This window comes from Pseudophryne corroboree, chromosome 1, assembly GCF_028390025.1.
Source record: "Pseudophryne corroboree isolate aPseCor3 chromosome 1, aPseCor3.hap2, whole genome shotgun sequence".
NCBI lineage: Eukaryota > Metazoa > Chordata > Amphibia > Anura > Myobatrachidae > Pseudophryne > Pseudophryne corroboree.
The window spans coordinates 890,645,778-890,789,956 of record NC_086444.1 but is presented as its reverse complement, the minus strand read 5'-3'; the positions used below and the strand labels follow the sequence as shown (position 1 = coordinate 890,789,956).

At 43.2% G+C, this 144,179-nt stretch overlaps 1 long non-coding RNA gene and 2 pseudogenes across 1 annotated transcript; 1 reads left to right on the top strand and 2 right to left on the bottom strand.

Annotated features, from left to right (window-relative positions):
- Nucleotides 1-65,191: 65,191 nt before the first annotated feature.
- On the bottom strand, nucleotides 65,192-132,236 carry LOC134960727 (uncharacterized). The gene is made up of 4 exons (XR_010187813.1): nucleotides 132,155-132,236; nucleotides 131,984-132,064; nucleotides 131,551-131,696; nucleotides 65,192-65,399 (listed from the first exon to the last, which is right to left on the bottom strand). It is a non-coding gene; the product is annotated as an uncharacterized LOC134960727 (long non-coding RNA).
- On the bottom strand, nucleotides 67,705-67,823 carry LOC134944011 (5S ribosomal RNA; annotated as a pseudogene).
- On the top strand, nucleotides 78,156-78,274 carry LOC134944004 (5S ribosomal RNA; annotated as a pseudogene).
- Nucleotides 132,237-144,179: the final 11,943 nt, after the last annotated feature.

Below are 144,179 nucleotides of genomic sequence, written 5' to 3'. Positions count from 1 at the left end.
TATTTGTATTGTGCAGTGGTCACTGGGATACCACATCCAGCTATATTATTATTATTATTATTATTATTATTATTATTTACAACACACAGTGGTAAAACATTAACATTAACACATAGCTATCACACACAGGGGGGTCCCCACACAGGGTCATCTGCCGATAGCTGCTTTTGAATGCGTTGTACATACAAAGTGTATTTGCAGTACAGTATGTATTTAGAAGCAATGGCTGGGAGTGGCACAGGCCATGAGAGAGGAACCCTGTGGAAGGACCCCCGGAGTTAGGACTCTGCTTGGAGGGCTCCATACTGAGGAACTGGTGACAGAGAGTGCCCTTCCGGAGACTGACTCATCCCAATGGAGGAGAGTCTAGAGGTGGGATATCTGCAAGGAGAGGAAACCCATCAACCGGTAGGACCTCGCAGCTAAAAGAGGAGCCGTAGCCAGAGAGAGGAGCCACACGTGACACTGCTGTGAGTGAGACCCATGGTTAAGTGTGTGTGTGTGTGTGTGTGTGTGTGTTTTGTAAATTCTTTGGATGGGGAAACTTTGTTGCCTTGGGACCCCACAACTACAGGTGCAACTATAATGGTGCCCATTTTCCTGGTGTTTAGCGCATGCACAATAGAGGGTATCACTGGGAAAATGGTCACCACGCTATTTTCCTGGAGCCCTATGCATGAATAGTAGCCTTTAGCACAGTGCTAGAGTCTACAAGTGGCTGCCAGCTAGGCATTTCCAAGTGACATTTCCAGGTAGAGTTGCTACCGTCCATTAGTGCAGTATCTTATTTAAATAAAATGAATGAAATATAGGGATGGCAATGACAGGTTAGCACTTGCAAACAGGGGTGGACTGGCCCACTGGGATACAGGGGAAACCACCGGTGGGCCCCACTGCCTGGAGGCCCACATCCTCCTCTAGAGATCAGATTCCAGGCTGAGCACTTGAATTATACACTATACATAGGTTACCTTATACTGCACAGGACTATGTATTTACTCTATATATTTATCAAGGGGCCCAGACCATAAACTATAAGTTGGCTAAGCCTCTAAACATGGGCCCCTACCACTGCATTTCCCCGTTGGGCCCTTCATGCCCCAGTCCGACACTGCTTGCACATAAAGAACACAGTTGTGCAGGCTTAAGCTTGTGGTAATAGTTGACTTGTGATAGGCCTCCACTACCCATTTTAAATAGCAAACACTGCTGCTGCAATCAGGTCTGAATTAGGCCCTAAATTAGGCCCACAGGCCTTATTCAAGTTTGTTTGCAAACCAAAAAAGCACACTAATGGGCAAAACCATGTTGCACTGCAGAAGGGGAGATGTAACATGTGCATAGAGGTTTGTATTTGGGTGGGGTGTGTTCAAACTTCAATGTAAATTGCACTGTAAAACTAAAGCAGCCAGTATTTACCATGCACAGAAACAATATAACCCACCCAAATCTAAATCTCTCTGCACATGCAACATGGTTTTGTACATTAGTGTGCTTTTTTGGTTTGCTAACAAACTTGAATAAGGCTCTGTCTGCCTAATTTAGGTCGTAATTCAGACCTAATCGCAGCAGCAAAATCTTGAATCCTGTGAGGTAATGGAGGGAGCCAAACTTGATAGTGAGTGATTACCTGTCCTGCCTCTCATCAGGCAGTCAGAGTAGCAGCAGTGGCAGGACCACCAAGCTTCTGGTCAGTGTGACAGAGTCCCAAGCCTTTCTAGCACGTGCAGCAGGGGTGGAGAAGAGGAGGTGGACTTTACTCCAGGAGGCCTTGGAGATACAAACCTTGGAGATAGGCAGTGAGATGGATGTCCCATAAACTAAGGTGGGGAGAGAATAGCCACAGAGAGAAGGAGGTGATTTTCAGAGTTGTGAAAATGAGAAACAGTATGCTGCGCTGTTTTAAATGGTGTGAGCAGCTCAGAGATTTTGTTTCATAGGTTTGTTTAGTGACTTCAGCGCTTGTATGTGTGTTGCATATGTGGGGTGAAATGAGTATAAGATACAATGAATCAAAGTGGAAACAAAAGGAAACAGTAATCAGGAGGAAACAAAGAAACAATATTGAGACAAAGATAAGGAGATAGAATTAGATTTGATGAGACAGATAAGCCAAACAAAATTAAATGGGGTGAAAAATACGAAAGAACTAAATAAAATAAGGATTAACAGCTTAATCAATCTCATAATAGAAGATAGAAAATTATCATTGAAGAATATAAATGAAGCAATCACAACAATTGAAAAGAAATTTGAACCCCATAAGACGATGGAGGATTACAAGAACCTAATGAGAATGACTAATGAAAAAATGGGTAAATTAGAAAACTCTATCATTCAGACAAAACAGAAAACGTTTATAAGAGATCACGGAGAAAAAGAGACATTCTCAAGAAGGAGAAATGAAAAACGGGAACCTATTAGGAACAAAGACAAAACCAAAGGGGGCGACACAAGATGAAAAAATATGAGAAACCAATACCAAAATCAGACACCAAAAATATCGAGGAGAGACCAGCATTACAAGCCTCAGAACAAACCCCAAGTACAAAAAAACTCAAGAAATTATCAGCACCATTACCAAAACACATACAAACTGATCAAACAATCCTTCAAAAAAGATGAAGAAGAGGCAAAAAAGAGGAAAAACAAAACTATAGAGCCCTCATGAGTAAAATAGAAAACAAAAAAAGAAGTCCAGCGGGAAGAAAAACTCACAATAGAGACACTATCAGGATGAAACAGAAAATTAAAGTGAATATGAAGATAATACTAAATTTTTAGATACCGTTAGGAGATAATCTGGAGGTTTTTCTGATCCCCAATCAGCACAAATAAAGCGGAGAAACAATCCAACACAAGGAGAGGAACCAGAGGAGGAAAAACAAAGAAAAACCAGAAGCAATGCCATACATAAACGCTGAAGATACTGAAATAATCTTTAATTTAAGCAAGAAAATATTGTCAAAAGATGAAGAGAACTTCTTGAAAAAAGGACTGAAATTTGCACCACATTCTGGATTTAACAAATTCGACCTGTATATAGACACCCAGAAGTTTATAAGAAAAATATGCATTAAAAATGTTTTTTCTCAACATCAGATGAATACTGCCACAAAAGAAAATACAACAGAATTCATACACACCAACCTCAAGCCAAATTCAACCTTCTTTCCAAGCCACATCAAAGGCGCCCATATAGCAACCTTTCAAAAATTGGTAGAAAAAGATATAGAGAGCATCCCGGATAAAATGAAGATGAAATACTTCTCAATACGAGAGAAAAAAGCCTTGAGAGACCTAAAAAATGATGCATCAATAGTAATCAAAACGCATGGGGGTTTGCAGCAGTAAGGGCCGCAAACCCCCATCCTTCTTTTTCACAAAAAAAGAAACCTGTCCCGGCCGGAGAGGGAGAGGGGCGAATAAAAACTTTACTGAGATTTTCCAAAATGTAGTCTGACATGCCCTGGGTCTCTGGAAGGGATAATGGGTATATTCAACATCTTGGAGGAGTCTTACCAGGTATCAAATTAATGGCACAGTACCAGCTACGATGGGGAGGCAGAGTGTCAGCTCCTTGTTTGCTAAAGACATCTTGAAAGTCCTGATAGACTACCGGGAGTTCAGCAGGATTCAAATTCCAAAGAGATTTCACAGACGCCAAGCACTCATAGAAGCAAGACTCACCCCAAGCGAGCACATCCATAGTCTTCCAGTCGATGCGGGGATTATGTCTTTGTAGCCAAGGGAATCCGAGAATTAATTCTTGAGAGGCTTTAGGAATTACTAGGAAAGAGAAGTTTTCTTAATGAATAGCTAAAATCTTTAATTTGAGAGTAACAGTGTAGTGATGATTCCTTCGAGGATGTAACTTCCATCAACTGCAGTGATTGAAATAGGATGATCCAACTTCACCATCTGAATTCTGGTTCACTTGACTAGTGCCAAGGTGATAAAACTCTCAGCTGCTCCAGAGTCGAGTAGTGCAGAAACAAAGAGAAGAAGAGGAGAGCTCTAGACAAGTGGTAAGCACAGATTCTTTCCTGAGTGGTAATTCCAAGGAGACTCCTAACTAAACCTCTCCTGCATAAATTAGGAGCGGGAGTTTCCCGACCGATGACTGCAGGACTTGACAAAGTGATCAGCCGCTCCGCAATACATACAGGGGTTTCCTCATCTCCGCCTTTGTTGTTCTTCATCAGTGAGACAGGACCAGTTAACCTGCATGGATTCCTCTGCAGATGTAGAAGATGGTCTAGGAAGGGGAGCAACCCAAGGTCTCGGACGGTCCGACTTTGTTCTCTCCAGGCAATGCTCTCTATACCTCAGATCCAGCTTGTTGCACAGAGAGACTAGTTTGTCCAATTTGTCTGGAATATCTAGGATGGCTAAATCGCCCTTAATCTTGTCTGAAAGACCATTCCAGAAAGCTGCTATGAGAGCTTCGTCGTTCCAACCAAGTTCGGAAGAGAGGGTATAAAACTGGATAATGTATTGACTGATGGTTCGAGTTCCCTGTCGCAAAAGCAGAATATCCAAAGAAGCTGAAAAAGTCGTGCCTGGTTTCGTCGAAAATCTTCCGGAAAGTAGATATAAATTTGGAGTAATTTAAAAGAATGGGATCCACTCTCTCCCACAGAGGAGATGCCCATTCTAATTCCTGACCAGTCAGCAGAGAAATAATATAATCTATCCTGGTCTGGGCGGTTGGGAAAATCACTGAAACTGAATCTCACATTTGTTGAGGAAACCGCAGCATTGCTTTGGAGTACCGTCAAACTTACAAGGTGAAGGTAATTGCAACTGTGGAAGTGCAACTGGCACAGGAGCTGTTAGAACTGGAGTGGCAGGAATGGGAGCTGGCACTTGAGGTATGAATATGAGTGCATGGAGAGAGTCTAGATGAGTAAACATACTTTGCATAAAATGCACGATTTGAGTTTGCGTAGCTTCCTTCTTATTTTTATGTGACAAGATGTCTGAGGCTGCGTTAACCCCAGAAGCCTGATCACTCGTCGGATCCATGGGTCCAGTGCTTACTGTCACGCTCGGCCTGAGTTCAGGATCTGACGACTGACAATTGACTGAGGGAGCAGCTTTCGGCAAAGGAGGAAACGAGATGGCTGAATGTAGTTCTTACTCATGGATTGAAGTTTTAGGCCCGAAGATGTAGAGTGGTAGGCAATGAGGACAATGAACGAGAATGATACACTGAAGAAAGATTAATTCAGCTTTACTGAGACCTCAATCATACACAACGACTAGGAGATAAGTCTGAGTGAATTCTGAAAGACGAAATGTCCGTGACTTGTAAACGATGCTGAAGAATACTGAATGAAGTGACTTGTGATTTCTAAATGATGCTGAAGAACTCTGAAGGAAGAGATGGCTTGTGATTTGTAAATGATGCTGAAGAACACTGAATGAAGAGGTGACTTGTGATCTGTAAACAATGCTGAAGAACACAGAATGAAGAGATGACATGTGGTTTGTAAACAATGCTGAAGAACACTGAATGAAGAGATGGCTTGTGATTTGTAAATGATGCTGAAGAACTTTGAATGAAGAGATGACTTGTGATTTGTAAATGATGCTGAAGAACACTGAATGAAGAGATGACTTGTGATTTGTAAATGATGCTGAAGAACACTGAACGAAGAGATGACTTGTGATTTGTAAACGATGCTGAAGAACACTGAATGAAGAGAATCCCTGTGAGCACCGTCAGCAAACAGAGACACTCAACCAGATAGAAGACCCAGCAGTTAAACCGCAAGAACAGGTGGAGTGGGAGCAAAGGACTACCATAACAGAACTGACCACCGGGCGGCCACAACAGAACCAGGATACCAGGGGTTAACCTGGGAGCACAGAGCTTGAGCACCTTACAGCAGCAAGTAACTTGAAGCACTGGCACCATGACTAAGCATCAACCCCTTTTTATAAGGGAAGACTGCACTGGATTGGCTGGATGCGAACTGGGATACCTATTGGCTTGGCTTGGTCTCCAACATGACGGCTCCCTGCACAGAGGACACATGTGGAACCAGCACACAGCCACTACCTCAGGCCTCGGCCTCCCAGACGCCGCACTCCAGCAACAGAACACTTGGAAACAGACACTTTCAGCTGCCATGCTCCGCTCCCCAGGACCCGGACCCCAGCCTCCAGACTCCCAGCAGCCACACTGGAGGACCTCGCTGCTGCAGCTCCTATCAGCTGCAGCCACACCAGCCAGCTAACAGGAAGGCCGCAGGGACCAGAACCGGAGGTAAGACTCCAGATGTTGACATATTACACCATCAGATGCAACCAAACCAGCAAATGCTTTATCTCACCTGGTCGCACAGGATGCAGTCAGATACACAGTGCTTGCAGCTGCAGGAAAGAGAAACCTTCCCACACCCTCCCCCAGTGTTTGCCTTGCTGCCGATCATTGCTGATCGGTCAGCATGGCAGGACCCCCCCATCCGGCGGCTGCAGACAATAGCAGCCACTGGGGAAGTGTAAATTGACACCCCCCCCCTCAAGCCCCACCCCCTGTGTACTTGGTGGCTGTCCTGGCTGTTAAAGTGAAAGTCGTAATGTTTCCGATGTTCCTGATGTTCCTATGGTGCCAACCAATGTTCCGAAATTTGAGGGGGGAAAAATGATTTTCTTTACAAATATTTAAAAAAAATCTTTTTTTTTTACTAAAATCATTTTGGATAAGGTTAAATACATGTTCTTCACTGGTTCAGTGGCGGAACTACCACCAGTGAAAGCGGTGCCTTACACTGGGGCCCACCGCTGTCAAGAGGCCCAAAGCCAACGCGGCATGTAATGAGTCAAACTGACTCATTACATGCCCCCTGCCGTTGTGTGCTGTGGGCCAGAGGAGAGGAGCAGCCACGGGGAGAAAGAGTACGAGGGAGGGGGACTCGGGAGCCGCAGCAGCGCAGTGTAATTGGTGGAGGCGCTGCTGCAGCTCTCCCTTTCCTTCCACATAGGCTGGCCGCCGCTGTGAATGCTGGAATACGCTTCCCCCTTCACAGCAGCGGTGGCCAGCCAGTGTGGAAGGAGAGGGGCAGCTGCAGGGGCGCCTCCACCAATTACACTGTGGTGCTGCAGCTCCAGTCCCGAGTCCCCTTCCCTCTTCCTCCTCCCCTGCTCGGGATCATCATCTGCCTGACTGCCTGCACCGATCTGCCTGACTGTCTGAGCCAGCGGAGACAGTAAGTCATACTTGCCTACTTTTGAAAAAACATTTCAGGGAGATTGTGAAAGCAACACCTATCAGCGTGGACATACACTGCTACATCTGAGAGGCATGTCATGAAAATTGCTTACATCCAAACATAAATTAGCCCCAAAGTTAGTATACTGTAAACACATATACTGCAAGTGGCCATGAAAACCCTTATTTATAATGCATGTAGCCGTAGGGATCATTTTGCCTTATAACCAATACAGGGAAATGGCACTGATGATCCCATTTGAATGTATGTATCTCTGATTTATTGTTACCCCCAAGAATGTAACAGCTACATAATGGGGGTAAGGTACAATGAGGGAGATTGCTGGACTATTCAGGGAGTCAGGGAGATTGCTGCTATTTCAGGGAGTCTTCTGCCGAATGAGGGAGGGTAGGCAACCATGCAGTAAGTATAATCTATTCTTTCTTTCTTTCTTTCTTTCTTTCTTTCTTTCTTTCTTTCTTTCTTTCTTTCTTAATGTGTAAAAAGGGGGACGCTGTCTGCCGTAATGTGTAAAACTGGGGACTGGCTGCTGTAATGTGTAAAAAGAGGAACTCTGTTAGCCGTAATGTGTAAAAAGGGGAACTGTCTGCTGTAATGTGTAAAAAAAGGGCACTCTGACTGCCGTAATATGTAAAAAGGGGACGATGTCTGCCATAATATGTAAAAAGGGGACGCTGTCTGCAGTAATGTGTAAAAAGGGGACGCTATCTGCCGTAATGTGTAAAAAGGGACACTGTCTGCCGTAATGTGTAAAAAAGGGGACTGTCTACCATAATGTGTAAAAAAAGGGACTCTGTCTGCCGTAATGTGTTTAAAAGGGGACGCTGTCTGCCGTAATGTGTTTAAAAGGGGACGCTGTCTGCCGTAATATGTAAAAAGGGGACGCTGTCTGCTGTGATGTGTAAAAAGGGGACGCTGTCTGCCGTAATGTGTAAAAAGGGGACGCTGTCTGCCGTAATGTGTACAAAAGGGGACTGTCTGCTGTAATGTGTAAAAAAAGGGCACTCTGACTGCCATAATATGTAAAAAGGGGACGATGTCTGCCATAATATGTAAAAAGGGGACGCTGTCTGCAGTAATGTGTAAAAAGGGGACGCTATCTGCCGTAATGTGTAAAAAGGGACACTGTCTGCCGTAATGTGTCAAAAAGGGGACTGTCTACCATAATGTGTAAAAAAAGGGACTCTGTCTGCCGTAATGTGTAAAAAGGGGACGCTGTCTGCCGTAATGTGTTTAAAAGGGGACGCTGTCTGCCGTAATATGTAAAAAGGGGACGCTGTCTGCTGTGATGTGTAAAAAGGGGACGCTGTCTGCCGTAATGTGTACAAAAGGGGACTGTCTGCTGTAATGTGTAAAAAGGGGATGCTGTCTGCGTAATGTGTAAAAAAGGGGACGCTGTCTACCCTAATGTGTAAAAAGGGGATGCTGTCTGCGTAATGTGTAAAAAAAGGGGATGCTGTCTGCCGTAATGTGTAAAAAGAGGACGCTGTCTGCCGTAATGTGCAAAAAGGGGGCTGTCTGCCGTAATGTGTGAAAAAGGGGACGCTGTCTGCTGTAATGTGTAAAAAGGGGACGTTGTCTGCCGTAATGTGTAAAAAAAGGGACGCTGACTGCCGTAATGTGTAAAAAGGGGACTGTCTGCCGTAATGTGTAAAAAAGGGGACTCTGCCGTAATGTGTAAAAAGGGGACGCTGTCTGCCGTAATGTGTAAAAAAGGGACACTGTCTGCCATAATGTGTAAAAAGGGAACGCTGTCTGCCGTAATGTGTAAAAAAGGGGATGCTGTCTGCCGTAATGTGTAAAAATGGGAGGCTGTCTGCCGTAATGTGTAAAAAGGGGGACTGTCTGCCGTAATGTGAGAAAAAGGGGACTCTGCAGTAATGGGTAAAAAGGGGACGCTGTCTGCCGTAATATGTAAAAAAGGGGACGCTGTCTGCAGTAATGTGTAAAAAGGGGACGTTGTCTGCCGTAATGTGTAAAAAAGGGGACGCTGTCTGCCGTAATGTGTAAAAAGGGGACGCTGTCTGCCGTAATGTGTAAAAAGGTGGACTGTCTGCCGTAATGTGTAAAAAAGGGGACTCTGCCATAATGAGTAAAAAGGGGACGCTGTCTGCCGTAATGTGTAAAAAAGGGACACTGTCTGCCATAATGTGTAAAAAGGGAACGCTGTCTGCCGTAATGTGTAAAAAAGGGGACCCTGTCTGCCATAATGTGTAAAAATGGGAGGCTGTCTGCAGTAATGTGTAAAAAGGGGGACTGTCTGCCGTAATGTGTAAAAAAGGGGACTCTGTCTGCCGTAATGTGTAAAAAGGGAATGCTGTCTGCCGTAATGTGTAAAAACGGGACGCTGTCTGCTGTAATGTGTAAAAAGGGGACGCTGTCTGCCGTAATGTGTAAACGGTGGACTCTGTCTGCTGTAATGTGTAAAAATAGGACGCTGTCTGCCGTAATGTTTAAAAAGGGGAATCTGTCTGCCCTAATGTGTAAAAGGGGCTCTACCTGGAGTAGTGGCTATAAGAATTATTAGAATAATGCAAAGAAGATATTTCAAACATATTCTTTGTATTTTTCGTATACTTTATACAGTCAAAACTCTGGTGCAAACGTTAGTATGGCAGGAAAGGCTCTGCCTCACCTGTCTCACCCCACCGCACGTCACTGACGCAGTCGCTGCAACCCAAAACATAGCAGCCCAGTGCCTGCCTTCGCATCTAGGCTTCAAAGGCATTGGGATACCCTAAAGATGCTCTCACATTTCAGTGGGGTGGAAAGGACACGCCATGCGGGGCGAAGTTGCTCTGTGCTGGGCGGCCCCCCGCTTGCTAGGAAAGGAGTTGTAATTTTGCTAATTTTTCTCAAAACTACAACCCAAGCTGATTTTGGCCCGTGTTAGAATTATAACAACCCAGGCAAAGTAAACGTCTTGCAGAGCAGCATTACCAGCCTCTTTCATCCCTGAGTTAAAGTTAAGAAAAACCATCGCTTACTGCACATCAGAGATGATCTAATCCTACATCTACACACCTATCTACATCAAATATTCCCAATTATCCAATAAAGGATAAAACAATGCTTATTTAACTCGCCAGGATTAAAAAGTCTATACTTATTTCCTCATCTTTAAGCAATTCAGTGAGTCATCTACAATATAGTATATATGCATATTTATGAACCATTCATTGTTGTACTAAACCAAAGAGCATTTAAGTACTCAACCTTTGCTGTTGTATTTAGGATTGTTAAAGGATGCAAATCACTGTTCTTGTAACTGTTTTTTTACGTCATCCTCTAAAGTATAGAGGCAATTGAACTGAGAATAACTACTTATATGAGATTGAGTTAGCACAAATATAACAACTAGTGAATAGGTGACATACAACAGGTTAAATGTTATGCCTACTTTGTATTTCACAGAATAACTCTGTATCCCTAGATTTACATTCTATCAAGTGTTACCATATTTGTTGTGGTATTGTGAAAAGTGCATAACTGATTATTTCCTTCCAATCAGTTTAAATGTCAGTGTTACTGAAAAATAACCTACTTTATTTCTTGTTGGAGTGTAATATATGTAAATGTTTGCTAATTAAAATAATTTATTCTGAGCAGTTGTTATTGAAATTGGAGTTATCAAAACCCATCGGAAAAACTGTTTATTAAATTAATGGAAAGTTATTAAAAAACCCTAGGCATTGCTCATTGCCACCAGAAAAATCCTCCTTACCTCTCTGACTTATCAAGAGGATAAAGAAGAACTGGCATAAAGTTAATGAACCATCTTGATGGGTATTACACACCCTATCTCTTTCTCTAAAGGGCCCTACAACCTGGGCGAGCCACCGCCGAGCTGCCCGACCATCGATACGGCAAATGGGCGACCCGGCGGCGGACGGGAGGTGTCGGGGAGAGTTTAGTTTCTTCACTCCCCAATCACCCGGCGCCATAGCAATGCATGCTAATATGGACAGTCTCGTCCATATTGGCCTGCATGCATAAGCGACAGGGCACCAATGATGAACGAGCACGGGCTGCACATCGCTTATCATTGGTGCCTACACACTGCACGATATTAACGAGTTCTCATTCATTAATGAACGAGAACATTCATATCGTGCAGTGTTATCTGCCAATGCGTAGGGCCCTTTACTGACAGAGTCAGTTTTATTTCTGGGAGCCCCTACATCTTTGTTGCTCCAGGGCCCCACTAGCCTTAATCTGGCCCTGTGCATACAGTATGCTAGTTTTAACTAGAGATGTGCGGCGGAGACTTTTGGGTTTTGTGTTTTGGTTTTGGATCTGGATCTCCGCTCATGTTTTGATTCTGGATTGGTTTTGCCAAAACCACATTTCGGGTTTTGGATCTGGATTATTTTTTAAACAAACATAAAAACATCTGAAATCACAGAATTTGGGGGTAATTTTTGATCCTACGGTATTGTTAACCTCAATAACATTCATTTCCAGTCTTTTCTGAACTCCTCACACCTCACAATATTGTTTTTAGGCCAAAAGGTTGCACAGCCGAGGTCGCTGGATGACTAAGCTAAGCGACACAAGTGGGCGGCACAAACACCTGGCCCATCTAGGAGTGGCACTGCAGTGGCAGACAGGATGGCAGTTTAAAAAAATAGGCCCCAAAGAGCACATAATGCAAAGAGGTGCAAGATGGAATTGTCCTTGGGACCTCCCACCCACCCTTATGTTGTTTAAACAGGACATGCACAGTTTAATAAACCCATCATTTCAGCGACAGGTGGTCCCCTATAGTTCTCTGAATCATAGCTAGCTACAAACATACCACCTCCTTCTTTGATGACTTTGCACATTATGAGAAGAGGCAAGAGGAAGAGGACAGTGTTAAGAAGGTGATTAAACATTATAGAGGCACACACAATCGGCAACAACACACAGGCTTTCACCTCCACTCCTATATTGGTGTGGAACGGAAAAGAGGTCAATCACGCAAATATATAATTACCACATTACTGGATAAACTGAAAAAACTACGGGCCAAAGCCTCCAAATTTGTACCCCCTTTTCCATGTTCAGGGAATAAGATCATCTCGGATTTAATGCTGGGAAACAAAAAAATTGGTGTATACCACAGGATCAAGATTGGATATTTTCCCCTCCACGGTGTCTGGAGACTTATTTTGTGAAAATCTCGTGGGTTTCTTTTTTTCCATTTTTGTATTGCATTTTTATTTACATATTTTGTGGCAGATGCCTTATTTTTATTTTTCACATGTCGAAGTCGAAAATATTTCAGTACACACAGAGGGCCTCCGTGCGCGTACTTGTTCTGCCGTGTATGCACATATTCGCAATTTGGGTATGATCGCTCCCGTGGTCCTGCGTATTAGCGCGTGGTATGAGTAATTACGGTAGTATTTGTAATCGCATGGAAAAGCCATAAAAACACATTACATATTTAATCCATATAGTGCACAATGTACATATAGTCTACCTGCACCCCACCAGCGAGTTACACTTGCTTAAAGGGTATAAGAACAAAGGGATTCACCTTTACAGGATAGGAGGGGACAGAATTAGGTTAGGAGGTGGTGTTTGGTATCCAGCTATAGGGTATTTTAAGAGCAATATTCCGGTGTTGGTTTGCAGAAGATTGCATGCTCCTGCGAATAGTTATGCATAGGAGCAGAATATTAATATTAAATGTATTTACTGTACTCTTGATATGCGGCGGGAACCCAGAGGAGAACATCTGCAAGTGCACCTGGACCAGACATCACCCACCTATTCAAACCGACCTATGACCTCTTCTGTACTGTAAATGACCATCCCTGTGTCCAATGGACAAAGAGATTACAGTTTCCATTGTGTTAGGTTTTGGACAAATGTATAAAAAGCCAGCTGCAGGCCAGGTCACTCTCACAATCTCTGAAGATCATCTACCTTGATGATTGAGGACCGGACCGGGAAGCGCAGGCGAACAAACGTATGTACCATTGACTGTAGCCTTTTTCTCTAATTGTATTGTATTATTGCTGTAACCCCCTTCTAGTAAAGATAACCATTGATGGGTTGGACCCCAACATAGTTTTGAAATACAATTGGTGTCGTGTCCCATTTCCTGCTAAAGGTCTAAGGTATATTTCTCATACGTCCTAGAGGATGCTGGGGATGACACCAAGACCATGGGGCATAGACGGGATCCGCAGGAGACATGGGCACTCTAAAGACTTTTCATTGGGTGTGAACTGGCTCCTCCCTCTATGCCCCTCCTCCAGACCTCAGTTTTAGAAATGTGCCCAGGTCGACTAGATGCACTCTGAGGAGCTCTACTGAGTTTCTCTGAAAAGACTTATGTTCACAGGAAATACTGGCGCTGGGATTGTGAACTGGCTGCTCCTATCCTGTGTCCCTGTGACAGATTTTACTGTGGGTCTGTCCCCATAAATAAGTCCCAGTGTGTATGTTGGTGTGCTGTACACGTGTGCGGCATGTCTGAGGCAGGGAGTTCCTCCCTGGAGGAAGCCATTTTAAGGACACAGAGTTGTAATGTGGTGGCGCTACCGGCACACCAAGAGCCTGCATGGGTGGAAGAGTTACGTGACAGTATGCATCTGATTAACTGTAGATTAGATAAGTCTGAATCTAAGGCTGCATGCTGGAGAAAATCTGTGGAAGATGTGATTTTTCAGGATGCTGTTGTTCCTTATGCGGGCGGTCCCTCTGGGTCACATAAGAGACCATTTGCAAATGTTGTAAACACTGATACCGACACGGATTCTGACTCTTGTGTCGACGATAGTGAATCCAGAGAGATAGATCATAAATTGGCAAAAAATATACAATATATGATTGTGGCTATAAGGGACGTGTTAGAGGTTACAGAAACCACTCCTGCACCTCAGGAGAAGGCGTATTTATGTAAGGAAAAGAAGACCAAAGTCACATTCCCCCCTTCACACGAACTAAATGCTCTATTTGAAGGGATGTGGTTGAATCCTGATAAAAGATTTCGTATTCCCAAAAAGATTCACATAGCTTACCCTTTCCCGGCTGAAGACAGGAAAAAGTGGGAGTCACCCCCTGTGTTAGACAGTGCACTTTCCAGGTTGACAAAGAAGGTAATTCTCCCTGCTCCTGGCACGGCTTCTCTTAAAGAGCCAGCCGACCGCAAAATGGAAACGACATTGAAATCCATTTATGTTACCAATGGTACACTGATTAGGCCCACTATTGCCTGCGCATGGGTGAGTCGAGCTATTGAAAAATGGTCAGAAAGCGTGTCATCAAAAATTGACACGATTGATAAAGATGAGATACTCCTTAAGTTAGGGAATATCAAGGACGCTGCCGCCTACATGCTGGAGGCAATGAAGGATATTGGACTCTTGAATTCACAGGCCGCTACCATGGCAGTATCAGCTAGGCGGGCGTTGTGGATTCGCCAGTGGAGCGCGGATGCAGATTCCAAAAGAAACATGGAGGCTCTCCCATATAAAGGTGAGGCCTTATTTGGCGATGGCCTGGATGTGTTAGTCTCGGCGGCTACCGCAGGTAAGTCGACATTTTTGCCCTCTGCGCCTGCACCGGCAAAAAAGACCTATCACCCACAAATGCAGTCCTTTCGGCCCAATAAATACAAAAAGACGAGAGGTTCCCCCTTCTTTGCAGGTAGGGGAAGGGGAAAGAAGCCCACAGCGGCTCCAGGTTCCCAAGAGCAGAAGTCTACCTCTACTTCTGCCAAATCCCCAGCATGACGCTGGAGCTCCCTTGCGGGAGGCCGCTCGGGTGGGGGCACGTCTCAGACTCTTCAGCCTGGATTGGATTCTGTCTGGCCTGGATCCCTGGATGTTGCAAATAGTATCCCAGGTGTACAAGCTGGAGTTTCAAGACGTTCCCCCATGCCAATTTTTCAAATCGACCTTGCCAGTTTCTCCGTCAGAAAGAGAAGCAGTAACAGTGGCAATCCAAAAATTATGTCAAGACCAGGTCATAGTCCTGGTACCGTTGTCACAACAAGGGAGGGGGTTTTATTCAAGCCTCTTTGTGGTTCCAAAGCCGGACGGCTCGGTCAGACCGATCCTAAATCTAAAGGATCTGAATTGTTACCTAAAAAGGTTCCAGTGCAAGATGGAATCACTTCAGGCAGTGATTGCTAGTCTGGAGGAGGGGGACATCTTGGTGTCGGTGGTCATAAAGGATGCTTACCTGCATATTCCCATTTATTCTCCTCACCAGGCTTATCTGAGATTCGCAGTTCAGGATTGCCATTACCAATTTCAAACGTTACCTTTCGGTCTCTCATGGCGCCGAGGGTATTCACCAAGGTGATGGCGGAGATGATGGTTCTCCTTCGTCAGAAAGGAGTCAATATAATTCCTTATCTGGACGACCTCCTGATAAAGGCGAGATCCAGGGAGCAGTTGTTACAAAACATATCACGCTCTATGTCAATACTCCAACAACACGGGTGGATCATAAATTACCCAAAGTCACAGTTGGAACCGACGACAAGGTTGTTTTTCCTCGGGATGATTCTGGACACAGAAGTTCAGAAAGTATTTCTTCCACTGGAAAAGGCTCTGGAAATCCAGAAAATGGTAAAACAGATATTGAAACCATCCAGTGTGTCGATCCATCAGTGCATTCGGTTGTTGGGGAAGATGGTGGCGGCCTACGAGGCCATACAGTTTGGCAGGTTCCATGCCAGAGAATTCCAGTGGGACCTGTTGGACAAGTGGTCAGGGTCACACCTACACATGCACAGAAAGATAATCCTGTCATCAAAAACCAGGATTTCGCTCCTGTGGTGGTTACACAACTCTCACCTACTAGAGGGATGCAGGTTCGGGATTCAGAACTGGGTCCTGGTAATCACGGATGCAAGTCTCTGAGGCTGGGGAGCAGTATCAGGGAGAAAACTTCCAGGGACGTTGGTCACAACAGGAAGCCTGCCTTCACATAAACATTCTGGAGCTAAGAGCCATTTACAACGGCCTTCAACAAGCGGTACATCTTCTTCAAGACCATCCCGTGCAGATCCAGGCGGACAATGTAACAGCAGTCTCATACATAAACAGGCAGGGCGGAACGAAAAGCAGAGCGGCAATGTCAGAGGTGACAAAAATCCTCCGCTGGGCAGAAAAACATCTACAAGCTCTGTCGGCAATATTCATTCCGGGAGTAGACAACTGGGAAGCAGACTTCCTCAGCAGACACAATCTCCATCCAGGAGAGTGGGGCCTCCACCAAGAAGTCTTCGCAGAGGTGACAAGTCTTTGGGGAGTTCCTCAAATAGACATGATGGTGTCTCGTCTCAAAAAGAAGCTTCAGATATACTGTTCCAGGCCGAGAGACCCTCAAGCAGTAGCAGTGGATGCACTGGTGACCCATTGGGTGTTTCTGTCAGTGTATGTCTTCCCTCCACTTCCGCTGATCCCAAAAGTACTCAGGATCATAAGAAATACAAGGCTTTGAGCAATCTTCATTGCCCCAGACTGGCCAAGGAGGGCTTGGTACCCAGATCTTCATCAGTTACTCATAGGAGATCCTCAGCCTCTTCCTCCTCGAGAGGACCTGCTGCAGCAGGGGCCGTGTGTGTACCAAGACTTACCGCGACTACATTTGACGGCATGGCTGTTGAGCGCCGTATCCTAGCCAGGAAGGGTATTCCCGAGAAGGTCATCCCCACCCTCATTCAGGCCAGAAAGGGAGTAACGTCGAAACATTACCACTGTATTTGGAGAAAATATGTATCTTGGTGTGAATCCAAGAAAGCTCCTATGGAAGAGTTTCACTTAGGACGTTTTCTCCATTTTTTGCAGGATGGTGTGGAGGTGGGCCTCCGATTTACATCAAACAAGGTCCAGATTTCTGCCTTGTCAGTGTTCTTCCAGAAACAATTGGCCTCTCTTCCAGAGGTTCAGACCTTTGTGAAAGGGGTTCTGCACATCCAGCCTCCATTCGTGCCCCCAGTGGCACCATGGGACCTTAACGTGGTATTGCAGTTCCTTCAATCGGATTGGTTTGAGCCTCTACAAAAGATAGAGCTGAAATTTCTCACTTGGAAAGTGGTGATGCTCTTGGCTTTGGCATCCGCAAGGCGGGTGTCTGAATTGGGGGCCTTGTCTCACAAGAGCCCTTACCTGATCTTCCATGAAGATAGGGCAGAGTTGAGGACTCGTCAACATTTTCTTCCGAAGGTGGTTTCATCTTTCCACATAAACCAACCTATTGTAGTGCCAGTAGTTACTGACACATTCACTGATTCAAAATCTCTAGATGTGGTTAGAGCTTTGAAAATCTATGTTGCTAGAACGGCTCGTATACGGAAAACAGAGACTCTATTTGTCCTGTATGATCACAACAAGATTGGCTGTCCTGCTTCCAAGCAGACTATTGCACATTGGATTAGAAATATGATTCAGCAAGCTCATACTACGGCTGAATTGCTGTTACCGACGTTGGTAAAGGCCCACTCCACTAGGAAGGTGGGCTCATCCTGGGCGGCTGTGCGGGGGGTCTCGGCATTACAACTTTGCCGAGCAGCTACTTGGTCAGGGTCAAACACATTTGCTAAGTTCTACAAGTTTGACACCTTGGCCAATGAGGACCTCAAGTTTGGTCAATCGGTGCTGCAGGGTCATCCGCACTCTCCCGCCCGTACTGGAGCTTTGGTATAGACCCCATGGTCTTGATGTCGTCCCCAACATCCTCTAGGAAGTATGAGAAAATAGGATTTTGATAACCTACCGGTAAATCCTTTTCTCCTAGTCCGTAGAGGATGCTGGGCACCCGTCCCAGTGCGTACTTTACCTGTAGTTTGGTTATAATAATTACACAAGTTGTGTTATCTTGGTTTCAGCATGTTGCTGCATTTGGTTAATGCCTGTTGGTGTGTGTTATGTTGAATGCCATGTGTGCGGCATGGTTGAGGGTATGAGTTGGTAGATAGCTGTCACGATCCGGGTATCTGGACGCCATTTCTTACCCATCAGATGCCTCCTAAGGCTGGCTCAGCGCTCCAGGACCGGATCCCATCTGTTATCCTAATGTTCACATTCCTGCATCCTCTCCTGTCTCTCTGAGACGCTGTCACAGTAACGCCATATTACATCTGGCATGGCGTCTCCCGCGGCCTCCGCCGCCGTCCCTGAGCTTCTGCATGCAGAGTGTCAGAGTGGCGATTACGTCAGCCGCGGCCTCCGCTGTGTCCGCGTGGTTGGATGTGCACTTGTCAGCCTGGCGTCTCCTGTCTCCAGTGGCTGGCGCCGCCATTACTGTTTTCATTACCACATGGATTACAAACCAAACTTCCCTCCAAGTGTCTGCATGGGCGCAGCCATCTTGGATTCTGTCAGCTGATCATTTCCTCCAATCTGTTGTCAGTATTGTTAATCTGCATAATTGCCTAGCCAATCCCTTCCTTGCTGCAGGTATAAATACACTGTGCCTGAGCAAGGAAGGCGTCAGTGCTTTGGTTGTCAAACCTAGTTCCTGTTTGTCTCTCTCCTGTGATTGTCTTCCAGGTTCCAGCTCCTGTCTCAAGACTTCCACCATAGAGACCCGCACCAGCATTCCACCTGCGGTGTAGCCTGACTCTCCAATCCATTGTGGATTCATCTGTTTCCAGCTACAACATTACCTGCTTCCAGCTCAGCTTTCAGCAGAGTACAGCTTCCCTTAAAGGGCCGGTGTCCTTTCTACACTTTACCACTCTCCACCGGTATTATTATTTCTCCGCTCTCAAGTTCTACATTTCAGTTCATATTTCATCGCTCCCAAGTTCATCTATTATTTAACTGGTTCCAGCCAGTATCCACTCCGTGCTAACAACAGTCTGGTTCCAGCCAGTATCCACAGCAGCTGTTTTACCTTCAGCAACCCAGCTTTTCCTGGAACACCAGCTGGCACAATCCTGGGTTATCTCCATTGCTACAGTCGGGCCTGGTAAGGACTTTCCATCTAGAAGATCATAAGAACTATCTCACTACCAGTGCCCTGTGGCTCCTGCCATCCTGTAGTACCCAGGAACTGTATTTATTATTTGCTGACTTTTACGTTTTCTTTTACTGCTGCTGTGTTGCGGAGTTGTCATAATAAACATCATTGACTTTTATCCAAGTTGTCGTGGTCACGCCTTCGGGCAGTTATTATTCATGTTACTTACATGTCCAGGGGTCTGATACAACCTCCCAGGTTCCGGTACATCTCAGCCCCTACAACTGAGGCTGCCTCCCGTCAGCTCAGGCCCTCAGTTGTGACAGTAAGCACTGACCTAATGAATCCAGCCGGAGACCAGGATCAAGCGGCCAGGCCGATGCAAGAACTGGCAGCCCGACTAGAACATCAGGAGGCTGCACAGGGCCACATCATCCGCTGTCTCCAGGATCTCTCTACTCGGCTGGATGGGATTCAGACAACTCTCCGTGGATCAGGCGCGTCTGGTGCGTCAACCACAGTGACTCCAGCTATAACCCCACCCACCTTACCCATTTCTGCTCCACGTCTTCATCTTCCAACGCCAGCAAAATTTGACGGATCTCCAAGATTCTGCAGGGGATTTCTCAACCAGTGTGAGATTCAGTTTGAGCTACAACCTGGCAATTTTCCCAGTGACCGTACAAAAATTGCCTACATTATTTCTCTTCTCAGTGGCTCAGCCCTTGATTGGGCATCACCGTTATGGGAGAGGTCCGACACCCTGCTATCTTCCTACACTGCCTTCGTGTCAACATTCAGGCGCATCTTCGACGAGCCAGGTCGGGTAACCTCAGCTTCATCCGAGATTCTCCGTTTACGCCAGGGGTCACGTACTGTAGGACAATATCTGATACAGTTCCAGATCCTGGCATCCGAACTGGCATGGAACGACGAGGCCCTGTATGCTGCATTCTGGCATGGCTTATCTGAGCGTATTAAAGATGAGTTAGCTACCAGAGACTTACCTTCTAAGTTAGATGAGCTAATCTCACTCTGCACGAGAGTTGATTTACGTTTCAGAGAGAGAGCAACTGAGCGTGGAAGATCATCTGCTCCAAAATCTTCTGCTCCTCCTCCTCGTCAACTGTCACCATCTAAAGATGAGCCCATGCAACTTGGCCGTTCCCGTTTAACTCCTGCTGAGCGCCGAAGACGTCTCTCTGAGTCTCTTTGCCTTTACTGTGCAGCTCCGTCTCACACCATCAATGCCTGTCCCGAACGTCCGGGAAAACTCCAAACCCTAGCTCGCCCAGGAGAGGGCCGGCTAGGAATAATGATCTCCTCTCCATCTCCTCATGATTGTAATCTCCCAGTGTCGCTCCAAATTGCTCAACGTTATCGGAACGTCATTGCCCTCCTTGATTCCGGAGCAGCTGGGAACTTTATTACCGAAGCCTATGTTAAACGGTGGTCCCTACCCACCGAGAGACTTCCTTCGTCCATCTCCTTAACTGCCGTGGATGGCAGTAACATTTTTGATACAGTTATTGCTCTAAGGACTCTACCAGTTCGTCTGAGAGTGGGAGTTCTTCATTCCGAACTTATTTCACTTTTAGTGATTCCAAGAGCCACACATCCTGTGGTCCTGGGCCTTCCATGGCTCCGTCTTCACAATCCTACAATTGATTGGACGACTACGCAAATCCTGGCATGGGGTTCCTCCTGTGCTGAGACATGTTTGTTTAAAGTATTGCCTGTCTGTTCTTCCTCCCCCAGGTCGTCTGATGTTCCACCTCCTCCATATCAAGATTTTACGGATGTGTTCAGTAAAGCTTCTGCTGATATCCTTCCTCCTCATAGAGAATGGGACTGTCCGATTGATCTCGTTCCAGGGAAGGTTCCACCTCGAGGCCGAACTTATCCGTTGTCTCTGCCTGAGACGCATTCTATGGAGGAATATATTAAAGAGAACCTAGCAAAGGGGTTCATTCGACCTTCTTCTTCTCCAGCCGGCGCAGGCTTCTTTTTTGTAAAAAAGAAAGATGGTGGTCTGCGGCCGTGCATCGACTACAGAGGTTTGAACGACATTACCATCAAGAACCGTTATCCTTTACCCCTGATTACTGAGCTCTTTGACAGAGTTAGCGGAGCTACCATCTTTACAAAGCTGGACTTGCGAGGTGCATACAATCTCATCCGGATCCGTGAGGGTGACGAGTGGAAGACCGCCTTTAACACCCGTGACGGACATTATGAGTACCTCATCATGCCCTTCGGATTGAGCAATGCTCCAGCTGTCTTCCAGCATTTTGTCAATGAGATCTTCAGAGACATTCTATACCGTCATGTCGTGGTCTATCTAGACGATATCCTCATTTTTGCCAACGATTTAGAGGAACATCGTTTTTGGGTTAAAGAGGTTCTGTCCCGTCTCCGTGTCAATCATCTCTATTGCAAATTAGAAAAATGCGTCTTTGAAGTCAAGTCCATTCCGTTTCTAGGGTACATTGTGTCCGGTTCCGGACTAGAGATGGATCCTGAGAAACTACAAGCAATCCAAAATTGGCCGGTACCCTTAACCCTCAAAGGGGTCCAGAGGTTCTTAGGGTTCGCCAACTATTACCGAAAGTTTATACGAGACTTTTCCACCATTGTGGCGCCTATTACTGCTTTCACTAAGAAGGGTGCTAACCCGTCCAAGTGGTCTGAAGAAGCCATGCAAGCATTTCATCTTTTAAAACAAAGGTTCATCTCTGCGCCTGTTCTGAAACAGCCTGACATCGACTCTCCTTTCATCTTAGAGGTGGATGCCTCCTCCGTTGGAGTAGGAGCGGTGTTATCTCAGAGGGCTAAAGATGGCCATTTACACCCTTGCAGTTTCTTCTCCCGGAAGTTCTCCCCAGCTGAGCGCAACTATGCCATTGGCGACCAGGAGTTGCTAGCCATCAAGCTCGCTCTAGAAGAGTGGAGGTATCTGTTGGAGGGAGCTTCTCATTCAATCACCATACTTACAGACCACAAGAACCTTTTATACCTGAAGGGCGCACAATGTCTCAACCCTCGTCAGGCCAGATGGGCACTTTTCTTTTCCAGGTTCGACTTTAAACTCCAGTTCTGTCCGGGCTCTCAGAATCGCAAGGCCGATGCCCTTTCCCGCTCATGGGAGCAAGAAAATGAGTCAGAGTCTTCAGACAAGCATCCTATTATAAATCCGTTGGCATTCTCCACGGTAGGGATGGACTCTACGCCCCCATCAGGGAAAAGTTTTGTGAAGCCGATGCTAAGGAAGAAGCTCATGCATTGGGCCCATGCTTCCCGTTTTGCCGGACATACAGGTATCCAAAAAACCCTGGAGTTTATCTCTAGGTCCTATTGGTGGCCAACTCTGAAAAAGGACGTCTTGGAGTTTATTGCATCTTGCCCAAAGTGTGCCCAACATAAAGTATCCCGCCAGTCGCCTGCGGGGCAACTGGTTCCACTATCCGTTCCCCGTCGACCATGGACCCACTTGTCGATGGATTTCATTACAGACTTACCCATGTGCAACAAGTTCAATACCATCTGGGTGGTAGTTGACCGGTTCACCAAGATGGCACACTTCATTCCTCTCACCGGTCTTCCGTCAGCTTCCAAGTTGGCTCAAGTATTCATACAAGAGATCTTCCGACTCCACAGTCTTCCTGAAGAAATTATCTCAGATCGAGGAGTTCAATTCACAGCCAAATTCTGGCGAAGTTTATGTCAAGTCCTCCAAGTCAAGCTAAAGTTTTCCACGGCTTACCATCCTCAGACCAATGGTCAAACCGAGAGGGTGAATCAGGACTTGGAGGCCTTCCTCCGCATCTATGTGTCCTCCTCTCAAGATGACTGGGTTCAATTACTTCCCTGGGCCGAGTTCTGTCATAACAACCAGTATCATTCTTCATCTGCTTCAACACCATTCTTCACTAACTTTGGATTCCACCCTAAAGTCCCTGAGTTCCAACCGCTTCCAGCAACTTCTGTTCCCGCAGTGGATATCACCTTGCATCAGTTTGCCAATATCTGGAAGAGTGTACGATCAGCTCTGCTCAAGGCATCGTTCAGGTACAAGAAGTTTGCGGATAAGAAGCGTCGAGCAGTTCCTGCTCTCAAGGTGGGTGATCGGGTATGGTTATCCACGAAGAATTTGAGGTTAAGAGTTCCCAGTATGAAGTTTGCACCTCGCTATATCGGTCCTTTCAAGATTGAACAAGTCATCAATCCTGTTGCTTACAGACTCCAGTTGCCTCCCTTCTTAAAAATACCCAGGACATTCCATGTTTCCCTGTTGAAACCGCTGATCTTGAATCGGTTTCATTCCTCACTTCCTCCAACTCCGAAAGTCCAAACTCAACGAGGCGTTGAGTATGAAGTGGCCAAGATCCTGGACTCACGTCACCGTTACGGTCAACTACAATATCTTATTGACTGGAAGGGTTATGGCCCTGAGGAACGTTCATGGACCAATGCTTCTGATGTCAATGCTCCTGCCTTGGTCCGGAGATTCCATTCCAAGTTTCCTCAAAAGCCAAAGAAGTGTCCTGGGGCCACTCCTAAAGGGGGGGGTGCTGTCACGATCCGGGTATCTGGACGCCATTTCTTACCCATCAGATGCCTCCTAAGGCTGGCTCAGCGCTCCAGGACCGGATCCCATCTGTTATCCTAATGTTCACATTCCTGCATCCTCTCCTGTCTCTCTGAGACGCTGTCACAGTAACGCCATATTATATCTGGCATGGCGTCTCCCGCGGCCTCCGCCGCCGTCCCTGAGCTTCTGCATGCAGAGTGTCAGAGTGGCGATTACGTCAGCCGCGGCCTCCGCTGTGTCCGCGTGGTTGGATGTGCACTTGTCAGCCTGGCGTCTCCTGTCTCCAGTGGCCGGCGCCGCCATTACTGTTTTCATTACCACATGGATTACAAACCAAACTTCCCTCCAAGTGTCTGCATGGGCGCAGCCATCTTGGATTCTGTCAGCTGATCATTTCCTCCAATCTGTTGTCAGTATTGTTAATCTGCATTATTGCCTAGCCAATCCCTTCCTTGCTGCAGGTATAAATACACTGTGCCTGAGCAAGGAAGCCGTCAGTGCTTTGGTTGTCAAACCTAGTTCCTGTTTGTCTCTCTCCTGTGATTGTCTTCCAGGTTCCAGCTCCTGTCTCAAGACTTCCACCATAGAGACCCGCACCAGCATTCCACCTGCGGTGTAGCCTGACTCTCCAATCCATTGTGGATTCATCTGTTTCCAGCTACAACATTACCTGCTTCCAGCTCAGCTTTCAGCAGAGTACAGCTTCCCTTAAAGGGCCGGTGTCCTTTCTACACTTTACCACTCTCCACCGGTATTATTATTTCTCCGCTCTCAAGTTCTACATTTCAGTTCATATTTCATCGCTCCCAAGTTCATCTATTATTTAACTGGTTCCAGCCAGTATCCACTCCGTGCTAACAACAGTCTGGTTCCAGCCAGTATCCACAGCAGCTGTTTTACCTTCAGCAACCCAGCTTTTCCTGGAACACCAGCTGGCACAATCCTGGGTTATCTCCATTGCTACAGTCGGGCCTGGTAAGGACTTTCCATCTAGAAGATCATAAGAACTATCTCACTACCAGTGCCCTGTGGCTCCTGCCATCCTGTAGTACCCAGGAACTGTATTTATTATTTGCTGACTTTTACGTTTTCTTTTACTGCTGCTGTGTTGCGGAGTTGTCATAATAAACATCATTGACTTTTATCCAAGTTGTCGTGGTCACGCCTTCGGGCAGTTATTATTCATGTTACTTACATGTCCAGGGGTCTGATACAACCTCCCAGGTTCCGGTACATCTCAGCCCCTACAACTGAGGCTGCCTCCCGTCAGCTCAGGCCCTCAGTTGTGACAATATCTCACCACTAGTTAAGTAATTCCTTTCCTCGAAATGTCAGTCTCCCTAGGCACAGTTCCTACAACTGAGGTCTGCAGGAGGGGCATAGAGGGAGAAGTTCACACCCAATGAAAAGTCTTTAGAGTGCCCATGTCTCCTGCGAATCCCGTCTATATCCTATGGTCTTGATGTCGTCCCCAGCATCCTCTATGGACTAGGAGCAAAGGATTTACTGGTAGGTTATCAAAATCCTATTTTCTATCACACGTGTAACTGCATTGTGCTCTCAGCGTGTCTCTGTGTGTGTGTGTATGCACTGAGTGTACTTTGTACGTCCAGCGCGGCGTGAGTACGCAAAGTGCGTACGGGGTATGGACCTTTGTACGCTAACTATGTAAAAAGCACGTAGGGTAAGGATTAAATACAGCGGCCGCAGCGGCTCGATTTTAAAGTGTATTAAGAGTGTTTTAAAGCATTGCTTTTAGTCCTGTAAGTAAATCAGCATTTACAATTGGGGTCTCGATCCGGTTTTTCACACACTCAAAGGCTAGCAGGTCATAGCAGACTTTAATCTATCAGCAAAGGGTGGAAATATATCTACGTTAAACCTTTTTCTGGTTGCTGGATGTTTTAAAACCCTATTTGTGTGCTGTTAGATTGCGTCTGCTCTGCCTGGTCTGCAGAGGTGCTGATAGAACCCGTAGGTAAACAGGAAAAAAGCTATTTAAAAATCTGTGTAATTTGTTTTGGCGCCAAAAGCGTACACAAAGGGTACCGATACTTTGCATACCCTCTCACATATTGTTGCCACAAGGTATAGATTGCTAGACTAGTTTAGATCTGTGTGAAATCGGATACATTTGTTGCTATATAGATAAATTTGAATTAGTGTATTAAGGGAGTAATTATAATAACACAAAACGCAGTTCTGGCCCAGTTGTAAAGGGTTACACAGAACAAGTGTGGGTTGTGCTTGTGAGCGATTATAGTTTGTATTGCTCACATTTATAGAGGTTATGTGCTTTGTTTTATTGCGGACGCACGTTTTGTACACATGGCCCGGACAAAGTACAAGACCGCGCATGCAGCGTAAAAGGCACGCACGGTCGCGTGTTTACGCAAAGTTGCATAAGAGTGCGGACGCTAAGTACAAATTACACGATAGTTTGTACAATTAAAAGGTGGGGTAGTATAACTTAAATACAATAGCACATAACTATCCGATTTCAAAAGCAGATTAGTATAAGACTTTTGTTTAAACTGTACTGCTTCTGAGGTAAAGCTGCCGATCAGAAAGAGTGGAAATTTTCTGTACAGAAAAACACTGTTTATCTGTGTGAGCTGAAAGCAGGAGTGAGTGGATTTGAACCCCGGAATTCGGGATCCCGTCGTTGGTACACCAAGTAAGTGGAGGCTTGGCGGCGTGAGGCGGCTGACTCACGTTAGTATAGATAGTAAAGTACGCAAATCGTGAGGAGATTTGCAAAGGAGCATAATACGGAATTGTGCATTGTGTAGTATTGAAGTAAAAGGTTTTTTGTTACGCTCCGGCTGAGGGTCGCAGTTTGTATATTCGACTCGTGGTCGTAGAGCGGATAGGTAACAAGTACCTATACGCTATGCGATTGGACCGCACGTTTGTGGGTAAGATACGTGACGCAACTTGATACCCTTGTGCGAACTTTTTGCACAAAACCGCGGTATCATTAGTGTCGTGTAGAGAATACGCAAGCGTGATTTGTGTATAAGTGCATAGGGAGTTTTCGCTGGTCTCTCTCAGGAAAATCTCCAACGGTGGATATTCACTGGAAAAGGTAAGTCACTCCTAACACTTCCAGTGAATAGAAACCAGTTAGGGTCCTCACTGGGTACGCAGTGGTAACTATTGGAGTGAGTCATGGTACATCAGCGGAGAAGGAGTGGGTGAAAGCGTTGTAAGAACTTTCACCATCTATTCGTGTCGTGCATTGGGGATTGCGTAAAAGGAAAAAGTCCGCGATGGGATCCAATTGCACAAGCGGTGGACGTATGGTAGCCAGGGTTAAGGCTGAAGAGCCGCGGCCCAAGGGGTCAGCGAGGTTTATTATGTATGGGAAATTTGGTCCACACGCGGAGACTTTTTGTTCTGAATGGGTATGTATGACTGTAGAAGATAGGGTATCATTCCCTAGGGTGGGCAGCTTTGAGCCAGAGGTATTACAGAACATAAGGATTAAGATATGTCTGATAAAATCCAAAAAAACAAAGGATTAGACATACAGATTGCTTAAACTTGTGGCAGCAAGAGGGGGATGTGCAGAGCAGAATTGGCATGCACAGCAGGTTCCAAACCTAGCGGGAAAACAATGGCGACCGCATCACCACCACCATATGTTGATGGGGAAAAATTAGCTACAAGCAATGATGCATTGGTACAGGATAGGAAAGTAATTGATAAATGTTCTAACACTAACCCTTGCCAGCTGTATCCCGTTTTAAATTTTCCCCAGGACTGTGAGCAGGAAGATGAGCCCAGCACAATATCGGCACTCTCTCTAGCAGCCACTATAAAGAATACTCAGGTGGGCACGGCCCAACCACCAAGGGTTGTAGCAAGGCTCCCTAGTGGAGGGATAAGTGAGGTTGTGTCCACAGGTAAGTACAGCACCATACACTATGCAGAGACAATAGCTCCCCGCAATATAGAGTCAAGCCAAAATGATGTAGTTGAATTAAATAATGTCAGGGTGATTGCAGTTCTCAACGGGAGAACTGACAATCAGGGAGTAACTCCCATCAGGAACATTGCCATGCATTGTCCCTGGTCCCAAGCAGAGTTAAGGTCAATTATATCAGAATTCCCCGATCCCAGAAGAGATCTATTCGGATGCCAGAAATTCATTAGGTAACGCCCATGAACCCACAAACAAAGATTGGCGAACAGTGCTGCGGATGTGTCTACCCTGAAATATTGACATCACAAAATTCATAACGGATTGTAAGTTAGATGCAGAAGTACCTCTCACTGATGAATACAATCAAGAGAATGTAAAGCAAATCAATCTGTAATTAGGAGTGTATTTCCCTACTATTGTTAAATGGAATTAAATATTTTCCATAAGACAAAAGGAAGGTGAAATGGCATCTGAATATTTCCATCGAGCACTGCAGGAAATAGCTAGATACACTGGGATTGAGGACATTAAGGATAATGCACATCATAGGGAGGTAGCTGTTTCTGTGTTAATGGACGGTTTAAAGAAATCACTAAGGACAAGGGTGCAAACCTCTCTACCTAACTGGAGAGGTATCTCGGTGGCTGCATTGAGAGAGTCCGCTATCGAGCACGATCGGAATATCATTAAACACAGGGAGCCACATGGGGATAGGCTGATGACGGTAAGTATACAGGCTCTTACAGCAAAACCACATCAGCCAAAACCCCAGACCCCTGATGGTAAGTCATGTGTAATAGTATGCTACAATTGCCCGAAAGAAGGACATTACTCAAGGGAATGTAGGAATAAAAGGACACATAACGTATACAGACCACCTAGATCAGGATATGAACCATGCTATAACACACATAATTGGGAACAGGGACCACATAGAGGGGAAACATGGAGGTATCCACCTAGGAGGGACTGGCAGACCTCCGAAAACTCTCAGTTATCCCCCTCACATATCGTAGCACTAGTGGGTCAGGGCTGGTGCGATGTATAAAACAAGGAGGCTTGATAAAAGTCCTGCGCATAAGCACTGGTGTTTATTGTGTCATAGAGGTCACAGAGTAGTTGGAAACAGATGGGATGATATACAATGGATAGTTACTTGGAAGCCAATAATAACAGAAACTGAAGCATGGATAATAACTGGTACAACTGATAGTAGTAATAATGAACAGTAACGGAGTCCAAAGGAAATGTATATTCAAAAGTCACTGGTAACAGAAATAGGTAATAATAATAACTTGAATAGCTGGATGCAAAACAGTACCGTAGTAATAATTGAAGAAAAGCAGAACTCCGGTATTTTGTAAAAGCACACAGTCTCTATAACATAGAAATACTTTGGCCTTGCACGGCCCAGGCAGGAGACAGTCCTGAGTGTTAAATGCTGGATACAATGCACAGGATGAAATGCTGTTAATTAGGTGCACAGGTTTAGCAGAGAGTAACACTTGAGGAAAGTCTCTTATTGCAGATGGAAGTAGTGATCTGTGGCTGGAGTCTGAAGACTTGAACGATAAAAGGTACAACAGGGGATCCACTTGGAGACAGGAACACGGGAATCAGGAGCACTAGTACACCGAGTGTGACTCATTGTCCAAGGCCATGAGACTGAGCCAGGAACTGGAGTTTATACCCCTTGGTCTCTGATGATTGGATGTTGCATCTCTGTGAGAACACACCCTGCTGGATTGGGTGTTCAGATCAGCTGTGAGTTAGCTGGAGCTAATGATTCATCAGGAGAGTAATTCTGCAATGCACAGCTGATTGCTGGCTGGGCTCAGTAGTGCACCGGGAGTAAATGCTGTTAACTAGAAGCACTGTGTACTCCAGGCTGCAGGAGACTGAAGACTGGAACTGGAACTGAACTGCTGGGACCTGTAGTTCCACAGTTCCAATTCACAGGGGATACTCTGAAGACAGAGGACTGAAGCCAGAAGCCGCCTGTTCACAGGAAGTTATGCGATGGAGAATGCAGATTCCTGACACAAGACAGGGCCAGTGTACATTTATTTTCACTGCACACCTATATTTTACAGCATACAGGGCCAGTGTACGTTTATTTTAACAGCATCCCTGTATTTTTACAGCAACAACGACCAGTGTACTTTTATTTTAATAACAGCACCCCTGTATTTTTACAGCATACAAGACCAGTGTACATTTATTTTAACAGCAGCACCCCTGTATTTTTATAGCGTACAGGACAGTACTTTTATTTTAGCAACAGCACCCCTGTATGTTTACAGCATACAGGACCAGTGTAATTTTATTTTAACAGCAGCACCCCAGAATGTTTTACAACATACAAGACTGGACCAGTGTACATTTATTTTCACTGTACCCCAGATATTTTACAGCATACAAGACAGGGCCATGTACATTTATTTTCACTGCACCCAATATTTTTTACAGCATACAAGACAGGATCAGTGTACATTTATTTTCACTGCACCGCAGATTTTTGGCAGTATATAAGACAGGGCCAGTGTACATTTATTTTCACTACACCCTAGATTTTTTACAGCATACAAGACAGGGCCAGTGTACATTTATTTTCACTGCACCCCAGATTCTTTTTTACAGCATACAAGACAGGATCAGTGTACATTTATTTTCACTGCACCCCAGATTTTTTTAGAGAGTAAAAGACAGGGCCAGTGTACATTTATTTTCACTGCACCCCAGATTTTTTTACAGCATACAAGACAGGACCAGTGTACATTTATTTTCACTGCACCCTAGATTTTTTGACAGCATACTAGACATTTATTTTCACTGCACCCTAGATTTTTTTACAGCCAGCACCCCTGTATTTTCACAGCATACAGGAGGACACCACAGTGACAGTACAGCACCCCTACAAAGCACACACTGACCCCACCCAACACCACCATCCACAGACAGACAGAGGTCTGTCTCCCTCACTTTCCAAGTCCAGAGTGAAAATGGTGGCGACGCACAGCTGTTTATATGAAATCCAAAACCTGCAAGAATCGGACAGCGGGATGATGATGTTTTGCGTCATTCTGTTTTCCGAGTCTGGCGGGAATTCCCGAGCCGAACTCGGATTCTGAGTCAGAAAGGGATATTCGGGGGCGTTCGGTTGTATGAGAACCGAACCCGCACATCTCTAGTTTTAACAGGTTTAAATGAGCAATTCTTATACTTGGCTGTACTTTGCACAGAATGTCCATCAGAAATATGCACTACAACATCAGTATAGATTGCCACTGCCTCCACCTCCAGTTAGCTTATCTTCTGCAGGATGTTCTCTCTGGGTCTTTCAGTGTTCCAAGCATTGGCGTTTCTATAATGGATGCAATGTGTGCACATAGGCTACTGGGTCCAAGAGGGCCCAAACAGCATATATTGCACCCATGTTTTTTCTTACCTTTCCAGAGTCCCGCATCGGGTACTGCAGTCGCGGCAAAAATCACAGCCAAAATAGCCACCGCACATGTGCAGTAGTGAAATTTGTCTCCAGAACATAGCAGGCTCCATGTGTGCGGAGACCTGTGCATGTGCAGTAGTACTTTTCATAGGGGTCCTGTGACCTGTCTGTCTGGGCGGTCTCAGAGGGTGGCAGCAGTTCCTGTGCAATCTGAAGCAGCTTCTCTATATAGGGTTCGCTCTAGGCTCCAGCATGGTGATACTCTAGCTGGATTCCATTCCGTGTACCTCAGTGGTCATCTCTCCTGGTCCTGCTCTGCATTCGCATATCTGCTGCTTGAGACACCCTACTCTGCTCATCCTGCAGGTACACTGGGGCTCCCCTCATGACTAAGGCGGTTCTGCTGTACAGTTTTTTCCCATGTGTAAAGCCCCTTTCTCTCCCCTTGGCTGCTCCATTTAAACTCCTTCCTCTAGGCATACCCAACTCTGCTACCCAAGTTCTGCAATTTGACTGGTCAAACTCTCTAGAGATAGACAGCCACAAGGGACTTCTACCCTGTGATCTTAACTGCCAATCCCCAGGGGGCCCCAGTTTTGTGGATTTTCTGTTGCTGGCTGGCCAGGTACCTGTCAGATCCTCCTGCACATGCTCAGGACAAGTACTCTGTCATACATACATATATATATATATATATATATATATATATACACACACACACACACACACACACACACAGTGGGGCAAAAAAGTATTTGGACAGCCATCAATTGTGCAAGTTGACCCACTTAAAAAGATGAGAGAGGTCTGTAATTTTTATCATAGGTACACTTCAACTGTGTGACAGAATCTGAAAAAAAACTAGGAAATCACATTGTATGATTTTTAAACAATTTATTAGTATATTCTTGCGGAAAATAAATATTTTGACAATCCAAAAGTTCAACTCAATACTTTGTAATATAACCTCGGTTGGCAATTACAGAGGTCAAACGTTTCCTGTAGTTCTTGACCAGGTTTGCACACACTGTAGCAGGTATTTTGGCCCACTCTTCCATACAGATCTTCTCTAGATCCGTCATGTTTTGGGGCTGTTGCCGGGTAACACGGACTTTCAACTCCCTCCACAGATTTTCTATTGGGTTGAGGTCTGGAGACTGGCTAGACCACTCTAGGACCTTGAAATGCTTCTTACGGAGCCACTCCTTTGTTGCTCGGGTGGTGTGTTTGGGGTCATTGTCATGCTGGAAGACCCAGCCACATTCCGTCTTCAATGCTCTTACTGAGGGAAGGAGGTTTTTGCTCAAAATCTCACGATACATGGCCCCATTCATTCTATCCTTAATACAGATCAGTCGTCCTGTCCCCTTTGCAAAAAAGCAGCCCCAAAGCATGATGTTTCCACCCCCATGCTTCACAGTGGGTATGGTGTTCTTGGGATGCCATTCCTCATTCTTCTCCCTCCAAACACTGCGAGTAGAGTTTATACCAAAAAGTTTGATTTTGCTCTCATCTGACCACATTACATTCTCCCAACCTTCCTCTGGATTATCCAGGTGGTCACTGGCAAACTTTAGATGGGCCTGGACATGTGCTGGCTTAAGCAGGGGGACCTTTCGGGCACTGCAGGATTTCAATCCATGATGACGTAGTGTGTTACTAATGGTAACCTTTGTGACTGTGGTCCCAGCTCTCTTAAGGTCATTGACCAGGCTCCCCCGTGTAGTTCTGGGCTGATTCCTCACCGTTCTCAAGATCATTGATACCCCATGAGATGAGATCTTGCATGGAGCCCCAGGTCGAGGGAGATTGTCAGTGATCTTGTATTTCTTCCATTTTTTAATAATTGCACCAAGAGTTGATCTCTTCTCACCAAGCTGCTTGCCTATTGTCAAGTAGCTCATCCCAGCCTAGTTCAGCTCTACAATTGTGTCCCTGGTGTCCTTAGACAGCTATCTGGTCTTGGCCATGGTGGAGAGGTAGCAGTCTGACTGTTTGAGGGTGTGGACAGGTGTCTTTTATACAGATAACCAGTTCAAACAGGTGTCATTAATTCAGGTAATGAGTGGAGGATAGAAGAGCTTCTTAAAGAAGAAGTAACAGGTCTGTGAGAGCCAGAAATCTTGCTGCGTGGTAGGTGTCCAAATATTTATTTTCCACAAGAATATACAAATAAATTGATTAAAAATCAATGTGATTTCCTAGTTTTTTTTCCAGATTCTGTCTCTGACAGTTGAAGTGTACCTATGATGGAAATTACAGAACTCTCTCATCTTTTTAAGTGGGTCAACTTGCACAATCGGTGGCTGTCCAAATACTTTATTGCCCCACTGTGTATATATATATATATATATGTATATACGATGTGTATGCCCCGGCAATCCGCTCACTGGTACCTTGCTGTGGTGCCCTGCTTGTGGGTTAGCAGACCCACCATTTTGCAATGAACAGATGTAGGCTTGAAAAGTGCAAAAACTTCACCCTCATGGGTAAGGTGTTTATTTAAACATGCAGGTTATGTTTCGGAGACGTATCCCCTTCCTCAGACAACATGACAGTGCAAAGTGACATACATACAAACGACTCTCAGCTGCGTGGACCACAGAGCTCCCTGGCCTCCCCTGTCCCGCACTTCCGGTATCGGCGTCACAGCCGGCCAGGAAGTGATGTTGTCAGGCTTGCCTGTTTCCATGGGAATGCACCAAGAGCTGTGACAACAAAACATCAGAATAAAATTGACACTTCTATTATCATCTAAATCAAGTCATAAAAACATCATGATATGTGACACCTAGGAAACATAAGCACACATACAATCAATGCGTTCACTTAGAGCTAGAGTGAGCAATATCAAGAGACAATAACAAAAATTCAAAGTGCAAAGAACAAATACCCTATCTTAGAAACAGGTCTGTGTATCTAACTGTAAATCTGACCATGTATTAATAAGCATACAAATGAAGAAACAAACCATTAAAAATGGTACACAATTTAAATACATCTTATAGCTAGGGCTGGCCATGCATCGAATGGTCCTCCACAGGGGGATGTGTCCTGTTACGCTCATGGATAAGCATTGTGGTTCATGCCCTCATAGTATCATCATAAAATGTGCGTATTATCTCGTTGAGGAACATTTACAAAAAGTTAATAAGGCCTAAGGACTCATTTAAACCCCTGGGCACTAAATAATCAAGACGGAAAATCCACTTGGATTCCAACTGGAGTAGCTTCTTACCCCTATCGCCTCCACGTAACGAGGCCGGCACATGGTCTATGGCCTTGTATCTGAGGTTGACTAGATTGTGTTTATGTGTTGCAAAGTGACGTGCAACAGGTTGCTCACTAGTACCTGAGCTAAAAGCTGCCCGGATGGCCGATCTGTGTTGGGTAAGTCTATCTTTCAATTGGCACTCGGTTTTGCCCACGTAATAGAGCCCACAAGGGCACACTATCACGTAGACCACGAACCGAGAAGTGCATGTCAGTGGCCACTTGATTTTTAGTCTGTGGCCTGTATGAGGATGTGGGAAAGTGTTACCTACCAGTAGAAAGGAACACGTTGTACATCCCAAGCATCTAAAGCAGCCATTTTTTCTGCTTAAAAAGTGCTTTGGTGTTATCTTAGAGTCAAAACCCGTCACATCGGTTTTCACAACTAGGTCCTTGATATTTCTACCTCTGAGATAGCTGGGCATGAGCTTACTATTTTGAAAACATTTTAAGTCTGGATCAGACGTTACCATCTGCCACAGACCCTTCACCCATCTAGATAAATCAGGACTGCTAGAGTTATATTCAGTCACCCAAGGCACGGTATCCTTTGACAGTACCTTAGATTTGTTCTTATTTTGCTTCCGATATGTGCACAGAACTCTCTCACGTGTTTTTTTTTTTAAATCAGTCAGGGCATATCCTCTCTCCGAGAATTTCAACACCATCTCATCCAATTGTCTCTCCCGTGTGTCAGAATCGGTATTGTTTCTGCACACCCTTAACAATTGCAAGTAAGGCAAACTATGAATCATGGCCTTGGGGTGGGAGCTATGTGCTCGAAGAAGGGTGTTCCTATCAGTTAGTTTCTTGTATAAGGATGTGCAGATCTTACCATCTTTCAAATTAATTAGAACATCCAAATAACAAATCTCAGATTTACTCACTGTCAATGTGAGCTTGATGGGACTAGCAGAGTTGTTCTGTTTATTGACAACCTCAATCAACTTCTGCACATCATCTTTCCAGAAGATTAAAAGGTCGTCAATATAGCGATAGTATACTAGCATCGCTTCAGAACTTATAACATTTTCAAAAAACAAACCCCTCTACACCTCCCACATGTAACAATTGACAAATGACGGAGCCACTGGCGACCCCATAGAACAACCAGTTAACTGTTTATAAAACTTCCCATTAAAAAAAGAAGTTGTGTTCCAATGTGAACGCCAGCAGATCAATGAAAAAAACAACATCTGGACTCACATACAACCTGTTCCCAGTGATCAGATGTCTGACAGCCTCTAACCCAGCTTGGTGGGGAATGCATGTATACTAGCTGGTGACATCTAATGTCACCATAGACGTCTCACTGGGAACATGTCCTATGCGTGCCAATCTCTCCAATAGCATTCCTGTATCCTTAAGATAAGAAAAAGTGTCCCGATGCACGGCTGCAAGTAAGTGTCTAGAAACACTGCTATAGGTTCGCACAGAGACCCCCGGGCTGAGATAATAGGTCTCCCCGGAGGTCTCTGTGCATCCTTCTGTATCTTGGGCAGCGTGTAGAACACCGGCACCCCCGGCTAGCTAGTGGACAATTTGTCACATACTAGTTGTGAGATCCACCCCTCGCCTACAGCTTGCTTTAGCAACGCGTCCAATTCATGCTTATAACTGGCGGTGGGGTCCTGATCAAGGTTGCAATAAGTAGTGCTGTCACTAAGCAACCTGTCACATTCTGCAATATAAGAGGACGTATCCTGAATGACAATAAGCCACCCTTATCGGCAGGTCTTAAGATGATATCCGTCCTGGTTTGCAAATCGCTCAATGCTTGACGTTCCTCTCGGAATAAGTTATGCCTCACCGGTGCCTTATTGTCATTTATGACATTCTCCAAAAGCCTGTGAAAAGATTTTAGTGTGGGGTGTTTAGAAACACCCCACGACTGCTTCTACACAACCATTACCTACTCGTATTTCCAAATTGGGCAACCGATCCAGGTTCGACCCTCAGTCCACTAATGCCATGCTAAAAACTTTTCACAGGCTTATGGAGAGTACGTCATATGTGTACCAAGTTTGGTGTAAATTGGTGTAAATTGCTCCAGGCATTCCAGAGTTATGCCGAAAAACTATGGATTTTTACATGTCACCCTCTTCCCACCCGCACCCCTAGGGGTGTCTTACCCCCACAGTATTTTTCCCAGATTGTAAGTCATATGTGTACCAAGGTTACTGTAGAAAAGGGCACTCAAATCTATATAGAAAAACACAAAGTTTTATTTTTACCCAGAGTGGGCACTTTATAAAGTCTCAATGATGGTGGCTCAGCATGAACATCCAGATATCATATATGCATCCATTTGCTAATGCACGTCAACTCTCCTGCCTACTGATTACTTCCTCCCACTCCTACCTCCAAGATTTTTCACGTGCTGCTCCATTTCTCTGGAATTCCCTACCTCTCCCCCTCAGACTTTCCACCTCTCAACAAAACTTCAAACGGGCTCTCAAGACCCACTTCTTCACCAAACCCAGCCGTCTCTAATCCTAAGCCTTCTGTGGCCCACGCTCACTTTCTACCCCTGCTGTGTGACCCCTGTATGTGTGCCCCTCCCCTTTAGAATGTAAGCTCTCATGAGCAGGGCCCTCTTCCCTCATGTGCTTATCGTATTTCTTACTTTAATAATCTTCAACTGCACCAAATCCAGCAGTCTTCTGCCACCTGATACTTATTCTAGTGTCATCTGCTGATGTAGTTATGTTTATTTACCCTGTACTTGTCCTATATTGTCGTCAACTGTAAGTTGCTGTTTTCCTGTTTTGATTATGTGCATATGTACTCTGTAAGTGGGCGCTGCGGAACCCTTGTGGCGCCATATAATAAAGGATAATAATAATAATTATAGCACTCACACTGCCTCAATATATATATATGTTTCAAAGTTAATTAGTTGAGCATTGCATTCATAGATTCCAGAGTTTCAAATATTTCAAAATCACTTGCAAAATGTAAATGTTATAATTTATTTTAATTATACATTAAAGTGCATGACTGCACCTCCATTTCTCTTCATCTGTCATAACTTGCACGAAAATCTGAAAATTATGAAAACAAAAAGAAAGTGACAATTAAAATTTTAATATCTTAAAATGTTTATTGGCTTATGAATAATTGTCTGTAACAAATTCAGTTTCAATCATGTATAAGAAGCTTGTTTATTAAATGTCATCCTTACCAACACAGAACAGAATAAACCTGTTAAGCTGATGATTACAGACATTTTTCTTTGTATCGTTTGCTGAGTCAGCAACTCAGATAATATATGAGCACTTCTACAAGAACGAAAGGCTGGCATTTTTCCTATGAATAAAAGAGTATATTTAGTTAAAATGTCATTGTTTTTCATTTGTTTTCAAGCTCAAATAATAAATATATGCTGTAAGATACGTATGTAAAGGGATTCCATTTCTGCCCATTAATGATCTGGCTCACATCACACAGATACACTGTATGTGAAATTATCTGTGTGTCTTACATTAAACAAAAATGTAAAGAAATGCACACCCCGAAAACTTTATATTTTACAAAATGATAATGTAGTAATAATAATAATAATAATAATAATAGGCAAAGCATTAAACATGTCAAATAATAGGAAAAGTGGCATAACAGGGCTAAATGCCACTCTTTGCTAGCCCATAAGAAAATAACGTCATGCTGTCATGCAGAGGGGCGAGGGCTGCCAGCACCAGTAAGTGCAACAAGCGGCTATACAGACGGCAAGGTGTTTGCCTTGTAAGCTTTGGGGAGCACTGCTGCAGTGACACTGACTACAGAGTGCCATTTCAGGCACCTTAGTACCGAGAAGCAATGGTCATGGAGCAGCGATGGTTCCGCCGACAAAGCCCTGCGCTCTGTGCAGCGACATCACTCACACATCCAAAGTTACAGGCCTAAATAGGAAAACACATGGGAAATTATTATTTTTAGCAAGCACAATAATTCAAATACTACTACTACTATTATTACTACAAATAATAATAATTTAGTTATATATACACTGCTCAAAAAAATAAAGGGAACACTTAAGCAATACAATGTAACTCCAAGTCAATCACACTTCTGTGAAATCAAACTGTCCACTTAGGAAGCAACACTGATTGACAATCAATTTCACATGCTGTTGTGCAAATGGAATAGACAACAGGTGGAAATTATAGGCAATTAGCAAGACACCCCCAATAAAGGAGTGGTTCTGCAGGTGGTGACCACAGACCACTTCTCAGCTCCTATGCTTTCTGGCTGATGTTTTGGTCACTTTTAAAAGCTGGCGGTGCTTTCACTCTAGTGGTAACATGAGACGGAGTCTACAACCCACACAAGTGGCTCAGGTAGTGCAACTCATCCAGGATGGCACATCAATACGAGCTGTGGCAAGAAGGTTTGCTGTGTCTGTCAGCGTAGTGTCCAGAGCATGGAGGCGCTACCAGGAGACATGCCAGTACATCAGGAGACATGGAGGAGGCCATAGGAGGGCAACAACCCAGCAGCAGGACTGCTACCTCCGTCTTTGTGCAAGGAGGAACAGGAGGAGCACTGCCAGAGCCCTACAGAATGACCTCCAGCAAGCCACAAATGTGCATGTGTCTACTCAAACGATCATAAAAAGACTCCATGAGGGTGGTATGAGGGCCCGACGTCCACAGGTGGGGGTTGTGCTTACAGCCCAACACCGTGCAGGACGTTTGGCATTTGCCAGAGAACACCAAGATTGGCAAATTCGCCACTGGCACCCTGTGCTCTTCACAGATGAAAGCAGGTTCTCACTAAACACATGTGATAGTCGTGACAGAGTCTGGAGACGCCAAGGAGAATGTTCTGCTGCCTGCAACATCCTCCAGCATGACCAGTTTGGCAGTGGGTAAGTAATGGTGTGGGGTGGCATTTCTTTGGGGGGCCGCACAGCCCTCCATGTGCTCGCCAGAGGTAGCCTGACTGCCATTAGGTACAGAGATGAGATCCTCAGACCTCTTGTGAGACCATATGCTGGTGCGGTTGGCCCTGGGTTCCTCCTAATGCAAGACAACGCTAGACCTCATATGGCTGGAGTGTGTCAGCAGTTCCTGCAAGACGAAGGCATTGATGCTATGGACTGGCCCGCCCATTCCCCTGACCTGAATCCAATTGAGCACATCTGGGACATCATGTCTCGCTCAATCCACCAATGCCACGTTGCACCACAGACTGTCCAGGAGTTGGCGGATGCTTTAGTCCAGGTCTGTGAGGAGATCCCTCAGGAGACTATCCGCCACCTCATCAGGAGCATGCCCAGGCATTGCAGGGAGATCATACAGGCACGTGGAGGCCACACACACTACGGAGCCTCATTTTGACTTGTTTTAAGCACATTAGATCAATGTTGGATCAGCCTGTAGTGTGTTTTTCCACTTTAATTTTGAGTGTGACTTCAAATCCAGACCTCCATGGGTTAATAAATTTGATTTCCATTGATAATTTTTGTGTAATTTTGTTGTCAGCACATTCAACTATGTAAAGAACAAAGAATTTAATAAGAATATTTCATTAATTCAGATCTAAGATGTGTTATTTTAGTGTTCCCTTTATTTTTTTGAGCAGTGTATTTTTTCTTTTTATTTGAGAAAGTACCTGTGCTGTGCAATATATTGTAAACCTCAATAAACCAATGGGTTTTATGCAACTGACAACAGTTTAAATGCATCTCGGTCATGTGTCTACTTTGTTCTTCCTATTGGGCTACATTTGGGAGTGGAGCTCTACAAATTGGTGCAGATGTAGGGGGTAATTCCAAGTTGATCGCAGCAGGATTTTTGTTAGCAGTTGGGCAAAACCATGTACACTGCAGGGGAGGCAGATTTAACATGTGCAGAGAGAGTTAAGGTGGGTACACACTAGAGATGAGCGGGTTCGGTTTCTCAGAATCCGAACCCGCCAGAACTTCATGTTTTTTTTCACGAGTCCGAGCGACTCGGATCTTCCCGCCTTGCTCGGTTAACCCGAGCGCGCCCGAACGTCATCATGACGCTGTCGGATTCTCGCGAGACTCGGATTCTATATAAGGAGCCGCGCGTCGCCGCCATTTTCACACGTGCATTGAGATTGATAGGGAGAGGACGTGGCTGGCGTCCTCTCCATTAGAAATTAGATTAGAAGAGAGAGAGAGATTGTGCAGAGTCAGACAGAGTTTACCACAGTGACCAGTGCAGTTGTTGTTAGTTAACTTTTATTTATTTTAATATAATATATCCGTTCTCTGCTATATCCGTTCTCTGCCTGAAAAAAAACGATACACAGCAGCAGCCAGTCACACAGTGTGACTCAGTCTGTGTGCACTCAGCTCAGCCCAGTGTGCTGCACATCAATGTATAAAAGGCAAAGCTTATAATAATTGTGGGGGAGACTGGGGAGCACTGCAGGTTGTTATAGCAGGAGCCCCCAGGAGTACATAATATTATATTAATTTAAAATTAAACAGTGCACACTTTTGCTGCAGGAGTGCCACTGCCAGTGTGACTAGTGGTGACCAGTGCCTGACCACCAGTATAGTAGTATATTGTTGTATGTATTGTATACTATCTCTTTATCAACCAGTCTATATTAGCAGCAGACACAGTACAGTGCGGTAGTTCACGGCTGTGGCTACCTCTGTGTCGGCAGTCGGAACTCGGCAGGCAGTCCGTCCATCCATAATTGTATTACAATATATACCACCTAACCGTGGTATTTTTTTTTCTTTCTTTATACCGTCGTCATAGTGTCATACTAGTTGTTACGAGTATACTACTATCTCTTTATCAACCAGTGTACAGTGCGGTAGTTCACGGCTGTGGCTACCTCTGTGTCGGCAGTCGGCAGGCAGTCCGTCCATCCATAATTGTATTATTATTATAATATATACCACCTAACCGTGGTTTTTTTTTCATTCTTTATACCGTCATAGTGTCATACTAGTTGTTCCGAGTATACTACTATCTCTTTATCAACCAGTGTACAGTGCGGTAGTTCACGGCTGTGGCTACCTCTGTGTCGGCAGTCGGCAGGCAGTCCGTCCATCCATAATTGTATTATTATTATAATATATACCACCTAACCGTGGTTTTTTTTTCATTCTTTATACCGTCGTCATAGTGTCATACTAGTTGTTACGAGTATACTACTATCTCTTTATCAACCAGTGTACAGTGCGGTAGTTCACGGCTGTGGCTACCTCTGTGTCGGCAGTCGGCAGGCAGTCCGTCCATCCATAATTGTATTATTATTATAATATATACCACCTAACCGTGGTTTTTTTTTCATTCTTTATACCGTCGTCATAGTGTCATACTAGTTGTTACGAGTATACTACTATCTCTTTATCAACCAGTGTACAGTGCGGTAGTTCACGGCTGTGGCTACCTCTGTGTCGGCAGTCGGCAGGCAGTCCGTCCATCCATAATTGTATTATTATTATAATATATACCACCTAACCGTGGTTTTTTTTTCATTCTTTATACCGTCGTCATAGTGTCATACTAGTTGTTACGAGTATACTACTATCTCTTTATCAACCAGTGTACAGTGCGGTAGTTCACGGCTGTGGCTACCTCTGTGTCGGCAGTCGGCAGGCAGTCCGTCCATCCATAATTGTATTATTATTATAATATATACCACCTAACCGTGGTTTTTTTTTTCATTCTTTATACCGTCGTCATAGTGTCATACTAGTTGTTACGAGTATACTACTATCTCTTTATCAACCAGTGTACAGTGCGGTAGTTCACGGCTGTGGCTACCTCTGTGTCGGCAGTCGGCAGGCAGTCCGTCCATCCATAATTGTATTATTATTATAATATATACCACCTAACCGTGGTTTTTTTTTCATTCTTTATACCGTCGTCATAGTGTCATACTAGTTGTTACGAGTATACTACTATCTCTTTATCAACCAGTGTACAGTGCGGTAGTTCACGGCTGTGGCTACCTCTGTGTCGGCAGTCGGCAGGCAGTCCGTCCATCCATAATTGTATTATTATTATAATATATACCACCTAACCGTGGTTTTTTTTTCATTCTTTATACCGTCGTCATAGTGTCATACTAGTTGTTACGAGTATACTACTATCTCTTTATCAACCAGTGTACAGTGCGGTAGTTCACGGCTGTGGCTACCTCTGTGTCGGCAGTCGGCAGGCAGTCCGTCCATCCATAATTGTATTATTATTATAATATATACCACCTAACCGTGTTTTTTTTTTCATTCTTTATACCGTCGTCATAGTGTCATACTAGTTGTTACGAGTATACTACTATCTCTTTATCAACCAGTGTACAGTGCGGTAGTTCACGGCTGTGGCTACCTCTGTGTCGGCAGTCGGCAGGCAGTCCGTCCATCCATAATTGTATTATTATTATAATATATACCACCTAACCGTGGTTTTTTTTTCATTCTTTATACCGTCGTCATAGTGTCATACTAGTTGTTACGAGTATACTACTATCTCTTTATCAACCAGTGTACAGTGCGGTAGTTCACGGCTGTGGCTACCTCTGTGTCGGCAGTCGGCAGGCAGTCCGTCCATCCATAATTGTATTATTATTATAATATATACCACCTAACCGTGGTTTTTTTATACCACCTAACCGTGGCAGTCCGTCCATAATTGTATACTAGTATCCAATCCATCCATCTCCATTGTTTACCTGAGGTGCCTTTTAGTTCTGCCTATAAAATATGGAGAACAAAAAAGTTGAGGTTCCAAAATTAGGGAAAGATCAAGATCCACTTCCACCTCGTGCTGAAGCTGCTGCCACTAGTCATGGCCGAGACGATGAAATGCCAGCAACGTCGTCTGCCAAGGCCGATGCCCAATGTCATAGTACAGAGCATGTCAAATCCAAAACACCAAATATCAGAAAAAAAAAGGACTCCAAAACCTAAAATAAAATTGTCGGAGGAGAAGCGTAAACTTGCCAATATGCCATTTACCACACGGAGTGGCAAGGAACGGCTGAGGCCCTGGCCTATGTTCATGGCTAGTGGTTCAGCTTCACATGAGGATGGAAGCACTCAGCCTCTCGCTAGAAAACTGAAAAGACTCAAGCTGGCAAAAGCACCGCAAAGAACTGTGCGTTCTTTGAAATCCCAAATCCACAAGGAGAGTCCAATTGTGTCGTTTGCGATGCCTGACCTTCCCAACACTGGACGTGAAGAGCATGCGCCTTCCACTATTTGCATGCCCCCTGCAAGTGCTGGAAGGAGCACCCGCAGTCCAGTTCCTGATAGTCAGATTGAAGATGTCAGTGTTGAAGTACACCAGGATGAGGAGGATATGGGTGTTGCTGGCGCTGGGGAGGAAATTGACCAGGAGGATTCTGATGGTGAGGTGGTTTGTTTAAGTCAGGCACCCGGGGAGACACCTGTTGTCCGTGGGAGGAATATGGCCGTTGACATGCCAGGTGAAAATACCAAAAAAATCAGCTCTTCGGTGTGGAGGTATTTCACCAGAAATGCGGACAACAGGTGTCAAGCCGTGTGTTCCCTTTGTCAAGCTGTAATAAGTAGGGGTAAGGACGTTAACCACCTCGGAACATCCTCCCTTATACGTCACCTGCAGCGCATTCATAATAAGTCAGTGACAAGTTCAAAAACTTTGGGTGACAGCGGAAGCAGTCCACTGACCAGTAAATCCCTTCCTCTTGTAACCAAGCTCACGCAAACCACCCCACCAACTCCCTCAGTGTCAATTTCCTCCTTCCCCAGGAATGCCAATAGTCCTGCAGGCCATGTCACTGGCAAGTCTGACGAGTCCTCTCCTGCCTGGGATTCCTCCGATGCATCCTTGCGTGTAACGCCTACTGCTGCTGGCGCTGCTGTTGTTGCCGCTGGGAGTCGATGGTCATCCCAGAGGGGAAGTCGTAAGCCCACTTGTACTACTTCCAGTAAGCAATTGACTGTTCAACAGTCCTTTGCGAGGAAGATGAAATATCACAGCAGTCATCCTACTGCAAAGCGGATAACTGAGGCCTTGGCATCCTGGGTGGTGAGAAACGTGGTTCCGGTATCCATCATTACTGCAGAGCCAACTAGAGACTTGTTGGAGGTACTGTGTCCCCGGTACCAAATACCATCTAGGTTCCATTTCTCTAGGCAGGCGATACCGAAAATGTACACAGACCTCAGAAAAAGAGTCACCAGTGTCCTAAAAAATGCAGCTGTACCCAATGTCCACTTAACCACGGACATGTGGACAAGTGGAGCAGGGCAGGGTCAGGACTATATGACTGTGACAGCCCACTGGGTAGATGTATGGACTCCCGCCGCAAGAACAGCAGCGGCGGCACCAGTAGCAGCATCTCGCAAACGCCAACTCTTTCCTAGGCAGGCTACGCTTTGTATCACCGCTTTCCAGAATACGCACACAGCTGAAAACCTCTTACGGCAACTGAGGAAGATCATCGCGGAATGGCTTACCCCAATTGGACTCTCCTGTGGATTTGTGGCATCGGACAACGCCAGCAATATTGTGTGTGCATTAAATCTGGGCCAATTCCAGCACGTCCCATGTTTTGCACATACCTTGAATTTGGTGGTGCAGAATTTTTTAAAAAACGACAGGGGCGTGCAAGAGATGCTGTCGGTGGCCAGAAGAATTGCGGGACACTTTCGGCGTACAGGCACCACGTACAGAAAACTGGAGCACCACCAAAAACTACTGAACCTGCCCTGCCATCATCTGAAGCAAGAAGTGGTAACGAGGTGGAATTCAACCCTCTATATGCTTCAGAGGTTGGAGGAGCAGCAAAAGGCCATTCAAGCCTATACAATTGAGCACGATATAGTAGGTGGAATGCACCTGTCTCAAGTGCAGTGGAGAATGATTTCAACGTTGTGCAAGGTTCTGATGCCCTTTGAACTTGCCACACGTGAAGTCAGTTCAGACACTGCCAGCCTGAGTCAGGTCATTCCCCTCATCAGGCTTTTGCAGAAGAAGCTGGAGGCATTGAAGAAGGAGCTAACACGGAGCGATTCCGCTAGGCATGTGGGACTTGTGGATGCAGCCCTTAATTCGCTTAACAAGGATTCACGGGTGGTCAATCTGTTGAAATCAGAGCACTACATTTTGGCCACCGTGCTCGATCCTAGATTTAAAGCCTACCTTGGATCTCTCTTTCCGGCAGACACAGGTCTGCTGGGGTTGAAAGACCTGCTGGTGACAAAATTGTCAAGTCAAGCGGAACGCGACCTGTCAACATCTCCTCCTTCACATTCTCCCGCAACTGGGGGTGCGAGGAAAAGGCTCAGAATTCCGAGCCCACCCGCTGGCGGTGATGCAGGGCAGTCTGGAGCGACTGCTGATGCTGACATCTGGTCCGGACTGAAGGACCTGACAACGATTACGGACATGTCGTCTACTGTCACTGCATATGATTCTCTCAACATTGATAGAATGGTGGAGGATTATATGAGTGACCGCATCCAAGTAGGCACGTCACACAGTCCGTACTTATACTGGCAGGAAAAAGAGGCAATTTGGAGGCCCTTGCACAAACTGGCTTTATTCTACCTAAGTTGCCCTCCCACAAGTGTGTACTCCGAAAGAGTGTTTAGTGCCGCCGCTCACCTTGTCAGCAATCGGCGTACGAGGTTACATCCAGAAAATGTGGAGAAGATGATGTTCATTAAAATGAATTATAATCAATTCCTCCGCGGAGACATTGACCAGCAGCAATTGCCTCCACAAAGTACACAGGGAGCTGAGATGGTGGATTCCAGTGGGGACGAATTGATAATCTGTGAGGAGGGGGATGTACACGGTGATATATCGGAGGGTGAAGATGAGGTGGACATCTTGCCTCTGTAGAGCCAGTTTGTGCAAGGAGAGATTAATTGCTTCTTTTTTGGGGGGGGTCCAAACCAACCCGTCATATCAGTCACAGTCGTGTGGCAGACCCTGTCACTGAAATGATGGGTTGGTTAAAGTGTGCATGTCCTGTTTTGTTTATACAACATAAGGGTGGGTGGGAGGGCCCAAGGATAATTCCATCTTGCACCTCTTTTTTCTTTTCTTTTTCTTTGCATCATGTGCTGATTGGGGAGGGTTTTTTGGAAGGGACATCCTGCGTGACACTGCAGTGCCACTCCTAGATGGGCCCGGTGTTTGTGTCGGCCACTAGGGTCGCTAATCTTACTCACACAGCTACCTCATTGCGCCTCTTTTTTTCTTTGCGTCATGTGCTGTTTGGGGAGGGTTTTTTGGAAGGGACATCCTGCGTGACACTGCAGTGCCACTCCTAGATGTGCCCGGTGTTTGTGTCGGCCACTAGGGTCGCTAATCTTACTCACACAGTCAGCTACCTCATTGCGCCTCTTTTTTTCTTTGCGTCATGTGCTGTTTGGGGAGGGTTTTTTGGAAGGGACATCCTGCGTGACACTGCAGTGCCACTCCTAGATGTGCCCGGTGTTTGTGTCGGCCACTAGGGTCGCTAATCTTACTCACACAGTCAGCTACCTCATTGCGCCTCTTTTTTTCTTTGCGTCATGTGCTGTTTGGGGAGGGTTTTTTGGAAGGGCCATCCTGCGTGACACTGCAGTGCCACTCCTAGATGGGCCCGGTGTTTGTGTCGGCCACTAGGGTCGCTAATCTTACTCACACAGCTACCTCATTGCGCCTCTTTTTTTCTTTGCGTCATGTGCTGTTTGGGGAGGGTTTTTTGGAAGGGACATCCTGCGTGACACTGCAGTGCCACTCCTAGATGGGCCCGGTGTTTGTGTCGGCCACTAGGGTCGCTTATCTTTCTCACACAGTCAGCTACCTCATTGCGCCTCTTTTTTTCTTTGCGTCATGTGCTGTTTGGGGAGGGTTTTTTGGAAGGGACATCCTGCGTGACACTGCAGTGCCACTCCTAGATGGGCCCGGTGTTTGTGTCGGCCACTAGGGTCGCTTATCTTTCTCACACAGTCAGCTACCTCATTGCGCCTCTTTTTTTCTTTGCGTCATGTGCTGTTTGGGGAGGGTTTTTTGGAAGGGACATCCTGCGTGACACTGCAGTGCCACTCCTAGATGGGCCCGGTGTTTGTGTCGGCCACTAGGGTCGCTAATCTTACTCACACAGCTACCTCATTGCGCCTCTTTTTTTCTTTGCGTCATGTGCTGTTTGGGGAGGGTTTTTTGGAAGGGACATCCTGCGTGACACTGCAGTGCCACTCCTAGATGGGCCCGGTGTTTGTGTCGGCCACTAGGGTCGCTTATCTTACTCACACAGCGACCTCGGTGCAAATTTTAGGACTAAAAATAATATTGTGAGGTGTGATGTGTTCAGAATAGGCTGAAAATGAGTGTAAATTATGTTTTTTGAGGTTAATAATACTTTGGGATCAAAATTACCCCCAAATTCTATGATTTAAGCTGTTTTTTAGGGTTTTTTGAAAAAAACACCCGAATCCAAAACACACCCGAATCCGACAAAAAAAATTCGGTGAGGTTTTGCCAAAACGCGGTCGAACCCAAAACACGGCCGCGGAACCGAACCCAAAACCAAAACACAAAACCCGAAAAATTTCCGGCGCTCATCTCTAGTACACACTATTAGATATATCTGCAGATCAATTGATCTGCAGATATATCTATGTACGGATCGGGCAGTGTGCTGTGCATACACACAGCCCGATCCGTCGGGGGACTGACGTCATGAACTGGGCGGGCGCTCGCGCCCGCCCAGTTCACCTGTCAATCACCGCCGGCCGCCGCAGCATGTGTACGGGCGGTCGGACGACCGCCCCGTACACACACAGCGACGGGCCAATATATCGTTAGATATATTGGCTGTCGGCTGTGCTGCGCGGCCGACGCGATACGTCTGTGAACGACGGAGTTCACAGACGTATCGCCCGTACACACTGGCTGACGGTCCCGCGATGTATCGGCCGTTCAAGAGAACGGCCGATATATCGGCCAGTGTGTACGGGCCTTTAGATTTGGGTGTGGTGTATTCAAGCTGAAATCTAAATTGCAGTGTAAAAATAAAGCAGTCAGTATTTACCCTGCACAGAAACAAAATAACCCACCCAAATCTAACTCTCTCTGCACATATTATATCTTCCCCACCTGCAGTGCACATGGTTTTGCCCAACTGCTAACAAAAATCCTGCTGCAATCAACTTGGAATTACCCCCGTAGTACAACTAATTTCATTATTGATATCCTTTGTTTATATAGAGCCAGCAATTTCTGCAGAATTGTACAATCATTGTAGTGCCACAGCTAAGCTTATAATGACTTTTCCATGTAGACTAATAAGAGTGGCATTCAGGGACAGCTCTACACCAAGCAGAGCCCTGGACAAAAAGTACCTTTGGCATCCCCTTAAAAAAACCCTCTATATTGGTTTTTGTATGTACTAAATATACCGTACCTTACCTAAATATACCTGACAGTGTCTTCAGTCTGTGTTGTTATTCATGGTCAAAAGATGCCTGTTTTGAGTAGGAATATAACCAATGTCATCATACAACCTAGTTTCAACCAGATTTATGCCCCCTATCCCCTCCAAACTCTGGAACCCATGTGGCACTCCAGCCTGCTGCATCACTTCAGCCTCCTGCCCCATATCACTCAAGCCTCCTGCCCTCTTTCACTCCAGCCTCCTGTCCTCTATCACTCCAGCCTCCTGTCCTCTATCACTCCAGCCTCCTGTCCTCTATCACTCCAGCCTCCTGCCCTCTATCACTCCAGCCTCCTGCCCTCTATCACTCCAGCCTCCTGCCCTCTATCACTCCAGCCTCCTGTCCTCTATCACTCCAGCCTCCTGTCCTCTATCACTCCAGCCATCTGTCCCCTGTGTTACTCCAGCCTCTTACCCCCTGTGTCATTACAGCCTCCTTCCCCTTGTGTAACTCCAACCTTCATCCCCCTGTGTCACTCCATTCTCCTGCCCCCTGTGTCACTCCATCCTCCTGCCCCCTGTGTCACTCCAGCCTCTTGTCCAGCCTCCTGCCCTCTTTCACTCCATCCCACTGCCCCATGTCACTCCATCCTCCTGCCCCCGTCACCCCAGCCTCCTTGCCATTGTGTCACTTCAGCCTCCTGCCCACATATCATTTCAGCATCCTGCCCCATGTGATACTCCAGTTGTCTGTCTTTCCAGCCTCCTGTCCCCTGTATCTGTATCTCCAGCCTCCAACTTACTTTCTTATTGATAGCCTGCAATGCTCCTCTTTATGCTCTTCTTCATCAGTACCACTGCGTGGAGAAAAGATGTGTACTGGGTAATGGGCAGAAGGCACATATCAGATGTCAAACCTCTGTCAAGAGCTTCTGGGTCCTAGTGCTGGGTGGCTGTTGCCTGACAGTAATAAGAGGCACCAATTAGCCTGCCACAAGAAACAATGATGCAGCACTGACATGGTGATTGCAGCTGTGCCTTAACACCTTTGCAATAGCCCTGCCAGCACGCCCCTTGAGTTGCCCCTGGCAACATTTAGAAGTGTGGCAGACTAATAAGGGTGGCATTTTCCACCAGAGCTGGTCACTAATATTTAGTCAGAAAAATGTGCATGACCAGCACATGAGACAATATGACTAAGCCAACCATTGGATATGATTACTTTCTATTATAAACATTAGATCTGATTGGTTTTCTAATGAATATTTATATATATTTTTAAAACTTTTCTTTTTTTTGCAAAAAATTTTAAGTTCTTATATCTAGTATTTTAATTCTGACGAGCTACACTATTTGGTTGCTATGGGCAACTTCTCCACTAGTCCACTCTTTAGAAGGTTTGATACTGTCAAAGTCAGAAAAATATCACGATGCACACTGACATATTTGCACCTCATACAGGTCTGCGCTGCGCATGCGTGCGCTCTCCCGTGCGTGCGCATACTCGCTGTTGCGGGCACCCGCGGGCGCGCGGTATGTGCATTTACGGTAGAGTTCATGTGTTCGTAGCGTGCGACTCAATCGTTACATATTTCCACTATATAATGTATTTTGTAGATCATGGTCCCTTTGATAGATTCTGAAAGTTTGGTTAATGTAGAATGTTCATGAACAGAGAAATCCCCCTTTGTTTGATACGAAGGGTCAGACAGGAGTAATACAGTGGTGTTTAGTATCCATCGGAAGAGTATTTAATTAGCAATATTCCGGTGTTGGTTTGAAGCGGATTAATCGCTCGTGCGAATAATTATGGACATAAGAAGTTTATGTCCATTTACTATTATTTGCACTTAATTATCCATGCGGCGGGAAACCTAGTTTCCCACCCACCTGAGCGGTTGGAAATCGTCACAGCCCACCTGTATGAATCAACCTATGACCTTTTGTTATAATGCGAGGAGGAATTCCTGTGTCCAATGAACAATGAGATTGTAGGGACCATTGAATTGTATTGTGTGTGGGGCATAAATAGACAAGCCGATCACATCCAGCTCTCACTCTTCAACGGTTATCATTGCTGAAAATCGGGAGCTGGATGTCCAGAGGCGCATGCGATCGTTTCCTTTGTGCGTAAGTTTTCTCCGCAATCATATTGTCTTTCTTGTTGTTATGGGCCATATCTCTCTCTCTCTCTCTCTCTTCTCCTCTTTCTCTCGTAATCCCTTAAACGTAATAGTATTGTATTGTATTTCATGTGTAGTTATCTGGTTAGGTAGTCTATGTTATATTGTAGTGTATGACTTGTATTGTATTAATTCTTTTGCAAGTATAACATTCATAATATATATATTAGGCGTTGGACCCTAAGCACGGTATCTGTGTATTTCTTATAGTGTTAAGTATTCTCAGAGCGTCGGTGACGCTCAAACAGCTTTTAAGTTAATAAGGTTACACTGTGTTGCATCTACACCCTATCTCTACACTAAGGTTTTACAGCATATTACATTGTTTATGGTTTAGATATAAAGGTTTAACATTGTGAGCGTCTGCGCCGCTCGTGATCTCCTCGTGGTCTCGAGCGTCCGCTACGCTGATAGCGTAGCATTACGGTGGTCGTTCACCTATAAGTGTGCCCGATACCAACAGCGTATTCTCGTGAGCGTCTGTATCGCTCGAGCAGCCCGCTCCCGATACAGCGTCCGTTACGCTATAGTGAACCATTACGTTAGTCAGCAGCCAATAGCGTGCCTGCCTGTGATCTCTTGGCCGTGAGCGAACGTGACGCTTGAGCGTCTCGACCACGGCTAAGCAATTGTTACGCAACTAGCGTACCCTTACGGTACTCCATACGTAAATAGCGTACAGTGTTCTTAGACCTCATAAAGGGTTTTAAATAAGATAAATATTTAGCTTTATCAATTGGCGGCTCGTCCTGTCCTTCACATATCTCTGCTAGGTAATTTCAGCAGACATTATCCATCAGCAAAGGGCGGGAGATCATATTCTTCGCAGTGCTGACGGGATAAGCGTCTGCTTCGCTTAGTAAAGGGTGCTGAAGGAATCCGGAACCGGAGGTAAGAACAACACGCTAGTGTCTTTTAAAACTGTTTATTTCTGTCTTGCGTACACACGCACATATCTGCATTTCTTTTTCATTCGTGTATTTTCATATATCACTCTCCTGTTTGCCATTTTATAATTGATAAAACGTGCTAAGAGAGATTTGTCGCTATTTCATAGTTAAAGTGTAAAACCCACACGCAACTCTACCTAAGGTAAAAGGAGAGATTGGTGTGTTGCGCAGTAGACGATCGAGGATCATCTACATTGATAAAAGTGTTAGTTGTGTTACGGTGGACATTGGTTTTGTGTACATGTGTCTCTAACAAAGGGCTGAGACTCGCGTACGCCAAGGCCGACGCACGCAGCGTAAATTACGCAACGGAGCGTCTGGGTACGCCCACGTAACTCAAGTCACACGACAGTGTTGATTTTTAAGTAGCGCAACAGGCGATAAATAGCGCAACAGGCGATAAGTAGCGCATCAGGCGATAAATAGCGCAAATCTATTTTAGTGTCCGAAATTTAGATTAACAGATCCTTCTCCAAATTCACAACACATCTGGTCTAAAGAAAATTTCTGCGCAGAAATAGAAATAGAAGCAAAAGTGTACGTGTGGTGAGTGAGTGTTTTGTATATATAAGTTTATACAATTTTACAGGTTGAACCACAAGAAGTCGAGTTCTCGCAGAGGTACATACATGTAAGTGACGTGCATGGTGGCTAGGGAGGCATCTCTGGTTAAACATAAAATTTGAGCAGTAGAGTATAGTAGACCAGGAGGTCATACTACAGACCGGGAGGTCCAGGTACAGCAGACTAAGAAGTCTGCCATAAAAGAGAAACAGGGCACAACCCAGGGGGTTGGTGCAAAACCCATATAGGCCAATAAAGCTCTGGCTGAAGGAATTCGCAGCCGAAATTTTCGATTCCACTGGTCGCTCAGCACATAAGATTAGTTGCTTATGTGCTGAACGATTGTACCGCACGTAATTGTGTACATTAGTTAATCTGACCAGTACCAGTTGTGTACGATCCCGGTCGTAAAACTATTTGTACACTCTGATGTGATTTGTGTAATTTTTTATTTTCTGAAGGGAAGTTCGCTGGTCACTCAGGAATTGTCCAACAACCAATAGTTACTGGAAAGAGTAAGTGTTCTGCGGATATCCCTCGCATGTTCCAGTAAATAGAGGTTCATAGGGGCCCTGGGTCGAGTACGCCAGCACTAAGGCAGTGTGTGGGTCGTATTGGTCGGCGTGGGCGAGTGAGTGGGGTACTCGGTAAACCGCCACCGTCAGCCTATCGTGAACATTTTGGTTTTTGTAAGGGTTCGCTGAAGACCCTGAAATAAGGTCAGAGGTGGTGAAAGCAACGCCTGCAAGTTATGGGGGCCAATTGTTCAGGAAGGGGGCGATCAACCTCGGTTCGGGTTGATTCAGTAAACCGACCAGTCGGGTCGGCAAGGTACGTAATGTGTGAAAAATATGGTTCACATACAGAGGTTTTATGTGATGAATGAGAGAGAATGACAGTGCATGACGGGGAGAAATTCCCAAGAGTAGGTAGCTTTAGCCCAGAAGTGTTGCAAAATTTAAGGAGGAGGATATGTCTCATTAAATCAACAAAGAGACGAATCCAACATTATGATTATTTGCAGTTATGGCAACAGGAGGGTGAAATACAGAGAGGATTGGCTTTGGCGGCGGGATCTAATCCTATCAAGAAATTGATAGCGACGGCCCCGCCGCCACCATACATATCAGGAGAGAAATTGGTTGCGGAGAATGACGCATTAGGGTGTAACAAACAAACACTTAGCAACTGTGTAAATGTTAATAAGTTAACCAATGCAAGTATTAACCCGTGCAAGTTGTACCCTGTTTTGAACTTTCCCCAGGAGTGTGATCAAGAAGACGAATCGGCAACAATATCGGCGCTCTCTCTAGCAGCCACCATAGCAGAGACAACAGTAGGCACGGCTCCACCCACGAGATTAGTAACAAAAGCCCCTAGCGGAGGGATAGGTGAGGTCGTATCTACAGGTAAGTACGGCACCATACACTATGCTGAAACCATTTCACCACAGGCTGTAGAACCTACACAGAGTGATGTTAGTAGACTTAATCCTGTTAGGGTAATAGCAGTGCCAAATGGGAAAACTGACACGACAGGAATCACTCCTGTTAGGAACATTGCCATGTACAGCCCATTTTCCCGAATGGAATTAAGAACCATAGTGTCTGAATTCCCTGACCCTAGGAAAGACTTAGTTGCCAGCCAGAAATACATCAGAGACCTAGGGAACACTTTAGAGCCCAATAACAAAGACTGGCAGGTATTGCTGAGGGCATGTTTACCCTCAAATGTCGACGCAGCTCAATTTTTGGCTGACTGTGGATTAGATCAGGATGTACCTCTTACAGATGTGTACAACAAAGATAACGTAAAAAGAATAAGTTTACAGTTAAAGGAGTATTTCCCAGCGGTAGTTAAGTGGAACAAGATTTTCTCCATTAGACAGAAAGAGTCAGAAACTGCTGCAGAATATTTTCACAGGGCATTACTAGAAATGGCAAAGTACACAGGTATAGAGGACATTAAAACAAACATAAACCACCGAGAAGTAGCAGTATCTGTACTAATGGATGGGTTAAAAGAGACATTAAAGACAAGAGTACAGACCACGCAACCATGTTGGCGAGGTCTGTCGGTGGCTACTTTGAGAGAGGCTGCTATTGATCACGACCGGAATATCACCCGACACAGGGAGTCACAAGGTGATAAGTTAATGGCCGTAAGTATACAGGCCCTGACCACAAGGCAGCCTTTGTATAAATCACCAAACCCTGTGGGTAAGTCAAATGTGGTAACTTGTTTTTCTTGTCATAGACAGGGACACATGGCACGAGATTGTAGAGTGAAAAAATTCACAAAACTCATATCAACCCCCTAGACAACGACACGACACACGACATTGGGAGCAGGGTCCGCAGAGACGGAGTTATGAGCCACATACAGGGGAAACAAAAAGATACCCCCCGAACAGAGACTGGCAAGCCACTGGTAGTTCCCATTTAACCCCGTCACAAGCAGTTGCTGCCAGCGGGATTCAGGGAGGTCACCATACCCAATAGGGGTGTGGCCATACCTGTAATCTGCAGCCAGTAAAATTGATTGCAAGTCTTGGGAGTGAACCTGAAATTGCAATCAATGTAGCTGGTAAATAATTAAACTTTCTTGTAGACACAGGGGCGGCCAAATCAGTGATAAATTCGACAGTGGGCATGAGAACCACTGGTAAGACAATTCCAGCCATAGGAGTAACAGGAGTAGTCCAGCACTACCCTGTTAGCAAACCAGCCGAGATTACAGTAGGGCCGTTACATACCAAGCATTCCTTTTTGCTGGCTGCATCGGCACCGACTAATCTCCTGGGAAGAGACTTATTGTGCAAAATGGGGTGCGTCATTTATTGTACTCCTGAAGGTGTATTCTTGGACATACCTGAGAATCACGCTCAGGAAGTGCGAGACATGTTAGACTCCCCGTCAAAATTAATGTCACATACCATTATGACAAATAGGACTCCATCCCAAGTAGAGGAAATGACATCCCAGATACCAGAGTCACTTTGGACTAAAGATGGACAGGACACTGGATTAATGGCAAACGTAGCTCCGGTAGTTGTACAAGTAAAAGATGGTAGGATAGCTCCAAAAATCCCACAGTACCCTCTGAAGCCAGAGGTGGAGTTAGGAGTGTATCCCGTAATAGAGCGCTTGCTACAACAGGGCATTCTGGTAAGAACGTCCAGCACTGCCAATAGTCCCATCTTCCCTGTTAAAAAGAGTGGGGGGAGGGGTTACAGGCTAGTGCAGGATCTAAGGGGGATTAACAAAATAGTTGAGAGTCAGTTCCCCGTAGTGCCAAATCCAGCTGTCATCCTTATGCAAATCCCTCCCACTGCGAAATTTTTCACTGTTATTGACCTCTGCTCCGCTTTCTTTTCGGTACCTCTGCACCCTGACAGCCAATACTTGTTTGCATTCACATACAGAGGAGTCCAATACACATGGACTCGATTACCACAAGGTTTCATAGACAGTCCAAGTATCTTTTCCCAGGCTTTGCATGATTGTTTACAGTCTTTCCAACCAGAGAGTGGATCAGTATTAATACAGTACGTGGATGATCTACTACTGTGTTCTGATTCATTGGAAGCATCCCTGAAGGATACGAAACAGCTCCTGTTTCATCTTTCAGACACAGGACACAAGGTTTCCAAAGACAAGTTGCAATTATGCCAAACTAAGGTAAAATATTTGGGACACTGTCTAACACAAGGACTGAGACACCTGACCGCTGATAGAATTCAAGCAATTAGAGACATGACTCTGCCACAAACCCAGCAACAGATCAGAACATTTTTAGGAATGTGTGGGTATTGCCGTAACTGGATCCCAGGGTTTTCCATTATAGCGTTACCTTTGCAGGAGATGGTCTCCTCAAACAAACCTGATCGGATTTCGCATACAGACGAGTCCGAGATGGCATTTGAGAGACTTAAACAGTGCCTAACGCAGGCACCAGCATTAGGTATGCCAGACTATGGGAAACCCTTTGAGCTGTACGGAACAGAAAGTGCTGGTTGCGCGGCAGGCGTCTTAACCCAAAAGCACGGTGATGCCAGCAGGCCAGTAGCATACTACAGCGCTCAGCTAGACACGGTAGCGCGATCCCTCCCCACATGCTTGCGAAGCGTTGCTGCGATAGCATTGCTAGTAACGAAAAGCGAAGACGTAGTGCTAGGTCACAACCTCACAATTCATACACCACATGCAGTGTCAGCCTTGCTAAATTCTGCCCAAACCAGGCACGTCTCATTAGCGCGGTTTACAAGATGGGAATTGGCACTAATGGCCCCCGTAAACATCACCATAAGGAGATGCAGTGCATTAAACCCTGCAACATATCTCCCAGGTGTGCCTGGACAGGCACAAAGGGTGGAGGATGAGAGTGGTGGGGAAGGAGAATTTAACACAAAGGAAGACACACATGATTGTATGGAATATTTGACCCAAAATTTTACCGCAAGGCCTGACATCAGTGACAACCCACTGGAAGATGTAGATCTAACTTTCTACACGGACGGTAGTTGTCACAGACAGTCAGACTCGGGAGACTTGTGTACTGGATACGCAGTCGTAGATGACCAAGGCACCATAGAAGCGGAACCGCTAGGCCCACCTCACTCAGCCCAGGTTGCTGAACTGGTCGCCCTAACCAGAGCATGTGAATTGGCTAAGGGCAAATCAGCCAATATCTACACTGATTCTAGATACGCATTCGGGGTAGTCCATGATTTCGGAGCCCTATGGCGCCTCAGAAATTTCATGACGGCAGCTGGTACACCGATAGCGCATGCAGCTCACATCAAAAGGCTTCTAACAGCGATACAGGAACCCGACAGAGTGGCTGTTATCAAGTGTAAAGCACACACATATAGCCAGGACCCAGTATCACTTGGTAACAGCCGAGCAGACGAAGCAGCTAAGTTAGCAGCTGGTACCCCCAGACAGACAGACACCACACAACTGATGGTATTTAATACCATCAACACACAGAAGTTGTGTGAGATGCAAAATTTGTGTTCCACACAGGAAAGGGCAGTCTGGAAGGCAAAGGGATATGGCCAGGAGTCCTCAGGACTCTGGACGGATGGACAAGGTAAACCGGTGGCCCCCAGAGCATATCTTCCATGTTTAGCTGAGGCAGCTCACGGGCTGACTCATCTGGGCAAGGAGGGAATGTGCAAGTTGGTAAGAGCATATTGGTGCGCCCCAGGATTTTCATCTCATGCAAGTAAGAGAGCAATGTCATGCCTTACCTGTTTGAGAAAGAACATCGGAAAGGCAATACCAACAGAACCATCTCATATCCCACCTGCAGGCGGCCCTTTCCAGGTAATACAGATTGACTTCATTCAATTACCCCCTTGTCGAAATTTGAAATATGTACTTGTTTGTATAGATGTTTTTTCAAATTGGGTCGAAGCATTTCCTGCGGCCACAAATACCGCTATGTTTACTGCTAAGAAAATTGTGCAGGAATTTGTATGTAGATATGGTATCCCTAGAATAATTGAAAGTGATAGGGGTACCCATTTTACAGGTGATGTCTTTCAAGGAATGTGTAAGTTGATGGGAATTGATAGCAAGCTGCACACTCCATACCGTCCACAGGCGAGTGCGAAGGTAGAAAGAGTGAACAGCACTATTAAAAATAAACTGAGCAAAGTTATGGCAGAAACAGGATTGCCATGGCCAGAAGCTTTACCCATTGTACTGTACAGCATCAGAACCACTCCCAGGTCCCCTCTTAATCTGTCTCCCTTTGAAATCTTGTTTGGTCGACAACCGCATGTTATGATTAACCCTCAGGAAGATTTGAAGTGTAACAATGAAGTGACTGTAAAGTACCTGGTTAATATGAGTAAACAGCTAAGGAATCAAAATGATAATTTGAAGTTAGTGATTCCTGATTTACCAGATAGTAATTGTCATGACATTGAACCTGGGGATTATGTAATGATACGGAATTTTCTACGCTCAGGTTGCCTTATTGACAGATGGGAAGGACCATACCAAGTCTTATTGACTAGCACTACAGCATTGAAGGTTGCCGAGAGAGAGACTTGGGTTCATTCGTCCCATTGTAAGAAGGTTGCTGATCCAGAGAGGTCCCGTGATAAGGAACAGACGGTAGAGGACGTTGTATCACTGGAGTGTCTGTTCCAGGAGGACTGAGGCGGCACCTGAGCATTGAGAATCACAAGATCAAAAGCAGTTGTCGATTCCCTGTTCCCTTTTATTGTTTTTCTCCACTTCCCATCCCCCCTCCCTCAAATTATTTTTCCCCCTTCTCATTCTTCTTCGTTTCCTCCTACAAGATGGACTTGCCCCAAGAGACTGTGATCCGGATTTTCCTGTTGACCATGATGTTGACCAGAGCAGTCTGTTCCGGCGAGAGTACCATGGAGGTCGAGAGAGGTTCTGGAATGGGTTCTGATGACAGAGATGGAGGCGTAGTTTTCCAAGAACAACATAATCAACAAGCAAAGGCGAGTATCAGAAAACGATCCGATAGCATTGACCATAGAAGGAATTGTGAAGGATTGTTAGCTGAAGAAAACTGTATCTGTAGGCTCTGTGACAATGTAGTTGAGGATGGGTGCATCAAGAAATGCCAATCCAGTTTTAATATCCACATGGACCGGCATCCCTTGAGTGACTATCACTCCTTAGTGGGTAGTGTGTTAAATCAAACAGATTGTTGGGTATGCTCTCAAGTACCTCAAGGTCATAGCAAATCAGGACTAGTACCATTTCCTTTAACGATAGGGGAGGTACTTGAGCTAAGTGGTGGGAGGCCGGTGGACAGGAGGTTTAATATCTCCAGTCCTCCTAGTTTGAAGCTCCACCAATATCATGTGGATAGATCCCTCATATGTTTTAACATTTCCAATCCCCGAAAGCCGGGAAATTGGGAAGTGTCATGGAGTAACCAAACCATGACCTTTTCATATAGAGCAGATAGAATGCCGACAGATACAGAGCTTATACGCCACATAGCCAGTAGAGGAAAATCTTTCCTATATAGGTATACCCTAGGAAGTAGGATTACGAGAGTTGGAGAGGTATCACCAGGATACTGTGCACATATCGTACAAACTGATACGTGTACTAGACAGATGGGAGAATTAGGGTTAGGAGATTTCACATGGAAGATGTGTAATATGGTTATGTCCTACTCCGTCCCATATATTCTCCCCGATGATGCATATTTCATATGCGGGAGGAAGGCGTATAAGTGGCTTGCCCCAAACTCTGAAGGATTGTGTTATATTGGAAAAGTACTGCCTGAAGTAATGACTGTATCACATGCCAAAATGAAGGATATACACCGTGTTGCCCAAGCTCCTTATACTCACACCCATTACGAGCACGTAGTTAAACGGCACCTGATAGAAAGAACAGAGCATCCGGCCTCTGACATGATCCATGAATCCACCGGGATTCAGGTTCTAATCGCATTAGATTTCACTCGCACCGCCAGAGGAGTGTTGAATTATAAATACATATCTGCGCTCGCAAATTTGTTAGACAATATCACAGAAATGTATGATGACACGTTTAGGTATACTGGAAGAGAACTTCAAGCTTATAAAACAGAACTAGTTCAGCATAGAATGATTCTCAATTATCTCACGGCAGTAACAGGTGGATATTGTGTCACACTGGCAACGCAGTACGGCGTGAAATGTTGCACATATATTACAAATAGTACCGAGGACCCGGTCGAGGTCATAGACCAAAAGATGGACGATATTCTCCAACTGAAGTGGGAATTTCGCAGGAGACACAATCTCACCCTTGCTGCTGTGAGTAATGAGCTGACTGGTTGGGTGTCATGGTTGAACCCGCGAAATTGGTTCTCCGGTTTAGGAGAATGGGCTCAAGGAGTCATAATGGATGTAGGGAAGTTTCTCCTATGTATCTTAGGTGTTATCATAACGATTGGCTTGATATTTAGATGCGGTCAGGCTTTAACGAAGTGCAAACGAAGTACCAGGGTGATGAGTTTAAGGAGTGAGGAAACTGTAATTCCCATGGATTTGATTTATGACCCGACGGTAGAAACAATGATGTAATGAAAATGCGATTATACGGTCCGTTTCTTTCACCTGTTTTTCCGTTTTCTCCAAGGTAAAAAGACCCACTTGGACGAGGAATTTGATGAGCCGATATACAGACAACAGATGGATTAAAGAAGAAGTTTTGACAACCTGATACACAGATTTTTGATGAACTTTGCCATAGATCCCCAGTTTCCCTAGAAAGTTTAAAATTACGCTAGCCCAACACTTTTGTAAATCTATGGACATTGACAAAGCTTTTGCTCGCACCTTATGGGCAAAAGCACAAAGAAAACTGCATTCAACAGACACCGAACAAGACTTCAACCGACAAATGTTCATTTACCTGACATAGAATACCACTGCATTTACCGTAATTATGTCTTTTCTTCATCTCTACAACCTTCAGGTAATTACACACATAGTATAGGGAATACAGGCACAGATATCAGCAATCACATATTCCCCCATTCATGTATCATCAACTAAAATGTGCTCCCCATTTTGTTACAACCAAAATCCGAAAAGAGCTCGGTAAAGTTTGACAGCCCATCCACAGATCCGTACCACGGGATAAGAAGGAATTCAAATGTATACTTCGCAATACCTCGAAGCTTGATTTAAAACACGTACGGCACGATGATACATGACCCCCAAACACGGATTCATACACACATGCTTCTGCTATCTCACTAGGTCATACCCTTTTCCTACCTTCTCCTCTCCTCCCCTACCCAACCATGTAAATGTATTAACCCCTGACATATATTTTTCTCTTTTTGAAATGTTTTAGGAAGTGGCAGTTATTGTTGACTGCCAAAGGGTGGACTGTCAAAGTCAGAAAAATATCACGATGCACACTGCCATATTTGCACCTCATACAGGTCTGCGCTGCGCATGCGTGCGCTCTCCCGTGCGTGCGCATACTCGCTGTTGCGGGCACCCGCGGGCGCGCGGTATGTGCATTTACGGTAGAGTTCATGTGTTCGTAGCGTGCGACTCAATCGTTACATATTTCCACTATATAATGTATTTTGTAGATCATGGTCCCTTTGATAGATTCTGAAAGTTTGGTTAATGTAGAATGTTCATGAACAGAGAAATCCCCCTTTGTTTGATACGAAGGGTCAGACAGGAGTAATACAGTGGTGTTTAGTATCCATCGGAAGAGTATTTAATTAGCAATATTCCGGTGTTGGTTTGAAGCGGATTAATCGCTCGTGCGAATAATTATGGACATAAGAAGTTTATGTCCATTTACTATTATTTGCACTTAATTATCCATGCGGCGGGAAACCTAGTTTCCCACCCACCTGAGCGGTTGGAAATCGTCACAGCCCACCTGTATGAATCAACCTATGACCTTTTGTTATAATGCGAGGAGGAATTCCTGTGTCCAATGAACAATGAGATTGTAGGGACCATTGAATTGTATTGTGTGTGGGGCATAAATAGACAAGCCGATCACATCCAGCTCTCACTCTTCAACGGTTATCATTGCTGAAAATCGGGAGCTGGATGTCCAGAGGCGCATGCGATCGTTTCCTTTGTGCGTAAGTTTTCTCCGCAATCATATTGTCTTTCTTGTTGTTATGGGCCATATCTCTCTCTCTCTCTCTCTTCTCCTCTTTCTCTCGTAATCCCTTAAACGTAATAGTATTGTATTGTATTTCATGTGTAGTTATCTGGTTAGGTAGTCTATGTTATATTGTAGTGTATGACTTGTATTGTATTAATTCTTTTGCAAGTATAACATTCATAATATATATATTAGGCGTTGGACCCTAAGCACGGTATCTGTGTATTTCTTATAGTGTTAAGTATTCTCAGAGCGTCGGTGACGCTCAAACAGCTTTTAAGTTAATAAGGTTACACTGTGTTGCATCTACACCCTATCTCTACACTAAGGTTTTACAGCATATTACATTGTTTATGGTTTAGATATAAAGGTTTAACATTGTGAGCGTCTGCGCCGCTCGTGATCTCCTCGTGGTCTCGAGCGTCCGCTACGCTGATAGCGTAGCATTATGGTGGTCGTTCACCTATAAGTGTGCCCGATACCAACAGCGTATTCTCGTGAGCGTCTGTATCGCTCGAGCAGCCCGCTCCCGATACAGCGTCCGTTACGCTATAGTGAACCATTACGTTAGTCAGCAGCCAATAGCGTGCCTGCCTGTGATCTCTTGGCCGTGAGCGAACGTGACGCTTGAGCGTCTCGACCACGGCTAAGCGATTGTTACGCAACTAGCGTACCCTTACGATACTCCATACGTAAATAGTGTACAGTGTTCTTAGACCTCATAAAGGGTTTTATATAAGATAAATATTTAGCTTTATCAATACATATCCCCCAATGTGAGACTGCAGGAGGATAAATAATCCATTTTGGTGTACATTTTGTCTACATCAGAGATCTTGGGGATGCACTGTGTTATCAACAGAGATTTATGGGTGTGCATGAAACTGTTATCACAGATAAAGTCACAAGATAGTTTGGGGTATACATTATACTGTATACTGTAATGAGTCTTTTGTTCCAGCAGAAGTAAAGAAATCCCTAGTTGGAAAATGTATTAAGCAATGAGACTGACTCATACCACAGAACAACAAAGCACTTAAGATTTTAGGAGCGCTGACTTACTGAGGTAGACATACAGTAGGAAGACAGTGGGCAGGATGAAAAAGTTCAATATTAAATGTAATACAGCTGTGTGTCAAACACATTTACAAGCAAATTTATTATTTATATTGTATAATATATACAGGGTGGCCCAAAAGTAGCTATACAATAATAATCTTTCATTATTTATTCTTTATTTGGTGCAGAATTGGAATAATGGCAGTGAATCTTTAGTGAAAAACAAAGAAATACACTATGTAGTGTAAATATAGTATACATATAGTAATAAAAACATATCATTTAAACATACTGTAGTATAAATATATACTTGTAAGTATTTTTGGACCACCCTGTATAATAATATGTGACTGTAATGATCTATTTATAAGGGTAATGACTTCCTGTAAGAGGAATTAGTCATTTATTAAAAAGCAAAATAAATACAGTAAAGGATTGCTACAGTAGTATACCCCAACTGATAAAACCCCCTTTAATAAGGCACCATACTTTACGTGTTAATAGAAAGGAGATCTAGATAGTATTTCAAATAATGCATCGTCCCAGAGCTGGCCCAAGACATATGAAAACTAGGCAATTGCCTAGGGCATTTGCAATGCCTGGAGTCCGGCATGGCTTTACAGTTGTGGTGGTGGTGGTTTGTGGGTGGGGGGGTAGAAGATTATGGGTGTATGTGGGAGAATGGGGTGTGTGTGGCAGGGGTAGAGGGTTATGAGGTGTACACTATGTGTGGGAGTAGGGTATGTGTTTTGGGGTAGAGAAATATGGGGTATATGCAGTGCCGTTTCTTGGGGCGGACGAGCCGTGCAACCGCACAAGGGTGCCCGCCGCGGCACTTCTGCGTGTCCTTGATTCCCCCTCCTCCCTCTTCCCGAGTACTCCTGCTTGGGGAGTGGAGTTTTGCAGAATGACGCGGTTGCACTGTGACGCCCCCCCCCCGAGCGGAGTACTGATGACAAGAGGAGGGGGAGCCAAGCTACTAAAAGGATGAGGCGGACGGCGCGAGGAGGGAGAGGTGGGCCGAAGAGCAGGAAGAACCTCTGCAAATGTAATTAAGTCTCTCTCTCTCTTTCCCTCCATCACTCTACCTTCCTTCCCCCCCCACTTGACACTTGCCTGCCTAATGTGTAAATTGGGGACTCTTGCCTGCCGTAATGTGTAAAATAAGGACTCTTGCATGCTGCAATGTGGACACTTGCCTGCTGTAATATGTAAAATGGGGACACTTGCCTGCCGCAATGTGTAAAATGGGGACTCTTGCCTGCCGCCATGTGTAAAATGGGGACTCTTGCCTGCCGCCATGTGTAAAATGGGGACTCTTGCCTGCCGCCATGTGTAAAATGGGGACTCTTGCCTGCCGCCATGTGTAAAATGGGGACACTTGCTTGCCATAATGTGTAAAATGGGGATTTAATGTATCAAGGGCATTGCGGTGTATGGCATAATATATATATATTTTTTTTTTTTCCTGTGGTGGCCGTGATCTGTTGGTGCAAGGTCAAAAACTGGGGTGTAAGGTAGTCTTTTCAGATGAGACCATGCCCATTTTAATGAGGCCACACCCCTTGTCAGCAGCGCATGCTTTTTCTTTTTATATCTATGGGGGGGCACTTTTTTATGTCAATGGGGGGGGCGCATTTTCAAATCTCGCACTGGGAGCCAAATTGGCTAGAAACAGCCCTGGGTATATGTGGCGGGACAGGTAGTGCAGGGTTTGTTGGGTAGAGGGGTATGGAGTGTATGTGGGAAGACATGAGTAGTAGGTTGTGTAGGGGTAGAGGGATATGGGGTGTGTATAGGGGAATAGGGTGTGTGGGGGTATAGGGGTATGACGATAAGAGTTGGGTGAGATAGGGGGTGTATGTGGAGGTTATGGGGAGTAAGGTGTGTATGTGCAGAATAAGGGATGTGGGGGGATTTTACAGGTTTATGGGATAGAGTACTGGGTCAGAGGCAGAACTAGCATTGATGCAGCCAGAACATTGCACCGGGGCCAGCCACCATGAAGATGGTGGGATTACCTGCTAGGGGGCACCAACAAAAATCTTGCCAAGTGCATCAAATTTGTTAGGGCCAGCTCTGCATCTTCATCCTTTCTGCTCTACAAAGATAAATGTTGTCAATGTATTCTGATTCCAATTTAACAACCATGTTGACCAAGTAGAGTATATCAATAATGGGTTCAGTAGGTAAACATTGAATGCTTGCAGGTTTATTGAGTAACTTTGGGCATTCTTCTTACAGCAAATGAATGAAAATCTGTATTGAAGACAATAAACACAGATCACACAGTCACAAAAGTGAAAGAAAATGGGTATACAATACAAAGGCATGAGTATATTGGCAAACAATACTGTATCAATATGGAACAAGGAATAGTATAAAGCTATGCATATAGTATAGCAAGGTGAAAGCATACTCTCAAGAGTTCTGTTATTGCCCAGTCTTTTTTTATTACTGTAGAAGGGTTGTGGTGTGGATCATATCACTGAATTTGTTCTCAATTTTAAAACACAATGTAGTAAGCTGGTGCTATAAAAATACATTTTATTAATAATATTAGTAATACATTTAAAACAAAGACCATCACTGTATCTAATTAAGATGAGTGGAGGCAAAGGCACACCACTTCTTAAATTGTAATATACTAATCAGTTGAAGAGAGTATAAGTGATTCTTGTCAGTACTGTACATGCTACTTCTTATATGTAAATGACACTCAATGCTTCTGGGAAATTATGCAGCACACAAACCCAGGAAATATCTCAATTTGTTTAAGTGTAATCCTAACAGTTGGATGATCTTTGAAATATATTCTACAAGGTTTTGCCATAAATATTTAAATGAGCCATGGAATATCAGAAATTGTACCATAAATGTCCCATGTATAAATCTCCCTGATAAATGTCTTTGATCTATTTAGACAGTACAGCACTTTATACAATCTTGGACCTAGAATGGGCTAATCCACAGGTTCTCAAACTCGGTCCTCAGGACCCCAGACGGTGCATGTTTTGCAGGTCTCCTCACAGAATCACAAGTGAAATAATTAGCTCCACCTGTGGACCTTTTAAAATGTGTCAGTGAGTAATTACTACACCTGTGCTCCTGCTGGGTTACCTGCAAAACATGCACTGTGTGGGGTCCTGAGGACCGAGTTTGAGAACCCCTGGGCTAATCAATGCTGTGGTTCCCAAACTTTTTTGAGTCATGACGCACTAGAGTATCAGAATATATTTCATGGCACCCCTAGATCAAAAGTTTCTTATTGAAACATTTAGAAAGAAAATATTAAATTAAATAAATTGTGTTTATATGTCATCCTTAGATTCAGTTATTAGTGAGGGACAAGATTTGTTTCTGCCTGTGAACATATTTTATAACTGGAATCCACAAGCACTGGGTTTGCCTTTTACATTGACCATAAATAATTAGAAATGGTCCTGGCTATGCCAAGGCACCTCTGCAAGTGCCTGGAGGCAGGGTTGCTTATAGCCAATTTGACTCCCAGTGCAAACACTAAACATTGACGCCCCCCACTCCACCATTGTGGCAAAATATGTGCATGCCCCGAAAAAGGGGACGTAGTCTATCAAAAAATAGATGTGGCCTTACTGAAATGGACGTGATCTTGCAGGAAAATACTACCTTACACCATATTATGCCCTAAATAGTAATGCCCCTTGCACCATATTATGCCCCACACAGTAATACCCCTAGCACCAAATTATGCCCCACACAGTAATGACTCTTGCACCATATTAAGAGCCACACAGTAATGCCTATTGCACCTTATTATGTCCGACACAGTAATGCCCCCTAGCACCATGCCTCACTTAAAATTGCACTGTACCCGCTCATTGTCAAGGGGTCATGCTGCTGGCCTGTTAGCCTGCTCACTCTGCTGCCAATACCAATGCCCCGCCACATCCCTGTCACTGCTGTGCCATTTTCTGCCTCCGCCTGCTTTCTCCAGGCTCCATCTATTAAATGTCTATCCCAAAATGGCCACTGCCTCCTCTTAAAAACTGTCCTCTCTCAGGTGGTGGCCATTTTGGGAGGGACCTTTTCACAGTATTCTATGTGGCAGGCCACGCCACATAGAATACTGCAGCAGCATGCTCACAATGGCCACGAGCAGGTGCCCCTGGAGGCACCCCAGGGTGCTACAGCACACAATTTGGGAACCACTGGACTAATGTCATGTAAAAGTTCAGATTAAGTATATACACTAAAAGTAATTAATCACAACATTCACTGAGATAGTGACAATCCTTTAGATCACTATTACACCATGTGAACTCATTGTGCTTTATAAGAGTAAAATACAATATGGTTAAAAACATACATATACTGTGAGATCTGCAGTGGCAGATGTTATGTCTGTTAGGCATTTTATCTGCCTGTCTATTCCTGGCATAAGTAATTGTTGGCTAATAGATGTAAGCCACCTGGTAAAGCTAAATTGTGAAAATATTGATGAAAATACAAGGCATTATTTGGCAGGCCCAGAATACTAGGATGTATGGAATAGGTGCTATGACCAAATTGCTGCCGTCAAAAAAACCTACAACACCTGGTATTCCTTAGTGGTCCACCACCTAAGTACTGACCAGGCCCAACACCGTATTGCTTCCAAGATCAGACGAGATTGGGCATGCGCGGTGTGGTATGGTAGTAGATCAGCATTGATATGGCAAATTCTACCACTAATATGTAAATGGTAGAGGGTTATTGGTAAGCACCTTGTTACCAAGTTGACCGAATAATCTCTAAAGAGACAATGTATGTTTGACCATCATTGCACCGAAATGTATCCAAAATATGTAGGTATACGTAGGTTTAAATCATGTGGTCAAAAGTTTCTTGGCCCGCAGGGAATGCCTGTATGTTTCATTATGTGCTGTGCAGCACCTTTGAAAATGGGTTTCTGCTGCCGGTAAGGCAGATATAGACCACTGTTATACTGATAACATGCCGCAATGTTTGTATATGATCCAAAGAGAAATCGTCTCTATTGTTAATTGGATCACCCTATTAAAGGGAAAAAGAGAGGTTATTGTGAAATTGTAAACTCCAAAGATCATAAATAAAAACTCCTATTATGCCATGATCGAAATTGCTGGACAAAAGATGATATTGAAATTTTTAGGAGAAAGAAAACAGACTTGAAAAGTAGGCAGGATGTGTAACCATCTCAATTATCCATTTAGAGGCTAATTAGTACCATCGTGCATAAACAAGGTATAAATGTTGTCTTTGAAACAAAAAGATAAATAAATCGGCCACAATAACTTATTTTGCATGTATCCACAGTGTGTCTATAATGTATCTGTCTAACATGTAATAAACAGACAGAAAATACCAAAATGAACCCGAAGAGGGGACATATAAAGTGATCCCCCAAAAGAGCATATGCTAGGTGATTTTTACAATGTGTTTAGCTATGGTATGCACAATAGCTTTATAATCCAGTAAAAAACCTGCATATGACTAGGTGCTGATGCGCTATATTATGATGATTGGCATAACATTTGCCAAAGAGACCAATGCACATTGATTCTTGAATTTGTATGTGCAAGTAGGTTCAACGGGAGACAGTATAGCAGATGGGACAAAAGAAATACTTATATTTGCCCGCTCTTAGTGCACCGCTGGCCGCTAAGCTCCAGCGTCTGTGCAGTTTGTTTAATCTCCTCTCCTGCTAACGGGAGATCGATAGGCTAGTGGAGAGAAAAGAAATACTTAAGTGTTTGTCTGCTTGTGGTGCGCCGCTGATCGCCGGGCTCCAGCGTCTGTGCTGCCTGTCTGATCTCCTCTCCTGCCGGTCTCTGGTCATGTGAGCGCACTCATCATGACCCTGTTCACCTGTTCACCTCCCAACGTACGTTTCACAGATTAGCTTGTTCACGGGTAGTGTGAACATGTGGTGTCAGGATCTGACTTAAATCTGTACGAGTAGCCAATCAGGGTTGTACCTGTTTGATTGTTATGTTGATTCTGACACGGTTTGTATGAGCTTAGAAGTAATTATAAAAATAGATCAAACAACTTAGGTGTCCTGCAAAAACGTTTGCAGATTAAATTGCCAAGGGGATTTAATTATTATAAGCCTTATAGTATATAATGGTGGTGCGTGAATGTGTATAAAGAATTAAAAATAATGTGTGAGGTATAGGTGAATAATTGGTGAAAATTATTGTGTGTGGATATTAGGATTAATTAATTATTAATTTGTGTATGGACTTTTATGAGTAGATTTAATTATTAAGGGGGGAATAGGAAAAAAGGGGGGGGGGGGGCGGGGGGGGGAAGTTGTTTGGGGGTGGGGGGGTGGGGGGAAGGGATTGGGTAAGCAGGATATGTGGTAAGGTTAAATAAGAGGAGTGCTATTTAAATTATATAATAGATGTGACTGTGTGTAAATGTGGGTGCTAATGTTATATATAAAGGCAGCTATATAATGATTTAATGAAAGTCATTAATGAAGGAGATACTGTATAATTGGCTTATAGTGCTGGTATAGTTAAGAACCACTGTGTTGAAATAATAAAAATTAAAATTAGGAATTATAACTATGGTTACTGATTATTAAAAAGAGATAAAAAAATGATGAAAAAATGAATTAGTCAATCAAATTGGACAGTCAAATTGGAAGAAATGCTCCAAAATTCATAGTTTCATTCAGTCCATGTGGATGCAGTGAGTTTAGTTTAAATGTCCATTCACATTCCTTTCGTAAGAGAGTGCTGGTCAGGTCTCCCCCACGTAGACCCAATTTCACTTTTTCTAGTCCACAGACTTTAAGTCCATCCCACCGACCTGCATGGTTGGAAAAGAAGTGTCGTGCTATAGAGGTGAGTTGCTTCATTTTTTGTAAGTCCTTGGTGGCATTCCGGATGGATCCAATATGTTCAAGGATTCTTTGCTTGAGGGCTCTAGTCGTCATGCCCACATATCTTTGTCCACAAGTGCACACAATACAATAGATCACGCCTTCGGTGGAACAGTTGATGAAATGCTTAAATTTAATATCTTTGCCATAGCGATCCTGAATGTGGTCAGTCTTAAGGATATATTGGCATGCTTTACAGTGACCGCATGGATGTGTGCCAGTGGTAGTCTGTGGTTTATCACGAGATGGTTGGAAATGGCTAGACACCAATCTATCTTTCAAATTTCTTGATCTCCGCCAACTCATGGATACTTGTGGTCCAAGTTTTTCAGATAGAGTAGGGTCCAAGTGGAGAATTCCCCAATGTTTTTGGATAGCTTGTTTAACCTGGTGCCATTCTTGACAAAATCCCCCAACGAACCTGATGGTTTTATCCTCTTGTTTCTTTTGTTTCTTATCAAAAATTAAATGTTCTCTCTGAGTGGTCTGGATGTTTCTACTGGCTTTCTTGATAGATGTGTTGCTGTATCCTCTCTCACGAAGTCTATTAGAGAGGTCTTTGCTTTGTTCTGCGAAATCCTGATCATTAGAGCAGTTTCTTCTTAAGCGTAGGAATTCTCCTTTGGGTATATTATTTATTGTGGGAGGGAAATGGGAGCTGGTTTGATGTAGAAGTGTATTGGATGATGTCTCCTTCCTAAATAACTTTGTTGAAAGCATGTCATTTTTATCCTTAAAGATGAGTATGTCCAGAAATGGGAGTTCATCTTGACTGATGGCGTGAGTAAGGCGAATATTGAGATTGTTGTTGTTTAAATGTTCGATAAACAAGAGTAACATCTGTACATCTCCTTCCCAAATCATCAGAATATCGTCGATGTATCTTACCCACATGATGATGTTGGTCGTAAAGACATCATTACTGTCACTGAAAACAAATTCGCGTTCCCACCATCCTAGAAAGATATTGGCATACGTCGGGGCACACGCTGCCCCCATAGCTGTGCCCCTAGTTTGTAAGTAGAATCTCTTGTTAAAGGTGAAAAGGTTGTGACTGAGTGTGAATTGAAGTAGGTCCGCAAGGAATGTATGGAATTTTTCCATTCCTTCCATGTTCATGAAGTAGTTGACTGCTTCCAGTCCTTTATCATGGTCGATTGAGGTATATAGTGCCTCAACATCTAGAGAGACTAGAAATTGATTTGCCTCCAGTTTGACATCATGGATCTTACGAAGAACGTCTGTAGTGTCTTGAATGAAAGAGGGGAGACCCATTACATGGTGTCTCAGATGGAGATCGACAAAGATACTTGCTTTTTCCGTCAATGATCCAATCCCTGATACTATTGGTCTACCCGGTGGTTGACACAAGTTCTTGTGGATCTTGGGCAGCATGTAGAATGTGGGGATTCTAGGATGTGTCGTCTGAAGATATTGATATTCTGAAGGTGTTATTGTTCCTTCCTCATGCGCATTGGAAAGCATCCTATCATACAATATTTTGTAATTTTCCATGGGATTGAGTAGTATCCTCTGATAACATGTCTGATCTTCCAACTGTCGATATGCTTCCTGTATGTATTGTTCTTGGGGCCATATTACCACATTGCCCCCTTTGTCTGATGGCTTTATAATTACATCCTGCCAGGATTCAATCTCTCTTAAGGCATCCAGTTCTTTCCTAGTTAGATTGGAATTGCGCAGTCTTCTAGTTTTCTGAAGATGTATATGATCAAATTCTTTGGATACTAATTTGGTAAATATCTGTACTTCTGGGCTTGTCTGTTCCGAAGGGAAAAATGATGATTTTTTCTTACAAATGAATCTCGTACTGACCTCCCATTGAGGATCTATAGTTGCTGTGGATTCGGATTCTAGTGCCTCCAGGGCTTCCAGAGCTTCTAATTCAGGCCCTGATAAGTCTGGTGCAGTCATGTTGTCACTTACTTCGGTCTGGTTAAGTTGTATACTTCCCATTTCAGGTGCAGATTTCTTATTATGGAATTTGGCAAGCAGTAATTTTCTGTTAAAAAGTCTCAGATCCTTTTCCCATTTGAATCTATTGAATTTCTCAGTTGGAGAATATGAGAGACCTTTGCTCAAGACTTGAATTTGCTCGTGATCTAGATTGTGTGTTGAGAGATTAATGATTTTGAGTTGTGAAGTGGTATCAGGTGGATCGGAGGATTCTGATGTTATCTTCTGCGTGTATTCCGGGGTGGTTGTCTCCTGGGTGGTAGTTGGTCCCATTGTTGTTGTTGTCTTCCTCTTCCTCCCCTTCCGCCCCCTCCTTGTCTTTCGTTTGTTGGGTGCCTTGATCCCCTTCCCCTGGGGGGATCCCCTAAAAAATGTTGATGATGATATTGAGTCAAACTCTCGCCTTCCCCTCTGGAGTTTGTCGTCAGAGGTGTATTGAAGGTGTACTCGGGGAGTTCCTCTGTTCCGGATGTTTCCACATCTGATGATGAGTACTGTTCACGGTTTCTGGGGGGTCGTTGTTGCCAAGAAGGTTTATTCCATTTGAATATTTTGCCTGAAGCAAAGTCCTTTTTGTCTCTGGCAAATTTGTTCCTTTTTCTATCAATGATTGTTTGTTCATATGTCAAAAGGTCTTGTTTATTTTTTTCAAAGCACCGTTGAAACTGTGTATCCTTCTCCCAAGGTTCCAGTTTTTTACTCAGTTCTTCCAGATCACGTTCGCAACCTTCAAGTACAAGGTGGTTGTGTTTGATTAGAATGCCCATGAGTTCCATAGAGCACTTAAGAAGACTGTTATCCCATTCAGTTTTGAGGTTTTCAGTTATCAAGGTAAAAGTGGGGAAAACTCTTGGTCTGAGGCCACGTGGTACTATTTTGTTCTTAACATAGTTCTCTAACGTGGTAAGATCCCAGTTGGTCCTTATTTGTTTATGTAACGTTTGTTTGAGTTGTACAAAGTCTGATTCCCAGTTGCTATGGGGTTCTGTATCCACTATGTTGCTAGGAAAGATATCATCTAAGTTTTCTCTATTTCTATGTTTGTAGGATAATTCCTGCTTTAAGTTGAAGCTCATCTTACATGTATATGGGACTATGCCCGTTGGTGTACAAAAAATTATGGTTACTCAAAAGACACGTAATAACCACTTATCCGTGCTGGTATTCCTAAGAAAACTATTTCTAGTTATTGCAGTAGGCAGTATAAAGTTAGATTAAGGATGCCGCACAGGACTGAGTGGAAGAACTGAGTAAAAAACTGGAACCTTGGGAGAAGGATACACAGTTTCAACGGTGCTTTGAAAAAAATAAACAAGACCTTTTGACATATGAACAAACAATCATTGATAGAAAAAGGAACAAATTTGCCAGAGACAAAAAGGACTTTGCTTCAGGCAAAATATTCAAATGGAATAAACCTTCTTGGCAACAACGACCCCCCAGAAACCGTGAACAGTACTCATCATCAGATGTGGAAACATCCGGAACAGAGGAACTCCCCGAGTACACCTTCAATACACCTCTGACGACAAACTCCAGAGGGGAAGGCGAGAGTTTGACTCAATATCATCATCAACATTTTTTAGGGGATCCCCCCAGGGGAAGGGGATCAAGGCACCCAACAAACGAAAGACAAGGAGGGGGCGGAAGGGGAGGAAGAGGAAGACAACAACAACAATGGGACCAACTACCACCCAGGAGACAACCACCCCGGAATACACGCAGAAGATAACATCAGAATCCTCCGATCCACCTGATACCACTTCACAACTCAAAATCATTAATCTCTCAACACACAATCTAGATCACGAGCAAATTCAAGTCTTGAGCAAAGGTCTCTCATATTCTCCAACTGAGAAATTCAATAGATTCAAATGGGAAAAGGATCTGAGACTTTTTAACAGAAAATTACTGCTTGCCAAATTCCATAATAAGAAATCTGCACCTGAAATGGGAAGTACACAACTTAACCAGACCGAAGTAAGTGACAACATGACTGCACCAGACTTATCAGGGCCTGAATTAGAAGCTCTGGAAGCCCTGGAGGCACTAGAATCCGAATCCACAGCAACTATAGATCCTCAATGGGAGGTCAGTACGAGATTCATTTGTAAGAAAAAATCATCATTTTTCCCTTCGGAACAGACAAGCCCAGAAGTACAGATATTTACCAAATTAGTATCCAAAGAATTTGATCATATACATCTTCAGAAAACTAGAAGACTGCGCAATTCCAATTTAACTAGGAAAGAACTGGATGCCTTAAGAGAGATTGAATCCTGGCAGGATGTAATTATAAAGCCATCAGACAAAGGGGGCAATGTGGTAATATGGCCCCAAGAACAATACATACAGGAAGCATATCGACAGTTGGAAGATCAGACATGTTATCAGAGGATACTACTCAATCCCAAGGAAAATTACAAAATATTGTATGATAGGATGCTTTCCAATGCGCATGAGGAAGGAACAATAACACCTTCAGAATATCAATATCTTCAGACGACACATCCTAGAATCCCCACATTCTACATGCTGCCCAAGATCCACAAGAACTTGTGTCAACCACCGGGTAGACCAATAGTATCAGGGATTGGATCATTGACGGAAAAAGCAAGTATCTTTGTCGATCTCCATCTGAGACACCATGTAATGGGTCTCCCCTCTTTCATTCAAGACACTACAGACGTTCTTCGTAAGATCCATGATGTCAAACTGGAGGCAAATCAATTTCTAGTCTCTCTAGATGTTGAGGCACTATATACCTCAATCGACCATGATAAAGGACTGGAAGCAGTCAACTACTTCATTAACATGGAAGGAATGGAAAAATTCCATACATTCCTTGCGGACCTACTTCAATTCACACTCAGTCACAACCTTTTCACCTTTAACAAGAGATTCTACTTACAAACTAGGGGCACAGCTATGGGGGCAGCGTGTGCCCCGACGTATGCCAATATCTTTCTAGGATGGTGGGAACGCGAATTTGTTTTCAGTGACAGTAATGATGTCTTTACGACCAACATCATCATGTGGGTAAGATACATCGACGATATTCTGATGATTTGGGAAGGAGATGTACAGATGTTACTCTTGTTTATCGAACATTTAAACAACAACAATCTCAATATTCGCCTTACTCACGCCATCAGTCAAGATGAACTCCCATTTCTGGACATACTCATCTTTAAGGATAAAAATGACATGCTTTCAACAAAGTTATTTAGGAAGGAGACATCATCCAATACACTTCTACATCAAACCAGCTCCCATTTCCCTCCCACAATAAATAATATACCCAAAGGAGAATTCCTACGCTTAAGAAGAAACTGCTCTAATGATCAGGATTTCGCAGAACAAAGCAAAGACCTCTCTAATAGACTTCGTGAGAGAGGATACAGCAACACATCTATCAAGAAAGCCAGTAGAAACATCCAGACCACTCAGAGAGAACATTTAATTTTTGATAAGAAACAAAAGAAACAAGAGGATAAAACCATCAGGTTCGTTGGGGGATTTTGTCAAGAATGGCACCAGGTTAAACAAGCTATCCAAAAACATTGGGGAATTCTCCACTTGGACCCTACTCTATCTGAAAAACTTGGACCACAAGTATCCATGAGTTGGCGGAGATCAAGAAATTTGAAAGATAGATTGGTGTCTAGCCATTTCCAACCATCTCGTGATAAACCACAGACTACCACTGGCACACATCCATGCGGTCACTGTAAAGCATGCCAATATATCCTTAAGACTGACCACATTCAGGATCGCTATGGCAAAGATATTAAATTTAAGCATTTCATAATCTGTTCCACCGAAGGCGTGATCTATTGTATTGTGTGCACTTGTGGACAAAGATATGTGGGCATGACGACTAGAGCCCTCAAGCAAAGAATCCTTGAACATATTGGATCCATCCGGAATGCCACCAAGGACTTACAAAAAATGAAGCAACTCACCTCTATAGCACGACACTTCTTTTCCAACCATGCAGGTCGGTGGGATGGACTTAAAGTCTGTGGACTAGAAAAAGTGAAATTGGGTCTACGTGGGGGAGACCTGACCAGCACTCTCTTACGAAAGGAATGTGAATGGACATTTAAACTAAACTCACTGCATCCACATGGACTGAATGAAACTATGAATTTTGGAGCATTTCTTCCAATTTGACTGTCCAATTTGATTGACTAATTCATTTTTTCATCATTTTTTTATCTCTTTTTAATAATCAGTAACCATAGTTATAATTCCTAATTTTAATTTTTATTATTTCAACATAGTGGTTCTTAACTATACCAGCACTATAAGCCAATTATACAGTATCTCCTTCATTAATGACTTTCATTAAATCATTATATAGCTGCCTTTATATATAACATTAGCACCCACATTTACACACAGTCACATCTATTATATAATTTAAATAGCACTCCTCTTATTTAACCTTACCACATATCCTGCTTACCCAATCCCTTCCCCCCACCCCCCCCACCCCCCAAACAACTTTCCCCCCCCCGCCCCCCCCCCCCCCTTTTTTCCTATTCCCCCCTTAATAATTAAATCTACTCATAAAAGTCCATACACAAATTAATAATTAATTAATCCTAATATCCACACACAATAATTTTCACCAATTATTCACCTATACCTCACACATTATTTTTAATTCTTTATACACATTCACGCACCACCATTATATACTATAAGGCTTATAATAATTAAATCCCCTTGGCAATTTAATCTGCAAACGTTTTTGCAGGACACCTAAGTTGTTTGATCTATTTTTATAATTACTTCTAAGCTCATACAAACCGTGTCAGAATCAACATAACAATCAAACAGGTACAACTCTGATTGGCTACTCGTACAGATTTAAGTCAGATCCTGACACCACATGTTCACACTACCCGTGAACAAGCTAATCTGTGAAACGTACGTTGGGAGGTGAACAGGTGAACAGGGTCATGATGAGTGCGCTCACATGACCAGAGACCGGCAGGAGAGGAGATCAGACAGGCAGCACAGACGCTGGAGCCCGGCGATCAGCGGCGCACCACAAGCAGACAAACACTTAAGTATTTCTTTTCTCTCCACTAGCCTATCGATCTCCCGTTAGCAGGAGAGGAGATTAAACAAACTGCACAGACGCTGGAGCTTAGCGGCCAGCGGTGCACTAAGAGCGGGCAAATATAAGTATTTCTTTTGTCCCATCTGCTATACTGTCTCTCGTTGAACCTACTTGCACATACAAATTCAAGAATCAATGTGCATTGGTCTCTTTGGCAAATGTTATGCCAATCATCATAATATAGCGCATCAGCACCTAGTCATATGCAGGTTTTTTACTGGATTATAAAGCTATTGTGCATACCATAGCTAAACACATTGTAAAAATCACCTAGCATATGCTCTTTTGGGGGATCACTTTATATGTCCCCTCTTCGGGTTCATTTTGGTATTTTCTGTCTGTTTATTACATGTTAGACAGATACATTATAGACACACTGTGGATACATGCAAAATAAGTTATTGTGGCCGATTTATTTATCTTTTTGTTTCAAAGACAACATTTATACCTTGTTTATGCACGATGGTACTAATTAGCCTCTAAATGGATAATTGAGATGGTTACACATCCTGCCTACTTTTCAAGTCTGTTTTCTTTCTCCTAAAAATTTCAATATCATCTTTTGTCCAGCAATTTCGATCATGGCATAATAGGAGTTTTTATTTATGATCTTTGGAGTTTACAATTTCACAATAACCTCTCTTTTTCAATTTAATAGGGTGATCCAATTAACAATAGAGACGATTTCTCTTTGGATCATATACAAACATTGCGGCATGTTATCAGTATAACAGTGGTCTATATCTGCCTTACCGGCAGCAGAAACCCATTTTCAAAGGTGCTGCACAGCACATAATGAAACATACAGGCATTCCCTGCGGGCCAAGAAACTTTTGACCACATGATTTAAACCTACGTATACCTACATATTTTGGATACATTTCGGTGCAATGATGGTCAAACATACATTGTCTCTTTAGAGATTATTCGGTCAACTTGGTAACAAGGTGCTTACCAATAACCCTCTACCATTTACATATTAGTGGTAGAATTTGCCATATCAATGCTGATCTACTACCATACCACACCGCGCATGCCCAATCTCGTCTGATCTTGGAAGCAATACGGTGTTGGGCCTGGTCAGTACTTAGGTGGTGGACCACTAAGGAATACCAGGTGTTGTAGGTTTTTTTGACGGCAGCAATTTGGTCATAGCACCTATTCCATACATCCTAGTATTCTGGGCCTGCCAAATAATGCCTTGTATTTTCATCAATATTTTCACAATTTAGCTTTACCAGGTGGCTTACATCTATTAGCCACTTATAAAAGTGAAATAACATATTTGGTGTACCAATATTTTAGTATAATACAATTAAAGGTTACATTTTAATCACTTTATTTTTCATATCATTGTCTATTACTCAAATCATAATTGTTTCCAAGTGGGAGTGCTCCCAACAAAGGTCTCTTTCTTTCTGTTTCTTTTCCCTTTACTACATATGTATTGGACCTATGGGAGCACCATCGACAATCACTGTTTATATCTACAAAAAATTATCCTTACTGGTAGATGGTGATAAATTCCAGATTTTTTTCTGATTGGTCGGTTACCTTGGAAACCTCTTGCAAATAAACTTCAAAATAAAAACCACTCAGTCCTGTGCGGCATCCTTAATCTAACTTTATACTGCATAAGTAATTGTTGGACAGGTAGTGGCATCAGAGGCGTAACTGTGGGAGGCAACGGAGTCAGCTGCCGCCGGGCTCCTGCTCCGAAGGGGTGCATCTCTCCTCCCATTCTGTGACACCATTCAATAAAGTTAATTAAGTTAATAGACAGCCACCACTATCTTTTCCATGGCCGGCTCCCACACTAGTCCCTGCACCTTACAAGTCACACCCACTTTTTTTAAAGATACACATCTTACAAGTACAAGGAAGCATTAGAATTATAACTATATGATGTTACTTCTCTGACAATTACAATTAACTTCATACAGTTAGAATTTTCATACTTTCTATACAGGAGCAAATAGCTCTATCAATAAGGTGCCTGTTTCCTGCGTAATAGGTTGTGGGTTCTAATCCTGGGTATGACACTTGCACATTAATTGTCAGAGAAATAATCAGTATTGTGAGTGACTGAGCAGATCTACAGTATGTAGTGTGTGCCTGCACACCACATAGATCTGCCTAGTTGCAATGGTTTTGAACTGACAATTCTAACTAACAGCTTCATATAGTTAGAATCTGCAGGTCTGCTATGCAGGAGCAAATAGTTATGTCAGTGTAAAAGGTCATGGGCTCTAATCCTGGGGATAACTGGATAAGTGATTAGTGATTTAAAATAAATGACAATGAAATGTACATACCTATACTTTTTTTTACATTATGTATACACACACACATATATATATTATATTATATATATATATATATATATATATATATATAACAGAGGTAATGCCCAGCACTCCTGGTCCTAAGTGTATAGCTGCCTGGGTGCCCTCCACAGCGGTATGTACAAACAGACAAAGGAAAAAATGGCGTCACTCCAGGTCTTTAAGTGAAAAAAATCTTAATTTAGTGCAGTTTAAATGAACATCACAAGAACCAACGTTTCGGGGCTCGTAGCCCGTTTGTCAAGGTGTGTATAGTGAAAAGTGCAGCCTGTCTTTCCTTATAAAGCCCTGTGTAGTGAGTGAAGGAAGGTGAGGATGAGCTTCGCCCGCGCCGCCGCCGGGGTTTTTAGAGTTAGGGACGAAAAACCCCTAACCCTAAAACCCCCCCAAACCTCCCCTTCCCCCCTCCATCATTCTATACCTTTTATCCCAACTTTTTCCCCTCCTTTCCCCCCGTCATCCTCCCTCCCCCACTCCCCCCCCCCTCCCCCCCCCCTTTTTTTCCGCTTTTTCCGTTTTTCTTCTATCCTCTCACCCATCTTTCCTTCCCTGCATTGACTGGAATATTAATTCAACGCATTTACTATATGAGATATAATTTAGGAGTGGAGACACTTTGGCTTTTAAAAGGGTAATTTGATACACCTATTTAGATCCAGCCTCCACTATGCTCTTGTGTAGATTTTTTATTACATTTTTTATTACGTTTTGTACCATGTCTGCTGCTGAATATCCAATGTACTGTACCAGATAGATTGCACTAGTATCACTTAGTGATGAGCAGGTTCGGTTTCTCGGAAACCGAACCCCCCCCGAACTTCACCCTTTTTACACGGGTCCGAGCCATACTCGGATTCTCCCGTATGGCTCGGGTAACCCGAGCGCGCCCGAACGTCATCATCCCGCTGTCGGATTCTCGTGAGATTCGGATTCTATATAAGCAGCCGCGCGTCGCCGCCATTTTCACTCGTGCATTGGAAATGTTAGGGAGAGGACGTGGCTGGCGTCCTCTCCGTTTATGTTGATGCATTGCAAATATTTTGTGCTTGCTTATTACTTAATTGTGGGGACTGGGGAGCAGCTGTATATAGGAGGAGTACAGTGCAGAGTTTTGCTGACAGTGACCACCAGTAATACGTTGTCTGCCTGAAAAACACTCCATATCTGTGCTCAGTGTGCTGCTTTATTGTGGGAACTGGGGACCACCAGTATAATATTATATAGGAGGAGTACAGTGCAGAGTTTTGCTGACCAGTGACCACCAGTATATAATATATAGCATTACGGTACAGTAGGCCATTGCTGTACCTACCTCTGTGTCATCATTAAGTATACTAGTATCCATCTACATTCTATACCTGTGGTGCATTTTAGTTTTGCAGTTTGCTGACACAGTGACCACCAGTATATATAGCAGTACGGTACGGAAGGCCACTGCTGTACCTACCTCTGTGTCGTCATTAAGTATACTATCCATCTACATTCTATACCTGTGGTGCATTTTAGTTTTGCAGTTTGCTGACACAGTGACCACCAGTATATATAGCAGTACGGTACGGAAGGCCACTGCTGTACCTACCTCTGTGTCGTCATTAAGTATACTATCCATCTACATTCTATACCTGTGGTGCATTTTAGTTTTGCAGTTTGCTGACACAGTGACCACCAGTATACTATATATAGCAGTACGGTACGGAAGGCCACTGCTGTACCTACCTCTGTGTCGTCATTAAGTATACTATCCATCTACATTCTATACCTGTGGTGCATTTTAGTTTTGCAGTTTGCTGACACAGTGACCACCAGTATATATAGCAGTACGGTACGGAAGGCCACTGCTGTACCTACCTCTGTGTCGTCATTAAGTATACTATCCATCTACACTCTATACCTGTGGTGCATTTTAGTTTTGCAGTTTGCTGACACAGTGACCACCAGTATATATAGCAGTACAGTACGGAAGGCCACTGCTGTACCTACCTCTGTGTCGTCATTAAGTATACAATCCATCTACATTCTATACCTGTGGTGCATTTTAGTTTTGCAGTTTGCTGACACAGTGACCACCAGTATATATAGCAGTACGGTACGGAAGGCCACTGCTGTACCTACCTCTGTGTCGTCATTAAGTATACTATCCATCTACATTCTATACCTGTGGTGCATTTTAGTTTTACAGTTTGCTGACACAGTGACCACCAGTATACTATATATAGCAGTACGGTACGGAAGGCCACTGCTGTACCTACCTCTGTGTCGTCAAGTATACTATCCATCCATACCTGTGGTGCATTTCAGTTTTGCACAGTTTGCTGACCACCAGTATATAATATATAGCAGTACGGTACAGTAGGCCACTGCTCTACCTATCTCTGTGTCGTCAAGTATACTAGCTTAGTCACACAGCGACCTTGGTGCGCCTCTTTTTTTCTTTGCATCATGTGCTGTTTGGGGACTATTTTTTTGAAGTGCCATCCTGCCTGACACTGCAGTGCCACTCCTAGATGGGCCAGGTCTTTGTGTCGGCCACTTGTGTCGCTTATCTTAGTCACACAGCAACCTTGGTGCGCCTCTTTTTTTCTTTGCATCATGTGCTGTTTGGGGACTATTTTTTTGAAGTGCCATCCTGTCTGACACTGCAGTGCCACTCCTAGATGGGCCAGGTGTTTGTGTCGGCCACTTGTGTCGCTTATCTTAGTCACACAGCGACCTTGGTGCGCCTCTTTTTTTCTTTGCATCATGTGCTGTTTGGGGACTATTTTTTTGAAGTGCCATCCTGCCTGACACTGCAGTGCCACTCCTAGATGGGCCAGGTGTTTGTGTCGGCCACTTGTGTCGCTTAGCTTAGCCATCCAGCGACCTCGGTGCAAATTTTAGGACTAAAAATAATATTGTGAGGTGTGAGGTGTTCAGAATAGACTGGAAATGAGTGGAAATTATGGTTATTGTGGTTAATAATACTATGGGATCAAAATGACCCCCAAATTCTATGATTTAAGCTGTTTTTTAGGGTTTTTTGAAAAAAACACCCGAATCCAACAAAAAAAATTTGGTGAGGTTTTGCCAAAACGCGTCCGAATCCAAAACACGGCCGCGGAACCGAATCCAAAACCAAAACACAAAACCCGAAAAATGTCCGGTGCACATCACTAGTATTACTATACGTTTTGCACTATGTCACTCTCTGCTACTGCACTATCCCACTTTCTTTTGCAGAGCCCGGCGCGCAAGCGCATTGGCAAGCGGCACAGGTTGCTATGGCAACCAGGCCGGGACCCGATCGGGACGCCACAGCCGCGGGACGCCGGAAGCAGACGAGCGGAGGGTGTGACATGGAAGTCCACTGGACGCCGGAAGTGCCCCGGTGCCCGACGGCGGCGTGGGCGAAGCTCCTCCTCACCTTCCTTCACTCACTACACAGGGCTTTATAAGGTAAGACAGGCTGCACTTTTCACTATACACACCTTGACAAAAGGGCTACGGGCCCCGAAACGTTGGTTCTTGTGATGTTCATTTAAACTGCACTAAATTAAGATTTTTTCACTTGTAGTGACGCCATTTTTTCCTTTGTCTGTTTATATATATATATATATATATATATATATACATATACACATACATAAATATATAGGCCAATATCTATCTTGCCACCAGGCAACTGGGATGAACTTATGTCACTGAGTGGCATACTGTAAAAACCATGGCAGTGGCAATTAATATAGTACTAATATTAAATATTATGATTTGCAATGTAAGTGATTGAAAGTTTGCAACGATAAAATCATAATGTAATTGTTGGCAGAGGATTGCGGTGCTTGATGTAGTGACGTTAGTCCACACACTCAATGAGTTAATAGCAAGCAGGTTTATTTGTAATATACACAGGTGATTTGGGTATACTGCAATAATAGGCAATTGGCTCCTTTTAACTGGAGGCTCAGCATACTGGCACCGGGATCCCGACAGCCAGTATACCGACAACTATTCTCCCTCTTGGGGTGTCCACGACACCCCAGAAGGGAGAATAAATACTGTGCCCACAGCGTGGCGAGCGCAGCGAGCCCGCAAGGGGCTCTTTTGTGCTCGTCCCACTGCCGGCATTCCGGCGGTTGGGATCCTGGTGCTGGTATGCGGGGCGCCGGGATCCCGACTGCCGGCCAGTTGTAGTACACCCCTTTTAACATACAGTGTAACACAGTGTATTGGTGGTACTTATCAGTATGCTGATGTGGCTGCGGTATGACAGCAGGAGATGGCTCTGGTGGTAAGGGATGAAGGACTGCACGTATCAATTAATTAGGAAACAGGTGGTCAAATTAGGTGGACCAATGGAGGATATTCAACAGGTTTAAATAGCGTCACCAGGAACAGCAAGGACACTCTTCGATAAAGCTCCAGTCCGAGCGAAACGCGTCAGAGGATAGCTGCAACGGGGAAACCACCATTGAGGACACGCTTGTACGGTCACTAGCTCACCACTTGTCAGTGACTGCACTCCATTGGGCGGAAACTGGAAGGCGCAGCGGCAATCAGACTGTGGAGGACGGAGACGTCCGGTGCCTCCTAGCCGACTCCTTCACAATAAATCACTGACCCGCTGTGGGAGAAGCTGTTCCATTCATTTATTCAGTGAACTGTGGTGAGCCCGTTATCATCCTCACAGGTGGCTAGATTGAGCATACATACACACATTGGTGTGATAATTAAGACTGGCTCAAATTACTATACAGCAGCAAATGTATGAACACTATTTGGTAGTTGTGAAAACCTGCATCGGGACAATATCTAACCTCCGTGTGGGGTTAAAGGACGTAAGGTTCCAGTTTATATACGTCTCACTATCCACAAGTTAATATGTGGTTATTTTCTAACAGTGCACTGTTATGATAATAGAGAATTGGTCCACCTCTATTAGTAGTTATTATTTATAGAATTGTTACACATACAGTATGTGTTTTAGCATTTAGAGGAATGCGTGCAGTAGAATAGGATGCTAATTGATTGAGCACTGTTCATGTTTTAATGGTATATTACATTTGTGGGGTAATTGACATTGGTAGTGCATACTTTCCACATTTAAAAAATAAAAAATAATATTATTTTAAGACATGTGTCTGCACTTCTCATTTCAGCCAGTAAACTATGTATAATAGCGCCAAGTGAATTAGTGTATTTTGTTTGGCATCTCCTGTAGCAACAGGGGGTGATTTTTTTATATGCGTACACAGGTATATTTATCACTGTTTGCAGCTGATTATTCATTAAGATTTTTTGGGGTATTTTTCTGGTTATTTATTAACAATTATTAGCGCCTAGAGACATATTTGTAGACGTCCGTGCAGTCTGAATCTCGCTGTGAGAAGTAATGCACCGCCAGGCTCTCTGTTTACTCCAGCAGCGCGGTACATGCGGTGCGCTGAGGAACATTGTAAGTCTCACTCCCAGCTCAGCTCTCACTCTCTGTCTGAGCTGCACTCTTCTTCCACAAACACTCTAAGATGGAGGAGCTCGGTGTCATAGCTCCGCCTCCCTGAGACACAGACACTAGAGGGATGAACGCTAGAGGATGCGCCCATGAGATCCTATGCATGAGAAGACAGGTACAGAGCGCACCATTTACTAACAGTAATGATTACACTTTACAAATTATACACATTTGAAATTAAGAACTATGACAAGATAAAAGAAAAACAATAACATTTGATTCATTACAAAAGATCAATCACAGATGAAAAGAATACATTTATCTAAACATTTGTGCTCAAAAAGCAAGACCAGGCTACCCATAAAACATAAATGATATACTATAATATACTGTAGTACGACATTTGATGGGGGTCAAAATCATTGCTTGAAAGGACAACATTTAATTGAGAACACATCAGTGCAAATCATTTTGCTGCCCATGTTATCTATTACATTTATCAAGAATTTAGTTATGATTTAGATTTTTATCAAAAGAATATTTAAGATGGCTGCAGGTCTGCAATCAGATCACACACATATTCTAAATAAATAATTTCAGGATTGATTGATTAACTGATTGATTGATTGATTGATTGATTGATTGATTGATTGATTATGAGACTTAGGTTGCTCTGTACAGAACTGATAACTTTTAGAAATATCCCTATTAATGGATACAAGTAAACTAATGATATGATGATATTGTGTTAATAAAGATGATAAAATGGTTATATACCATTGTATACTGTACAGCCATTTATTTTCGAAGGAGTGCATCATATTCTATTGATTAAAAAATGGAAATTGCTGAATCTGGTAGGCTAAAACAGCCACATCCTAGTTTGATATAAGTATGAGTATGGTCAGTAGTTGCTAACAATGCTTATAAGCTGGTTGTCTATATTTAAATTGCAGAGAACTCTGATTCCCCTAAGGTAAATTTAGGACAAACCACTGTCTAAACTAGAGATGTGCAGCGGGCTTTTTGGGGTTTTGTGTTTTGGTTTTGGATTCGGTTCCGCGGTCGTGTTTTGGATTCGGACGCGTTTTGGACAAAACCTGCCTAAAGATTTTTTGTCGGAATAGGGTGCGTTTTGGATTCTGTTTTTAAAAAAAAAAAAACAACCTCAAAAACAGCTTAAATCATAGAATTTGGTGGTAATTTTGATCCTATAGTATTATTAACCTCAATAACCATAATTTCCACTAATTTCCAGTCTATTCTGAACACCTCACACCTCACAATATTATTTTTAGTCCTAAAATTTGAACCGAGGTTGCTGGATGACTAAGCTAAGCGACCCAAGTGGGCGGCACAAACACCTGGCCCATCTAGGAGTGGCACTGCAGTGTCAGACAGGATGGCATAGATAAATAAAAAAAATAAAAAAGAGGTGCAAGATGGAATTGTCCTTGGGCCCTCCCACCCACCCTTATGTTGTATAAACAGGACATGCACACTTTAACAAACCAATCATTTCAGCGACAGGGTCTGCCACACGACTGTGGCTGAAATGACTGGTTGGTTTGGGCCCCCACCAAAAAAGAAGCAATCAATCTCTCTTTGCACAAACTGGCTCTACAGAGGCAAGATGTCCACCTCCTCCTCATCGTCCGATTCCTCACCCCTTTCACTGTGTACATCCCCCTCCACACAGAGTATTAATTCGTCCCCACTGGAATCCACCATCACAGGTCCCTGTGTACTTTCTGGAGGCAATTGCTGGTAAATGTCTCCACAGAGGAATTGATTATAATTAATTTTGATGAATATCATCTTCTCCACATTTTCTGGAAGTAACCTCCTATGCCGATCACTGACAAGGTGACCGGCTGCACTAAACACTCTTTTGGAGTACACACTGGAGGGGGGGGGGGGGGGGGGGGGGCAACTCAGGTAAAATAAAGCCAGTTTGTGCAAGGGCCTCCAAATTGCCTCTTTTTCCTGCCAGTATATGTGCAGACTGTCTGACATGCCTACTTGGATGCTGTCACTCATATAATCCTCCACCATTCTTTCAATGGTGACAGAATCATATGCAGTGACAGTAGACGACATGTCAGTAATCGTTGGCAGGTCCTTCAGTCCGGACCAGATGTCAGTTTTCGCTCCTGACTGCCCTGCATCACCGCCAGCGGGTGGTTTTGGAAATGTTATCCTTTTCCTGGCAGCTCCAGTGGCGGTAGAAAATAAAGGAGGAGCTGTTGGCAGGTCACGTTCCGCTTGACTTGACAAGTGTCTCACCAGCAGGTCTTTGAACATCTGCAGACTTATGTCTGCCGGAAAGAGAGATACAACGTAGGCTTTAAACCTAGGATCGAGCACGGTGGCCAAAATGTAGTGCTCTGATTTCAACAGATTAACCACCTGTGAATCCTGGTTAGGCGAATGAAGGGCTCCATCCACAAGTCCCACATGCCTAGCGGAATCACTCCATTTTAGCTCCTCCTTCAATCTCTCCAGCTGCTTCTGCAAACGCCTGATGAGGGGAATGACCTGACTTAAGCTGGCAGTGTCTGAACTGACTTCACGTGTGGCAAGTTCAAATGGTTGGAGAACCTTGCACAACGTTGAAATCATTCTCCACTGCACTTGAGTCAGGTGCATTCCCCCTCCTTTGCCTATATCATAGGAAGATGTATCGGCTTGAATGGCCTTTTGCTGCTCCTCCATCCTCTGAAGCATATAGAGGGTTGAATTCCACCTCGTTACCACCTCTTGCTTCAGCTGATGGCAGGGCATGTTCAGGAGTGTTTGCTGGTGCTCCAGTCTTCGGCACGCGGTGGCTGAATGCCGAAAGTGGCCCGCAATTCTTCGGGCCACCGACAGCATCTCCTGCACACCCCTGTCGTTTTTAAAAGAAAATTTCTGCACCACCAAATTCATTGTATGTGCAAAACATGGGACGTGCTGGAATTTGCCCACATGTAATGCACACACAATATTGGTGGCATTATCCTATGTCTCAAATCCCCAGGAGAGTCCAATTGGGGTAAGCCAATCTGCGATGATGTTCCTCAGTTTCTGTAAGAGGTTGTCACCTGTGTGCCTCTTATGGAAAGCGGTGATACAAAGCGTAGCCTGCCTAGGAACGAGTTGGCATTTGCGAGATGCTGCTACTGGTGACGCTGCTGCTGTTCTTGCTGCAAGAGGCAATACATCTACCCAGTGGGCTGTCACAGTCATATAGTCCTTAGTCTGCCCTGCTCCACTTGTCCACATGTCCGTGGTTAAGTGGACAGTGGGTACAACTGCATTTTTTAGAACACTGGTGACTCTTTTTCTGACGTCTGTGTACATTCTCGGTATCGCCTGCCTAGAGAAGTGGAACCTAGATGGTATTTGGTACCAGGAACACACTACCTCAAGCAATTCTCAAAGTCCCTGTGAACTAACGGCAGATACCGGACGCACGTCTAACACGAACATACTTGTCAAGGCCTGAGTTATCCACTTTGCAACAGGATGACTGCTGTGATATTTCTTCTTCCTCGCAAAGGACTGTTGGACAGTCAATTGCTTACTGGAAGTAGTACAAGTGGTCTACCGACTTCCCCTCTGGGATGACGATCGACTCCTAGCAGCAACAACAGCAGTGCTAGCAGCAGTAGGCATTACACTCAAGGATCCATCAGAGGAATCCGAGTTAGGAGAGGACTCGTCAGACATGCCAGTGACATGGCCTGCAGGACTATTGGCGTTCCTGTCTAAGGAGGAAATTGACATTGAGGAAGTTGGTGGTGTGGTTTGCAGGAGCTTGGGTACAAGAGGAAGAAAGGATTTAATTGTCAGTGGATTGCTTCCGCTATCACCCAAAGTTTTTGAACTTTTCAATGACTTCTGATAAATGTGCTCCAGGTGACTTATAAGGGAGGATGTTTCTAGGTGGTTAACGTCCTTACCCCCACTTATTACAGCTTGACAAAGGCAACACATGGCTTGACACCAGTTGTCCGCATTTCTGTTGAAATAATTCCACACCGAAGAGGTGATTTTTTTTTTTGTATTTTGACCAGGCATGTCAATGGCCTTATTCATCCCTCGGACAACAGGGGTCTCCCCGGGTGCCTGACTTAAACAAACCACCTCACCATCAGAATCCTCCTTGTCAATTTCCTCCTCAGCGCCAGCAACACCCATATCCTCATCCTGGTGTACTTCAACAGTGACATCTTCAATTTCAATATCAGGAACTGGACTGTGGGTGCTCCTTCCAGCACTTGCAGGGGGCGTGCAAATGGTGGAAGGAGCCACCTCTTTCCGTACAGTGTTGGGAAGGTCAGGCATTGCAACCGACATAATTGGACTCTCCTTGGGGATTTGTGATTTAGAAGAACGCACAGTTCTTTGCTGTGCTTTTGCCAGCTTAACTCTTTTTATTTTTCTAGCTGGAGGATGAGTGCTTCCATCCTCATGTGAAGCTGAACCACTAGCCATGAACAAAGGCCAGGGCCTCAGCCGTTCCTTGCCACTCCGTGCCGTAAATGGCTTATTGGCAAGTTTACGCTTCTCCTCAAATGCTTTTAATTTAGATTTTTGGGTGATTTTACTGAACTTTTGTTTTATGGATTTGACATGCTCTCTTCTATGACATTGGGCATCGGCCTTGGCAGATGACGTTGATGGCATTGAATCGTCTCTGCCATGACTAGTGGCAGCAGCTTCAGCACTAGGTGGAAGTGGATCTTGATCTTTCCCTATTTTACCCTCCAAATTTCTGTTCTCCATTTTTTAATGTGTGGAATTATATTCCAGTAATATATCTAGAATTAGATGGCAGTAATGTCTGGAATTAGATATCACTAGATAGATACCAGATACCACTGTGACTGGAACAATGATGACCTATGCACAGTGACAGGACACTATCACAGCACCCTACAGCAGCAAGATGCCGCACAAGACACTGGACTTTTAGTAATGTACTGTATGTTTCGTGTTGGTCAGCGCGCTCTATAGGGTGTACCGGGGATTGGGTTGATTTGAGAGGTAGATATTGGTCAGTGGAGTGATGTGTTATCTGTGTATATATGTAAAGGGATGCGGTAACGATCACTCAGTGTTAGTGAAATAACAGGATTTTATTTATGGTGTAACCGGATTAGTATCTCAATGTCAATAAATGATTGTCCCAGGTTGGCTCACCACTTTTCAGGTGTGTCCTGCAGACTACCCTTTTTATAAAGTATACCCTCCTGATGGTATACTGATGAGGCTACAGCTCAGGTAAAATGTCAGGTGTGCCCTAAGGGCCACCTTTACCATAGGTGTGGTTGGTCCTATGTGTCTTCTGATGCTGTGTCTATTGTTAGGTTTATGGTGTGACTAGTGCGGCGTCCCGCCTGTCAGACCCTTCCGTGTGCGGCAACGAGTGGCGTGGTCATGTGCTGTGTATCATCACTTACCGCCGGGGGCAGGTGCTGCCTGCCGCCGGTGACCAGGTCTTAGCCGTCCTCAAGCCTGTGTTCCTACATATATTCTCTCTGTGTGTCCTCCGTGTCCCAGAAGCCGCGCACCTTGTCTGCAGTTGCCGGTCTCCTTAGTCTTCCGTCCCGTCCTGTGACTTCCTGATTCGCGCGTCACGTGCCGGGTCACGTGAGCGCGATGTCTGCAAAATATGCCGATGCGTCTCCTTCTCCAGCCGGAGAGAGGAGAATGGTTGTAGGCAATGTAGGTAGTGAAGTCTGTGGGTCCCAACGCGTTTCAGCACGAATGCCTTTTTCTAGGCATTCGTGCTGAAACGCGTTGGGACCCACAGACTTCACTACCTACATTGCCTACAACCATTCTCCTCTCTCCGGCTGGAGAAGGAGACGCATCGGCATATTTTGCAGACATCGCGCTCACGTGACCCGGCACGTGACGCGCGAATCAGGAAGTCACAGGACGGGACGGAAGACTAAGGAGACCGGCAACTGCAGACAAGGTGCGCGGCTTCTGGGACACGGAGGACACACAGAGAGAATATACGTAGGAACACAGGCTTGAGGACGGCTAAGACCTGGTCACCGGCGGCAGGCAGCACCTGCCCCCGGCGGTAAGTGATGATACACAGCACATGACCACGCCACTCGTTGCCGCACACGGAAGGGTCTGACAGGCGGGACGCCGCACTAGTCACACCATAAACCTAACAATAGACACAGCATCAGAAGACACATAGGACCAACCACACCTATGGTAAAGGTGGCCCTTAGGGCACACCTGACATTTTACCTGAGCTGTAGCCTCATCAGTATACCATCAGGAGGGTATACTTTATAAAAAGGGTAGTCTGCAGGACACACCTGAAAAGTGGTGAGCCAACCTGGGACAATCATTTATTGACATTGAGATACTAATCCGGTTACACCATAAATAAAATCCTGTTATTTCACTAACACTGAGTGATCGTTACCGCATCCCTTTACATATATACACAGATAACACATCACTCCACTGACCAATATCTACCTCTCAAATCAACCCAATCCCCGGTACACCCTATAGAACGCGCTGACCAACACGAAACACGCAATTGCAACAGGAGGTGGGACACCTCCAGGTCAGCTGCACACTTAGCTACCATCCCCCAATGTGAGCGCAGCCTCCAACCTTATTAAGTAATGTACTGTAGTATACAGGTCACCACAATGCAGCATCAAGACAATGAGTAGTGATACTGAGCACTGATGAGGATACTAGAACTGACACTGGGCAGCAAGAACAGCACTGGACTATTATACTGTAGTATACTGGTCACCACAATGCAGCACAAGACAATGAGTAGTGATACTGAGCACTGATGAGGATACTAGAACTGACACTGGGCAGCAAGAACAGCACTGGACTATTGTACTGTAGTATACTGGTCACCACAATGCAGCACAAGACAATGAGTAGTGATACTGAGCACTGATGAGGATACTAGAAGTGACACTGGGCAGCGAGAACAGCACTGGACTATTGTACTGTAGTATACTGGTCACCACAATGCAGCACAAGACAATGAGTAGTGATACTGAGCACTGATGAGGATACTAGAACTGACACTGGGCAGCGAGAACAGCACTGGACTATTGTACTGTAGTATACTTGTCACCACAATGCAGCAGCAAGACAATGAGTAGTGATACTGAGCACAGATGAGGATTCTAGAACTGACACTGGGCAGCGAGAACAGCACTGGACTATTGTACTGTAGTATACTGGTCACCACAATGCAGCACAAGAAAATGAGTAGTGAGACTGAGCACTGATGAGGATACTAGAACTGACACTGGGCAGCGAGATGCAGCACTGGACTATTGTACTGTAGTATACTGGTCACCACAATGCAGCACAATACAATGAGCACTGATCCTGAGCACTGATGAGGATACTAGAACTGACACTGGGCAGCGAGATGCAGCACTGGACTATTGTACTGTAGTATACTGGTCACCACAATGCAGCACAGATACTGAGCACTGATATTGAGCTGATATTGGGCTTTACACTCAGAGAAAGTAGCCATGTCCTCTCGCTCTCTCGACAATGCACAAGTGAAAATGGAGGTGATGCGCGGCTGTTTAAATGGAATCCGAATCTCGCGAGAATCTGACAGCGGGATGATGGCATTTTCCCCGTTCGTGTTTTCCGAGTCAGGCGGGAAGAACCAAGGCTGCATCGGACCCGTGTAAACCACGTGAAGTTCGGGGGGATTCGGTTCTCGGAGAAGTTCTGAAAACAGTCTGATGCCATACATGTTTTGTTATGTAGTACTGACACAATATATGCGGGTAGTGCTATGATGTCACACAATGTAATGGGAAGAAAAAATAAATGGAAAATGTGCCAGCTATAATTGATGAGAAACGTCAGATAAATATATTACTGTTTAGTTAAAAGCACCTCCTTCTCTGCTTTTCACTTAACAAAAAACAGACCAATGTCTTTCATTAATGAACTCTGATACTATCTAGTTTCTACTGCACCTTGTGTGGGTTCACAATGCAAGCTGGAAATGTATGCAGAAGTAAAAACATCACTTCAGAATTCCACCATAAAAAAAAAACTCTAGGACCACCCCACATTCACCGGGATGTGATATCCAACCAAACTCACCTGTATGACAGGAGTAAAACTCTATACTTTATATTAGCGATATACAGTATGTTTTTGGTTCATATTTAGGTTAAGCTTGCCATCTTTTTAAAACTTCCTTCTTGGATATTATAGAGAGTTGACCCAAGGGTAAGTGCGGGGGTAGAAGGGTCTGTTGATATCATCAAGACCCTGCCACCCACTGCTTTTGAGATAATCAGGACCCTGCCACCCACTGCAAAATGCTGCAATTGCCTACAATGTGGAAATAGCCATAATGACGCAATTCACAGTAATTTCGGAACCTGTATGGAATCCAGGAACATTGCTTACTTTTCCAGAACCCCATTAGAACTCAATGGAATTTAGGAGTCTACTGAAGACTCTGCGGGGTATATTTACTATGGTATGAGTTTTTTAGAAGTGGAGATGTTGCCCACAGCAACCAATGAGATTCTAGCTAATATCTTCTAGAAGCAACTAGATAAATGTTAAGTGGAATCTGATTGGATAGTATGGGCAACATCTCCACTTCTATAAAACTCACACCTTAGTAAATATACCCCTGGGAAAGCAGCCAAGTACTGTGTGCTTTATATTACTGTATTATTATCTATATAGGGGAGGGTCCCTAGCTACTTGTAATGAGAGGCGCTAGCTTGCTGAGACTTTTAGTACTACACATAGAAAGAAAAGATGCATGTGCACTATGCAAACATTAATATTCAAAATTGAAATTCATTTTTACAATTAAATATAAAATAAGAAGCTGGTAGCATATATTTGGCCAACGTTATGGGCTTACCCACCAACGTCAAGGTCACCTCATCGGGTAAGTCCCTAACCTCATATTTGATGTTAAATTGTGAAATGTATTTCAATTTTGAATAGTAATGTTTCGATTTTGAATAGTAATAGTAATGTTCAATTTTTATTGGTAATAGTGCACCTGCATCTTTTCGTTCTATGTGTATATTATTATCTAGCAAGCAAGAAAGAAAGAAAAACATGCAATCTATAACTGTTCTCAGAAGTCAAAGGAACATGCTCCTAAATATGCTAATAACCCAGACTTTCATTTTGCAGTGAATTCCTACTAATACATAATCAGCTCAGTTTTCCTCTGAACTCTGTTTAATCATCCAGATATACTGATGACTTTGGTTGATGTTCACATTAAACTCAGTTGATTGGATTAATTGTAGCGTATTGACTTTTGCATACTTTCAACTACTTTTTTATTTATTTATTTTTTGCAGATACTGCACATGAATGAGGATTTAATGCTCATATCTAATCCTTTGGCATTGTTTACAGTATATCCAAAATAAGCTCCACCATAACCCAAAACAACTGTCTATTATTAAAGGAAAACATTTTATAATTACAGCAGAAAAATTAAATAGGTATTTTTATATGTCTTTGGTTGGCGCTACGCACAATATATTGTCTAGTGTGTACCCAGCATAGTGATGTGGAGATTTCATGCTCTCCTCGTACTTCTGTGGGTTTCAACCCATAATCCAAAAATATACTGGAAGGATATTTGGCTCCCAACATAAATTTACCCTAGTGTGTGTACAGTACATGTGGTAGGGAATATACAGTAGATTGTAATCTAAACTATGTCATGGACTGGTATGAATCTCTGTAAAGCAATGTGGAATATGTATGTGCTATATAACTGTTAATAACATATAAATGATACAGTCATAGATATTGTCTGTGTGGTCAATATATGATCAGTGGTAGCCCCCCTCCCTGGAATTTAGCATTATACCTTTGCCAGAACACAGTCTCAGATTAGAGTCTGTCCTGGTGAAGAGCTGGATGTAGAGTGATAGTTTACACTATGATGCTATTCCCATGTTTGACATAGGGCCGAATTCAGACCTGATCGTAGCAGCAAATTTGTTAGCAGATGGGAAAAACCATGTACACTGCATGGGGGGGGGGGGGGGGGGGGGGGGGGCGCAGATATAACATTTGCAGAGAGAGCTAGATTTGGGTGGGTTTTATTGTTTCTGTGCAGGGTAAATACTGGCTTCTTTATTTTTACACTGCAATTTAGATTTCAGTGTGAACACACCCCACCCAAATCTAACTCTCTCTGCACATGTTATATCTGTACCACCTGCAGTGCACATGGTTTTGCCCATCTACTAACACATTTGCTGCTACAATCAGGTCTGAATTAGGTCCATAAGTGCTTTTACTGCGCATGTGCGACTATGGTATACACCAATAAGCATGTAAGGATAATAAGTATGCCTCTCTGGTATAGTCTGTAGAATAGTAGCTCATAGGGTAGTGGTGTTTGCAGCAACAACTGAGCTCTGGTCATTTTGTCTATAAATATAATACAACATAGCAACTGCCATGGAAATCTATGGGGGTTGCTTTGCTTTCAGAAAGGCATATATCAGAGCTAATGGGACTCTAAAATCCCAGGGATCCTAATATGGGCATTTTCAGGGGATATCCCACAAATATTCTATAAAAGAAGGGTTCATAGGCAAGATTTCTCTATAATGCCTACAAAACAACTGTCTGCTACAGTATGGAGCAATTTTTATTATGTTGTTTTACCAGCAGAGGCCCCATAAAGTCTGCTTTTTTAGGGCATGGTTGGCACTGGTCCCTCTCAGATAAATAGTTTATTAAAAGCCTCCTACAGGTTTAGCATGTGTCGGCCGGCGAGCACAGCGGAGCCCCTTGCGAGTTTGGTGGCTCGCTGCGCTCACCACAGGTTTTATTCCAAATCTATGAGTGTCGCACACACCCATGAGTGGGAATAACCTGTTTGCTGGCATTCCAGCAGTCGGCATTGTTAGCGGTCAGGAATCCGGAGTCTGTATTCTGACCGCTGGGATTACGACCGCCGGTAAAGCCACTACATTCCCTCATCACAATGGACCACATTTCTGTTGGGTCAGCTCCCTTTAAAAAAGAGGAAAATAAGACCTGCACATTCTGCACCTGCAGTAGAAGTTTGGAACGCCAAGGTTTATGGGCTGTACAGGTCAAGGTGAAAAATAGAATTCCGGGTCCAGATTACTCAAAGCCAGCAGGCAGTTAGAAGCAGATGGGGGTGAGGGGGGGGGGGTTAACAATCCCATACAACCACTGGACATGGCACTGATGCCTATTAGGGACCAGTGAGTAAGATGTAGTTTTGTAGTGCCAGGGACTTTGGACGTTGCCATGAGACCATAGCAGATGGTGGCTGCAGGTCATTGCAGCAAAATGACTGTTGAGCACCGGGTTGACTGTTGCTTTTATTTGTTAATCTTAAGTTATGTACCTGTGTCCAGGCCCAAGCCTGTGTTTGATGTGTGCAGTGTCTGATGCCAGTAATGACACTGCGTTTTACCAGAAAACCTGCCTACTGAGTCATTATTTCAAGTACCCATCTTACACAAGTGAGAGATCATTTGGAGCTTTAATCAACATGTAGTGTCTGGGCTGCAATTTTTTGTACTGAACACTAAATAGCAACAGGTTTATTCCAATCTGGGTTAAGCATTACACTGTGCAGTATAAAAAATGTCATACACATGTCACATTCCACTACTTAGGTTTATCAAACTGTTTGCAATCCCCAGCATTTGTTAGACTCTCATAGCAGTGGTCCATCCTCAGCTCCTGTGACTCTGATATAGTTGTTCAATTTCAATACTAAGCTTTTCTATCTACATATGTGGAAAGCAAGGTGCACATTGACACCTGTGACTCCTTCCTCAAAGTGTGCAATCCTCAGTTACTTTCACTATTAAGGTGGGTACACATTGATAGATATATCTGCAGATATATCTATGGACGGATCGGGTAGTGTGCTGTGCATACACACTGCCCGATCCATCGGGGACTGATGTCATGAACTGGGCGGGCGTGTACACATGCCTGCCCAGTTCAGCTGTCAATCACCGCCGGCCGCCGTAGCATGTGTACGGGCGGCCGGCTGGTCGCCCATACACACACAGCGATGCGCCAATATATCGGTAGATATATTGGCCGTCGGTTGTGCTGCAGGGCCGACGTGATATGTCTGTGAACAACGGAGTTCACAGACATATTGCCCGTACACACTGGCCGACGGACTCGTGTGTACGTGCCTTTAGCTAGCTTTGTGTCTATCTTACCTTCTACAATTTTATGCTACCATATTGCTAGCTTCAGCTCATGTGATGGTCTGTTACCTGTGTAATACTCAGCACCTGTGCCTTTCTTCTGTCATTGTGAAAGTTGCAGCACCTAATTCTTTGCAACTGTAATACCCCAAATAGTATTACCACCTGTAGTGATATGTATGGGCATTACTTTACTGTACATATAGTATATGGACATTTATTTAAAAAAGCTGTTAGTACATTAAAGTTCCCGGAGGTACACAGGTATCCCTCAGAGAGGGGAGAATGAGAGGCAGCATTATACAGAGCAGTGTGTTATCTGTCTCTGAGGAGATGGGTGGAGTGATTTAGCTGGAAGGTGAGTTTTCCTGCCAGGAGAACTCTTGAGGGAGTAGGCAAGCGGAGGGAAGTGTGTGCCCTGAGGTAACGGTACAGATAGGTGAGGCTGTATGGAGCTTATCTCAGCTGTAGTATAAGGCAGGCAGAGGATGGCATCTGAGGGGATAACCCTTTGTGAAGTAGAAGGGAGCCAGAGATACATGCTTCCTCAGCTGATAATAGCATTTCAGGGAAATTGGTCACATGAGCGTTTATCATGAGGCCTTACTGTAGACAAATCACATGGCATGATGGTCCTTGTAGTGCTAATGGGAGATCCCGGGGATGGCTCCAAGGTAAGCTAGCCCTCTGTCTGGATGCATTTTGTATGAGCCTTTATCATGAGGCCTTACTGTAGATGAATCATATGGCCCTATCTGGGCACAGCTATTATGTAGTGTTAGGACTGCTGATATCGGAGAAGCCTTGATGCATCCAGCAGCTAAACATGTCTTTGCAAACGCATGTGACCAATTTCTCTGAAATTCTATTACCAGATAGGTTCAGGCATTGTTACAGGTAATTTTCAGTGTGCTGGGGGGATACAAGGAGGGGGGAAAGCACCCCCTGTCTGCTATAACCTTACAGCTAAATGCCATCAAAATGAATAAGTACTGAGCATATATAGTGTAAACCAATACACACAGTGTTGCGTACATTGGAAAATTACATTGCCTCTATACATCGCACTTAGAACTAGCTATATCTGGATAGGAGAAGCTATAAAAGTTAAATGCTCATATTCTGCAGTCTCTTATGTACTGTTAATACAGACTGTCCTCCTATGTTACAGTCAGGACTTGCTGCACACGTAACTGTTAGAGAACAATCAATAAACCTCTGCTAGTTATTAAAACTTTCCACATATGTTACTGATGCTGAGGATAAACAGCACAATGGGGATATAAGAGCTTTTTATTTCAGGAGAAAAAAGTTTCAGGGTAAAGTGACTGTTATTAACTGAAAGCGGATAACCTCTTGTGATCACCAAATAGTAGAAAGTAAAGGCAAGCCCATTGTTATGTCTGCAGAAGTCTGAGACAGGTTAGTGAGAGATTTGCAATTCTACAATACAGTATTTTAGGATAAAGACTTCTTCCTGCTTAATTGCCTAAATTCTTATCTTGGAGAGAATTACTGACTCCGCCCCTTAAACATCCTTGTGGTTTAATTAAAGATACATGCTATTAATGTTATCACAGGTACCTTGCCGACAACCTACTATATATATATATATATATATATATATATATACACACACACACACACATACACATACACATATACATATACATACACATATACATACACACACACACACACACACACAGGTAACAGCGGTTCTTGCTTGATGCTGAAAAAGTCAGGTGTAACAGCACATCCTTTAAATAACAGAACTTAATACTACCAGGCCAAGGCTTGCAACATACAAGACCAACAGATCTTTGTGCACAGCAGTCAGTAGATGATTCGAGAGTTAAGTGATACTTTCAGCAAAAGGACATTCTTCCTGCTACAATAGTACAGAAAAGGATAACTTTGAAGTGTTGTATGGTAGAGTAAAGCATGTATACAAATTTATAGTGCCTGGCCAGCACTGGTAAACCTTGAGAAATAATGCATGTAAAGCATTCATTAGGTACCTAAGTAATAATTATTATTTTTCAGTTGCTAACCAGCTTTTATTTACAGCAGCAAGACATAAGCAGTTGCAGTGCAATAAATATCTCATTTATGTTTGTAGTAAGTGTAACAGAGTTGTTATTGTGAATAACTATTTGTAACAAGCTACTGTTATCTTTAATTGGACTTGGTTACTGTACTTCCATTGTATTACCTGCTTTTGTTGAAAAAGTTATTCTATTGCTTTATAAGTATGACTCTTATTTAATACAGACCTTATTTGACCATCCTTGAACGTTTGCGCCTGAAAAGGAATTACCTTCCTTCACCTCTATGCCTTAAGAAGAGTACCTGTGCAATAAGAAAGGTAACTTATGGGGGCGTGAACTAGCTACTGAAGGGAGAAGACGTGCTGCCCTGGAGCTCCTGAGGGCATAGCTCCTTTCCCCATATTTGCTTCACCTTCCCCTTCCCCTGGTGTTCCATATTCCCCCCTACGCTTCCTCCTGTCTTGCAGATGCCACTGAGGGAGACCCGCGGAGTCGGGGAGTGCCTCTGTGCCCTCCTGCGGCCTTCTCCTCAGCGTGGGGCCAGGGCCTAGAGTTTGAGGGTGATCCGGGCCGGACTTCCGAGGTGAAGATGAACGTGCAGCGACGCCTCCGGTGGGCCTCTGCTACATACCACTGGCCCCTGTGATAGTCCTGCACCTCCCCTGGCCTGTGCCTTTGTCCCCCTGCCTCCGTGAGAGCCCTGTGGCTGGGTGAAGACGAGGGTGGCTCTGCCTGGCCAGGATCGGACGTCGGGTGGTGGCCATCTTGGACTCACCTCGGGATATGGTTTCCTACGTGTGCCTGGGATCTAGCTGAGTGTGCTGCCGTCCTTCCTTCTGCACCTGTTACCTGTTACCCCTCCACAGCTGGAGACCCAGGGTGGCATAGTGCTGGTCATGATGCTTCCGGGATGTTGCACACAGGTCAGTGACTTCAGACAGTGCTGACAGTGACTAACTCTCTGCCGGCCTCCTCCACAGCCTGCCTGCTGCATGCTGCTGTCCCCTCTGTGTCCACATCGGAGCTTCCCGAGTGAGACGGAGACGTTTCGCGGCACTGATCCTCCGGCATGTGGGCTCCCGCTGCCGGCTGTGACTGCGGCCCTCGTGGGTGGACGACGCTGATCTGCGTGGCTCCCTCCAGTGCAACAGGTACTCTCTGCGTCTTCACCCCCTCCGGCTGGAACCCCCTCTTATGCTAACAGCCCTGGCACTACACAGCTGTCTGAGCACTCTCTAACTGCTGGCCTCCCCCTTTCTTGCCTCCTGGCATTGTATCCCAGCGAGGCCCCAGCTGGATTGTGTTATATACCCCCCCCCCCCCCCCCGTGGAGCTTCTTCCCTCAGCTGGCTGGTGTCCCTGGAGACAGTTGCCTCGTTCACCACTCCACAGTAAAGTTTGCAAGACAAGCTCCCAGAAGTGAGCCAGTCAGTGGTTCTTCAATTGCCTGCTACACTAATACTGGTCACTGGCTGGTCCGTGACTGTGTTGCTGTACCTATTTCAACAAATTGGCTACCACTGCTCCACCAGCCTTGCAAGGGGTCTGCTCTCCACCCCACTTCCCTGGGCCATAGAGTACACTTTATTGTTGTTGACCTTACTCTAGGCATTTCAGAGCGCTCATAATGCCTAGCCTATGCTAAATCATTCTGTGGCCACATAGTGTATAGGGGCTTGTTTCTCTTCCAGTCATAGTGTCTCTTAGGGCCATTTTCTAGAACTTTGTGATTTTTCAAGTCTACACCCAGTGGCCCACTGAGCTGATATTTTCTGTCATTGCCCACCTGCTTCTCCCATTTCACTGTGTCACAGAGAAATCGCAAAACTCCTGCTCTTGCTAAACCTAGTATTCTTTGTGCCTGGGAGAAAGCAGGCTCCACTCCTCGTAATTCCCCCACCGTGGATCCTCTGTCTGATGCCAAAGATGCCCCATCCACGAAAGCTTGCCTCACAACCCAAGATATTATTGCTATTGTTACTAAAACAATCCAGACGGAAATGAGGTCAGTCCTTACTGAATTCAGAACTGAACTCGCCGACCTGGGCACACGTACTGACTCTCTGGAACGTAAACTAGAAGAAGTCTGCCAGTACCAAACTGTGATCGAACAAGAGCTAGCTGAGTTCCGTTCGGATATTGATCACCATGGAGACCACCTAGAGGATTTGGACAATCTGAATCATAGAAATAATATTCGGATCCGCAACATTCCGGAGAGTGTTACTATGGAGGGCCTCCCGGGTTTTCTAGAGGGCCTATTTCTAGTTTTGATACCTGAGGTCTCTAAAGAACTTTTCCTTTTGGATAGAACACACAGAGCGTTACGCCCGCGGCCGCCCCATCTTAGCCCCCTCGGGATGTTATCCTGCGGTTCCACTACTACAAAACGAAAGAAAGATTCATGTTGGCGGCTCGAGAACAACAATCAATTGCTTATTCCGGAACCCAGCTTCAAATTTACCAGGACTTGGCTCCCTCTACACTTAGAAAGCTTCGGGGCCTTACTGCTGTCACCAAGGTTCTCCGTGACCATTCCATTAAGTATAAATGGGGGTTTTCATTCCAACTTCAAGCCTCCAAGGATGGTTCCCACCATTCGATTAAAACCCCCGCTCAAGGCTATGACCTCCTCAAATCCCTCTGCATCTTTGACTCCCTCCCTGACGAAATTCGGAATTAGCTCACCACCACTTCCCCTAGGAGACCTATGGCACCTACTCCTGAATGGTCTACTAAATGAGACGTCGAGATGTTGATTACAGACATGTAGCTATGCTTGATTTTGCTTATTGTTTCCATCCCTTTCATAATGCGTTACCCTACACATTTAACTTTTGTTGCTTTGTGGACTATCCACTACTTGGGACTCATACACGTTAGCCCTTGATGGTCCCACCCATACAATGGTTATTGTGCCTTGAAATGGTAAGGCTGATCTGCTGTTTAATGCTGAGGAATTGCCACTGTTCAATTTTTCAATTCTCGGCTACCTGTTTTCATTTATGTCTGTTAGCTTCGCATCTAGTTATATAATTACTGTATACGTAATTGCCATTTTATCTACTTTTAATTCTGTTACTGTTTACCTATTGACGTATTCTCTCTACACCCCTTGCACTGGATCGCAGAATGTATTTTCTCTCTTTCCCTATGATCTTCTTACTTACTGTTTATTGCTACTGGCGCTACCCACCACACCGAAGGGACTGCCCAGCTGGCAGTGACCCTTTCCCTTTTAGACCCAACCCGTTCCTAAGAAAGGGTCTAACCCTTGAGTTTATTCTCACATATTCTCACACTTCTCTTACCCCATTTCTATTTTTGTTTTTTTGACCCCCTTATTTATTTCCCCTAGTCAGTCTAGTCGATGGTTGCTTGATCCACTATGCTCTGATGATTATTACCCTCTAGGACTCTGAAAGTGTTGTCCATTAATGTCAATGACCTTAACTCCCCAACTAAAAGATCCATGGCGCTTCAATTTTTTGTCCGACACAAAATCGGATATAATCTTCTTACAGGAGACCCACTTTAAGGCTCCCCACACCTCTCTAAGCTGTAAACAATACCCTCATACCTTTTATTCTACAATGTCAGCTAAGCATAGAGGTACTGCTATTTTGATTCACCGTGACCTCCCTCTAGTTATTCTGGATTCAGTTCTTTATGACAATGTCAGATTTGTAATTCTCTCCGGTACCCTTGATCAAACCCCTATCATCTTAGCATCAATATACGCCCCAAACATGCAGCAGGGGTCCCTTTTTTAAGACATTTTTGGACCATCTCTCTAAGTTCTCGAATTCTTGGATCATTGTGGCTGGTGATTGTAACACTACCTTGGACCCCCTTTTTGATAGATCCCACTGAAGCTTGGGGCCCTCCTCTCACACAAAATTATCTAAAACTTTTAGAGTCATGTATCACCTCTCATAATTTATATGATAGCTGGAGGACACTATACCCATCAGCTAGGGGCTACACACATTAATCCCCACAACACGATTTATACACTCGTATCGATTATGTTTTTGTGGATCGCGACTCCACCCAAACCCTTTTAGAAGCTCAAATAATCCTGGTCACTTGGTCTGACCACTATGCGATCACATTAGATTTTGCTACCCCTCATAAGCCCCTGACTGCACGCACATGGCGCCTTAATGAGTCACTCCTTCTTAAACCCTCTAATATATCTCAAATTAATAATGCGATCCTCAATTATTTTACTGATAATGCTTCACCCGATATATCGCCTGCTATATTATGGGAAGCTCATAAAGCCACATTACGGGGCCTCCTCATTAATCTAACTTCAGCCCAGAGAAAGATTGAAGCTAAGCGTATCGCTGACCTAGAAGCTGAGTTAGCCTCTTTAACTCTCCTTCACCAAAGCTTTCCCAAAAATGGCTCTTTCTAAAGATGCATGCATATTAATTAACTTCTTGCTTGGCATACTAACAGAGTATTGGGACACCTAATATACCTTCTGAATACAATCTTTTACAATCTGTGATACAAGAAAAGTTATTGCAACATTATATTAATCCAAGGAACACTTACACAACTGTTGCGAATCAGCCTAAATAACATCGTGGTATACTGAGCGTATTGAAATTACTGCTTGTATTTATGAATATTGTTTTTTTGCAACAGAATAGTATATTGAGACAGGGACTAATTAGAAACTATTGATTGCTGTTTTTCTCTAGCCAGTATAAGAGGTTCATGAAGAGCCGTTTTATGTATATTTTTAGATTTATACATTTTATTACAACAGTAAAAAACCATTTTATTTAATAATACTAATCTGTCAGTGCTTCCTAGTTTTCTCTTTTGTCTAAAACGAGAAAATCACTCTTGTGGATTCATCAGAAATTTTACGAAAAATCAGATAAAGCGGATACTTTACTGGCGCGTCGACTGCACGCAAAACGTACACTCAATCGAATACTGGCCTTGAAATGCTCTGATGGATCCACAACTTGTGACCCTAAACTGATGGCTTCACACTTTCAGGACTACTATAAATCCCTCTACAATCTCTCTTCCGATGTCTCTACTGCTCCACATCATATCTCCGCCATTCAACAGTATCTATCCTCATGTCACTTGCCAAAACTTTCTACTTTAGACTTTGAGGCACTCAATGCTCCTATCACTCACGAGGAAATTCTCGCTACAATTAAGCAGCTCCGCCGCACTTCCACCCCCGGGCCCAGGTGCAATACCGCTATTACAAAAAAAAAATCCCAGTCCCTCATTACTATGCTACATTCTCTCTTTAATTCACTATTGGAGGAGGGCTCACTTGATGCAGCCACCACCAGGGCCAATATCATAGTCATCCCCAAACCCGACCGTGATCCACTGGAAATGAAAAATTACAGGCCTATCTGACTTCTAAATACGGACCTGAAGCTATTCGCCAAAATCCTTGCAAATAGGCTTGCTCCTTATCTTCTGGCATTAATACATCCGGACCAAGTTGGTTTTGTTCCTAATCGACAAGCTGCAGACGATACTCGACGACCTCTCCCATAGGGAATCTCTTCCGACCCTGGTGGTGGCCCTTGATGCAGAAAAAGCCTTTGATAGGGTAGCCTAGCCCTTTATACAACAAGCCCTGAAAAACATAGGATTACATGGTGCATTTTATAATGCCATTACCTCGCTCTATCGGGATCCTTCTGCTTCTATTTTAGTCAATGGTCTGTCCTCCCCACCTCTACCTATTAGAAATGGCACCCGTCAGGGTTGTCCGCTTTCTCTCCTACTCTTTGCCCTGGTGATGGAACTATTAGCGTCAAAAATCAGATTAAACCCCAACATTTCTGGCATTTTAGTAGGAAATCATGAGTACAAAATAGCTCTATATGCGGATGATGTCATCTTAACTTTAACCGACCCGCACATCTCCCTGCAACATTTATTTGAGGAGATTCAGACATATAGTTGCCTATCTAATTATAAACTCAACACTGACAAAATGGAGATTCTTGATTTACACGTGCCTCCGCAAGATCTTCGCCTCTTACACTCCTCTTACCCATTTAAATGGCAATGCACTAAGCTCAAATATTTAGGTATTTACCTAACCAAATCTTACTCAACGTTATATGCAGCCAATTTTCCATGGCTAATTTTATCTATAAAAACTGATCTGGTCACTTGAAATAATTTATTTATCTCTTGGTTTGGCCGCATTGCTACAGTTAAGATGAATCTGCTGCCACGATTATTATATCTTTGGCAAACCCTCCCAAACTACATCCCCACTAAGATACTAAAAAAATCTCCAACGAGACTTATCTAACTTTGTTTGGGCTGGGGAAAAACCTGGAGTCAAAATGCGACTACTCCAACACCGTACAGCGAACGGTCTAGGTATGCCAGATCTTGTTAGGTACTATCAAGCTACACACTTAGCCGCCTGTGTTCTTTGGCACTCGCCACCTACGCAGAGAATATGGACTTTTCTTGAAGCGCACACACTCAACATGTACTTACCCTCTACCCTACTGTGGTGTCCGCCCTGCTCCCGCACGACCTCTACACTACTATTACCAATGATACGCTTCTCTTTATAGATCTGGGATCTCTGTACTCGTTTCTATCAGCTCCGCTCTCAAAATCCTTATTAACCCCTTTATGGAACAATGTAGAATTCCCCCCGTGCAATGACCACCTTGCATTCAAACATTAGACTACACACAACATTCTCTTTTTACAGGATATAGCACCTCTTTCCTCATTTCCCTCCTTTACAGACTAACAATCTCGCTCCCCCACTCAGTTTTCTACCAGTTCTTGCACTTCTGTCATACCTTCTCTAAAGCCGCTCACCCTGCCGTAGCAACTCCCCTTGAATCCTGGTGTCGCGGCCCCCATTGAACAAAGGGGTTATTATCACGCATCTATCGGGTATTACTTTCACACAATACCCCCCCTAAAGAGAATCATGAACTGGTATGGGAAAGAGATGTGGGAGAAACTTTAACCATCGAAGAGTGGGTTGATATTAGACAAGAAATTACCAAGAGCTCTATATCTGTTCGTATTGCGGAAAACTCTTATAAATTATATTATCGATGGTACTTAGTGCCTTCTAGATTACAAACTATCTACCCTACTTGCTCTGATAGATGCTGGAGACTATGTGGGCACCGGGGAACCCTGCTGCATGTTTGGTGGTCCTGTTTATTGATCCGCCACTACTGGCGACAAATCCATAAATTAATCTTGGATGTCACGAATATAGCTATCCCCAACTCGCCCTTATATTCATTACTTTCCCGTCCCATTCCTGGCACCTCGCGCCACCAGCTCAAACTAATTAAGCACATTTTGAACACGGCTAAATGCCAAATTGTGGCAAATTGGAAGTCCACTGAACTCCTCCCACTTTACCTGCCACTGTTAATGCCATCTGGTTCACATATAAACTAGAAAGCATTACAGCTGCACTTCATGACTTGCCAAATTCTTTTATTAAAACATGGACACCTTGGACATTGCACTTTAACGCAGAACCTACATTGACGACTGTTTAATCCATTAATTATCTACACTCTAGATTGCTATCACAAACGGCCTCGACTGGCCCGACACCTCCCTTTTATTCTTTCTCCTCACCCTTACCCCCTCTCTATCTTCTTCACCTCTACCTGTTTTTAGTCTTAAGATGTTCGTACTTGTTAATTATGATTCTTCGTTGGAAGGGTTTTCATGAATCTTGAGTCTTGATGCTGATAAACCTAATTAACACCCCTTTCCCATGTACCTCCTATATACTTCCTGTTGTTTCTTACTGTTTACTTGTTCTTTTACTTATAACAATTAATAAAATTATTTTTTTTTTTTAAAGAAAGTTAACTTATGTGACATGCTGTAGTATAGATTTGAAAGGTGAGCGTTACACAACTAGTGTGCAAGTATAAGCTCTTGCAATGCTTTGCTACCAGTGCAAACCATAGATACTGTGACTGTACTACCAGGGTGCAATCCTCAGCCCATGTGACTATTTGCTATCAGAGAGTAATCCTTGTCAATTGTGACTCTGCTACCAGTATGAAATCCTCAGCTCAGTTTACTGTTTACTAGTGTGCAATTCTCGTCAGCATACAATCTTCAGTTCCTGTAACACTTTGCTACCAATGTAAAAAAAGTCAGTTCTTTTAACTTCTCTGCAGCTGGGGAATACCATACAACTATGAATCAGGCCCAGTTACTGCAAATCTACATGCAGTCATTTTCTGCCCAGGTTCCACTGTTAGCTTGATAGCCCTTGCTGAAAACTGGACTGTCATGAATTGGGGTCTTAGCCCCACTTACCTCACCAAGCACTGCCACATCACTGTACTCCACCCATACCCTGTACCTCAGTGGCATTCCAGCTATAAATGGCATGTAATGTAAACAAACAGCCTAGCTGCATAGGTGCTTCCATCATGGATTTCCCTGTGTGACTCCTTAGTTCAATCCCTGTGTTGCAGCCATGCTCACATCATTCTAGCCTGCTATGTACCTCCAACGTTGCTATTTAAACCTGCTTCTGAGTGCAGCACATTGCCAGAGCAATGGATAGTGTCTGGTCCCAGATTTCAGTCATTCTGCTGCTGTTCCTGAACTTCCTGTTCTCTTTTGCCTTTAAAGGGTTACCTGCAGCAAGAGTACACAAACATGCCTGCATACTGTGTTTCTCATGTCAGCCTCCTGTTCCCGTGTTCTAATTCCACTCTGGGATTGTTCTGCATTCTGTGCTCATTAGACTTCATTTTAATCCCTTGGTTAAGCTTCCAGGCTAGCTTGATGGCTGGCTTCTACTATTCTTGGTATCTTAATATTTGGGGCTGTTCCTAATCTGGATCTATGGGTTATGCTGCATGGTCCAGATTCATATAGCTGGATCTTCAGCCGGTGGTCTGGGGTCATGTATCTCCTGTCTTGGTTCTCATTTCCAGGTTTGATTCCAGTTCCATGCTTGGGTGTTAGTTTGTGGGTTCCAAGTCAGTGGAGTTTCATGATTCTAGATTAAGTACTATGCTGTCCTGTGTCTCCTTAGTGCAGTTTACTACAGTTCTCTAGTGGGTCTCAGTTCTGTATACCTGGGTCAGGTTCCGAAGATGTGTTCTCATGCACAGTTCTAGGAACTCACAGCTTTGGTTTCCATCTTAGCATCCTAGTGCAATACACATCCCTAGGGTGCTGCCTCACACTACCAGAGTATATTGTGGATGTCAAGTCTTTCTGCACACCGCTTTGAGCAGAGATCTGACATGGCTCCTAGTTTCGCCCACACTCCTGCTTCAGCTGGTCCAAATGATCCTGAGATGGATCACAAATAACCTCAACCAATGACATGGATGATGTTTGTAGTTTTAGAGGAGAAGGCATGATCAGGAGAATCAGTTACCTTCACAGACACTTAAGCTTCTCATTGATCCTACAGTACCTCTTATCCCCAATCTACAGCTTTAATAACACTTACTACTTCCACCCATCTTAACTGGTTCCAGGTGGCACAGAAAACAAAGGAACTATTTTAATCTATACAGATATGTAGAATTATATGTAAAAGATTTAAAAAAGTTACAACAATGATCAGAGACGCTGATGGTTACAGTAATGTTGCAATAAGGGGTCTACTACGATATCCCGGCTGTCAGGATTCCGGCGCTCAGCATACCGGCGCCGGGGATCCCGACCGCCGGAATGCCGGCAGTGGGGCGAGTGCAAAAGAGCCCCTTGCGGGCTCACTGCACTCACCACACTGCGTGCACGGTGGCGTTCTAAGTGCGCTACTCTATTTATTCTCCCTTCAGGGGTGTCGTGAACAACCCAAGAGGGAGAATAGTTGTCAGGATCCCGACAGCCGGGATATCGAATGCTTCCCGGCAGAAAGTACAGAGAGCATGTGTCACAATGTACATTTCTTCCACTATCAACACATTAATATACCAATTTATAAATGTAGTTCTGCATATCTCTTCTGTCTGCTGGCGCTATTGCTGAAATTGTGTCATAAATAATTTGGCTATTGGAATCTCTTTGCCGTTTTAAGACTCCATCTGACACAATGCAAAGTTATTGCACACATAATGCTTCCTTAATGTTCAATTAATACTCTCTAGCTAACATAAAATATAAACTTTAAAGGTAAAACTGTTTTAATCAAAAGCGCTCTAGGAGGGATTTTTAATTAAATATCTCATCTATGCAATATATGGTAAATAAATTAAATTCAATTTTTACATTTCCATATAAAGTTCGGAGGTAGCAGAGATATTTGTCAGACCATTAATAACAGAAAGAAATGCTTACAGAAAACTTGTACCTAATATCTTCCAGAGTATATTAAGATTTATATTAAGAAGATTGTACCATTTAAATGATTGCAATGCAGACCTACATAGATAGTAAGAGATGGGATTAAAGAACACCAACCCTATATTTTATATCTCCTTACTATGGGGTTGGTTGCAAAATGAGCGCAATTCATGATTTTATTGCATACAAGAAAGTGAACTTCTATATATCTACAGTAGTTAAAGGTGCATTCTGGCTCAAGGTGCATTCTGGCAAGTAACAATAGCATATGCCAGAAGATCCCAAACGCGGACCTCAAGGCACCCTAACAATCCAGGTTTTAAGTATATCCATGTCTGAGCACAGATAGTTAAATCAAATTGACTAAGGTACTAATTAAATCACATGTGGCCAAGCATATAAATAATTTAAACCTGGACTGTTAGGGTGCCTTGAGGACGGTGTTTGGGAACCTTTGGCATATGCATCTGCTTTACGACACATGTAAAGGACCTACTTGCATCCATATTAAAACTATTTTAAGTGAAAAAAATGCATTCACTATAAAGCATCAGTTTCAAAAACCTCTCTAGTCCAGCAGAAGCAACGCCCCTTGGTTGTGTACACCAAAAGAAAGCAAAAACAATGCTTAAATGCTTTCAAAAATGCATAGTACAGCATATGCCTGGGCAATGTTGAGAGCACCATTCAGTGTCAGAATAGTATTTGCAAACAGCCAGACACAAGTGGCTCACTGTTAGCGGTGGTCGTCATCATTATCATCATCCACTATTTGCACCTCACTTGACAACAGGCAAACAATAAGGTTTTCGCAAGCATATGTCATATGCCAAACATTCTGGTGTACCACTTACCATGATTTGGTGCACTGTCCTGAGGTGTAAGATGGTTTTGCCCTGTGCGCTTTTTTGGTTTGCAAACAAACCTGAATAAGGCCTAAGATACATTATGTTGGTGAATTCACTCTGAATCTGCCCCAACTTTTTTCATGGAAGTACGGAGAAAAATAGGATTTTAATACCTACCGGTAAATCCTTTTCTCCTAGTCCGTAGAGGATGCTGGGGTCCACTTCAGTACCATGGGGGTATAGACAGTTCCGCAGGAGCCATGGGCACTTTAAGACTTTTCAAGTGTGTGAACTGGCTCCTCCCTCTATGCCCCTCCTCCATACCTCAGTATAGGAACTGTGCCCAGGGAGACGGACATTTAGAGGAAAGGATTTACTTTTAAACTAAAGGTGAGATTCATACCAGCTCACACCTCAACCATGCCACACAGCATGCATTCAACATAACACACGCCAACAGGCATGAACCATTGCAGCAACATGCTGAAATAATCGTAACACAACATTAGTGGAACTACAAAATAACAACTGCAGGTAAAGTATGCACTGGGTCGGGTGCCCAGCATCCTCTACGGACTAGGAGAAAAGGATTTACCGATAGGTATTAAAATCCTATTTTCTCATACGTCCTAGAGGATGCTGGGGTCCACTTCAGTACCATGGGCTTATACCAAAGCTCCAGTACGGGCGGGAGAGTGCGGATGACCCTGCAGCACCGATTGACCAAACTTGAGGTCCTCATCGGCCAAGGTGTCAAACTTGTAAAATTTAGCAAACGTGTTTGACCCAGACCAAGTAGCTGCTCTGCAAAGTTGTAAAGCCGAGACCCCCCGGGCAGCCGCCCAGGATGAGCCCACCTTTCTTGTAGAATGGGCATTTACCGACTTCGGTATCGGCAATCCTGCCATGGAATGAGCGTGCTGAATCATCCCTCTGATACAGTGCGCAATAGTCTGCTTAGAAGCAGGACACCCAGTCTTGTTGGGAGCATACAGGACAAACAGAGCCTCTGTTTTCCTTATCCGAGCTGTTCTCGTGACAAATTTTCAAAGCTCTAACCACATCGAGACTTTGACCCAGTGAAAGTGTCAATAGCCACTGGCACCACAATAGGTTGGTTCATATGGAAAGACGAAACCACCTTTGGAAGAAATTGTTGGCGAGTTCTCAACTCTGCCGCCCTATCTTCATGGAAGATCAGGTAAGGGCTCTTGTGAGACAAGGCCCCTAACTCAGACACCCGCCTTGCGGATGCCAATGCCAAAAGCATCACCACTTTCCAAGTGAGAAACTTCAATTCTATCTCCTTCAGAGGTTCAAACCAATCTGATTGAAGGAACTGCAACACCACATTAAGGTCCAATGGTGCCACTGGAGGCACAAATGGAGGCTGGGTGTGCAGTACACCTTTCACAAATGTCTGAACTTCAGGAAGAGAGGCCAATTGTTTTTGAAAGAAAAGTGATAAGGCCGAAATCTGGACCTTGATTGAACCCAATCTTAGGCCCGCATCCACACCAGCCTGCAGAAAATGGAGAAAACATCCTAACTGAAACTCTTCCATAGGAGCCTTCTTGGATTCACACCAAGACACATATTTTCTCCAAATACAGTGGTAATGTTTAGACGTTACTCCTTTCCTGGCCTGAATAATAGTGGGGATGACTTCCTTGGGAATACCCTTTCAGGCTAGGATCCGGCGCTCAACAGCCATGCCATCAAACATAGCCGCGGTAAGTCTTGATACACACACGGTCCCTGCTGCAGCAGGTCCTCGTGAGGAGGAAGAGGCCAAGGATCTTCTATAAGCAACTCCTGAAGATCTGGATACCAAGCCCTCCTTGGCCAGTCTGGGGCAATGAGGATTGCTCGAACCCTTGTTCTTCTTATGATTTTGAGAACTTTTGGTATCAGTGGAAGTGGAGGGAAGACATATACCGACCGAAACACCCACTGGGTCACCTGTGCATCCACTGCTATTGCTTGAGGGTCTCTCGACCTGGAACAATATCTCTGAAGCTTCTTGTTGAGATGAGATGCCATCATGTGTATTTGAGGAACTCCCCAAAGACTTGTCGCCTCTGTGAAGACTTCTTGGTGGAGGCCCCATTCTCCTGGGTGGAGATCATGTCTGCTGAGGAAGTCTGCTTCCCAGTTGTCCACTCCCGGAATGAAAATTGCTGACAGAGCTCTTGCATGCCTTTCTGCCCAGAGGAGAATCTTTGTCACCTCTGCCATTGCCGCTCTGCTTTTCGTTCCGCCCTGACGGTTTATGTACGCGACTGCTGTTACATTGTCCGACTGGATCTGCACGGGTTGATCTTGAAGAAGATGTACCGCTTGTAGAAGGCCGTTCTAAATGGCTCTCAATTCCAGAATGTTTATGTGAAGGCAGGTTTCCTGACTTGACCATTTTCCTTGGAAGCTTTCCCCCTGTGTGACTGCTCCCCAGCCTCGGAGACTTGTATCCGTGGTTACTAGGACCCAATCCTGAATCCCGAACCTGCGTCCCTCTAGTAGGTGAGAACTGTGTAGCCACCACAGGAGCGAAATCCTGGCTTTTGAGGACAGGATTATCTTCCGTGCATGTGTAGGTGGGATCCGGACCACTTGTCCAACAGGTCCCACTTGAATATTCTGGCATGGAATCGGCCAAACTGTATGGCCTCATAGGCCACCACCATCTTTCCCAACAATTGAATGCATTGATGTATTGACACTCTTGTTGGCTTCAAAATCTATTTGACCATTCTCTGGATTTCCAGAGCCTTTTCTACTGGAAGAAATACTCTCTGAACATCTGTGTCCAGTATCATCCCCAGAAAGGACAATCTTGTTGTCAGTTCCAATTGTGACTTTGTAAAATTCATGATCCAACCGTGTTGTTGGAGTACTGACAGGGAGAGTGCAATGTTCTGTACCAACCGTTCCCTGGATCTCGCTTTTATCAGGAGATCGTCCAGGTAAGGAATTATATTGACTCCTTGTTGTCGAAGGAGGACCATCATCTCTGCCATCACCTTGGTGAATATCCTCAGTGCCGTGAAGAGCCCGAATGGCAACGTCTGGAACTGATAATGGCAATTCTGTATTGCGAATCTCAGATAAGCTTGGTGAGGAGGATAAATGGGAACATGCAAGTAAGCATATTTTATGTCTATCGACACCATAAAGACCCCTTCCTCCAGACTGGAAATCACTGCCCTCAGAGATTCCTTGAACTTGAACCTTTTGAGGTAGAGATTCAGATTTTTCAGGTTTAAAATTGGTCTGACCGTGCCGTCCGGCTTTGGAACTACAAAAAGGCTTGAATAAAAACCTTCTCCTTGCTGTGACAAGGGTACCAGGACAATGATTTGATCCTGACATAATTTTTGAATTGCAGCTGTTACTACTTCTGTCTGGAAGAGAAGCTGGCAAGGCTGATTTGAAGAATCGGCATGGGGGGGGGGGGGGGGGACGCCTTGAAACTCCAGTTTGTATCCATGGGACACTATTTGTAAGACCCATGGGTCCAGGCCAGATTGAAGCCAGATCTGACTGAAAAGTTTCAGATGTGCTCCCACCCGAGCGGACTCCCGCAAGGGAGCCCCAGCGTCATGCTGCAGATTTGGCAGAAGCAGGTGTTGATTTCTGCTCCTGCGATCCTGGAGATGCTGCGGATTTCTTTCCTCTTCCCCTTCCTTTACCTGCAAAGAAGGGGGAAAATTTGGCCTTTGTATTTGTTGGGCCGAAAGGACTGCATGTGAGAGTGATGTGTCTTTTTCACCGGTGTAGGAGCATAAGGCAAGAATGTCGACTTACCTGCGGTAGCCGCAGGGACTAACGCAACCAGCCCATCTCCAAACAAGGCCTCACCTTTATACGGGAGAGCCTCCATATTTCTCTTGGAATCTGCATCAGCATTCCACTGGCGAATCCACAACGCCCTCTGAGCTGATACTGCCATGGCAGCGGCTTTTGAACCTAAAAGTCCAATATCTTTCATGGCTTCCAGCATGTATGCAGCAGCGTCTTTTATATGACCTAACGTTAAGAGTATCTCGTCTCTATCTATCGTGTCAATTTCCGATGACAAGTTATCGGACCATTTCTCAATAGCCCTACTCACCCACGCGCAAGCAATGGTGGGCCTGAGCAGTGTACCATTGGCCACATAAATAGATTTTAACGTAGTCTCCAACTTGCGGTCTGCTGGCTTCTTCAGTGAAGCCGTCCCAGGTGCAGGGAGAATCACCTTTTTAGTTAACCTTGACAGGGCACTGTCTAATACAGGGGGTGACTCCCATCTTTTCCTGTCCTCTGCCGGGAAAGGATAAGCAAACTGAATCCTTTTGGGAATCTGAAATTTCTTTTCAGGGTTTACCCAAACTCCCTCAAATAGAGTATTCAGCTCATGAGAAGGAGAATTTTCCTTTCTTTATAAAAATAAGCTTTCTCCTGAGGTACAGGAGGGCTTTCCGTAACTTCCTTTATAGCAACAATCATATATTGAATGCTTTTTGCCATTTTAGGATCTATCCCCCTGGAATCACTATCGTCAACACAGGAATCAGAGTCCGTGTCGGTATCAGTATGTACTATTTGTGCAAATGGTCTCTTATGTGACCCAGCGGGGTCGCCTGTGGATGAAGAGGCAGAACTATGAAAAATTACATCTTCTACTGATTTTCTCCAGCTCTCTGCATGAGTCTCAGACTTATCCAACCTCTTACTGATATGATTCACACTATCACGTAATTCTTTCACCCATTCAGGCTCATGGTGTGCCGGCAGCGCCACCACATTACAACTGTGTCCCTAAAATGGCTCCCTCAGGGGAAGAGCTCCCTGCCCCAGACAGGTCACACACGTGTACAACCACACCACAGACACTCCGGGACTTATAGGGGATAGACCCACAGATAGGATTTGCCAGCTCACAACCCAGCGCCAGTAACACAATGTCTGTGAAACACGAATTGCCCACTGACATGCAGCGCTTTTATAATGTTAATCACACAATTATATAGCACCAAATTCACTGTGGCGGCGGCCCCCCTGTTTTGCACCCTGATACTTGTTCAGCAGTGGAGGAGGACCAGCGTTCTTCTCTGCAGCCTGGAAGGAGAGAAAATGGCGCTGAGCAGTGTGCTGGTTGACTGAGGAGGAAGCCCCGCCCCCTCAATGGCGCGTCTCCTCAGCATTTATCAGGTAATTTTTTTTATACAAGCGGGGGTAGACTGTGCTTCAGCAACTTATTCCCCTTATTATGCCAGTTTCACTAGGTTTCATGCTGCCCAGGCCCCCCCCCACGCCCTGCAGTGCCTGTGTATGTGTGGGCAACATGGTGCCCTGCGCTCCCGCCAGCCGCGCGGTACCTTTAGCCGTCACTTTGATTGAAGATCCTTTCTTCTAACACTCACCTGTCTTCTGACTTCTGGGTCTGCAAGGGGGGTGACGGTGTGCTGTGGGAGTGAGCACATAGCCGCAGCTAGCGTTCAGTACCCTTCAGGAGCTAATGGTGTCCTGTCAGCCAGAAGCAGAGTCCCACGAAGCAGGGAGACTGTTGCCAGCAGTTCTCCCTGAAAATAAAAAACCTAACATAAGTCTTTTCAGAGAAACTCAGCAGAGCTCCCCTGGAGTGCATCCAGTCTGCTTGGGCACATTTTCTAAACCGAGGTCTGGAGGAGTGGCATAGAGGGAAGAGCCAGTTCACACTCTTGAAAAGTCTTTAAGTGCCCATGGCTCTATACACCTTCGCCCGTTTGACTTTTTTCCAAGTATAAATTTGCTTTAAAGCAGGTCCCAGATTATGAAGTTTGTGTTTGGGAAGGGGGGTTACCACTGGGCCAATATATCATGTCATGTTGGGTTAATTGCAGTGCTGCCCTGACAGCAAACTATTCTGACAGTGCAGTGGGGCATTCGCTCCGGTTGCACCGTTTCTCTAGTGAGAGTGGTTAGAAGAGCATGGACTGAGCCCTAACTGGTGGAAGTCAGTACATGTGGATTGGAGAAGCCCCTAATTGAAGGAGCCCCGTCAGCACACAATCCTCTTTCCTAAGGAATAGTGAAGGTGGACTTCTTTCTTTCTGTCCGACTCCTCTGTAAGAATCCTTCCTGTCACCTTTATTAGCACAGATCCAGCCTCAGCAACTTACACCTGTCTCTCTCCCATCCTTTCTGTACAGCTCCTACCTGTCTCTTCCCCCTCCTAGTATATTTCATGCATGATTCCCCTCCAGACAGCTAGTACTGCCTCTGTCACCTTTTTCTATGATATCATTCCTGAATATCTCATTCCCCTCCACACAGCTCTTACTGGTCTCTACATATAAACATAGAATTTGATGGCGGATAAGAACAATTTGGCCCATCTAGTCTGCCCCTTTTTTTTTTAACCCTTTGTACATCAGGCATTCCCAACCTCAGTCCTCAAGGCACACTAATAGTCCAGGTTTTAGTGATAGCCATGCTTAAGCACTGGTGACTTAAGTACTACCTCAGTTATTTTGATTCAACCATCTGTGCTGAAGCCTGGATATCACTAAAACCTGCACTGCCTTGACGACCGAGGTTGGGAATGCCAGCCCTAAACTCTATTAGAGCCATAGTTCTTTGTAAGGATATCCTTTTTTATATCCCAAGCATGTTTAAATGGGTGTAGTATGGTATGCCGGCGGCCGGGCTCCCGGCGACCAGCATACCGGCGCCGGAAGCCCGACCGCTGGCATACCGACAGCGTGGTGAACGCAAATGAGCCCCTTGCGGGTTCGCTGTGCTCGCCACGCTGCGGGCACGGTGGAGCGCTATGTGCGCCATGCTATTTTGTTCTTCCTCCAGGGGGGTCGTGGACCCCCACGAGGGAGAATAAGTGTCGGTATGTCGGCTGTCGGGATTCCGGCGCCGGTATACTGTGCGCCGGAATCCCGACAGTCTGCATACTGAAGACCACCCGTTTAAATTGCTCTACTGCAGGCATTCCCAACCACGGTCCTCAAGGCACACTAACAGTGCAGGTTTTAGTGATATCCAGTCTTCAGCATAGGTGACTTAATTAGTAGCTGAGCTATTTTGATTTAACCATCTGTGCGGCAGCCTGGATATCACTAAAACCTGCACTGTTGGCGTGCCTTGAGGACCGTGGTTGGGAATGCCTGCTCTACTGTATTAGTTTCTACCACTTCTAATGGGAGGCTATTCCACTTATCCACTACCCTTTATGTGAAGTAATTTTTCCTCAGTTTTCCAAAGAACCTACCTTCTTCCAGTTTCAGTGCATGTCCTCGTGTTCTAATACTTGTCTTCCTTTGAAGAATGTTTCCCTCCTGTACCTTGGTAAAACCCTTGATTTATTTGAAAGTTTCTATCATGTTTCCCGTTCCCCTTCTCTGCTCCAAACTATACATATTAAGATCTTTCACTCACTGGTAAGTTTTGTATACTTTGCACCATTTCGGATGCCCTGCCTTGTGTCATCTCTAATGTATTAATATCCTTCTGAAAATATGACATCCAGAACTGAACACAGTACTCTAGAAGAGGTCGTACCGGGTGGGGATCATAGGGTCGACCACACTTAGGTCGGCAGTGTCTAGGTCGACATGGTCTCTATGTCGACATGTAGAAGGTCGACATGACAGAAGGTCGACGCGGGTTTTTTTTTTTTTTTTTTTTATGTGTTGTTTTCTCCATAGAGTGACAGGAACCCCAATTAGTGTGCCGTGTAGGTGCCTCGCTCCATTACTGCTGCAATTGGCACAGGTTACCATTCCCAATTGTAGTCCACGTAGATCGTAAAGCATGAAAAAGTTCAAAAAATTAAAAACGTGAAAAACTCATGTCGACCTAGAACATGTCGACCTAGAGACCATGTCGACCTACTTACTGTCAACCAATTTGTGGCCGACCTAGACATTGTGGATCTAAGTGTGGTCGACCTAGAGACCGGATACCGGTCGTACCAATGACTAATACAATGGCATTATTACTTTTTCTACTGATACCTCTCCCTACTGTATGTAGCCTAGCATCTGATTTCTCTTTACAATTGCTTTTTTACATTGCTTACCTGCTTATACGTTATCGTAAATAGTGATAACTAGATTCCTTTCCTCCACAGTAGTTCCAGTATAGTGCCATTAATACTATATTTAGCCTTTGAATAATTGAAACCCAAGTGCATGATTTTGCATTAGTTGGCATTAAACTGTAGTTGCCACATTTTTTACCATTCCTCCAGTCTATCATCAATCATTTGTTTTACCCCCCTGATGTGTCTACCCTGTTGCATACTTTTGTGTCATCTGCAAAAACTTACAAGTTTATTTAACAGTAAGCAATGTGGGGAAGTGTAAAAAGCTAGATAAGCTACATATATGCTCCACTCCCTCTTTGATTTATTACTTTAGTCACCAGGTCAAAAAAGTCTGTAAGATTTGTTTGACATGATCTCCCCACAGTAAATCCATGCTGTTTGGAATCTTGTAAGGTGATGGATTTGGATATTCTACAACTCTTACTTTTAAGATTGTTTCCATGAGTTCCCTTACTACTGATGTAAGGCTCACTGGTTGGTAGTTACTTGCCTCTTCCTTGCTTCCACTTTTGTGCAGTGGAACTGCACTCTTTTCCAGTTCTCTGGAATTACCCCTGTAGCTAGCGACTGGTTAAATAATTCTGTTAGTGGTGTTATCAGCACACCTTTCAACTCTTTTAGTATCCTTGGACAGGCTCCTGCCTGTCCTTGCCCTATCAGTATCTTTCCTGTATGTCTTTTTCTCCATGCCATATTTCTTGCATGTCTCTTAGTACATCACTTGTGCCGATGTATGATGTATGTGGATGGGCAGAAATTACATTATTGTCATCCACTTTGTCATACAGTAAGTGTTTGTTATATCGGAAGTGCTACTGTAGCCATTTTGCACAGCATGATTGCTGTGAGTAAAGACACACTTCTGTAGTTCTCCAGAGTCCTGTGATTTGTACACAGACAAATTTACATGGTGTAAGAAGTCTGGCTTTGCTAGCACAAGGTCTCTGACGCATAGATCCGCTGGTTTGCAATGACACCTTTACAGGCACATTGCTCATGTTCAAAAAAGAATTGCAAAACAGACTGAAAATCACAAAAAAAAACCCTACCAAATTGTTGCTTAGTAAATTTACCCCTAGAGTGCCAGGAACATCATTGATACAAAGAAATTGATCTCCAGATTGACTGGTGCATCGTTGTCAGAAAAGTAGTTTTCCCTGTTAACCAAGTAGCTTAGTCAACAATTTTGTAGCACCAGGTTCCACAACGTTTTATCAACATGTCCAGTGTAATACATGCAGGTATAAGGACCCAGCAGCATTGAATCTTATCACAGCAATGCACATGTGCAAGAACCATAAGTAGGTTTTTACAAACCATGCTATTCTGTGCAGCCAGTGGATCAGTAACCTAGTTCCTCATTCAATGCTCCGGCTCCATGGCAGAACTTCAGTATCTCGGCGCAGCTTTCCTATCACTGCAACAGCTCTCTCCCCACAGCTCCCATTACACCTGCTTCCACACACAGCATGTTGTCTGTCAGGTGACTGTCCAAGCACCAATGGGATTCTAGAGTTCAGTCACATGATATCCCTTACCAATCGTCTTCTAGCTAAGGGTATATAAGGGCTTTTCCAGCATGCAGCATTGGCCAGTGCAATGTTGTCCTCAGCCTACTGTAGCTGTATGCCAGACCTTTGAGCTCCTGCAGACTTCTGAACTTGCTTTGACTACAACTTCCATGTCTCTGCACTTCTGGCTCCAGTATTCCAATTCAATTCTGATGTCCAGTATTCCAGTTCAATCCTGGTATCCAGTATTACAGGTCAATCCCGGTGTCCAGTATTCTGATTTCATCCTGGTCTCCAGTATTCCAGTTCAATACCAGTGTCCAGTATTCCTGTTCAATCCCAGTGTCCAGTATTCCAGTTCAATCCTGGTGATTCCAGTAATCTGGTTTAATCCTGGTGTCTCCAGTATTCTGGTTCAATCCTGGTGGCTCCAGTATTCCAGTTCATTTCTGGTGGCCATGTCTGGCGACAAAGTGGGGGGTCAAAGGGGAAACTTGTACTGGGTCCCAAGGATCAGAGGGGGCCCAAGAATATGCCACTTAGTGCCCAGCAGAGATGTGAGCAATCTTGTCCAAATAGGGCAACGAGCTGTAGGCAGTGTGGGCACAGCCTCAGAGTGAAAGGAGCCTCTCACACAGAGTGACTGTGCACCCACTCTTCCAGGTCCAGCTCTGTTGCAGGCAGTTAAAGGACATGGCAGCAGCACCGCTGGTCAAGATTCCCATGCCCTGTTCCTGCCTCTTCTGGTGGGTGTGAAGGCCGCATGGTACCTGCTGTCCGGTGTTTGTGTCTAAGTACTTGGGAGTGCAGCGCAGGTGAGTCTCTCTGGGGTGAGAGTAACTTCGTGAGAAAATACAGGGCTTTGGGATGGGGTGAGGGAGCTGGGAATGCAGCATGGAGTCATTGAGGAGAGACAGACTGTGGGGTGTGTGGGAGGAAGAAGAGAGGGAGACACAGACTATGATGTGTGTGGGGGAGGAAGGAGAGATATACATATTTATATGTGTATAGATAAATTAAGCTAGGGGTCAAATAGTGAGAACAGCAAGGATGGGGGAAGTGAACAATTTGAGGGTGGAGAAGGGGCAGTGAAAGATCAGCCGGCAAGGCTATTTGCATGGGTATTGACACAGGAATTACTGACACAGGTATTGCCCAAGATATTCCCAATTTACTACCTAATGACGAATTTGCCTCAACAATACGGTACAGTATATAGAAAATAAAGTACATAGCATAAGGGAAGATACTAACATCAGGGGAAGGGGGAAGTCTTAATAGGTCAAATAGAGATAGTAGTGAGGAAGGCTGTATTAAGTATGATGGGGTGGAAAGGGAGGGAGTAGAATAACAGTTGGTAAGTGTAATTCTAGACAGGCACTTGTAACTATAGATAAGATACCATTAAAACAAACGGGCAAGAGAGATGCTAATTTAAAATGTATGCTTGCCAACACAAGAAGCCTATCAGGTAAAATGGGGAATTGGAATGGCTTGTATCAAAGTCTCAGTATGATATTATAGGTATTACGGAAACATGGTGGGATGATTCTCATGACTGGGTTGTGAATTTTGAGCGATATTCTCTTTTCAGGAGGTATAGGACTACCAAAAGGGGAGAAGGGGTACGTCTCTTTGTTAAACCATCTCTAAAACCAAACTCAATAGATAGTATTTACAAGGGGACTGGAGATAACGTGGAGTCGCTATGGGTTGAGATCACAAGTGGGGGCACAGAAGCAAAGAATCTAGTCATTGGCACGTGCTACAAGCAACCGGATATTAGCATACATGACGAGGAAAAATTCTAACAGCAAATTGAAAAAGCTGCGGGAATGGGGGACATCCTAGTGTTAGGGGATTTTAACTAGCCTGATATAAATTGGAGTAAAGATTCATGTGTAAAAACTAGGAGCAGCAGGTTCTTAAATATATTAAAGGATCAATACTTGACTCAATTAGTCGAAGGCCCAACTAGAGGTAAAACTATTCTGGACCTAGTTATTACCAATAATGTGGACCCATTGGGCCCCAAGATTTCTGTTGCCGGCTCTGCGGTGGCACCAATCTGTCAACTCCCTATTGGTGACAGATCCAGTTCTTCTAACTGTCCAACCTGTGTGGTATGTAGTCTCTACCTGCCATTTATCTCCAGCTCATGAGTAGGAATTATAGCTGGCCTCTGAGCTTCTGTGTAGCCACCTCAGACTTCATTCCAGCCAAAATTCCTAGTCCAGTTCCAAAGACAAACACAGTCGTGACAGGACTACACTTGTGACTCATAACCATGAGCCAGTACTGACTATCTTACTGTTGTTGTGTCAACATTACATAGTAATATTAAATAGTACTAGCACAACATAGTACTCTATTCTGGCTGTGGTGATACTAACCAATACTAACGGCTGTTACCACATTCTGAGCACAACTATTTATTTTAAAGAGACAAGTTTGGCGTATATTATACATACATACATACATACATACATACATACATATATGAAAGGTAAAGTTTCCCCAGGGAGCTGGTGATTCTCTTTGGTATATCAAAAATTGTCACTTATAATGAAAATTCATAAGAAATAGACTTATTTATTTAATAAAATACAGTAAAATAAGCTGTATCACAAAAATATGTCCAAAGTGACAATCAACAAAGTTTCATACAAATATTTGTGTTGGTAACAATTCATTTCAGTCACATATCAACATGATGATTGATCTTCCTTGAAAATAAGACAAAATCCGCTGTCTTAAACCAACGCGTTTCGTCCTACGGACTTCATCAGGGGTTATATTTATAATCTAAACAATGTAGAAAGTATTTCATAAATATATCGTTTTGTTTATCTGCAGTGTACTCATGTTAATTGCAGTTACAATGTATACATACCAAAGGATCACAGTATGGATAAGCCACTTAGCGTATCTTCAAAGATAAATAAAAACACTTAAAAAGCGATATTGAACTAGATCACCACATGGGATATCTGTAAATTCAAATAATGGCAGGATAAGAATATATATGAGGAGGAGTGGAGGATAACAACTGAATGATAGACAAATGGGGTTTCCTTTAATAGATCAAATTTGACCTATTTGGTCTGTGTTAACATTACAAACCAAGTTAGTTAAATTATATAGTTAAATTATTATAGGAATTTATTATATTCATCATTTATAAGCTTTTGGATTATCTATATATATATATATCCTTATTATCAAAGCCACAAGATTTTTTCGGGCTAGTATTTAAATCCACACATTCTAATTATTAACAGCATTTATAATTACACACCAATAAAATATAGAAGACCATGAGATCAGTATGCTTACCTCTCTGCATTCAGTAATGCTCCTAGCTGCTGCACAAATTTGGACTGAAATGGCTGGGTTATTTAAACCCCACTACCCGTGACATCACTTCCTTTAATTCAATTATCTATTTAGAGTGTAAAAGGATTATTTACCATACATAATTGATACTGTGTACTAAATTCACTTAGGCAAAATTTAAGTACTTGTTACCACGGGTCCAATACTATAAAACAATGAGCCTTTTCGGAGGTGGAGAGATTAATTAAATAATTGCGTTCCACAGCCATTGCGGCGTGCGTTCCACCGTCGCTTATGTGCTTCCTGTAATTGTAGAGCTCAGCTGTGAAGCCGCGCCAAGCGGCGATGCTCCGTGACTCAGTGCACCATGGCAACCGATTGTAGCCTTGACGCGCTTCCGCCTTCCGGCGCGTCATGCGTTTCAGTATTCATGGACTTCCTGCATATGCGTTCCAACCAGTGTGTGTGAATTGTGTTGTGTACAACTAGGTTGTTAATACATTAAAGGTGTGAACGAACCATTATCATTTCAGGCAAGACAATTTGAGTAATTTATATAGTTACCGTACATATATGTTACCTATGGGTTTAATTCACATTTGCTTAAAGGGCCACTATATTAAGAGTCCATGATAGACCTAAATGTAACTAGTCAATATTTAAGAAAAAATAACAATATTATTTAAACCTTAATGTGAATTGTTTAATAGTGCACTTATTAAATATTGGTTATGATTAAATATGGTCAATTACATAACTATGACCCTATTGGTCAAATGCATTTATTCCAGGTCACCTATAATTAATTGTGATCTAAATGTATTTAAATCCTAAATGAAAATCTAATCCTTCGTGTCATTTTCCTATACAATTAAACCTTATTGTGATTCTTCAATAGTGCATATATTTAATTACTTCTATTATTATATCATAATAAATTGTGATCAATTAAATGAATATATCCTATTAATTAACGCAATAGGATTGTGTATCAATCATATTAAAGTGTCTCACATAACATATTGATATAACCTCCTATAATTCAATATGGTACAGATGTGTTTAACTCATTTTAATCCCAATTAAAATCGTTAATAAATCCTTACTATTCTGTGGTTGCCATTTTAAACCACCTGTGATTTAGTGTATTTCATTGTTTTCATTGTTTAATCCCTTTACCCCTAGATTTGATGGTCGTAGATTAATTCCAATTTAAACTATGTGATACCCTTAACATTATATGATTACTATCTGAAATAATTTATCCATTCATTAACCAAACCCATATGGCTGAGGCATCTATAATAATGGGATGTTATACGGATGCCCATGGTAATATGGAGAGTACCTGGCATATAATCTCATGGTTCTCTATTTACAACACCATGCATATTTACATAAATCGCACCATAATATACTCGAGTATCTAACACAGAATCATGCCTTTACATACATATATTTGCAGTATGAGCATATGTCAATCAACATCTATTTACTGCAACTTCATGGTCGCCTTATATTGCTCTAGTTTCCTTAAACACTTTGCTGATATTTATTCTTTCGAAAAAGAGATGAAAACAGAAAAGAAGAAAGAAAGCCTCAAATCATGGGTGTAAACTTCGACTGATGTTTCATGATATAACAAGATCTATAAGAAAGAAACAATATCAATGCCCTCGTTATGGCCAATGGGAGACTGGGTGTTTAGAGTGTAGATCCAAAACGTTTCACGTTTGGCCAAAGTGAGTTCTCGACTGCTACCTCTTGTATCAACTGGTATAAATTCCAGCACCGTGAAAGAAAAATTCTCCCTGCAGACTACGGAATTATGTTTTTCTCCATAGTGTCTAGCCAAACTATGAGTGGTCATCTTATTTTTTATATTTCTCATATGCTCTTGCACCCTGATCTTAATTGCTCTTTTTGTCTTCCCTACATATGACATATTGCAACTACAGGTAATCCTGTATATTACAAATTCCGTGTTGCAATTGACCAAATGATGTAATTTATATGTTCTTCCTGTATCTAACTTATGTTCAAAAGGTTTACGTCCCATATATTTGCAGCATATGCACCTTGAGCATGGAAAACAACCCTTGGTGGGGATAAGGGAATTCATTTGAGATTTTTGAATGTCAGGACCAACCATTCTACTTGATGCTATTTTACTTTTCAAATTCGGGGCCCTTTGGAAAACTATATCAGGTTTTCTTGGTAAAGTGGGGCCTAAAATCGGATCCTTTAGTAAGATACCCCAATGGCGATCCATAATCTTTCTGATGGTATGGTTCTCACGATTATACTGAGTTACAAATGGTCGAACAGGTCGTCTGTTATTTTCAGATCCTCTAATACGAGGCTGTAACATCTGTTCTCTGTTCTTCACCGAAGCTCTGTTCATGGCTTCATAAATTAAGTCCTGAGCATATCCTCTTTCCATAAATCTTTTCTGTAATATAGTTGCTTGTTCCCAGTAATCATTGATGTTACTACAATTACGTCTCAAGCGTACAAATTGTGCAAATGGGACCCCTCTTTTCCATGCTGGGTGGTGACAGCTGGACTGTGGTATATAACTATTGGCATCCACCTCTTTGAAGTGGGTTTTAGTTTTGACTGTTTCTTCAGGTTCACCTATTAGAACCAAATCTAAATAATCAATTTTCTTAGAGTCCACCTTATAGGTAAATTTTAGGTTGAAATCATTCATGTGTATATATGAAATGAAATCCGTAATACTGTCTGTATCTCCTTTCCAGATAAATAGAAGGTCGTCAATATATCTCTGATAGAATAATATATTGTTGGAATACCTTGAATTATATACAAATAGGTCTTCCCAGACTCCCATAAGGATGTTTGCGTACGATGGGGCAAATTTAGTCCCCATCGCGGTCCCTTGTTGTTGTAAATAGAATTTCTTATTGAATTCAAAATAGTTGTGATTAAGTATAAATGTTATACTATCCAAAAGAAATTCAATCTCCTTGGTGGATTTATCTGGATCCGCTGAGAGTGTCTTCTTAACAGCTTCAAGACCTTTAATGTGAGGAATACAAGAGTATAATGCCTGAACATCCACGGTTAACCAGCATAATTCCTCCGACCAGACGAACGATTCCAATTTATGTAATACACTTGTTGAGTCTTTCAGATAAGAGGTGAGCTTTACTACATATGGTTGCAGTTTCAAGTCCAAAAAGTGTGACAGATTGGACGTCAAAGAATTGATCCCTGCTACTATAGGACACCCAGGTGGTGTAGCTTTATTTTTATGTACCTTCGGGATATGATAGAACGTTGGAATTATGGGAAATTTTACATATAAGTAATCAAACTCCTCTCTACAAATCAAGTTTTCATCCAGAGCTTTAAGGAGTAGGCCTTTGAGTTCTTCTTGATATTGGACAATAGGATTGGATGGTAATTCTACATATGTGAAGCCATCATCAAGAATCCTCGAGGCTTCATCCATATATGCTACTTTGGTTTGTAGAACTACTGCCCCTCCTTTATCGGCACTCTTGATGACAATACTTTGATCTTTAACTAGTGACTTTAGTGCTCCTTTCTCTTGTGTACTAAGATTGGTTCAATACTTATTATTCTGTATTTTCATTTGTTTAAAGTCATCTTTCACCGATTCATAAAATATATCAAGATTGCTACCTCTCGATTCCACTGGGTAGAATTTAGAAGGCAATTTTACCAATGGTTCCCTTTCATGGTTTGATCTTATATAAGGTGGGTTCTTGAGGAATTGTCTTTGAATCGTAAGTTTTCTTATGTACTTATTAAGGTCTATAAATAAACTAAATTTATTTACATGAGAGTCTGGTGCAAACTTGAGACCTTTCATCAATAATGAGTTTTCCGCTGTTGACAGCTGTCTCTCTGCACTATTGATGATCCCTGTCTGGGTTTCTCTTGGTTGAATAATGCCTTTCTTTTTTTGGGGCTTTTTTCTACCACCTCTTGAACAGAGCTTCGGTGAAGAACAGAGAACAGATGTTACAGCCTCGTATTAGAGGATCTGAAAATAACAGACGACCTGTTCGACCATTTGTAACTCAGTATAATCGTGAGAACCATACCATCAGAAAGATTATGGATCGCCATTGGGGTATCTTACTAAAGGATCCGATTTTAGGCCCCACTTTACCAAGAAAACCTGATATAGTTTTCCAAAGGGCCCCGAATTTGAAAAGTAAAATAGCATCAAGTAGAATGGTTGGTCCTGACATTCAAAAATCTCAAATGAATTCCCTTATCCCCACCAAGGGTTGTTTTCCATGCTCAAGGTGCATATGCTGCAAATATATGGGACGTAAACCTTTTGAACATAAGTTAGATACAGGAAGAACATATAAATTACATCATTTGGTCAATTGCAACACGGAATTTGTAATATACAGGATTACCTGTAGTTGCAATATGTCATATGTAGGGAAGACAAAAAGAGCAATTAAGATCAGGGTGCAAGAGCATATGAGAAATATAAAAAATAAGATGACCACTCATAGTTTGGCTAGACACTATGGAGAAAAACATAATTCCGTAGTCTGCAGGGAGAATTTTTCTTTCACGGTGCTGGAATTTATACCAGTTGATACAAGAGGTAGCAGTCGAGAACTCACTTTGGCCAAACGTGAAACGTTTTGGATCTACACTCTAAACACCCAGTCTCCCATTGGCCATAACGAGGGCATTGATATTGTTTCTTTCTTATAGATCTTGTTATATCATGAAACATCAGTCGAAGTTTACACCCATGATTTGAGGCTCTCTTTCTTCTTTTCTGTTTTCATCTCTTTTTCGAAAGAATAAATATCAGCAAAGTGTTTAAGGAAACTAGAGCAATATAAGGCGACCATGAAGTTGCAGTAAATAGATGTTGATTGACATATGCTCATACTGCAAATATATGTATGTAAAGGCATGATTCTGTGTTAGATACTCGAGTATATTATGGTGCGATTTATGTAAATATGCATGGTGTTGTAAATAGAGAACCATGAGATTATATGCCAGGTACTCTCCATATTACCATGGGCATCCGTATAACATCCCATTATTATAGATGCCTCAGCCATATGGGTTTGGTTAATGAATGGATAAATTATTTCAGATAGTAATCATATAATGTTAAGGGTATCACATAGTTTAAATTGGAATTAATCTACGACCATCAAATCTAGGGGTAAAGGGATTAAACAATGAAAACAATGAAATACACTAAATCACAGGTGGTTTAAAATAGCAACCACAGAATAGTAAGGATTTATTAACGATTTTAATTGGGATTAAAATGAGTTAAACACATCTGTACCATATTGAATTATAGGAGGTTATATCAATATGTTATGTGAGACACTTTAATATGATTGATACACAATCCTATTGCGTTAATTAATAGGATATATTCATTTAATTGATCACAATTTATTATGATATAATAATAGAAGTAATTAAATATATGCACTATTGAAGAATCACAATAAGGTTTAATTGTATAGGAAAATGACACGAAGGATTAGATTTTCATTTAGGATTTAAATACATTTAGATCACAATTAATTATAGGTGACCTGGAATAAATGCATTTGACCAATAGGGTCATAGTTATGTAATTGACCATATTTAATCATAACCAATATTTAATAAGTGCACTATTAAACAATTCACATTAAGGTTTAAATAATATTGTTGTTTTTTTCTTAAATATTGACTAGTTACATTTAGGTCTATCATGGACTCTTAATATAGTGGCCCTTTAAGCAAATGTGAATTAAACCCATAGGTAACATATATGTACGGTAACTATATAAATTACTCAAATTGTCTTGCCTGAAATGATAATGGTTCGTTCACACCTTTAATGTATTAACAACCTAGTTGTACACAACACAATTCACACACACTGGTTGGAACGCATATGCAGGAAGTCCATGAATACTGAAACGCATGACGCGCCGGAAGGCGGAAGCGCGTCAAGGCTACAATCGGTTGCCATGGTGCACTGAGTCACAGAGCATCGCCGCTTGGCGCGGCTTCACAGCCGAGCTCTACAATTACAGGAAGCACATAAGCGACGGTGGAACGCACGCCGCAATGGCTGTGGAACGCAATTATTTAATTAATCTCTCCACCTCCGAAAAGGCTCATTGTTTTATAGTATTGGCCCCGTGGTAACAAGTACTTAAATTTTGCCTAAGTGAATTTAGTACACAGTATCTATTATGTAGGTTAAATAATCCTTTTACACTCTAAATAGATAATTGAATTAAAGGAAGTGATGTCACGGGTAGTGGGGTTTAAATAACCCAGCCATTTCAGTCCAAATTTGTGCAGCAGCTAGGAGCATTACTGATTGCAGAGAGGTAAGCATACTGATCTCATGGTCTTCTATATTTTATTTGTGTGTAATTATAAATGATGTTAATAATTAGAATGTGTGGATTTAAATACTAGCCCGAAAAAAATCTTGTGGCTTTGATAATAAGGATATATATATATATATATATATATATATATATATATATATATATATAGATAATCCAAAATCCACTTTTCAGTTGATCTACAGCATTTTTCTCATAATATATAGCTTCTAAATGTGAACATGATAATACACATCTGATAAATAGTCCTGGATGTTCGGAAATCTATTTTTAACACATTATTTAATATTTAGATAAAAAGGGTTTATATATCTTTTTGCCATTCTAAATCAGATACGAATAAATTCTGGTAGAACCCTTCAGTATATTTTTGATAATGATTAACACCTTCCTAAAACATTAATTCTGACTAGAGCTTGAGCTGATCAGAATTATTTATGTATCCATATCTTTATTCCCTTATTTATACATTCTGCTCCATCATAGGTATAATTACAGTTTTCTGCCTTGTGTAAAATCCGCGTTTGGATGTGATTAAGTGAAAAGCTGCTCTGTGAGCTATTTTTCAACGCAATTGGTATGTATGAAAAATTATGGGTCAGCATTTTTAAGTATATATCATACCCATATAATATTGGAAATGTGTTTTCCATTATAGGTTTAAATACAATTGCTCTCAGAAATCTCCAAACATAATTTGGCTCAGTAGAATGAATTACATCTAATTATCTGCTGAATTGGTATGTATAAATATATCATTTGAATATGATACGTCCCCCATTTTAGTTTATAAATGATGAATATGATAAATTTTTCTAACAGTTCCATCTAGCTTATAAATGATGAATATAATAAATTCCTATAATAATTTAACTATATAATTTAACTAACTTGGTTTGTAATGTTAACACAGACCAAATAGGTCAAATTTGATCTATCAAAGGAAACCCCATTTGTCTATCATTCAGTTGTTATCCTCCACATATATATTCTTATCCTGCCATTATTTGAATTTACAGATATCCCATGTGGTGATCTAGTTCAATATCGCTTTAAAGTGTTTTTATTTATCTTTGAAGATACGCTAAGTTGCTTATCCATACTGTGATCCTTTGGTATGTATACATTGTAACTGCAATTAACATGAGTACACTGCAGATAAACAAAACGATATATTTATGAAATGCTTTCTACATTGTTTAGATTATAAATATAACCCCTGATGAAGTCCGTAGGACGAAACGCGTTGGATTAAGACAGCGGTTTTTGTCTTATCTTCAAGGAAGATCAATCATCATGTTGATATGTGACTGAAGTGAATTGTTACCAACACAAATATTTGTATGAAACTTTGTTGATTGTCACTTTGGACATATTATTGTGATACAGCTTATTTTACTGTATTTTATTAAATAAATAAGTCTATTTCTTATGAATTTTCATTATAAGTGACAGTTTTTGATATACCAAAGAGAATCACCAGCTCCCTGGGGAAACTTTACCTCTCTTATTCTTAACCATTGTACCCCGTCTAAAAGGGGGTACTTCCCCTCGGTGTAGCTTTATATCTATAGCGCGATAAAGGTCTTATACTTTTTCTACAATACATACATACATATATATATATATATATATATATATATATCACAATAAATTCCTTAGGTGCGCCAATATACTCAGGATATATTTTAAAATGATCCTCTATGGACCTAATGTCCCTTTTCTTAAAACACCTATGTCGATATATTTTATATTTTTAAAATGTATTCAAATGTACATATAAAACATTTACATAAAACCCAAACAGCATAATACAATGAATAATATCAACAAGACCTGTCTATTGATACAGAGACTGGATGTTCATGCACTTTGCCTTTACGGGAGTGTGCTCACAAAAAAGATCCACTGTATATTTTCAGGTCGTTTATATCTCCCAACGCGTTTCGTCCTTTAAGTTGGACTTCTTCAGGGGTATATAGCTTTCAAAAAACAATTGTACAACATGTTTAGAATCAATAAAATGCATAATACAACAAATCTCAGACATTTGGTGTTTTTACTTGCTCCATCATGGTGTTCAATAATGGTCGTACTACATTTTACAGTATTTGATAGGAGGAATTTGTAACAACCGGTTACCATAACATAAGTCAAAGGGGATATTGACTATAACTACTTAAACAAAAATTTGTATTAAATCATATTATTTTGAGATTTTTTATTTTAATTTTCAATTATAACATCTGATTATTACAAGTATACGTACCAATGTTAGGATGTATTTGAGAGTAGATCTACACAATGACATTCATAATGGTCGTGGATTCTGATAGGAAACTCTATGATCCTGATTTGTAATTTAAATGACATCATCAGTACTATTCTCTACATAAATATATGCATATAGGTATTAGACCAAAAAGAGGGGGGAGCCTACCGTTTTGATGTCTTATCTCTAAACGTAAATTATAGGTGAATTACTCCATGTCAGAAATCGCTGTAGGCTTGATCTCTAGAGAATATATAATTCATTTTTTATTTAGTTTAATAATACCTATCTTTTTCATATAGGCCCTCATTCCGAGTTGTTCGCTCGGTAAAAATCTTCGCATCGCAGCGATTTTCCGCTTAATGCGCATGCGCAATGTTCACACTGCGACTGCGCCAAGTAAATTTGCTATGTACTTAGTAGTTTTACTCACAGCTTTTTCATCGTTCTGGCGATCGTAATGTGATTGACAGGAAATGGGTGTTACTGGGCGGAAACAGTCCGTTTTATGGGCGTGTGGCAAAAAACGCTACCGTTTCCGGAAAAAACGCAGGAGTGGCCGGAGAAACGGAGGAGTGTCTGGGCGAACGCTGGGAGTGTTTGTGACGTCAAACCAGGAACGACAAGCACTGAACTGATCGCAGATTCCGAGTAAGTCTGAAGCTACACAGAAACTGCTACGAGGTGTGTAATCGCAATATTGCGAATACATCGTTCGCATTTTTAAGATGCTAAGATTCACTCCCAGTAGGCGGCGGCTTAGCGTGAGCAACTCTGCTAAAATCGCCTTGCGAGCGAACAACTCGGAATGACCCCCATAGTTTTAATTGAAAAAATGAAAGTCTATTACTGATGGAACTAATATTTGCAAAGTTAATACATACCCACTCAGACATTTCTAGTACTAGGGAATAGTCAGTTTCCATCCACAGATATAGTAATGTTGTCCTAATTAGAACATATAAATATTACTCTAATTTATATATAATATTATAATTAAAACATGTGGACATTTAGGATGTATATTCTAATCTATATATAATGTTATAGTGACATATCTCCCACATATAACATTCCATATAATATTATATACTATGCAATCCTAAAGGAATTCACTGCTACACAAATGATATACCACTTCAGTGATTCCTATATACTTCTCATATAAAGTTTTTAACAGATTATCATACTTTACAATGCCAATTACTTGGAAACAAAGTTCTTTTGGCCACATACAACTTTTATAATACAATAAATACAAAAAAGATTGACCAAAAATATCCACAAAGAGCTTTTTTACTTACTTGTAGACACTGTGTCAGAATCTGTCTTTCTAGCAAATGCTGCATGTTAGGTGTGGTTACTTCCTAGGTTTTTATAGAGACACACTATTGCCTCACTTCCTTAATTGGATAATAGGGCCCAAATCAGCATTGTAAGTCTGTATACTATTGTAGACATTACAAATGATTAATGTTCGCTATCAGATTAATATACTAACTTAATATGATGTATTTTAACTTAATGGACTGTTCTTTGGCACCATATAACCCATCTGTATATAATAACAATATTAATTGGTTTAACTAGCAGCAATGGTGTTCACTAATGAATACAGCTGGCGCTTGTAACACTATTGCCTCACTTCTTTAATAGGATAATAGGACCCAAATCAATATTGTGAGTCTGTATACTATTGTAGACATTAAAAATGGTTAATGTTCACTGTCAGATTAATATACTAACTTAATATGATATATTTTAACTTGATGAACTGTTCTTTGGCACCATATAACCCATCTGTATATGAATAACAATATTAATTGGTTTAACTATCAGCTATGGTGTTCACTAATGGATACAGCTGGCGCTTGTAACTCTAGCACTAATACTACAATATGGCATCTACCTATTGTTCATTAGTGGTCACTTACAAGATTTCTATAATCACATAGGGCAGTGCCGTAACTAGACATTTTAGCGCTGTGTGCAAGAAGCAGCAACGGCGCCCCCCATATAGGGGCGTGGCTTCATGGGAAGGGGCGTGGCTACAAAATTATGCCAATTCATACTATGCTGCACAGTAGTCTCCATTATTCAAATTACACTGAACAGTACCACCACTTACACACATTACCGCAGGTAGAGCCCCATTTTACACATTACAACAGGCAGAGCTCCCTTAGACACAGTACAGCAGGTAGAGTCACCTTTTACACATTACAGAAGGTAGAGTCACCTTTTACACATTACCCTGGGGGAGAGAGGGATGGAGAGAGAGATATTGATTTTATACTGACTTCCCTCCAGCCTAAATGCTGCAGACACAGGGGAAGACCAGCGGCGAAGCCTAATGAGGGACGGGAAGCTGCAGGCTGGGGTGCTGCTGCAGTGGTCAGTGTGAGCTCAGCTGGACTGAATGCTCCCTGACTGCCCGCCCGAATGCCGCAGCAACTCGTGGCACGGGGCGCTGTGGGAGACAGTTGGGAAAGACGTCATCACGTCTCTCCCTTGCAGGTAGGAGGGAGGCAAAGCATCTGATTGGGCCAGGGGAGAAGGTGCTGCGTTGGTGCAGGTTGTGGGTGCGCTCAGCAGCAGAAGAGCTGAGCGCACACCACACACAGCAGGGGCAAACGCAGAATTTGTAAAGGGGGTTTTCCAGATTATATATTTATGAATCCATATCAGTAACGGCACTCGGAGTTGACATGAGACAAAGAAGATTTGTACTAGACAAGCGTTTTCAGGGCATGCAAACTGTTATTAAAACAACATAAATAATAATTGTGTGGTCTTGATTACATGGCGCATGCCCTGAAAACGCTTGTCCAATACAAATCTTCTTTGCCTCATGCCAACTCTGAGTGCCGTTGCTGATACTGATATGGATTCATGCTGATTATGCTACCTGTGCACCGGAGTGCCTTTAATAAAGCAGTAACTACCTTCTTTATATATATATATATATATATATATACACACACAAACATACTGTCATATATCTATGTGTACATGTCTATCTTATACTGTGTGCCTCCCTATAGTATATATATAGGGAGGCACACAGTATAAGATAGATATATACACATAGATATATGACAGTATTTTGTATATTTTATATATATATATATATATATATATATATAATATACACGATATATAGAACAGGAGGGGGCAGGTAACCTGAAGTCAGCGCTGCAAGGGTCTGTCCATTTTTGCTGCCTTCATTGAGCCGGAGCCTGCCCCTTGAAGTCCTGTTAAGCTGGGAACACTGAAAAAGGAGGCAGCGGCGCTGGAACTGGGAGCACAGCAGAGTGTAGGTCAGCCCCGGTGAGAAGAGTGTAAAGGCCGCCCGGCGCCCAATAGAGAAAAATCCTTTGTGCATTGCTGTTTAGTGCCTGCCGCCACTGCCGGTTCTACCGCTTCCCCTGACGCCGGGTGCCCGAAGCTCCTCTCAGCCGTAGCACAGGAGAGCTTTGTTGAGCAGCACTCTCTATCTATAGGTGCTGCTGGCAGCGCCGATCACCGCTGCGGGAATCACTAAAGGAGACAGAGGCAGAGCAGAGGCGGATTTAGACTTCATGGGGCCCTAAGCAAGACACCAAGGGGAACCCCCCTTTCTCAAACAATCCTCATTGTGTGCTTGCAGTGTCTCACTGGCATGCCCCTTCCACAGCAGCGCGTTCCCCACTACACAACATCAATGCACTACACCCCCCATAGGCTACAATACTTTGCTGCACTACACCACCGCAGTACATCGCTACATTACATCACTACAGTACGCCTTCCTATACACTGCACTAGACCACTACACTACACCCTCCCCCCAATATGCTGCACTTTATCAGTACACGCCCCTAATACACTGCACTACATCACTATATTACATCACTACGTCCTCCTACATGCCGCACTACATCGCTACACCACATCACTACAATATGCTGCACTACATCCCCCTACTGTATATGCTGCACTAAGTCGTTACACCCCCCCATACTCTGCACTACATCCCCCTCCCCCAATATGCTGCACTACATCCCCCCTATATGCTGCACCAAGTCATTACACCCCCTTTTATACACTACACTACATTCCTCCTATATGCTGTACTTTCATTACACACACACACTGCATTAATCATTACACCCCCCCCCATTTGCCACATTAATCATTACCCCCCCCATATGCTGCATTAATAATTACCCCCCCATATGCTGCATTAATAATTACCCCCCCATATGCTGCATTAATAATTACCCCCATATGCTGCATTAATAATTACCCCCCCACATGCTGCATTAATCATTACACACACACACCCATTAACCATTCAACATACAGTAAATGTGCTACAGGCGCACTGTGGACACCCAGATCTCCGGAGTCTTACCCGGGCCGAGTGAGTCCTGGGAGGTAGGCTGGCAGCACATCCTTTCCCATAAGCTGAGAGCCTGAAGATCGGGATGATGCTCCTCACCGTTGTCTCGTCACCGGCGCTGCGGCGCACACACAGTGGGGAGGCCCGCAGGACGCTGGAGAGCAACCACGTGGAGAGCCAGTGTGTCCAAGGTTGTGCCTTCCTGCAGAGCCGCAATGGGTCCTAGGCCCCGCTGACTTCTGCCTAGGCGTTAATTGCTTTGCCGTAAATCCGCCACTGAGGCAGAAGTGTGTCCGTCTCAGGGGGGGTTTCTGCCTGCGTGCAGGAAAGCACTGCAGCGGCGGCCGGCGGGAGGCAGGAGGCAATTAAGAGTGGGCGGCGGGCAGCGGCCGTGCGGGTGATGCTGCCAGATGGTGCGCCCACAGTTCAGTTGCGCTGTGTGCAATGCTCCTCTGGCACACACCTAGTTACGGCTCTGACATAGGGTGACATTACCATATGAATTTTGACCTATTTATGTCAGTTTTAATCATTTTTTTTTATTTATAAAGTGTTTATAATTAAACTACTTCTAGTGTGAAATATCCCTACTGGTGATCTCTAAATGTATAGAATTTTAAATAGATTATTTATTTTTATCTTAAGATATTTACCACTATTACTTAGTTAATTAATTTGTGTATTACCCCATTACATATATTATTAGCAATAGTATAAATCCAATTAATATATAGAAGCCCTATATGTACCTTAAACTTACTAATTTTAATATACTATAATGATATGAAACAAAAACAGTTTGTTTTGTGAATACTTTTGATCTTACAATCATATTTACATAGTGATATATAATTTATTTATTTTTTTCCCTTATGGTACTCCTTACACTCCCATATCTGAATACTTTTCATTTTACAATCATATTAACATAATGATAAAACATATTTTCATATAGTACTCCTTACACTCCCATATGTGTCCCATATAAACATAGTATATCATGAGTACATAAAGCTGGCAAGCAACAATACAAAAATTTGGCCCACTTAATTCGTATTTGCTGAAACTCAAAGTGGCAAGATCACATCCCACTCAATTTTCTACAAAAAAGAAACTACATCTATCCCCTCTCGGTGTAAGGGTATTGAGTGTATATATCCAAAAGGTCTCCCTTTTGGATAAATGGAGGTCCCTATTTCCCCCTCTCGGGTTGAGTTTTATATACTCTAGAACAGTAAATTTGAAGTCATCTGTTTTTGACCCATGCTTTTCTTCAAAATGTCTGGGGACACTATGTATCTTCAGCCTGTTCTTAATATTTCTGAGATGTTCTTGTATGCATATTTTTATACTTCTAGTGGTCTTACCAATATATGCTAACCCACAACTACATGATATCATGTAAATCACATATGTGGTGTTACACCTGACTACATCTATCATAGTATAATTATACCCATTATCCATTTTCTAACTAAACTGTTTTTTTGTCATGAATTTGCAGCATATACATTTGTTGCATGGGTAGCATCCTTCTTTTTTCGGGGGAAAGGTTTCTTGTTTATTTTTAGATTCTAATGTTTTTACTCTGCTAGAGGCTACAATAGTTTTCAGATTTCTTGCACGTCTATAAACCAAACAAGTTTTTTCTGGAATATGTGGTCCCAAAATAGGGTCCTTTTGGAGCAGATTCCAATGTTTTTCCAATATTATTTTTATGTTATTACTTTTCTTACTTGATTGCGTAATAAATGGTTTCTGGTTTCACTGTTTAGATGTGGAGATTTTATCACCCATTAAACTTTTTCTATCTCTATGTAGCTCCATGGTTCTATCGTTTTCTATTTTATCAGTATCATAACCTTTCTCTACAAATTTTTGTTTAATCTTTGCTGACTGTTCAACATAATCAATGTCCGAACTACAGTTCTTTCTTATTCTTAAAAACTGTGCTGGCGGGACATTGTTGATCCATGACGGATGGTGACAGCTATTATACGGAATATAGCTATTCGCATCTGTCGTTTTGAAATATGTTCGAGTAGTAATTTTTTCCTCTTCATTAATCTCAATCAGTAGATTGAGGTAATTAATCTTTTTGACATGCGAAGTATAAGTGAACCTCAAGTTGTAATCGTTTCTTTGTAGATATGTCATAAAATTGTCCACCATCGAAAGATCTCCCTTCTAAATTATTATGAGATCGTCAATGTACCTGTAATATAAGTCTATATATTCCATCTCATAATCAGTGTTATAAATGAATTTTTCTTCCCATTCCCCCATCAGCAGGTTTGTGTATGATGGGGCAAAATTTGTCCCCATCGCCGTTCCCTGCTGCTGGAGGAACTAGGAATCATTAAACTCAAAATAATTATGCTTTAGAATAAATCTAATACTATCAATAATTAATTTTATTTCTAACGCTGTTTTTGTGGGATCCTTTCCTAACACTGTCCTTACTGCCTCTAATCCCTTCTCGTGAGGGATCGAGGAATACAAAGCCTCTACATCTATAGTAACCCACATTTTATCATTCGACCAAGACTGGTGGAGTCTTTTAAATAAGATTTTAAATTTTTTACATAAGGCTGTAATTTGAGGTCTATATAATGAGACAAATTAGCCGTGAGAGACTCTACTCCTGATATAATCGGTCTCCCTGGTGGATTTTCTTTATTTTTATGTACCTTTGGGATATGATAAAATATTGGTACAACAGGATGTTTTACAAATAAATACTCAAATTCATCTTTACAGATTAGATTCGTTTTCTTTAGCTTCATCCAGTAAAGTATATAATTCATTCTGGTATGCCTCTGTAGGGTTAGAAGGTAATCTGACGTAGGTGGACGTGTCTCCCAATATTCTATTTGCTTCTTGTATATATGATGCCCTATCTTGTAATACTACAGCCCCCCTTTATCTGCACTTTTAATAACAATATTATTGTCCTCTACTAAGGATTTTATAGTTTTTTTCTCCCCAGGGTCAATATTGCCGGTGTATTTATCAGGTTTAATTTTTATTTTTCTGAAATCCTCTTGTACTGATTCATAAAATATATTTAAATGGCTGCCCTTTGACTCCACTGGGTAAAATTTAGAGGGCATAGACACTAATGGTTTATCCTTAGGTGTATATGATAATTTAGGTATAGGATTTAAAAAAATAAAATAATTATCCACATGGTTATTGGGGGCAAATTTTAAACCCCTATCTAATACCTTAGTCTGTGGGGAAGATAGGGTCTTCTTTGAAAGGTTAATAATTCCCGATTGGGGTTCCCTTGTTGCAAAGCCTGTGCTCTCCTTTTTTTGGGTTATCTTTCTACCTCCTCTTTTTCCTCTTCTGCATGTCTGAAAGTTCTATTTATTCCTTGAGGTGAGTCTAGTCTGGCATATAACTCCTCCCTTCTTTGTGAATCTGGGAGCGGAGCACCCTTCCGTTCTCCTAAAAAAGGAGTTCTGTTAGGTGTTGGAGATCTCAAAACTTCGTATCTATTTTTAGTGGATGGGTATTTTACTCTAGGATGTCTTTGATGGGAAGGAATCCTGCCTCGCTGTTGGAAATGTTGTGGTGTATAATTATAGGATCTTTTTCTGTTCCTATTATTATATGACACTTTCTGCCATCCTTCATCATATATCATATATATATATATATATATATATATATCAGTTTTTTTTACAAGTGAGAAAGTTGATGCTACAGTACTTGGATCAAATAGGATACTCCACTGAAATTAAGTTAGTAGTAAATAGGTAAATGAGGGCAAATGTGGTGACTTTAGTCAAAAAAGGATAGGGGTGATTCAGACATGATCGTAGATGTGCTAAATTTAGCACATCTACGATCAGCTTCCCTGACATGCGGGGGGACACCCAGCACAGGGCTAGTCCGCCCCGCATGTCAGCCCCCCCCCCCCTTCCCCCCGCACAAGTACAGAAGCATCGCACAGCGGCAATGCTTTTGTACTGGAGGAGTAACTCCCTACCAGTGCAGCTCGTGCGCACTGGTAGGGAGCTATTCATCACTACCCGGGTTGCAGCGGCTGTGTGTGACATCACGCAGCCGCCGCAGTCCCCCTCCCAACAGTCCGGGTACGCCAGTGTTGCCCAGACCTCGCCCCCTAAATGGTGGCTAAATGCCTATGCCCTGCCCCCTCCCGCCCAGCGACCGCCTCTGCCTGTCAATCAGGCAGAGGCAATCGCAGGGCTAAGGCAGCCGTCAGCTGTGTGCCTTGCGCTGTTGCACGGCAGCGCTGACACATGCGCAGTTCAGGCCTGATCGCTGCTGTGCCCCAATGTACAGTAGCTAGATTGATGATAGATAGATAGATAGATAGATAGATAGATAGATAGATAGATAGATTAATCGATCAGTGTTGAAATGCATATACTGTAGGGTTGGGTTTTAATACTTAAGTAGGCAGCTGATCATGTGGCATGCTTATATTATAGGCATCCTTTGTGATGTCAGTTAGTTTATCCACATATTGATATGCTTAAACTGAGATACTGTATATTCATTTTTTGGAAGGTGGGACATCAAAGTAAATTTCACCCTGGACTCCATTTGGTCCACCCCTGTGTGGGAGAGATGGACAGTGGGCGAAAGTGTGGGTGAGAAAGAGAGTGGGACAGAGAAAACAAGACAGGGAGGTAGGGTGGGAAGGAAGAGGGTGGGAGAGGTCATGCAGAATATATTTAGAGAACAGGTGGACTATATATTATCTATTTAGGGAACATTGATATTAGTTGTTATATCTGTACCTATTGGGAAGTTACAGAAATGATACAATAATAGTAATAGTAATCATTTTATTTATATAGCGCTTTTTTTCCCCGTAGGACTCAAGTTGCTTTACAAACATCAGAAACATGGAACATTGTAGAAGGATTTGATATTACAGAAAATAGAAAACAACATAATAATAATTAGTGGGTAGAATAGAACATGCCCAGAAAAAGTTACACAAAATGAGGTGATTGCAGCAATCTAATGCTAGGAGTAGGGTCCAAACATAAGTCAGGTCCATGTATTTTTCATCCCATCCATGAGTGTACCGGAGGAGGCAGTCATGTTGGGCACACTATGAAGGCTACACTGTGAGAGAAAAGCCATACAAGGACCCAAGGCATATTTGGGAAAATTGACAAATGTGTATAAGTATATATACCCTGTATGAATAGATCCACGTGTAGTACATCCTCCCAGTGGAGATATACAGTAGCATACAGCGGGGTGGAAGTGCATGGTGAAAACAAAAGCAGTAGCTAGGGCAGAAATAATGGTAGGCAGAGTGATAGTAGTTGGTAGACAATAATGCAGTAAGCATGGCAGTGAATAATGGTCAGTACAGTGAAAAGAGTGATAACAAGAATATTACTTGTTGTTAAATCTGCCCCAGTATATTTAAACATTTATATCATGATACCATATGCCTGGTATACCAGGAGTGGGCCAGTGCTGTGCAGAATTGGGTCAGGACTCTCATTTCTTTCAACCTAACAATGAATGACAACCACCTTTTAATAAATTGAATAGGATGGAACTTTTTTTCAACTTTATTTCTGTTTTTATTATTAATCTGCAAACTATAGTGTCATAAATTACATGGTTTGAAAAGATAGGTATTGTGGTTTTAAAAAGCTGCTATTTAGCTGACCCTTACATATTCCCACAGCAGCATAAGTGAGTACATATTGTATTTCCCATACAAATGTAACCCTGATTTAGGGTTTAAACAACACTTATACTGAAGTAGTTATAATATGGTGACTAAAATGGAGTATAAGCATATATATTATTCATATAAAAGTTAATGGATGTTATAATACTGTATGCATGTTTTGAGGTAAATAATACAGTTCACATATATGTAATTGTATGTACATTGATGTAAATGTAGTGGTGAATACAATTAAGGCTTATTTTATGGTTTCACAGTGTATCTAAAGGGTTAATGTCCTTGTGCTCATAACTGTCAATCACCTAGTGGGGTGATTGCCAGTGGGCGGGGCATCACCTCAGAGTGGGTCATGTGACTACTAGAGAGGGGTGGAGAGGTGCTGTGAGTATAGCTGAGGGAGAGACTGCACATCCCTTGGTGAGAGGACATAGTTTTTTGCTGCTCCGGCCGTCGCCCGCATTAGAGCTGAGCGGTATACATTGCGGTGGCCGGAGGGGTCTTAGTGTGTGTAGCCAGAACAGGGCTTCCTTACTGTAAAGGTGGTGACAGCAGCATTGAGACTCAGCACTGTTCATAGAACCCGGCATTAGCGCTAGTCAACTCACCCAGCAGTATTGGAAGGGCGCATCTATGACAGGGAGACAGAGAGGGTTCCTTCCTACCTATTACCGGCACAGACTCTGACAGCCACAACAAAGAAGCCAGGACCAGTAGCAGAGGCTCCATTCTGTGTGGCTGTAAGTGTAAGGGAGGAGTCGGGGGAGCATCCTGCAGCAGCATCACTAGATCGTAGAAGTGTGAGTGCATAATCCAGCCATTTATATTACCCCTACACTAAGCACAGCAAGCCATAGGTGACTATGGTACATAGTCAATTTCATATTGGGACTAAGGACTCCAGGGCTAGGCCGCAATAATGGCTATTAAGCAGGAGGATAGTAATGGGTCACAGTAGTCAGAGTGACCTATAATTACAGTTCCATGTATGGCTTAATCATAGTGCTAAGGAGAAGGTAGAAAGCACTGGGTATATATATGTAACAGGAGGAGTGGAGTGAAACTTGAACTGTTTAACGCTTCATAAATAGTTTTAAAGCTCCCCCATATATCAGCATCACATCAGTCAAAGGAGAGCCAGAGACATTGTTCCGCAGCGCCAAAAAGAAAGTAACACCCAAAAGCTGCCACCTAATGTGTGTATTTATGCCCCTGAATTAGCAGAATTAGAGTCAAGGACATTAAAGGTAGCCATACTACAGTGACATTGGATGGATGTTAAAGCCTCTTAGCCACAAAGGATTAGAATATCATCCCGATTCAAGGACTAGCTTGTGGCACTTTAATACAACTGTGTTATATGTATATTCGTGAACCCGTACGAAGGACTGACACGTAAGAGACTATTAGTTTTAAAGTTAAAGGATTTGAGCTCGCTGTGACTATGATAAGAGAAACCATCTCTTGCAGATATATTTAATATAGACTCATCCTAAGAGACAACAATAATTTGAGGCATACAGGAATCGAAAAGCTATATATGCTCTGAAATATAGAAAGCATCAGCTACTTCAAATGGACACAAGGATGCAGCATAACAAAGGTTTATCATACCAGCTTCTTAGGAGTTTAGTTTAATACTGGACAACTACGGTAACATTTTTACTGAGGAAAGGATACAGATTCCTTGGTAATCAACTGTTGATGTTACTATCTATGAGCTAAATAGATACTTTCTGTTATCTGCCAAGGAGGAACTATAAGTAACCTTATAGGAGAAAGTAATCGCTACCATAAGTAGACTGAGCCAAACATCTTTCTCTTTAACTGAAGGGAGAACTGATAGTTGATACTAAAACATAGTGTCAGACATTCTGTATTAACTGCTGTTATTTTTAGGAAGTTTATGGGCCCTTATAGTGCACTATCATATTAAGAGTACCCGGGTCACTCTAACACCTAAGGGTGTCTTGAAAAGAAAAAGGATTTGTTGTATTGCATGCAGGTACTGTGTATAGGCCTAATTGACAGGGGGTTAGCATGGATTAATGACTTAAAGGGGAATGTGTAATTGATGAAATGTTAATGTATACTTAATCCATTTGGTACTGGTCATT